Raw genomic sequence first — 144179 nt, 5'->3', positions numbered from 1 at the left:
CTCTTAAATTATAACAGAATTTATTTAAACAAAGAACATCAATCCAAAATCAATGAACTTAATTAAACAAATAACTATTGTAAACTAATCTAAGCAACAAACATTATCAAGCAAAGGCTTGTGAAAGGGGTGTGAATGTAGGTGTGTGTGTGTGTGAGAGAGAGAGAGAGAAAGAGAGAGAGAGAGAGAGAGAGAGAGAAAGAAAGAAAGGGGGAGATGGCTTCGTACCCACGTGGTCGTTCACGATGGCGCTAACCTAACAAAGACCTGGGTGCGTGCGTGGATGAAAGGGAGAGAAAGGGGGGGAAGATTACTTCGTCCCACGTGGTCGCCCTTCCGATGGCACACACCTAACAAAGACCTAAATGTGGCCTTAATGTCTAAAAGAGGCCGAGTTCGGCCCTACACGATCTGTGTCTCTGAGGCGTCTGGATAGCCGCGAGTGTATAGATCTCTGTGCGTAATGGCGCGGTGGTGGAGTTGGTCTCCAGATGTACGTTTAAACAGGAATATGTGTGTGTGTATGTTCGTAGAAGGGGAAATAAAAGAGGATAAAAGAGGATAAAAGAGAAATGCGTGCCTGAAGAGGCCGGATCACAGTCCGACTCCCGCGTCACAACTCGGAGTAATTCCCTTCATTCACAGAAACAAACCAATAGCCGAATTCAGGTTAATACAGCTTACACTGGCCTTTCTGATCAGAAGAGTAATACCCGGTTATAACGCTGTTACGCTAAACACATATAGGACGCAGCGGTTCGAAACAACAACAAGAGTTTTAAACAGTTAAAACTCAGGACGCAGCGGTCCAACAAAGATAAAAATTACAGTTTCTGCTTCGATCAACAATTGTTAAAAACACTCTCTAAAGCTAATTCTGCCCAGACCTAATTAAGCCTCACTTGTGAATCGCTTTGTCCGCGATTGGTGAAGGAAAAGAGTCCGTCGAGTGGAAAGATGTCCGTTGATGTCCTTTCGTTGCAGGACGGAATAAGACCGTTATCTTTCTGATAATCTGTTATAGTCTGACGCTCTCCGAGGAACTGAGATGCGTTCACTGGACAATCCAAGCTCGGAATTTAGAACACTGACGGCCGCGGATTACCTGCGCGCCAAAAATTTAAAACAAAGGAAGATTGTTGCAGGAAACAGGAGATAAGCTTGGGTCTCCGAGCACCAGAAGTCAGAGCGTGGAAAGAGGAAGAACAATGGAAGTCTTGGAGTTTTGTAGCCTGGCCTGCTCCATGGGGGGTCTACCTCAGGTCCCCTCCAATGAGGAGAGAGAGGTTCCGGTCCCCCCCTTACTTCACGCGTAGGTGTGAAGTACCGCAGGGGATTCTGGGATTAAGAGTCCTTTTAGGCCTCTTTGTGATCTCAGTGAATAACTCAAATGAGGCTTTTACAGAGGTGCAGGCCCAAGTCCATTGTTTGACTGTCCTAAGCCTGTGTGGCCCAACACCAGCGAGGAAATCTATTCCTCACTCCGATGAGCAGCCAATCAGCCTGGACGCAGCTGATGTCCGGAGAACCCTGAGGAGAGTGAACACCCGGAAAGCAGCGGGCCCTGACGACATACCGGGACGGGTGCTTAAGGAATGTGCTGACCAGCTGGCTGGGGTTCTCACAGACATCTTCAACACCTCGCTGATCCAGGCTGTGGTACCTTCATGTTTAAAGACTGCTACAATTATACCAGTGCCTAAAAAATCCACAATCTCCTCGCTCAATGATTACCGCCCTGTAGCACTAACCCCCATCATGATGAAGTGCTTTGAGAGGCTGGTAAAGGACCACATTGTCTCCAGACTTCCCCCCACATTCGACCCGTACCAGTTTGCTTACCGCCCAAACCGCTCCACAGAGGATGCCATCTCCTCTGCACTCCACCTGGGCTTACAACATCTGGAAGAGAAGGACACACATGTGCGGATGTTGTTTCTGGACTTCAGCTCAGCGTTCAATACAATCATCCCGCAGCATCTGGTGAGCAAACTGGCCCCCCTTGGTTTCAGCACCCCCCTATGTAACTGGCTGCTTGACTTCCTCACAAACAGACCCCAGTCTGTGCGGGTGGGCAACAACACCTCCAGTGTCATCTCCCTGAGCACCGGCTCCCCTCAGGGCTGCGTCCTGAGTCCGCTGCTGTTCACCCTGATGACCCATGACTGCTGCGCCAGGTCCACTACTAACCACATCGTGAAGTTTGCAGACGACACAATAGTAGTGGGCCTCATCTGTGACAACAACGACATGGACTACAGAGAGGAGGTGAAACATCTGGTTGACTGGTGCAGAACCAACAACCTGACCCTGAACGTTGATAAAACCAAAGAGATCATCGTCGACTTCAGGAGGCGCCAGCCCAGCCACACACCACTCCTCATCAATGGCACAGCAGTGGAGAGAGTTAGCAGCACAAAGTTCCTGGGGGTGCAGATAACAGACACTCTGACCTGGTCCCTTCACACCGGCGCTCTTGTGAAAAAAGCGCAGCAGCGCATGCACTTTCTGCGTCGGATGAAGAGAGCACACCTCCCTCCTCCTATTCTCACCACCTTCTACAGAGGCACTATAGAGAGCATCATAACAAACTGCATCTCTGTCTGGTCCGGAGCCTGCAGTGCCTCCGACTGGAAGTCCCTGCAGAGAGTGGTGAGGACGGCGGAAAAGATCATTCAGACTCCACTTCCTCCCATCCAGGAGATCACAAAGATCCGCTGTCTGACCAGGGCTCAGAAAATCAGCAGAGACACCTCCCACCCCCACCAAGGACTGTTTTCGCTGCTGGACTCTGGAAAGAGGTTCCGCAGCCTCCGAAGCAGAACTTCCAGGTTCTGTAACAGCTTCTTCCCACAGGCCATAAGACTTTTGAACAGGAAAAAATAATCCCTCTTTTCCCCCTCAAACCCCCACACAGGACTACCTCACTGGACTGTAAAACACAATATAACGTGCAATATATTTATCTGTATAGTATTTTTACTCATAGTTTTTCTTTTTATATCTATTTATATCTGCACCTTATTTTTATTTTTTATATGTAAATACATGCTGCTGTTTTTATCCTGCACTACAACGAGCCAAATGCAACGAAATTTCGTTCTTATCTGCACTGTAAAGTACAGGTTTGAATGACAATAAAGAAAGTCTAAGTCTAAATCTAAATCTAATTGGGTAGTTTTTTGTTGTACTAAGTCGATTTTAAAATCTGTACTTTTACTTTTTGTTAAGTATTCTAATTAGCTACATTTTAAATCACATCTGTTACTGCTATGAATGATTTTCCCTGAGAAAGAGAGAGAGAGAGAGAGAGAGAGAGAGAGAGATGCTTTTCGGAAAGTTTTTCACAATAAAAGTCCCTAATTGCCATCTCTGTGATGTGCTTTTATTTTGAAAAAGACATATGAGGAAGTTGGGTATTATAAGCTGCTGCAACTTAACACATCTCAGATGTGTGAAATACTTCAAACAGATTCAGTCAGAAGCTTCAGGAGCTAAGAGGTAAACAAACAGAGAATAAAACATCTAATATTTAAACTCATAAAGGCTCATTTTAAAACAATAAATGGATTATCTTTCATCTCAGGTTTCTTCGAGGCTGTCTTTGAGACTAAACAGCCTCAGAATAATAAAACTAAAAACACTAAAATACTCTTTGCACTTTTTATGATTGAGACAAAGATCCTTTTAGTATTTTCTTAAATAGTTTAAACTCTTTATTTCTGATTTTTCTCACTTAAATGTAGAAATCAAATATATCCTCTGAAAATAACTCTGTGAGTCATGACTGTCTACAATGGGTGTAACACCCGAGTCCCACTGTCTGTGATGTTTTCAGAGTTTTCAGAGTCCTATCTTCACTTTGTTTACATCGCCTGGACGGCCGGCTGACTCCTCCCCTCGTGTATAAAAGTTGTTTAATTGAGGGACTAGAGAAAAGAAGAATAACATACTGTACTCACTGCTTAACTGTGTTTCTAGATCACTCTCATTTCAGGTAAATTTACATGCAGTGTGAAGATACCAGCATGATAAAGATCGCTAGCATTAGCATGCTAACACAACAATGCAGCGCGAGTTGTTTTGGCTTCATGCTGGTGCTCAAAGGTGACATCTGCTGGATCAAAAAATCACATAAAGCCTTTAAACATTTCCCTTCATAAAACAGCTGACTACTTGAACATATAATCCTTGATTATTTATTCATCATTATGAATATTTTGTTTTTGTCAATGGGGTAGAAAAGAAAATGCTTATCTGAAAAGATAAATCTTTGTAAAGATCGGCCTTTGATTAAAAAAACTTTGAGATTAAAATCCCCTCGTCCTTTTTTCACGACACGAGAGACGCGTTGTTAAAAAAAGTAACTTTTACTTAAAGTACATTTTTAAACTGGTACTTTTACTTGAGTAGAATATATTAGTACTCTTTACACCTCTGCTGGCTACACACCAGACGATCATGAGGCCCGTTTTGCGCCCCAAACGTTCGGGGTAGTTTTTTTAAAAATATCGTTTTGATACTTTGGATACTTCAGGAAAAACAAACAGTTCTCTTTCAGGTTCAGGAGCTGGGAGCGATGGGCGTGATGGCCATGGAGGTCCCGGAGGAGCTGGGCGGAGCCGGGATGGACTACCTGGCGTACAGTTTGGCGGTGGAGGAGATCAGCAGAGGCTGCGCCAGCACGGGATGCGTGGTGTCCGTTAACAATGTGAGCCCGGTCGGTCGCCATAGCAACGTATATTTGTGTTGTGATGTTGTCGTGTTTACCTCTGTGCGCGTCTTCTTCCTCGCAGTCGCTCTACATCGGACCCGTCCTGAAGTTCGGCACAGAGGAACAGAAGACGGAGTGGATCACGCCGTTCACCACCGGGGAGAAGGTGGGCTGCTTCGCCCTCAGCGAGCCGGGTAAACGCCACGCCTCACGCACGTGTTCACGCCCCTAATGAGACGAGGGATAAAAACTGAGGAGTCTTAAAGACGCCATTTTAAAATAAAGTTAGCCACCTGTGTCTCTAAACTGATCTGCACGTCTCCTCCAGGTAACGGCAGCGACGCGGGCGCGACGTCCACGGTGGCTCGTCAGGAGGGAGACGAGTGGGTGCTGAACGGAACCAAAGCCTGGATCACCAACAGCTGGGACGCCGCGGCCACCGTCGTGTTCGCCACCACGGACAAGAAGCTCAAACACAAGGTGACACACACACACACACTCACACACACACACACACTCAGAACGCAGTGTGACCACAGAGCGTGCCCTCGTTGTGTCTGCAGGGCATCAGCGCCTTCCTGATCCCGATGCCTCACCCGGGCCTCTCTCTGGGGAAGAAGGAGGACAAGCTGGGCATCAAAGCCACGTCCACGGCCAACATCATCCTGGAGGACTGCAGGGTGCCGCTGGGGAACATGCTGGGTCCTCGAGGTGCAGGATTCAAGATCGGCATGGTAACTACAGCAGCCAACATGTCGGAACGAGAGCTGAATCCTTTGCCAAATAAATTCTGATTCTGATTCGGTTAGAGGATTCAGATTCCCCGCCTGGCGAGTCGTTAAAGACCGTATTCAGGAAACGCAGTTGACAGCGGCGTGCTAAGTGACCTGCAGCGAGCACGTGTTTTGTCTAATGATAACATTACGATTAGTGAAGTCTTCACCTCTCTGCCCCGCTCAGCAAACTCTGGACAGCGGGAGGATCGGTATCGCCGCTCAGGCTCTCGGTATCGCTCAGGCCTCTCTGGACTGCGCCGCAGACTACGCACACAAACGCATCGCTTTCGGAGCGCCCATCGGAAAACTGCAGGCCGTACAGGTAACCACGCACCTCATCAGTTTTTAGAGAATGGAAACAGGATCTTTGATGTTCCTGCTTCATAGATAAATCATCTTGAGTTTTTTTCCACCTGGTTTTAGTTCAAACTTGCCGACATGAACGTGGCGGTGGAGAGCGCTCGTCTGCTCACCTGGAAGGCCGCCCTCCTTCGAGATTCAAAGAAACCTTTCACAAAGGTAAAAATCTCACTTGATGCTTTGTGTAGAAAACTGTCTTTGGGTATCACATTTTGTGTTGCTTTCCCTTTAATTCTGTGTTTTATTAGTGCTTAGTGTTCATTGGTCCAGGAGCAATCCATCATAGCACTCTCCAATTATATTGTGTTTAGCGTTAGCTCCTCCCTCTTTTATAATGGCTTCTCAGTAGAATCGTTCTTTCTGGCCTTTCTCCTGGACCAAGTTAGATGTATAGACTGGTTACAAGTTTCCAGAGTGGTATTGTTTGCATCCTCGTGGTTCCTTTGTGTGCGTCTCCCTGACAAGAAAGTAAGTTTTATCTATTTGTGTGTATTTAGGCAAGGCAAGTTTATTTATGTCGCACATTTCAACAACAAGGTAATTCAAAGTGCTTCACACAAGACATCAAAAGCATCATGACAGAGGAAAGAAAAGAAACATTAAAATAGAACATTTAAAAATCACTGGAATTATTAAATCTGAACATATGTTCAAATAAAAATAATTCAAATGAAACTAATTGAAATAAATAAAGTAAAACTATAAAAAGAGTTAAAAGTTACAGTGCAGAGTTAAAATTCAAAATCTTATTAAAGCTGTTTAATGAAAGGCAGCTGTAAACAGGTGAGTCTTCAACCTGGATTTAAAAGAGCTGAGAGTTTCAGCAGACCTGCAGTTTTCTAGGAGTTTGTTCCAGATATAAGGAGCATAGAAACTGAACGCTGCTTCTCCATGTTTGGTTCTGACTCTGGGGACTAAACCTTTAAGCGCTTTATGAACCAGCAACAGGATTTTAAAGTCTATTCTCTGACAGACTGGGAGCCAGTGTAAAGACCTCAACTGGACTGATGTGATCCATTTTCTTGGTTTAGGTGAGGACTCTAGCAGCAGCATTCTGGATCAGCTGCAGTTGTCTGACTGATTTTTTAGGCAGACCTGTAAAGACACTGTTGCAGTAATCAAGATGACTGAAGATAAAAGCATGGACAAGTTTTTCCAGGTCCTGCTGGGACATAAGTCCTCTAATTCTTGATATGTTCTTCAGGTGATGGTAGGCTGGCTTTGTAATTGTCTTAATGTGGCTTTTAAAATTGAGGTCTGAGTCTATCACTACGCCCAGATTTCTTGCCTGGTCTGTGGTTTTAAATCTTACTGACTGAAGCTGCGTGCTGACTCTTAGTCGCTCCTCCTTTGCTCCAAAAACAACAACCTCAGTTTTGTCTTTGTTTAGCTGGAGAAAAGTTTTGCACATCCACTCATGGATTTGCTCTATCCATTTACCCAGTGCTTTTATGGGACCATGGTTGCCTGGCGACATTGTAATATATATTTGTGTGTCGTCTGCGTAGTTATGATAACTTAATTTATTGTTTTTTATAATTTGAGCTAGTGGGATTATGTAGAGTTTAAACAGAAGAGGCCCCAGGATGGAACCTTGGGGAACTCCACAAGTAATTTTGTTTGCTCAGATTTGAAGTTACCTATAGACACGAAGAAGTCCCTGTCCTTTAAGTAGGATTCAAACCAGTTTAGTACTGTGCCAGAAACTCCCACCAAGTTTTCCAGTCGGTCGAGTAATATATTGTGGTCAACTGTGTCGAACGCAGCACTGAGATCAAGTAAAACTAAGACTGAGGTTCTGCCACTGTCTGTGTTTAAACAAATGTCATTAAACTCTTTAACCAGAGCTGTCTCAGTGCTGTGATTTTATCTGAAACCTGACTGGAAGACATCGAAACAGTCGCTCAATGTCAAGAAGTTATTTAACTGTTGAAAAACAGCTTTTTTGATTATTTTACTTAAAAAAGGAAGATTTGATATAGGCCTGTAATTGTTCATTATTGACTTGTCTAGATTGATTTTTTTTTAATAGCGGCTTGATGGCTGCTGTTTTCAGGGCCTGTGGGAAGACACCTGAGAGAAGAGACAGGTTTATTTGTAACAGATCTGGAGCCATGACTTGGGAAACTTTTTTGAAAAAACCTGTTTGCAGAATATCAAGACAGCAGGAGGAGGAATTTAATTGTTGTATAATGTCCTCCAGGTTTTTAAGGTTGATTTGATTAAATTGTGTCATGGTGCTTAAGTTGGTTTTAAATGGACACAGCACATGTCCTGATCCTGATGATGAGTTACTGACAGTTTGTCTAATTTTCTGGATTTCTTCAGTAAAGAAGGTGGAAAATGTATTACAGGCTCTGGTAGAATGAAATTCAGATGCTATTGACACAGGAGGGTTTGTTAGCCTGTCGACAGTAGCAAACAGGGCACGAGCATTATTATTGTTTCTGGTGATGATGTCAGAGAAGAAAGATTGCCTTGCATTCCTCAGTTGTGAATTATAAGTTGTGTGCGTCGTATTTAGTACATTTCTGTAATATTTTGATACAAATCGTTGAGATGTCATGTCTGCCTTGATTCCCTGACCGAACTTTGTAATGGGTGATTTTAATCATTGTAAACCAGAGAAGTCCTTATGTAACTTCTACCAGTACGTGACCTGTCCGACACGTCTCACAAAAACACTGGACCTTTGCTATGGATCCGTGACAGGAGCGTATAAATCCCTTCGGAGATCTCCGCTTGGTACGTCTGACCACTACGTCATCTATTTGGCTCCGTCCTACAAATCGGTCCTGAAGAGGAACAAGCCAGAACAAAGATTGGTTCCGGTCTGGTCGAAGGAATCGGTTAAATGTCTCCAGGACTGTTATTCTTGCATAGACTGGGACCTGTTTAAAGTTAACTGTACTGACATTGATGAGCTCACAGAGACTGTGTCAGCTTACATCACCTTCTGCAAGGATTTGGTCATCCCCCAAAACTTAGTCTCCATCTATCCAAATAATAAGCCATGGATTTCTAAGTCTGTCAAGAGCACAATTATCCAACTAAATATCAGTTTTAATAAAGGGGATATGACTCAGTACAGGGAACTACAAAAACAAGTTAATATCGGAATAAAGCTTGCAAAGCATAGCTACAAGGACAAAGTAGATGAAATGTTCATTTCTGGAAAATCACGACCTGCATGGGAGGGTGTGAAATCTATAATGGGGATACAATCTAAGAAATGTACAATCTCCCTTGATGACAAGCTTGATGTTGAACTGTCCATTGAACTGAACTTTTTCTTTAATCCGTTTAACGACCGCGACTTCAGTAAGGAACAGTCAACTTTTAAAAACGTTTCCCCAGGGCAGGCCAGCATCGATGTTGATGAGGGCATGGTCCTGAGACACTTGCGTAGCGTCAAGGAAAGGAAAAGTCCAGGACGTGATAGAATTGGAGGGCGCATCCTAAAGAACTGTGCTGTAGAGCTGGCAGGGATCTTCTGTTTTATCTTTAAATTGTCTCTCCACATTCACAGAGTTCCTTGTTTATGGAAAGATTCCACAATTGTACCTGTGCCCAAAAATCCTTTTCCTAAAGCACTCAGTGACTTTAGACCTATAGCGCTTACCTCTCTTGTAATGAAGTAATTTGAGAAGATTGTAAAGGACTGACTTTTAAAAACTGTGGAAGCAAATTTGGATCCATTACAATTTGCATATAGGTCAGGTAGGGGTGTTGAGGACGCAGTGGGCACTTTGTTCAACACAGTCCTGACACACCTTGAGGGGGCGAAGTCCCTCACACACCTAGTTTTTATTGATTTCTCCTCAGCTGTTAATTGCATACAACCACACATCTTAGCAGATAGGCTCAAGTCCATCCACAACATTGACAGTGGTCTTATATGCTGGCTGATGGAATTTTTAACAAGAAGGTCACAGCGTGTGAGAGCAAATGGCATCGTATCAGATGTTCTTTATTCCTCCACTGGATCACCCCAGGGATGTGTCCTTTCTCCCCTTTTATTTGTACTATACACAAATGAGTGTCAAAGCAGACATGAGAACCGACACATCATCAAGTTTGCAGATGACTCTGTGATCGTTTCCCTCCTGAGCACTGATGACCCAGATCACGGCCCTGTCCTGACTGAATTCACAGACTGGTGTAGGTCTTCCTTCCTGGACATTAATGTCCTAAAGACTAAAGAAATGACAGTGGATTTCAGGAATAATCCCTGTTTTTATTAACAACCAGGCTGTTGAGGTGCTGCACCAGTACAAGTACCTGGGGACTATCATCGATGACAAACTCACCTTCGAACTCCAAACTGAAGCTGTCTGCAAAAAAGCTCATCAGCGTGTGCACTTTCTGAGGAAGCTTAGGAATTTTAATGTTGACAGCACTTTTATGAAGATGTTTTATTCCTGTTTTATTGAATCAGTTTTAACATTCTGCATGGTGACCTGGTACGGATCACTCAGCATCAAAAACCGCAAAATGTGTGTCAGAATCTCAGGATCGTCCCTTTCTGACCTTTCTTACTTATATAAAACAAGGTGTCTTAAGAAAGCTCAGTCAATCTTGGCAGAACAAAGTCATCCTTTGTCCAAGGATTTGAAGTTGCTGCCGTCAGGCCGCAGATTCAGCCTGCCAGCATGCAGGACAAAGAGGTTGAGAAACTCATTTGTTCCTGCTGCCGTCACCTTTTTAAACCACTAACTGTGTGTTGTGTTTCTTATCTATTGTATTTATTTACAGTCCTTTCTATGTTGTTTGCTCATTTCGGGCTGTCTGTATGTGTGTGTTTTTACTGCTGACTGCAAAACAAATTGCAGGGATAATAAAGACAACCTTGAACCTTGGTCCAGGAGAAAGGCCAGAAAGAACGATTCCACTGAGAAGCCATTATAAAAGAGGGAGGAGCTAACGCTAAACACAATATAACTGGAGACTGCTATGATGGATTGCTCCTGGACCAATGAACACTAAGCACTAATAAAACACAGAATTAAAGGGAAAGCAACACAAAATGTGATACCCAAAGACAGTTTTCTACTCTTTTTTTTCCTCCAGTTTAACAGACATGAACCCTCTTTTGTGTTTTCCTGCAGGAAGCAGCCATGGCCAAACTCGCCGCGTCAGAAGCCGCCACATTCTGCTCTCATCAGGTAAGAAGAATCGACCACGCAGACGGTTAAGCGTGCAGAAAGAGACGGGACGTTTTTAACTTTTGGTGTGTTTTGCACTTTTCCATCAGGCGATCCAGGTTCTCGGTGGGATGGGCTACGTGTCAGACATGCCCGCTGAGAGGCACTACCGCGACGCTCGCATCACAGAGATCTACGAGGGCACGAGTGAGATCCAGAGGCTGGTGATCGCCGGCCAGATCCTGAAGGAATACCAAGCATAGACGCCGCACGCCACAATATGGACGAGTAATAATCACGCACACTGGGACATCACCTCATTCATTCAGATTTAAAAGGAGCCGCGTTGATCGGGTGAGACCTCATTTGAGTTTCACGTGATTGTGCGTGCCCGTTACCTCCGCCGTCTCGTGTGTCGATGGACTACAGGAGAGGCCACGCCCTGTCTCTGCTGCTGTCAGAGGATATCAGTGATCTGGAGGGTTAAAGGGTCAGTTCACCTCAAAATAAAAAAAGACGTTTTCTCTCATTGCTCTGGAGGAGCTGCACAGGTAGGTCGTTTAGGCCCCGTGTCCACATGGCGTTTCTTTCTCTGGTAAGAAAAGCGTCGACTGTGCGCTCGGGAGCGTTAGCGTGAAGCGTTTGTGCGCTGAGAAGAAAAGCGCTAAAAATACGTCACTCCTGTTTCAACAACAGTCTGTTGACAACGGCCGCTGTATGACCGACACTGTAAGCGGCAAAACTACGGGGAATATTTAACGTTTGGAAAAGAGCGCTGGTGACTTCAACAGCGCCTTCCTGAAAAGTTGAGTGATTTTCAATTTGACGGATGGAGCGGGTGGAGCGCTCAGAAAAAAGACGCTGCCGTTTGATTTTTCTCAAGGCCGCCGCTTTCTCCTGAGAACGATCTCAGACGCTGGCGCTCAGAAAAAAAAAAACACCAGGTGGACACGGGGCCTTCGATGTCATTTTATAACACATCTCTGCAAAGAACTTTAAAAAGCAACTCATAAAAACGTCCCCTGTCGACCTTATTTTACTGACTGACATGTTGAGTAATTTCATGTGAATGTGAAGAGCTGCAGATTAAAGCGTCACTTTCCCGTTGTGGTTATATCCATAACTTTAGAGCGCTCGCCTTTTAAATAAAACACATAGAAATGTTGTGGTTTGTAAAAGACGAAACAGAAGCTGTGTGGTTGACCTTAAAGGAAGAATCTGCAACTTTTTTTGATCCAGTAGATGTCGCCCATGAGCTCCAGAATTAAACCAAAACAAACTGCTGTTAGGCCACGCCTCCTCCAGAGACACACCTCCAACCCCCCCGTCCCCTCACGCTCACATGAAGGAGTTGTTGATTAAGAACGCACCATAATTAAAATGGTCCTTATCTCGAGCTGCAATCACTTGTGTTAGCATGCTAATGTTAGCGCTCTTTAGTTAGCTCGTAGCTTCACATTTCATGTAAACTGACACAGAATGAGCGTGATCTAAAAACTCTTACTAACATCCAAATAATCAGTGAGTATGTTCTTCTTCTTCTCTCTAGTTCTTGACTAAAACAGCTTTTATACACAAGGGGAGGAGCCGGCCGTCCCATCCATGTAAACACGGCTCTGACAACAACACAGCCAGCGGGACTCGAGCTTCTCCCTCATTGTAGACAGTCAGGACTCAGAGACACATTTACACAGGACAGACTTTATGATTTATTTATGTGGAACATGTCGATCATTCTTCCTCAAAAGGTGCTAACGATGTTCAGGTTATCTGCAGTTTGTGAACGCCACTTTTTCTCCAATATTACCTGTCAAACATTGCAGAAAAAAAGTTCCTCCAGGTGTCGCCTTTTCAGTGATAAACATCCAAAATGTAGATTGTAAAAGACGAGACGGACGCTCCAGGCTCGACCTTAAAGGTGCTCAAAAGTTCTGATTATGTGGAGAAGAAAAGCTTGTGTACTGACCCTTTAAGATCCAGTCTGCCTACATGAGGAAAAACACCTTCTTTTTTTTCTTGCATTTTGCAGTTTGGCCAGCAGAGGGCGACGGTATGCTTTCATATGTGTTGACCTACTTTTTCCTGCCTCACAGATTCACAGAATGAGTGGAAATAAAAGCCAGAATGTGCAGATGAAATAAAAAAAACCTCCTTCAAGCTGGAAGTGAACAAACATGTGATCACTTTATGAAACGGTTTGAAACACTTCACGTCTGTTTTCTTTGTTTTTCATCTCAGACTTCTTGTGCCTCGGTAACGTGTACATATTTTACTGTAATTTATAGTGTGATGATTAAAACATAATTACAGCTCAGAGGAATGATGGATTTTTTTTCGACATTTAGAATTCAAAGAGGTGAAAGAAGATGTTGGACTGAAGTTAAAGGTCCAATCAGTGACAGCCCCCTCCCCTCTGTGCTCCCTCTAAAGCCACGCCCCCTCACTTGCATGCACGAGCGCCGTCCCTCCAGAAGTGGACCTCAGCTCATCTCTGTCATTGTGTAGAAACTACGTCGTCTCATGTCTCATTCAGCGGTCAGTAAACTCACAGTTTAAACTCCTAAAGTCATCGGTGACGCTCTTTGAGTGTGAGCTAGAGCACGCAAGAGGTAGAGAGCGAGCAGGGAGACAGGGAGGCATCTGATTGGTTCATCAGATTGGTACCTCGTGGCAGACATTGGTCAAAGTTTTTACAGACTTACAAACTGATACAGATGATGGATTTTCTTTGTTCCTTTTTCAGAGAACATGAGTTATTAATTTCTGTCAGGACCTAAAGACAATTTACACCAGAATCTGAAGAAGTGGATCTGGAGGAAATGACCAACCCTGACTTTAAATAACGTCTTAATGCAGCACGTTAAATAAACCTTAAAGGTGGAGTCAGGAGCATCACGTTCTATAATTTAATCTTTGAACACATCAAGTCAAACTTCCCCTTCAGGACTTTTTCTTCTTCCTGTCCGACCTGACGGACGAGTCGGAGACAACACCGATCGTCTTGATCTGAAACTTTCAGACGTCACAGCTTTAGACTGGAGTTAAAGAAACACCTGAATGAATCAGAATAACTTTATAATTACTGACAGAGACAAACTCCTCCTCTCAGGAGAGACACTCCTCCATGATGACATTTACAAGATCAATAAAACACAACAGCAGATAGAAAGAGGGATTCAGATCAAGTGTAGAAACTTTACTGATCCCGAGGGAAATTCAAAGTATCCAGTATCAGGTTACAAAGACGTACATGACATGAAACATTTGTTACAAATTAACCACAAAACCAACGCCCCCCCCCCCCCATACATATATATTAACCTGAAGAAAAGATTTAAAGAATCCCCCTAGATGAAACAAACTGAAACTGTGCAATTAAAAATAGAAAAAAAGAAAGAAAGTCGTAGCGACTATATGACATATGAATGAAATGATAAAAAGATTAAGTGATAATAAAAGAAAAAGTAAACATATAAAGTAAATTATAAATTGATTAAATGATAATAAAAGAAAAAGAACATATATGATAAAAACAAATTCAACAATTGCATAACTCTTTCTGATCTCTCAACAACTGTGGAGTGATTTCAGATCACCGTGTGCAGATTATAATCTCTCCCTGCAGGGTAATAACTCCAGCACACAGAGATACAGACGATGATGCCTTCAGGGACTCCTCAGAGTTCAAGTGAAAAAGAGACGACAGTTAACCAGTTAACACGCTGAGCAGATTATATTTAAAGACACTCCAACAAACCGACCAATCAGGATCGAGATTTTACCTGCTGTCGAATAATACACAAAGTTATAATGAACAAAATCACCATGACAACGCAGTCAAAACAATTATAAAATAAACAAAGACGAAGATTCAGAACATCATCATCATCATCATCATCATCATCTTCATCATCATCGTCATCATCATCATCATCACATCTTCATCATCACATCATCATCATCTTCATCATCATCATCATCAACACATCATCATCATCATCATCATCACATCATCATCATCATCTTCATCATCATCACATCTTCATCATCATCATCATCACATCATCATCATCATCACATCTTCATCATCATCATCATCACATCTTCATCATCACATCTTCATCATCATCATCATCACATCTTCATCATCACATCTTCATCATCACATCATCACATCATCATCACATCACCATCATCATCATCATCATCACATCTTCATCATCACATCACCATCATCATCATCATCTTCATCATCATCATAATCTTCATCACATCATCATCACATCTTCATCATCATCACATCTTCATCATCACATCTTCATCATCATTATCATCATCACATCTTCATCATCATCATCACCATCATCATCACATCTTCATCATCATCATCACATCTTCATCATCACATCTTCATCATCATCATCATCTTCATCATCATCATCATCTTCATCATCATCATCATCATCATCATCACATCTTCATCATGTATTAGATCTTCTCTGGTAAAATCTTCAGTTTATCATAAGTTCTAATGATTGGAAACATCCTCTCAGTGTGTGTGTGTGTGTGTATGTGTGTGTGTGTGTGTATGTGTGTGTTAGTATCAGGATCAGAGAACGACAGCTCTCCTCTGTTACAGTCCAGATTCACTCTGATCCTCTGAGGATTCTTCTTCACTGAGAGAGCAGTGACTTGATGTGATGGGGAGCGTGCTTTGTATTTACCACCAGTGAACCATATGAACCAACATTCAGACCATATGTTTCCCTTCCTCTCTACAGACTCTGCTAACACACCCAGTAACCAGTGTGTATTGTCTCCAACCTGGACGTCCCAGCTGTGAGTCCCTGAGTTAAAGCCCTCAGAGCCCAGGACAGACCAGAAAGAATCAAACCTCTCTGGATTATCAGGAAGCTGCTGCTCCTCTCCTCCTCTCACACAGGTCAGATCTTCAGACAGGATGAGGAATGGATCAGCAGTGTTTGGGTCCAGAATGACCGGACTGTAGGAGACCATGTCCTTCATCTTGTTCCAGATGTTGAAGCTCAGGTTGCCCAGGTGTTTGGCCTGGTCTATCAGAGCTCCTGAGGGCAGCTGTGGATCCTCCAGCAGGGGGCGCTGCTGGACTCTTTCCACTGCAGCCTTGTAGTTTTTCAGGAATGAGACGTCTTCAGCTCTCAGCTCGTCCTCTGTGTCTCTGACTGTGTGTGAAAGAGCTGCTATCTCTCTGCTCAGAGCCTCCATCTCCTCCTTCATCCTCTGACTCTTCTGCTCCTCTTCCTCCCTCAGTGCACACAGCCTGGCCTCCTCTTCCTCTTCTAGAAACTGGTGAAGCTTCTTAAACTGCTCCTTAATCTGCCTCTCTGTGTGTCGGGCCTGGACCTGAATGTGTTCTGCTGTTTGATCAAACTTCACTTTAACTTCTTTAAAAACATTTAACTTCTTCTTTACCGGCTCCAGAGTTTCCTGAAGTTTCTTCTTGTGTTGTCCAGCAGCTTCATCGATGGGTCTGATTGTGTGTTTGCTGTGTTTTTCTGAAGTAATGCAGACGAGACACACCGGCTCCTGATGGTCCAGACAGAAGAGTTTGAGTTTCTCAGAGTGCAGACTGCAGAGATCCTCTGAAGCTCTCTGATCTCTCTCCTGCACAAAACTCTCACTCAGGTTCTTTAAAGCAAAGGCAGGAGGTAACCATTCCCTTGAGTGTCTCCTCTTACAAACCGGACACTCCTGGTTCTCCTTCTCCTTCCAGCAGTCCTTCACACACTCTCTACAGAAGCTGTGGCTGCAGGACAGCATCACTGGATCTTTAAAGATGTCGAGGCAGATCGGACAGCTCAGATCTTCTTCAAACTTGGACGCCATTTTATCTCAGAGTCAAAACACGCAGCAGAAAAAAACAGGAAGCCACTCCCCGTCCCTGAGAGTTACTTTCACTTTGAAACTCTCGTTCAGTTTGTGGATTCAGCAGCAGGTTGAAGTGTTAGTATTCCCAGTATTCCCAGTATAACAAGTACTCCCAGTATCCCCTCCTCCTCCTCCTGTCCTCTCTCAGTGGAAGTCGTGCTGGTTTGTGTCTGCAGGTCGGTCCGTCTGTCAGCGTGTGTGTGTCTCTTCAGGGTGAGGCAGAATAACAGCCTGTTTCCTGGTTTGCCTCAGGTGACTCAGGTGAGGGGGCGGAGCTTCTTCAGAGCAGGAACACAGAGAACAGTCTCATTTCTCTGGGGGGGGGGGGGGGGGGAGTGTCATGGATCAGCTGACTGAGCAGACAAACGTGACAGTCTTTTTCTTTTCTTTTTTTAACAACTTTATTGTAAACACAGACAATGTTACAAAGTTAGATTAAGGAACAAAGGAACATGCCAGGTGTTGACAAAGACTAAGACAAGTAAAAACATAGGGAAGGGTAGAAATGGAAGGGTCATCAGTTTACACAATTAAAATAAATACAACATTCAAGAGTCTTCAGGGCCTTGGGGTTCTCAGAGTGCTGGATGGTTTTCATGTACTGCTGCAGCTCATTAAAATAATGTTTGAAAATAGGTTTTCTGTTTGCAAATTTACTTTTATGGATATGAAATTTAGCCAAAATGATAAAAAGATTAATAATATGGTACTGTTTTAGTTCCAGACAAACGTGACAGTCGTCTCTAGCATTGTCGTGACCAATGACGTGTTGAACCTACGCCCGCACGCCGCTTCGTCTTAACCTGTAAAAACTAACTTCCACGCTAAAATAAAAATGTAAAAAGTGGGAGAAAGTAGAAATTCCCAGCTTTCCAGTGGTACCACAAATGTGTCATTCAGACGGCTCCACAGTACGATCGCGTTGTGCAGCACATTTAAACCATCAGGTTATTAAAACTGTTAAAGTTTCTCATAGTTTCTGCAGAGTGTTGGGCATACAGCTCCCATCTGCTCACAGCTTCTATATCACTGTGCACATGCTGAAGTGTTTCTGAGAGGTTTGTTTTGAGCAGCGTTGAGTGAGTTTGTTTTACCTAAACACACACGGTGGTGTGTAATGAAAGTAACGTAGGCTAACAGAGGGATTTGTGACAGAAAACAACATCAATTGAGTCCCGGTCCTGGTCTTGCTGACTTTATGAGCAGAGTCAGCTGGTCCTGCAGGCTCAGACCACAGTGCTCCGCTGCAGGCTGAAACGACTTGACTCGGTGTCTCTTTAACCGACCGCAGCTCAGGTTAGCATCTTCATCACAGGTAAAGGTGTGTTTAAAGTGATGCCTCGCTGTCTTAAGTCCAGGATAACTAAAAGAAGGGGGCTGTGGCGGTGACTCAGGATAAAGTGAGCGGCTGTAAACACAGTAGAGTCCCGACACAGCGTCATCGAGAATCACCTCCGCTAAAGCTGCGTGATAAACACTTTGTACTTCCGACAAGTTCTTCAAAATAAAAGTCCCCGGCCTATCTGAAGTTGTAGTGCTTTTAATGTGAAACATCCATATCAGGAAATGGGGTGTTTACAGCAGAAGCAACTTAACACAACTTGTCTGAAATAAAAAGGACAGAAACAAAACTTAACCTGAACAAAGCTCACAGCTAAAGACTACAACGTCCTGAGAAGAGAACACACAGAGACTTAAAAACATCTTTCTCTCTTATAATAAACTAAACACACAGAGACTTAAAAACATCTTTCTCTCTTATAATAAACTAAACACACAGAGACTTAAAAACATCTTTCTCTCTTATAATAAACTAAACACACAGAGACTTAAAAACATCTTTCTCTCTTATAATAAACTAAACACACAGAGACTTAAAAACATCTTTCTCTCTTATAATAAACTAAACACACAGAGACTTAAAAACATCTTTCTCTCTTATAATAAACTAAACACAGAGACTTAAAAACATCTTTCTCTGTTATAATAAACTAAACACACAGAGACTTAAAAACATCTTTCTCTCTTATAATAAACTGAACACACAGAGACTTAAAAACATCTTTCTCTCTTATAATAAACTAAACACACAGAGACTTAAAAACATCTTTCTCTGGTATAGAGTTTTTTTCCAATTGCTAAAACACAATTTTGCAAACTAGGCTGGTTTTATCAAAATACACAATTCACAAAACCACAAACTGCAAAATACCTCACATATCCTGAAAAATGAAGCACTGCAACCAAAACTACATATAGCATTATCAAAATCAAACTTTTGCACCAAATGGCACACACTTCATTCATATTACCAGATTTTTGTCTAACCAACTACACACTGTTGGGCATAATGAAAAGCACTCTCATCTTTAGTATGCTTTGCCATAATACTAAAATAGTTTGAAGTGTAGACAATTCTTCAGATTGTTCACATGCACAGAAATATTTGCAGATACACACACATGCTGTTGAAACATTTATTTTTTTATTTTTCACCAAACAAGTCAGTGCTACTGTAGCATGTGGGCTAATTGTGCATTTAAGTCAAATTTAAATTAGAAAGAAATAAGGTAGGTCTCTCGGAGCTCAAATGTGAATACCAACAAAATCCAAACACAGGTAAATTTAAATAATAATTATTGTATTTCACATAAAAAAATACTTCCAATATAACAAAACAATAAGTTCAAACAACCAACATAAATATCCTCTTAATCAAAAAACCCTTTTTGGGTCCATCCAAAAAAAAGTCAATGTCTTTCGATCCGTGTTCGAATGTCTTTTTAGATCCTACCAACTTGTAGGCAGAGTAGATCTGGTAGATTTTAGCTCGCCATCTCCACGCTGTAAGGTTCATACACAAAAAACCTGACCGCTGTGTAAATCATAAACTCGTTGTCCCGTCTTGGGCAATCAAACAATTCTGCCTCTGAAACATGCCATGAGATGAGGTGAGGGGAAGTGACCTCGTGAACCGGATGTTTATGATAAGTGGGAGGAGTTCTGATTGGTTGAAGATTTTAGCGGAGTTCAGGTGAGATTATGGAATGTTTTAGAAAAATAAAATAGGGAAATAAATAAATACAAAATAAAATGAGTGTTTTTTCTTACCACTGTAACTTTTGCTGCTTTGCTAAAGTGCTCATGATGGATAGGCCGGATCTTTGTAACATAACAATGAGTAAGAAAAAAAAAATAGAGGGCTAATATTTAATTCAATTTAATTAACCTGGGTTACACTACATATACCAGTGCAGTAAAACAGCTCAAGTTGGGCTGCACTCTCTGTCCAGCCTCTCGCATTGTCAGTCCATGATGACATGATCAACTGAGGTTGCTCTGATTTCATTTGAAAGTTGTTTTCTTCTTTGGCCATGAACTCCTCTACCAGCTCTACCCCTACCTCTCACTCTTCCTCTACCAGCTCTACCCCTACCTCTCACTCTTCCTCTACCAGCTCTACCTCTACCTCTCACTCTTCCTCTACCAGCTCTACTCCTACCTCTCACTCTTCCTCTACCAGCTCTACTCCTACCTCTCACTCTTCCTCTACCAGCTCTACCTCTACCTCTCACTCTTCCTCTACCAGCTCTACTCCTACCTCTCACTCTTCCTCTACCAGCTCTACTCCTACCTCTCACTCTTCCTCTACCAGCTCTACCTCTCACTCTTCCTCTACCAGCTCTACCCCTACCTCTCACTCTTCCTCCCCCTCTCATTCTCACCCTCCCTCTTCCTCTCTCTACAACCTCTTCCGTTGTTGTTGTAAAAATAAGGTGCTCACTTGTGGTCTTTTCAGAGTGCTTACTTCCTGATTGAAGTGATAACAATTAACCATTGAGGTGTTTGGCCAGGTGGCACATACATTGACCAATTAGCTCATGTAGTGTCATTTTGAATGGCAGTGTTTTGAAATGGCAAACATGTGACTTTATGTCTGATTGTTGTGTCTTATGCAGAGAACCGTGTTCAGTGCATTTAAAAAGTGCCATTTTGAATTGCAAAATGTGTGTAAAGCAGAAAATGTGTTTAGACTTTTGGAGACTTGAGAAGAGGTTTTGCTCTCTGTGTGTCAGTTTAAATAATTGTGCTATGCATGTCATTTTAGTGTGTTAGCAATTGGAAAAAACTGTAATGTGATGATGTTGTGCTCAATAGGGGAGAGGTGTCACCTGCTGGTCATATAGTGAATTACATCATGTAGTAATGAGCAGTGTGCATCAGTTGATGACAGATGAGCCATCAGTGTGCAGAGTAATCACTTCAGAAGTTGGTTGTGCGTGAATGAAAAGAGTGAGTACTTACCTGAAGTCTTATATGTGACATTGTGTGTTCTTTAATGTTGAGGCAAAGTTATTAACTCCCACGGAGCCGGAGTTTAGAGCTTAGATGTTCGGCGTATTCTGGATATAATAATACATTTTTATTTTATAAGCGCCTTTCAGGACACACAAGGACACTGTACAACAATCAACATTTTAAAAACAGCAATGGATAACAAAAACAGCATACAATAAAGAAATGGAATTGTGGACAGTGGAATTGCAGTTTAAAGTGTCAGAGTGAGTAGGCGATCTTGAACAGATGGGTTTTGAGTCTGGATTTGAAGATGGGGAGAGAGTCAATATTGCGAATGTCAGGTGGCAGAGAGTTCCAGAGCTGGGGAGCAGAGCAGCTGAAAGCTCTGCCCCCCCATGGTGCTGAGGCGGGCAAAGGTGAGGTGGATGGATGAGGAGGATCTGAGGGAGCGGGCTGAAGTGGCGATGTGAAGGAGGTCAGACAGTTATGGGGGGGCGAGGTTGTGGATGGCCTTGAAGGTGTACAGGAGGAGTTTGAAGATGATTCTTTGCTTCACCGGGAGCCCGTGGAGTTGCTGTAGGATGGGGGTGATGTGATGGTAAGAGGGGGTTTTGGTGACAATACGGGCAGCAGAGTTTTGAACCAGTTGGAGCTTATGGAGGGATTTATGAGGGAGGCCGAAGAGGAGAGAATTACAATAATCAATACGGAAGGTGACAAGGCTGTGGACAAGGATGGAGGCAGTATGGGGGGTGAGGGAGGGGCGGAGACGGTTGATGTTTCGTAAGTGGAAGTATGCAGACCGGGTTATTGATATGGGATTTGAATGATAGTGTGCTGTCGAGGATGACACCCAGACTCTTAACCTGAGGGGAAGGGGAAACTGAGGAGCTGTCAATAGTGAGGGAGAAACTGCCAACTTTGGATAATATGGATTTAGTGCCGACGAGAAGGATCTTGGTTTTATCACTGTTTAATTTAAGGAAGTTTGAGGAGAACCAGGATTTTATTTCAGATAAACAAGAAGTGAGGGAGGAGGGTGGAAGTGTGGAGTTTGGTTTACTGGAGAGGTAGAGCTGGGTGTCATCCGCAAAGCAGTGGAAAAGTATATTGAATTTACGGAAAATATTGCCAAGGGGGAGAAGGTAGGTGATGAAGAGAACAGAGCCCTGGGGCACACCTGTAGTGACTGGGGAAGGCTCGGATTTGAAGGATTTGAGCTGTATGAACTGAGTGCGGCCTGAGAGATAAGAGTGGAACCAGGTAAGGGGGGTGTGAGTGATGCCAATGGAGGAGAGTCTACTGAGGAGGATGGGGTGTGAGATAGTGTCAAAGGCTGCACTCAGGTCAAGAAGGATGAGGATGGAAAGTAAGCCGGAGTCAGAAGCAATGAGGAGATCGTTGGTGATTTTTAGTAGAGCAGTTTCTGTACTGTGACGGGGGCGGAAACCGGACTGGAAGGGCTCATAGAGGCTATTTTGATTTAAGTGAGACTGTAGCTGGGTGGCGACTATTTTTTCCAGAATTTTGGAGATGAAAGGTAAGTTAGAAATGGGGCGGAGGTTATTGAAGTTGTTAGGATCTGAACCAGGTTTTTTCAATATAGGAGTGACAGCTGCAGTTTTGAATAATGAAGGAACAATTCCAGTGGTGAGGGAGGCGTGAATGATGGCAGATATGAGGGGAAGCAGAGAAGAGAGGCAAGATCTGACCAAGGTTGTGGGCAGGGGATCAAGCTGACAAGTGGAGGGCTTGGATTTTTGGATGAGGTCAGAGATTTCAGAGGGATCAGGGAATTGAAAACAGGAAAGCAACTGATAGTACGGGAGAGATTCAGGAGGGGAGATAAGCAGTGGGTTTGGACATAAGTGCTGGTGAATATTGTGAATTTTCTCATTAAAAGAGATGAGATGAGATGAGATTCAACTTTATTGTTATTACACATATACAAGTATAGAGTAACGAAATGAGGTTTGGCATCTCACCAGAAGTGCAAATAAGCAGAAAGTGCAAGAGTCTGTGCTATGTACAGTAATTACAAAATTTACAGATGTAGACTAAAAAAAGTGAATTATTAGGTATATATGGATGGCTGGAATAATGGGATGCTATAAATATAAATAAATGCTATAAATATAAGTGTATTCTTAGGATTATAATATACAGATTAAGGTGCAGTGAGCATGCTATACTAGTTTACAGATAATATAAAGAATATGGACATATGAACATACTATAATACAATAATACAGGTGGATGAGAGATGTGTGTGTGTGACCAGGAGGAGTGGTGGGGGGATGATGGGTGTGAGGTGATATGCAGGGGAAAGGGGGGGGGTCAGCAGGGGGCGGAGAGAGAGAGGGAGAGAGAGAGAGAGACAGAGTTCAGAGTTCGGGGGGTAGAGTTCAGTAGAGAGACAGCTCTGGGGAAAAAGCTGTTCCTCAGTCTGCTGGTTCTGGTCCGGAGGCTTCTGAAGCGCCTACCGGAGGGCAGGAGGGTAAACAGTCTGTGGGCAGGGTGGGAGGAGTCTTTAAGGATGCCGTGAGCTCGCCGCAGACAGCGTTTTCTTTGGACATCCTCAATGGCAAGAAGTGGACACCTTGTGATGCGCTGGGCGGTTTTTACCACCCGCTGTAGCGCCTTACGGTCTGCGACAGAGCAGTTTCCGTACCAGACTGAGACACTGCTGGTCAGGATGCACTCGATCACACCGCGGTAGAAGTTCATCAGTACAGCTGAAGACAGGTGGTGTCTCTTCAGTGTCCTCAGGAAAAAGAGGCATTGATGAGCCTTCTTAACCAGACTGGAGGTGTTAGTGGACCAGGAGAGGTCCTCTGTGATGTGGGTCCCCAGGAACTTGAAGCTGGAGACACGTTCAACAGCCATCCCGTTGATGTGAATGGGCTTTCGCTTTCTCTCCTGAAGTCCACGATGAGCTCCCTCGTCTTGCTGGTGTTGAGGAGCAGGTTGTTGTCAGCACACCAGGCGGCCAGATGCTGTACCTCCTCCCTGTAGGCCGTGTCATCGTTGTTGCTGATGAGGCCAATCACCGCTGTATCGTCCGCAAACTTGATGATTGTGTTGGATCCATGTACAGGTCTGCAGTCGTGGGTGAAGAGGGAGTAGAGGAATGGGCTCAGCACACAGCCCTGTGGTACGCCTGTGTTGAGTGTGATGGTGGTGGAGCAGGTGTGTCCTGACCTAACATACTGGGGTCTGTTGGTCAGAAAGTCCATTATCCAGTGACGGAGGGAGGTGTTGAAGCCCAGGTCTCCGAGTTTAGTGTTTAACTTGGAGGGGATGACAGAGTTGAATGCTGAGCTAAAATCAACAAACAGCATTCGTGCGTATGTGTTGTTATTGTCCAGATGTGTGAGCACAGAGTGCAGCGCAGTGGAAACTGCATCCTCTGTACTCCTATTGCTGCGGTAGGCAAACTGGTATGGGTCCAGTGTGGGTGGGAGGCAGTTTTTCAGGTGTGCTAGGACCAGTCGCTCAAAGCACTTCATTATGATGGGTGTGAGTGCTACAGGGCGGTAGTCATTCAGGCCTGTCGGGCTGGAGTGTTTCGGCACTGGGACAATGGAGGTGGCTTTGAAGCATGCTGGCACAGCTGCTTGGGCGAGGGACAGGTTGAAGATGTCCGTAAAAACCCCAGTGAGCTGCTCCGCACATGCTCTAAGCACGCGCCCGGGGGTGCCGTCTGGACCCGCAGCCTTTCGAGCGTTGATCCGGCTCAGTGCAGCGTGGACGTCTGTGGAGGTGAGTGAGAGGGGCTGGTTGTCTGCAGGAGGTCTGGTCGTGGTCTGCGTCTCCCTGTTGTCTCTATCGAAACGAGCATAAAAGTGATTTAGCTCGTTCAGGAAGGAGACATCTGTGGTTATCGGGGTGGAGTTTCTGGGTTTATAGTCACTGATGGCCTGGATGCCCTGCCACATGCGTCTGGGGTCGGAGTTGGAGAAGTGTTCCTCTACCTTCAGCTTGTAGCAGTGCTTGGCCTTGATGATGCCCCTCCTCAGGTTTGCCCTGGATACGCTGTAGGCCATTGCATCATCTGATCTGAAGGCGGTGTTGCGGGCCTTCAGCAGGAGACGCACCTCCTTGTTCATCCATGGCTTCTGATTTGGGTACGTGGTGATCTGCTTCCATGTTTTAACACTGTCGATGGTGGTATTGATATAATCCAGCACAGAAGTAGTGTAGGTGTCAATGTCTGTGTGAGAGCCCAAGGTAGCCTGAGAAGCAAACATACTCCAGTTTGTGTGATGGAACTTGTCCTGAAGTACAGAGTCTGTCCCCGCTGGCCACACTTTAATCGTTGTCACTGATGGCTTCACACATTGGATGAGTGGGGAGTACTTGGGGATGAGGAACAAAGAAAGGTGGTCTGACTGTCCCAGGTGGGGGAGGGGGGTCGTGGTGTAGGCTCTTGCGATGTTTGTGTAAACATGGTCCAGAGTTTTGTTTCCTCTTGTATTGCAGGAAACATGCTGGTGAAATTTAGGGAGCACTGTCTTTAAGTTTGAGTGATTAAAATCACCTGCAACTATAAATGCAGCCTCCAGGTGAGCAGTCTGTTGTTTACTGATAGCGATGTAAAGTTTCTTCATAGCAGCTTTTGCATCGGCATCAGGGGGGATGTAGGCTGCAGTTACAATGGTGGAGCTGAGCTCCCTTGGCTGAAAAAAAACACTATATGCTAATTAGCTGACGTCACGGCCCCGACATGCTCGCTAACTGTCCCCCGGATTAGTTGGAGCCACACAGTAGTTGAAGAAGAGTCATGTCAAATTCATTACATGTTTGTGCTTAGCCTACCTAGTGCTAATTCTTTCCCGTGTTAATATTAGTGTTATTTTAGTTGCCTGTTAGTTACGAGGTTTGCTAACTGTGTTGCTCTCTGCACGAGGAGGAAAGTTTGATGTCCGTCCTTCACAATAAAAGCATGGTAGTATTTTTACCGTGCTTCACAATAAAAGCATGGTAGTATTTTTACCGTCCTTCACAATAAAAGCATGGTAGTATTTTTACCGTGCTTCACAATAAAATCATGGTAGTATTTTTATAGGGGAATGATTGTATGACTGTTAAGCGTACGATAGCCTTTCTGTGTTTAATACTTTAGGTTAAAGAGACATGTAGCTTACCTTTATTTATTTACATATTATAACCTGTTACATTACTGTATAGTGTTTTGTATGTTATTATAGAGGTAAGATGAAGCATTCAGATTTGTGTTCCTTAAGTATATATTCTGCTATTTAAAACCACAACAAGACCCAATACAAAAGCAACAGACTAGTGTCCCAACTTACTTTATTACCTTCATCACACACACACACACACACACACACACACACATACACACATACACACACACACACACACATACACACACACACACACACACACACACACACGCACACACACACACGCACGCACACACACACACACACACACACACACACACACACACACACACACACACACACAAACTAGGGATGCTACAATACAGTCAGCCCACGGTTCAATACGTACCTCAGTTTTTTGGTCACGGTTCGGTTCTGACGGGCCGGGCCGTTAAAATGTTTCCAGTATTTTAGGCAAATTTTACAGAACATCAAGGGATTTAGAAAGAGAGTTTACTTAGAGTTATTTTTTATTTATTTTAAAACTATTTATTTGACTTTGAAGCAAAACAAATTCAGGTGCTCTCCTTTCAGCCTATTGCAAAGTCAGATTAGATTTGAACATGAAGTAAAATACAATTAGCTCAATGAATGTCAACAAAAAAGTTCATTGGTGGCACACTGTCATATTTCTCTTTTAGTTATGATTATCGCTCCTCTTTTATTCTTGTAATAAATAGATAGATAGATAATACTCTATTGTCAGACGTAGTCTGAAATTTGCCTTGCGTCATAGCGGCTCCGTTTGCGGCACAACAATTAAGACAGGAAACAAAGATACAAACATTTGAAACAACACTCAAACACAACACAACACTCAAGATACAAACATTTGAAACAACACTCAAACACAACACAACACTCAAGATACAAACATTTGAAACAACACTCAAACACAACACAACACTCAAGATACAAACATTTGAAACAACACTCAAACACAACACAACAGTCAAGATACAAACATTTGAAACAACACTCAAACACAACACAACAGTCAAGATATAAACATTTGAAACAACACTCAAACACAACACAACACTCAAGATATAAACATTTGAAACAACACTCAAACACAACACAACACTCAAGATATAAACATTTGAATCAACACTCAAACACAACACAACAGTCAAGATACAAACATTTGAAACAACACTCAAACACAACACAACACTCAAGATACAAACATTTGAAACAACACTCAAACGCCAAGCAAATGCCCAGAGGCCCTAAACGTGCTTTGGTCGAGGATTCAGCTCCACATTCACTTTTAGGATTGATTGATGAACAAAAGAGTGTTTCAGTCTGACCTTATCAAAACGTGGGACCCTGTATCTCCGGTTTGATGGTAACAGTTCATACTCTGTGTTCAGGGCGTGGTCAGGGTCAGAGGCGATGCAGTTAGCCAGTCTTGAAATGCTTTTGTTGTAGGCCGATTCATAGAGTCTTTGCATGGGTTGGCCTACAATCTTAGAGCAGATGTTCACCTGCTGGAGCAGTTTAGACTTCAGAGTGGCAGACAGACACATATACCATGAGGTGTTACAGGACTGTAGGACACTTAGAATCACAGAGGTAACGAACAAAAGAAGAATCTGTCGACTCGCCCCAAAAGATCTCAGACGGCGGAGGAAATAAATTCTTTGTTTTGTCTTTTTACAGATGTAGTCGATGTGATCTTCCCAGGACAACAGATGGTCGATCATTATACCCAGATATTTATAAGATGACACTTGCTTGATTTTTTCATCATGAATGAGAATAGGAGCTTTATGAGCATCAGACGGTGAACCAAATACAATTTCCTCTGTTTTCTTTGCCTTGATCTCTAGAGCGTGTTTATCACTCCACATAACCATTTTGTTCACAGCATGTTGGTGCAGTCCAGGGTTGTTAGAGTTACTTAGACTTAGACTTAGACTTTCTTTATTGTCATTCAAACTTGTACTTTACAGTGCAGATAAGAACGAAATTTCGTTGCATTTGGCTCGTTGTAGTGCAGGATAAAAACAGCAGCATGTATTTACATATAAAAATAAAAATAAGGTGCAGATATAAATAGATATAAAAAGAAAAACTATGAGTAAAAATACTATACAGATAAATATATTGCACGTTATATTGTGTTTTACAGTCCAGTGAGGTAGTCCTGTGTGGGGGTTTGAGGGGGAATGGAGGGATTATTTTTTCCTGTTCAAAAGTCTTATGGCCTGTGGGAAGAAGCTGTTACAGAACCTGGAAGTTCTGCTTCGGAGGCTGCGGAACCTCTTTCCAGAGTCCAGCAGTGAAAACAGTCCTTGGTGGGGGTGGGAGGTGTCTCTGCTGATTTTCTGAGCCCTGGTCAGACAGCGGATCTTTGCGATCTCCTGGATGGGAGGAAGTGGAGTCTTAATGATCTTTTCCGCCGTCCTCACCACTCTCTGCAGGGACTTCCAGTCGGAGGCACTGCAGGCTCCGGACCAGACAGAGAAGCAGTTTGTTATGATGCTCTCTATAGTGCCTCTGTAGAAGGTGGTGAGAATAGGAGGAGGGAGGTGTGCTCTCTTCATCCGACGCAGAAAGTGCATGCGCTGCTGCGCTTTTTTCACAAGAGTGCCGGTGTGAAGGGACCAGGTCAGAGTGTCTGTTATCTGCACCCCCAGGAACTTTGTGCTGCTAACTCTCTCCACTGCTGTGCCATTGATGAGAAGTGGTGTGTGGCTGGGCTGGCGCCTCCTGAAGTCGACGATGATCTCTTTGGTTTTATCGATGTTCAGGGTCAGGTTGTTGGTTCTGCACCAGTCAACCAGATGTTTCACCTCCTCTCTGTAGTCCATGTTGTTGTTGTCACGGATGAGGCCCACTACTGTTGTGTCGTCTGCAAACTTCACGTTGTGGTTAGTAGTGGACCTGGCGCAGCAGTCATGGGTCATCAGGGTGAACAGCAGCGGACTCAGGACGCAGCCCTGAGGGGAGCCGGTGCTCAGGGAGATGACACTGGAGGTGTTGTTGCCCACCCGCACAGACTGGGGTCTGTTTGTGAGGAAGTCAAGCAGCCAGTTACATAGGGGGGTGCTGAAACCAAGGGGGGCCAGTTTGCTCACCAGATGCTGCGGGATGATTGTATTGAACGCTGAGCTGAAGTCCAGAAACAACATCCGCAAATGTGTGTCCTTCTCTTCCAGATGTTGTAAGCCCAGGTGGAGTGCAGAGGAGATGGCATCCTCTGTGGAGCGGTTTGGGCGGTAAGCAAACTGGTACGGGTCGAATGTGGAGGGAAGTCTGGAGACAATGTGGTCCTTTACCAGCCTCTCAAAGCACTTCATCATGATGGGGGTTAGTGCTACAGGGCGGTAATCTTTGAGCGAGGAGATTGTGGATTTTTTAGGCACTGGTATAATTGTAGCAGTCTTTAAACATGAAGGTATCACAGCCTGGATCAGCGAGGTGTTGAAGATGTCTGTGAGAACCCCAGCCAGCTGGTCAGCACATTCCTTAAGTACCCATCCCGGTATGTCGTCAGGGCCCGCTGCTTTCCGGGTGTTCACTCTCCTCAGGGTTCTCCGGACATCAGCTGCGTCCAGGCTGATTGGCTGCTCATCGGAGCGAGGAATACATTTCCTCGCTGGAGTGGTGTTGAGTGCCTCAAACCTCGCAAAGTAAGTTGATGTTGTTGTCACAGGGGGGAGGAGTAGCTTTATAGTCTGTGATGACTTGTATGCCCTGCCACATTCATCTGGTGTTCGTGGGTCCTCGAAGAAGTCCTGCACTTTCTGACTGTGAGCACGCTTTGCAACCTTATGGCACGGTTCAGGTTGAAAATCAGAGAAATCAGAGAAATCAGAGCTGTATCTTCAGAGTACTTCAGAGTGTACTGATTTTGTGTATCAGACCGACAGTCATCTGTATAAAAAGGGAAAAGCACAGCTGAGCTCACACAACCCTGGGGAGCGCCAACATTAGTTGTGATAGCAGATGAAAGGGTGTTATTCACCTTCACAAACTGGATTCTGTTAGTGAGAAAAGAAGCATACCAAAGAGTCAAGTAGGGGTTAAGTTTGTGTTGAATCATTTTTGATACGAAGATGTCTGCTTTTATTGTGTTAAATACTGATGAAAAGTCTAGAAAGAGGGCTCTTCAAATGTATTTGGCTTATCTAAATGTTTGGTGATGATATGGGCCAGAGTGGCAACAGCAGCCTCTGTTCCACATCCTTGCTTATAAGCAAATTGGTATGGATCAAGTGTGTGATTTGTTTTGCTAACAAGATGTTTGAGCAGTATTCTTTCTAGAGATTTCATGATCACTGAGGTAAGAGCTATTGGTCTGAAGTCTTTATGATCCCTTGGACATGGAATCTTAGGTAAAGGTTTTATGTACAAAGTTTTCCATGACATAGGGACCTCGTGTGTCAACTGAAGACTGAAAAATTGGTTGCCATACTGGAGCCAACTCAGCTGCAAAGTTTTTTTTGCACAAAACCGCTACACTTATCAGGTCCCGCTGCTTTAATTTGATTAATTTAATTTTTTAATGTTCTATTTTAATATTTATTTTCTTTCCTCTGTCATGATGCTTTTGATGTCTTGTGTGAAGCACTTTGAATTGCCTTGTTGTTGAAATGTGCAATATAAATAAACTTGCCTTGCCTAAATACACACAAATAGATAAAACTTAACTTCTTGTCAGGGAGACGCACACAAAGGAACCACGAGGATGCAAACAATACCACTCTGGAAACTTGTAACCAGTCTATACATCTAACTTGGTCCAGGAGAAAGGCCAGAAAGAACGATTCCACTGAGAAGCCATTATAAAAGAGGGAGGAGCTAAGGCTAAACACAATATAATTGGAGACTGCTATGATGGATTGCTCCTGGACCAATGAACACTAAGCACTAATAAAACACAGAATTAAAGGGAAAGCAACACAAAATGTGATACCCAAAGACAGTTTTCTACTCTTTTTTTCCTCCAGTTTAACAGACATGAACCCTCTTTTGTGTTTTCCTGCAGGAAGCAGCCATGGCCAAACTCGCCGCGTCAGAAGCTGCCACATTCTGCTCTCATCAGGTAAGAAGAATCGACCACGCAGACGGTTAAGCGTGCAGAAAGAGACGGGACGTTTTTAACTTTTGGTGTGTTTTGCACTTTTACATCAGGCGATCCAGGTTCTGGGTGGGATGGGCTACGTGTCAGACATGCCCGCTGAGAGGCACTACCGCGACGCTCGCATCACAGAGATCTACGAGGGCACGAGTGAGATCCAGAGGCTGGTGATCGCCGGCCAGATCCTGAAGGAATACCAAGCATAGACGCCGCACGCCACAATATGGACGAGTAATAATCACACACACTGGGACATCACCTCATTCATTCAGATTTAAAAGGAGCCGCGTTGATCGGGTGAGACCTCATTTGAGTTTCACGTGATTGTGCGTGCCCGTTACCTCCGCCGTCTCGTGTGTCGATGGACTACAGGAGACGCCACTTACTGTTTGGAAAAGAGCGCCGGTGACTTCAACAGCGCCTTCCTGAAAAGTTGAGTGATTTTCAATTTGACGGATGGAGCGGGTGGAGCGCTCAGAAAAAAGACGCTGGCGTTTGATTTTTTTCAAGGCGGCCGCTTTCTCCTGAGAACGATCTCAGATGCTGGCGCTCAGAAAAAAAAAAACACCAGGTGGACACGGGGCCTTCGATGTCATTTTATAACACATCTCTGCAAAGAACTTTAAAAAGCAACTCATAAAAACGTCCCCTGTCGACCTTATTTTACTGACTGACATGTTGAGTAATTTCATGTGAATGTGAAGAGCTGCAGATTAAAGCGTCACTTTCCCGTTGTGGTTATATCCATAACTTTAGAGCGCTCGCCTTTTAAATAAAACACATAGAAATGTTGTGGTTTGCAAAAGACGAAACAGAAGCTGTGTGGTTGACCTTAAAGGAAGAATGTGCAACTTTTTTTGATCCAGTAGATGTCGCCCATGAGCTCCAGAATTAAACCAAAACAAACTGCTGTTAGGCCACGCCTCCTCCAGAGACACACCTCCAACCCCCCCGTCCCCTCACGCTCACATGAAGGAGTTGTTGATTAAGAACGCACCATAATTAAAATGGTCCTTATCTCGAGCTGCAATCACTTGTGTTAGCATGCTAATGTTAGCGCTCTTTAGTTAGCTCGTAGCTTCACATTTCATGTAAACTGACACAGAATGAGCGTGATCTAAAAACTCTTACTAACATCCAAATAATCAGTGAGTATGTTCTTCTTCTTCTCTCTAGTTCTTGACTAAAACAGCTTTTATACACAAGGGGAGGAGCCGGCCGTCCCGTCCATGTAAACACGGCTCTGACAACAACACAGCCAGCGGGACTCGAGCTTCTCCCTCATTGTAGACAGTCAGGACTCAGAGACACATTTACACAGGACAGACTTTATGATTTATTTATGTGGAACATGTCGATCATTCTTCCTCAAAAGGTGCTAACGATGTTCAGGTTATCTGCAGTTTGTGAACGCCACTTTTTCTCCAATATTACCTGTCAAACATTGCAGAAAAAAAGTTCCTCCAGGTGTCGCCTTTTCAGTGATAAACATCCAAAATGTAGATTGTAAAAGACGAGACGGACGCTCCAGGCTCGACCTTAAAGGTGCTCAAAAGTTCTGATTATGTGGAGAAGAAAAGCTTGTGTACTGACCCTTTAAGATCCAGTCTGCCTACATGAGGAAAAACACCTTCTTTTTTTTCTTGCATTTTGCAGTTTGGCCAGCAGAGGGCGACGGTATGCTTTCATATGTGTTGACCTACTTTTTCCTGCCTCACAGATTCACAGAATGAGTGGAAATAAAAGCCAGAATGTGCAGATGAAATAAAAAAAACCTCCTTCAAGCTGGAAGTGAACAAACATGTGATCACTTTATGAAACGGTTTGAAACACTTCACGTCTGTTTTCTTTGTTTTTCATCTCAGACTTCTTGTGCCTCGGTAACGTGTACATATTTTACTGTAATTTATAGTGTGATGATTAAAACATAATTACAGCTCAGAGGAATGATGGATTTTATTTTAACATTTAGAATTTAAAGAGGTGAAAGAAGATGTTGGACTGAAGTTAAAGGTCCAATCAGTGACAGCCCCCTCCCCTCTGTGCTCCCTCTAAAGCCACGCCCCCTCACTTGCATGCACGAGCGCCGTCCCTCCAGAAGTGGACCTCAGCTCATCTCTGTCATTGTGTAGAAACTACGTCGTCTCATGTCTCATTCAGCGGTCAGTAAACTCACAGTTTAAACTCCTAAAGTCATCGGTGACGCTCTTTGAGTGTGAGCTAGAGCACGCAAGAGGTAGAGAGCGAGCAGGGAGACAGGGAGGCGTCTGATTGGTTCATCAGATTGGTACCTCGTGGCAGATATTGGTCAAAGTTTTTACAGACTTACAAACTGATACAGATGATGGATTTTCTTTGTTCCTTTTTCAGAGAACATGAGTTATTCATTTCTGTCAGGACCTAAAGACAATTTACACCAGAATCTGAAGAAGTGGATCTGGAGGAAATGACCAACCCTGACTTTAAATAACGTCTTAATGCAACGTCTTAATGCAGCACGTTAAATAAACCTTAAAGGTGGAGTCAGGAGCATCACGTTCTATAATTTAATCTTTGAACACATCAAGTCAAACTTCCCCTTCAGGACTTTTTCTTCTTCCTGTCCGACCTGACGGACGAGTCGGAGACAACACCGATCGTCTTGATCTGAAACTTTCAGACGTCACAGCTTTAGACTGGAGTTAAAGAAACACCTGAATGAATCAGAATAACTTTATAATTACTGACAGAGACAAACTCCTCCTCTCAGGAGAGACACTCCTCCATGATGACATTTACAAGATCAATAAAACACAACAGCAGATAGAAAGAGGGATTCAGATCAAGTGTAGAAGCTTTACTGATCCCGAGGGAAATTCAAAGTATCCAGTATCAGGTTACAAAGACGTACATGACATGAAACATTTGTTACAAATTAACCACAAACAGACGCCCCCCCCATACATATATATTAACCTGAAAAAAAGATTTAAAGAATCCCCCTAGATGAAACAAACTGAAACTGTGCAATTAAAAATAGAAAAAAAGAAAGAAAGTCGTAGCGACTATATGACATATGAATGAAATGATAAAAAGATTAAGTGATAATAAAAGAAAAAGTAAACATATAAAGTAAATTATAAATTGATTAAATGATAATAAAAGAAAAAGAACATATATGATAAAAACAAATTCAACAATTGCATAACTCTTTCTGATCTCTCAACAACTGTGGAGTGATTTCAGATCACCGTGTGCAGATTATAATCTCTCCCTGCAGGGTAATAACTCCAGCACACAGAGATACAGACGATGATGCCTTCAGGGACTCCTCAGAGTTCAAGTGAAAAAGAGACGACAGTTAACCAGTTAACACGCTGAGCAGATTATATTTAAAGACACTCCAACAAACCGACCAATCAGGATCGAGATTTTACCTGCTGTCGAATTATACACAAAGTTATAATGAACAAAATCACCATGACAACGCAGTCAAAACAATTATAAAATAAACAAAGACGAAGATTCAGAACATCATCATCATCATCATCATCATCATCTTCATCATCATCATCATCATCATCATCATCATCATCATCATCACATCATCATCACATCTTCATCATCATCACATCTTCATCATCATCACATCATCACATCATCATCTTCATCATCATCACATCTTCATCATCACATCATCATCACATCTTCATCATCATCATCATCACATCTTCATCATCACATCTTCATCATCATCATCATCCTCATCACATCTTCATCATCATCATCATCATAGTCACATCATCATCATCACATCATCATCATCATCATCATAGTCACATCATCATCATCACATCATCATCATCATCATCACATCATCATCATCTTCATCATCATCACATCTTCATCATCATCATCACATCTTCATCATCATCATCACATCTTCATCATCACATGTTCATCATCATCATCATCTTCATCACCATCATCATCATCATCACATCTTCATCATCATCATCTTCATCATCATCATCATCTTCATCACATCATCATCACCATCATCATCATCATCACCATCATCATCATCACATCTTCATCATCACATCTTCATCATCATCATCATCATCACATCATCATCATATCTTCATCATCACATCTTCATCATCATCATCATCATCACATCATCATCATCATCATCATCATCATCACCATCATCACATCATCATCATCATCACATCATCATCATCACATCATCATCATCACATCATCATCACCATCATCACATCATCATCATCATCATCATCATCACATCATCATCATCACATCATCATCATCATCATCATCATCTTCATCATCTTAGATCTTCTCTGGTAAAATCTTCAGTGGGAGTTTATCATAAGTGATAATGATTGGAAACACCCTCTCAGTGTGTGTGTGTGTGTGTGTGTGTATGTGTGTGTGTGTGTGTATGTGTGTGTTAGTATCAGGATCAGAGAACGACAGCTCTCCTCTGTTACAGTCCAGATTCACTCTGATCCTCTGAGGATTCTTCTTCACTGAGAGAGCAGAGAATGGATGTGATGGGGAGCATGCTGCGTATTCACCATCAGTGAACCATATGAACCATAATCCAGACCGTATGTCTCCCTTCCTCTCTACAGACTCTGCTAACACACCCAGTTCCCAGTCTGTATTGTCTCCAACCTGGACGTCCCAGCTGTGAGTCCCTGAGTTAAAGCCCTCAGAGCCCAGGACAGAGCAGAAATAATCAATCCTCTCTGGATTATCAGGAAGCTGCTGCTCCTCTCCTTCTCTCACACAGGTCAGATCTTCAGACAGGATGAGGAATGGATCAGCAGTGTTTGGGTCCAGAATGATCGGACTGTAGGAGACCATGTCCTTCATCTTGTTCCAGATGTTGAAGCTCAGGTTGCCCAGGTGTTTGGCCTGGTCTATCAGAGCTCCTGAGGGCAGCTGTGGATCCTCCAGCAGGGGGCGCTGCTGGACTCTTTCCACTGCAGCCTTGTAGTTTTTCAGGAATGAGACGTCTTCAGCTCTCAGCTCGTCCTCTGTGTCTCTGACTGTGTGTGAAAGAGCTGCTATCTCTCTGCTCAGAGCCTCCATCTCCTCCTTCATCCTCTGACTCTTCTGCTCCTCTTCCTCCCTCAGTGCACACAGCCTGGCCTCCTCTTCCTCTTCTAGAAACTGGTGAAGCTTCTTAAACTGCTCCTTAATCTGCCTCTCTGTGTGTCGGGCCTGGACCTGAATGTGTTCTGCTGTTTGATCAAACTTCACTTTAACTTCTTTAAAAACATTTAACTTCTTCTTTACCGGCTCCAGAGTTTCCTGAAGTTTCTTCTTGTGTTGTCCAGCAGCTTCATCGATGGGTCTGAATCTGTGCTCAGAGTGTTTTTCTGAATCTCTGCAGATGTGACACACCGGCTCCTGATGGTCCAGACAGAAGAGTTTGAGTTTCTCAGAGTGCAGACTGCAGAGATCCTCTGAAGCTCTCTGATCTCTCTCCTGCACAAAACTCTCACTCAGGTTCTTTAAAGCAAAGTTAACAGGTAATAAATCCTTTGAGTGTCTCCTCTTACAGAGTGGACACTCCTGGTTCTCCTTCTCCTTCCAGCAGTTCTTCACACACTCTCTACAGAAGCTGTGGCTGCAGGACAGCATCACTGGATCTTTAAAGATGTCGAGGCAGATCGGACAGCTCAGATCTTCTTCAAACTTGGACGCCATTTTTTCTCAGAGTCAAAACACGCAGCAGAAAAAAACAGGAAGCCACTCCCCGTCCCTGAGAGTTACTTTCACTTTGAAACTCTCGTTCAGTTTGTGGATTCAGCAGCAGGTTGAAGTGTTTGTATTCCCAGTATTCCCAGTATAACAAGTACTCCCAGTATCCCCTCCTCCTCCTCCTGTCCTCTCTCAGTGGAAGTCGTGCTGGTTTGTGTCTGCAGGTCGGTCCGTCTGTCAGCGTGTGTGTGTCTCTTCAGGGTGAGGCAGAATAACAGCCTGTTTCCTGGTTTGCCTCAGGTGACTCAGGTGAGGGGGCGGAGCTTCTTCAGAGCAGGAACACAGAGAACAGTCTCATTTCTCTGGGGGGGGGAAGTGTCATGGATCAGCTGACTGAGCAGACAAACGTGACAGTCTTTTTCTTTTCTTTTTTTAACAACTTCATTGTAAACACAGACAATGTTACAAAGTTAGATTAAGGAACAAAGGAACATGCCAGGGGTTGACAAAGACTAAGACAAGTAAAAACATAGGGAAGGGTAGAAATGGAAGGGTCATCAGTTTACACAATTAAAATAAATACAATATTCAAGAGTCTTCAGGGCCTTGGGGTTCTCAGAGTGCTGGATGGTTTTCATGTACTGCTGCAGCTCATTAAAATAATGTTTGAAAATAGGTTTTCTGTTCGCAAATTTACTTTTATGGATATGAAATTTAGCCAAAATGATAATAAGGTTAATAATATGGTACTGTTTTAGTTCCAGACAAACGTGACAGTCGTCTCTAGCATTGTTGTGACCAATGACGTGTTGAACATACGCCCGCACGCCGCTACGTCTTAACCTGTAAAAACTAACTTCCATGCTAAAATAAAAATGTAAAAAGTGGGAGAAAGTAGAAATTCCCAGCTTTCCAGTGGTACCACAAATGTGTCATTCAGACGGCTCCACAGTACGATCGCGTTGTGCAGCACATTTAAACCATCAGGTTATTAAAACTGTTAAAGTTTCTCATAGTTTCTGCAGCGTGTTGGGCATACAGCTCCCATCTGCTCACAGCTTCTATATCACTGTGCACATGCTGAAGTGTTTCTGAGAGGTTTTCAACATATCAAAGAAACCATGGACGTTTGAGCATCCTGTCACACAGAGCAGCAACTAGATTTGATCATAGATTTAGGAGTTTTAGTTGATTACTATTTTAATAACTGCAGAACAACCTCTAAAAGGGAGAGAGAGCTCATACAGATAAGAGAGAGTGTGCCATTACTATGGAGCTATTATTGTGGCAAAACTATTTGAATATGTGTACACAGATCCACAAATGTGTAAACTAATCTGTAAATATGGAGACCAATTTCGAAATGTTTACTTATTTATTAACACTAGAACGACCGACTTTCTATCACTACTTGAAAGGCCATAGCGGTCATTTTGACTGTTTACGAATTATTTGCACATCATTTCAATAATCAATATCAAATATAAGAATAAATAGATCTGTAATGTTGTGAAAGGTATAATAAACTTCAGGACACAAACATTAAATTCCAATGAATTTGAAATTTGAATAGTTTATCGACAACCATGGAAACATTCTCAGGTTCAATCTCAGAGCCGGTGTCAGATGAAGAGAGACCAGGAGACATCACTTTCTGTATCTGAACCTGCCTCCATCAGACTCTGCCTCATCAAGGCTCTGGAGCCTCTGTGGCAGCAATCCTCCTCCTTCCTGACATTTCATTCTATTCTGTTCTAAATCAGATCCTAATTTACTCTATTCTGCCTTTTCAATGTTGATTCATTCAAATGTATGTCTCCTATTCTTTCTATATGGTTTTAGGCGGGTAAGCTTTCTTTCCTCATTGGCTTGAGCGTTATAAACAACAGTTGCTAGGCAACAGCGATGTGCACCTTCAACTATTGGTGGGCGATATAACGATCTTAGATCGTGAAGGATTTTAACTTGCTGACGATCTGCCAAAGCAGAGAGATCGTAGAACCGGGCTAATGTGTTTATTTTATCATGCTGCAGTTTATGCTCCCACACAGACGCCCCCCCCTCCCCCCCTCTCCCCCTCTTCTGCTCCGCAGCAGTGAAAACGAAACTTAAAAGTGAAGTCCGCAAAAACAACTCCATCTCGGTTATATGCAACTGTTCTGATATGTTTCCAAACCGACACGCTGTGAGCAACAGTTAACTTCTCTGCACAGTGTGCACAGTTAAGATTAGTCTACATCTCAGATAGCGACACGGAGAGACGTTAACAGTCAGAGACAGACAGGTTGGAGCTCAGACAGACAGTGAGGGGAGATATAACCCCGGTGTTTCAAATGTTGCTGTCAGTGTTTTCTGCTCTCTCTCAGTTTTTAAAAGTTACTTATCAAGCTTCTCCACCTGAAGCTCACCTGTTGTGATAACTGAATTTATAGGGATTACACTAAACGACGTTACAAAGCAGCAGGCAGGTGAGAGTGAGTAACCATGGTGACTGTTTGTCTGTCAATCAACAATGTCCCGCCCCCTCTATGAATTAAACTCTTCTGTCAGTAAAACTTACTTTGATCATGTGTCACAGAATGAACACATTCTGTATTATGTTTGATTATATATAAACTAAACTAAAGTTAGTCCAATGATGTCATAAAAACAACAAAGTCTGCAGAGCCTGTATGAAGCTCCAGCTGGAGGAACTCTGCAGGGCTAAAACAGAACAGAAACACTTGAAGTCTACATGTTTTTAAATGAATGCATCACTGTTTTTCTTTGTCTGAATTCTCCCAGGTTACTTTGATATCACGCTGAGAAAAGAAGGTTTTTCAATTCACCGTCAGAAAGTTGAGGCTAATGTGAAGCACCCTGTGACACAAACATAAGAGCTGTTATATTACACTGCCAACTATCCTCTCCGTGTTTCTAAATGTAACACCAGCTTATTGATAATATATCAGTAACAGCTGAAGCGTTATCTCTACTCGCTCTATCTTCAGACCTAAACTGACCCCATCACAACATGAACCAAACAAACATGTCTTCTCACATGATGTGAACACGATCAGTGAGCCAGACTGTCTCTGCATCGCTGGATTATTTGAAGAGAAGTGACAGATCGGATCAAATATCCGTATCTGGTCTGATATTGATGTAATTTACATGTCGGACTGACGGCGCTGATCTATGTCACCGATGAAGACGGATCCTTGGGTGCTTTCAATGTTATCAGCTCACAAAGTCTCTCTATGAAGACGTTCAGACAGAACTGTAAGAAGTGTCCATAAATCGTCTCCATGACGACGTTCAGATGAGATAGAGCATCTCCTTCTATGAGATCAAAAGTACAACTCATACACTTCAGTTTCAACCTTTTAATTTGAAAAACCTGAAAGTTGTTGCTGCTTCCTGTTTGCATGTGAAGCCAGCACAACGTTCAGTTGTCTGTGAATCATTTGAATTAGTATGCAGTGTCTGGACTCTGTTCCTCTCCCTCAGCTCTGGGATTGTGTCTCAGCGGTTGTCGCAGTTTCTCTGCGCTGGCCGAGTTACCGGACACTCATCAGATCCTCAGACAAACCTGCAGAGACTTCGTCGACAGAGAACTGACCCCCATCGCTGGCAGACTAGACAGAGAGCATGCCTTTCCCCTTAAGATGAGATGAGATGAGATTCAACTTTATTGTCATTACACATATACAAGTATAGAGTAACGAAATGAGGTTTGGCATCTCACCAGAAGTGCAAATAAGCAGAAAGTGCAAGAGTCTGTGCTATGTACAGTAATTACAAAATTTACAGATGTAGACTAAAAAAAGTGAATTATTAGGTATCTCTGGATGGCTGGATTAATGGGATGCTATAAATATAAATAAATGCTATAAATATAAGTATATTCTTAGGATTATAATATACAGATTAAGGTGCAGTGAGCATGCTATACTAGTTTACAGATAATATAAAGAATATGGACATATTGTACAGGTCGATAACTTATTGAGGTGATATGAACATACTATAATACAATAATACAGGTGGATGAGAGATGTGTGTGTGTGGCCAGGAGGAGTGGTGGGGGGATGATGGGTGTGAGGTGATATGCAGGGGAAAGGGGGGGGTCAGCAGGGGGCGGAGAGAGAGAGGGAGAGAGAGAGAGAGACAGAGTTCAGAGTTCGGGGGGTAGAGTTCAGTAGAGAGACAGCTCTGGGGAAAAAGCTGTTCCTCAGTCTGCTGGTTCTGGTCCGGAGGCTTCTGAAGCGCCAACCGGAGGGCAGGAGGGTAAACAGTCTGTGGGCAGGGTGGGAGGAGTCTTTAAGGATGCCGTGAGCTCGCCGCAGACAGCGTTTCCTTTGGACATCCTCAATGGCAGGAAGTGGACACCTTGTGATGCGCTGGGCGGTTTTTACCACCCGCTGTAGCGCCTTACGGTCTGTGACAGAGCAGTTTCCGTACCAGACTGAGACACTGCTGGTCAGGATGCTCTCAATCACACAGCGGTAGAAGTTCATCAGTACAGCTGAAGACAGGTGGTGTCTCTTCAGTTTCCTCAGGAAAAAGAGGCGTTGATGAGCCTTCTTAACCAGACTGGAGGTGTTAGTGGACCAGGAGAGGTCCTCTGTGATGTGGGTCCCCAGGAACTTGAAGCTGGAGACACGTTCAACAGCCATCCCGTTGATGTGAATGGGCTTCCTCTTTCTCTCCTGAAGTCCACGATGAGCTCCTTCGTCTTGCTGGTGTTGAGGAGCAGGTTGTTGTCAGCACACCAGGCGGCCAGATGCTGTACCTCCTCCCTGTAGGCTGTGTCATCGTTGTTGCTGATGAGGCCAATCACCGCCGTATCGTCCGCAAACTTGATGATTGTGTTGGATCCATGTACAGGTCTGCAGTCGTGGGTGAAGAGGGAGTAGAGGAATGGGCTCAGCACACAGCCCTGTGGTACGCCTGTGTTGAGTGTGATGGTGGTGGAGCAGGTGTGTCCTGATCTAACATACTGGGGTCTGTTGGTCAGAAAGTCCGTTATCCAGTGACGGAGGGAGGTGTTGAAGCCCAGGTCTCCGAGTTTAGTGTTTAACTTGGAGGGGATGACTGAGTTGAATGCTGAGCTAAAATCAACAAACAGCATTCGTGCGTATGTGTTGTTATTGTCCAGATGTGTGAGCACAGAGTGCAGCGCAGTGGAAACTGCATCCTCTGTACTCCTATTGCTGCGGTAGGCAAACTGGTATGGGTCCAGTGTGGGTGGGAGGCAGTTTTTCAGGTGTGCTAGGACCAGTCGCTCAAAGCACTTCATTATGATGGGTGTGAGTGCTACAGGGCGGTAGTCATTCAGGCCTGTCGGGCTGGAGTGTTTCGGCACTGGGACAATGGAGGTGGCTTTGAAGCATGCTGGCACAGCTGCTTGGGCGAGGGACAGGTTGAAGATGTCCGTAAAAACCCCAGTGAGCTGCTCCGCACATGCTCTAAGCACGCGCCCGGGGGTGCCGTCTGGACCAGCAGCCTTTCGAGCGTTGATCCGGCTCAGTGCAGCGTGGACGTCTGTGGAGGTGAGTGAGAGGGGCTGGTTGTCTGCAGGAGGTCTGGTCGTGGTCTGCGTCTCCCTGTTGTCTCTATCGAAACGAGCATAAAAGTGATTTAGCTCGTTCAGGAAGGAGACATCTGTGGTTATCGGGGTGGAGTTTCTGGGTTTATAGTCACTGATGGCCTGGATGCCCTGCCACATGCGTCTGGGGTCGGAGTTGGAGAAGTGTTCCTCAACCTTCAGCTTGTAGCAGTGCTTGGCCTTGATGATGCCCCTCCTCAGGTTTGCCCTGGATACGCTGTAGGCCATTGCATCATCTGATCTGAAGGCGGTGTTGCGGGCCTTCAGCAGGAGACGCACCTCCTTGTTCATCCATGGCTTCTGATTTGGGTACGTGGTGATCTGCTTCCATGTTGTAACACTGTCGATGGTGGTATTGATATAATCCAGCACAGAAGTAGTGTAGGTGTCAATGTCTGTGTGAGAGCCCAAGGTAGCCTGAGAAGCAAACATACTCCAGTTTGTGTGATGGAACTTGTCCTGAAGTACAGAGTCTGTCCCCGCTGGCCACACTTTAATCGTTGTCACTGATGGCTTCACACATTGGATGAGTGGGGAGTACTTGGGGATGAGGAACAAAGAAAGGTGGTCTGACTGTCCCAGGTGGGGGAGGGGGGTCGTGGTGTAGGCTCTTGCGATGTTTGTGTAAACATGGTCCAGAGTTTTGTTTCCTCTTGTATTGCAGGAAACATGCTGGTGAAATTTAGGGAGCACTGTCTTAAAGTTTGAGTGATTAAAATCACCTGCAACTATAAATGGAGCCTCCGGGTGAGCAGTCTGTTGTTTACTGATAGCGGTGTAAAGTTCCTTCATAGCAGCTTTTGCATCGGCATCAGGGGGGATGTAGGCTGCAGTTACAATAGTGGAGCTGAGCTCCCTTGGCTGAAAAAAACCCACTATATGCTAATTAGCTGACGTCACGGCCCCGACATGCTCGCTAACTGTCCCCCGGCTTAGTTGGAGCCACACAGTAGTTGAAGAAGAGTCATGTCGAATTCATTACATGTTTGTGCTTAGCCTACCTAGTGCTAATTCTTTCCCGTGTTAATATTAGTGTTATTTTAGTTGCCTGTTAGTTACGAGGTTTGCTAACTGTGTTGCTCTCTGCACGAGGAGGAAAGTTTGATGTCCGTCCTTCACAATAAAAGCATGGTAGTATTTTTACCGTGCTTCACAATAAAAGCATGGTAGTATTTTTATAGGGGAATGATTGTATGACTGTTAAGCGTACGATAGCCTTTCTGTGTTTAATACTTTAGGTTAAAGCAGTGGTTCCCAAAGTGGGCCATAACAGGGGGGGCGCGAAACTTTTGGTGGGAAAAGACGAAGAAGAAAAGTTCCAATTTCCAAACAATGCACTACAGTTAGCGCAACTAGCCAAGCATGGCGAATATTGAGAGAGGACCTCCAGCAAAACTTAAAGCTGACAATGAGTCTTCATCAGATAGCACATCAAAATCAAAGACAAGAAAGTATGACGAGTCATATCTCGCCCTCGGCTTCACCTGTACAACGGTGGGTAACGAAGAGAGACCACAGTGTGTGTTGTGCTTCAAAGTATGAGCATCTGACAGCATGAAGCCAAACAAGTTAAAACGCCATCTAGAAACAACCCGTCCCGCACACACACACAAGCCTGTTGAGTTCTTCAAAAAGAAACTTCTCAGCTGTCATGCACAGCAGAGCACCTTTACCAAAGCAGCCGTTTTGCCGTCAAATGCTCAACTGGCGTCATATAAAGTAACATATAGAGTTGCTAAGTGTAAAAAGCCACACACCATCGCGGAGGAATTAATACTGCCCGCCGCTGTTGATATGGTCTCTACTATGATTGATGAAGCAACAGCCAGTAAATTAAAAACTATCCCTCTGTCAAACAATACTATTGCAAGACGTATTTATGACATGTCAAAAGACATCGAGGAGCAGCTTAATGACAAGATACGGGACAACCGTTTTGCCCTGCAGGTGGATGAAGCGACCGACAGCAACAAGGACTGCTTATTAATAACTTATGTCAGATTCATCGACGCTGATGATCTGAGGGAGGATTTGCTTTTCTGTAAACGTGTGATGAATAGAGCCACTGCAGCTGAGCTGTTTAATATCATCGACACTTACTTGAAAGAGGCCGATCTGACATAGAACGACTGTGTGGGCATCTGCACGGATGGGGCCCAGGCAATGGCAGGGAAACGGGGAGGGCTGCAGGCGCTCATCAAGCGACGTGCAGTGAACGCACTGCATGATCCACAGAGAAGCGCTTAACGATGTGATGACAGATATTATTACCACGGTAAACTTCATAAAGACTAGGCCTGTCAAAGCCCGAATTTTTTCTGCACTGTGCGAGGAGATGGGCTCTGGTCACACTGCTTTATTGTTCCACAGTGAGTCCCGGTGGCTGTCACGTGGAAAGGTTTTGTCCAGGGTGTTTGAACTGCGGGATGAGATCAGAATCTTCTTGGAGGAAGAGGGGAATCAACTTGCCCACAAGTTTAAAAACAACAACTTTCTCATGAAACTTGCATATCTCAGTGACATATTTCAAAAACTCAATGAACTAAATCTGCAGATGCAGGGCACCAAGACACACCTCCCACAGGTGGCAGATAAAATTACGTCTTTCACAAGAAAACTGGAGCTGTGGGAGCAGCGAGTTACAGATGGGAATATAGACTCATTTGAAAGCCTGAAATCATTTATTGAGGGGAACAAGCTGCAGAACACAGTGATCCCATGTGTAAAAAGCCACATCTCTGCCCTTCAAACACACTTCCAAAGGTATTTCCCGCTGCAAGATTCTGCAAAATATGACTGGATCCGAGACTCTTTCAGTGCAACCCCAGCTGATGACTTCAGCACTGCAGAGGAGGAACAGTTCATCGATGTCACCTCAGACTCAACACTGCGGCTGCAGTTCAAGACCAAGACATTGTCTGCATTTTGGATTGGAGTAGGAAAGGAGTACCCACTGCTTGGCAGGAGAGCTCTGGCCACACTTTCCCATTTGCCACATCCTACCTATGTGAGATAGGTTTTTCAGCAGTTGCATCAATCAAGACAAAATACAGATCAAAGCTAGACATTGAAAATGAACTGAGAGTGGCTGTCTCACAGCTGCAGCCCAGGCTGGAGAAGATCTGTAGCACAAAACAAGCACACACAAGTCACTGAAATTCTTTCAGGACTGGGAGAATAGAGCTTGAAAGAAGATTTTCATTAAGTTTTTCAGAAGGAGATGTTTACTTGCAGAGAGTCAAGAAATTTTTTAAAAACAATTATTACTGTTGCATCTTAAAAAAGTGTTCAGTTGAATGTTGCAGTTATACTCTTTATTGCTACTTTAGAATTAGCATGATATTTTTTTTTAAGTTTAATCTTCACACGTTGATGCTGCCATTCTTTTTCTGTTTTGGCAAATCTCAGATAAATTCTAAAAATACAGATATTTGACTAAAAAAGGATGTTATTGTCAGTATTTTTTGTATACACGCACACACACACACACACAAAATGTATTCAGTAACATCTGGGGGGCCCCCAAAGCCATTTTTATGTTCAAGGGGGGGCCTGGCAAAAAAAGTTTGGGAACCACTGGGTTAAAGAGACATGTAGCTTACCTTTATTTATTTACATATTATAACCTGTTACATTACTGTATAGTGTTTTGTATGTTATTATAGAGGTAAGATGAAGCATTCAGATTTGTGTTCCTTAAGTATATATTCTGCTATTTAAAACCACAACAAGACCCAATACAAAAGCAACAGACTAGTGTCCCAACTTACTTTATTACCTTCATCACACACACACACACACACACACACACACACACACACACACACACACACACACACAGACACACCACACACACAGAGACACAGAGACACACACACACGCACACACACACACACACACACACACACACACACACACACACACACACACGCACACACGCACACACACACACACACACACACACACACACACACACACACACACACACACACACACACACACACACACACACACACACACACACAACTAGGGATGCTACAATACAGTCAGCCCACGGTTCAATACGTACCTCAGTTTTTTGGTCACGGTTCGGTTCTGACGGGCCGGGCCGTTAAAATGTTTCCAGTATTTTAGGCAAATTTTACAGAACATCAAGGGATTTAGAAAGAGAGTTTACTTAGAGTTACTTTTTTATTTATTTTAAAACTATTTATTTGACTTTGAAGCAAAACAAATTCAGGTGCTCTCCTTTCAGCCTATTGCAAAGTCAGATTAGATTTGAACATGAAGTAAACTACAATTAGCTCAATGAATGTCAACAAAAAAGTTCATTGGTGGCACACTGTCATATTTCTCTTTTAATTATGATTATCGCTCCTCTTTTATTCTTGTGATAGATAGATAGATAATATTCTATTGTCAGACGTAGTCTGAAATTTGCCTTGCATCATAGCGGCTCCGTTTGCGGCACAACAATTAAGACAGGAAACAAAGATACAAACATTTGACACAACACTCAAACGCCAAGCAAATGCCCAGAGGCCCTAAACGTGCTTTGGTCGAGGATTCAGCTCCACATTAAATTTTAGGATTGATTGGTGAACAAAAGAGTGTTTCAGTCTGACCTTATCAAAACGTGGGACCCTGTATCTCCGGTTTGATGGTAACAGTTCATACTCCGTGTTCAGGGCGTGGTCAGGGTCAGAGGCGATGCAGTTAGCCAGTCTTGAAATGCTTTTGTTGTAGGCCGAGTCTTTGCATGGATTGGCCTACAATCTTAGAGCAGATGTTCACCTGCTGGAGCAGTTTAGACTTCAGAGTGGTGGACAGACACATATACCATGAGGTGTTACAGGACTGTAGGACACTTAGAATCACAGAGGTAACGAACAAAAGATCTCAGACGGCGGAGGAAATAAATTCTTTGTTTTGTCTTTTTACAGATGTAGTCGATGTGATCTTCCCAGGACAACAGATGGTCGATCATTATACCCAGATATTTATAAGATGACACTTGCTTGATTTTTTCATCATGAATGAGAATAGGAGCTTTATGAGCATCAGACGGTGAACCAAATACAATTTCCTCTGTTTTCTTTGCCTTGATCTCTAGAGCGTGTTTATCACTCCACATAACCATTTTGTTCACAGCATGTTGGTGCAGTCCAGGGTTGTTAGAGTTACTTAGACTTAGACTTAGACTTTCTTTATTGTCATTCAAACTTGTACTTTACAGTGCAGATAAGAACGAAATTTTGTTGCATTTGGCTCGTTGTAGTGCAGGATAAAAACAGCAGCAAGTATTTACATATAAAAATAAAAATAAGGTGCAGATATAAATAGATATAAAAAGAAAAACTATGAGTAAAAATACTGTACAGATAAATATATTGCACGTTATATTGTGTTTTACAGTCCAGTGAGGTAGTCCTGTGTGGGGGTTTGAGGGGGAATGGAGGGATTATTTTTTCCTGTTCAAAAGTCTTATGGCCTGTGGGAAGAAGCTGTTACAGAACCTGGAAGTTCTGCTTCGGAGGCTGTGGAACCTCTTTCCAGAGTCCAGCAGTGAAAACAGTCCTTGGTGGGGGTGGGAGGTGTCTCTGCTGATTTTCTGAGCCCTGGTCAGACAGCGGATCTTTGCGATCTCCTGGATGGGAGGAAGTGGAGTCTGAATGATCTTTTCCGCCGTCCTCACCACTCTCTGCAGGGACTTCCAGTCAGAGGCACTGCAGGCTCCGGACCAGACAGAGAAGCAGTTTGTTATGATGCTCTCTATAGTGCCTCTGTAGAAGGTGGTGAGAATAGGAGGAGGGAGGTGTGCTCTCTACATCCGACGCAGAAAGTGCATGCGCTGCTGCGCTTTTTTCACAAGAGCGCCGGTGTGAAGGGACCAGGTCAGAGTGTCTGTTATCTGCACCCCCAGGAACTTTGTGCTGCTAACTCTCTCCACTGCTGTGCCATTGATGAGGAGTGGTGTGTGGCTGGGCCTCCTGAAGTCGACGATGATCTCTTTGGTTTTATCGACGTTCAGGGTCAGGTTGTTGGTTCTGCACCAGTCAACCAGATGTTTCACCTCCTCTCTGTAGTCCATGTCGTTGTTGTCACGGATGAGGCCCACTACTGTTGTGTCGTCTGCAAACTTCACGATGTGGTTAGTAGTGGACCTGGCGCAGCAGTCATGGGTCATCAGGGTGAACAGCAGCGGACTCAGGACGCAGCCCTGAGGGGAGCCGGTGCTCAGGGAGATGACACTGGAGGTGTTGTTGCCCACCCGCACAGACTGGGGTCTGTTTGTGAGGAAGTCAAGCAGCCAGTTACATAGGGGGGTGCTGAAACCAAGGGGGGCCAGTTTGCTCACCAGATGCTGCGGGATGATTGTATTGAACGCTGAGCTGAAGTCCAGAAACAACATCCGCACATGTGTGTCCTTCTCTTCCAGATGTTGTAAGCCCAGGTGGAGTGCAGAGGAGATGGCATCCTCTGTGGAGCGGTTTGGGCGGTAAGCAAACTGGTACGGGTCGAATGTGGAGGGAAGTCTGGAGACAATGTGGTCCTTTACCAGCCTCTCAAAGCACTTCATCATGATGGGGGTTAGTGCTACAGGGCGGTAATCATTGAGCGAGGAGATTGTGGATTTTTTAGGCACTGGTATAATTGTAGCAGTCTTTAAACATGAAGGTATCACAGCCTGGATCAGCGAGGTGTTGAAGATGTCTGTGAGAACCCCAGTCAGCTGGTCAGCACATTCCTTAAGCACCCGTCCTGGTATGTCGTCAGGGCCCGCTGCTTTCCGGGTGTTCACTCTCCTCAGGGTTCTCCGGACATCAGCTGCGTCCAGGCTGATTGGCTGCTCATCGGAGTGAGGAATAGATTTCCTCGCTGGAGTGGTGTTGAGTGCCTCAAACCTTGCAAAGTAGTTGTTGAGGTCGTTGAGAAAGCTGATGTTGTTGTCACAGGGGGGAGGAGTAGCTTTATAGTCTGTGATGACTTGTATGCCCTGCCACATTCGTCTGGTGTTCGTGGGGTCCTCGAAGAAGTCCTGCACTTTCTGACTGTGAGCACGCTTTGCAACCTTTATGGCACGGTTCAGGTTGAAAAACTGAGAAATCAGAGAAATCAGAGCTGTATCTTCAGAGTACTTCAGAGTGTACTGATTTTGTGTATCAGACCGACAGTCATCTGTATAAAAAGTGAAAAGCACAGCTGAGCTCACACAACCCTGGGGAGCGCCAACATTAGTTGTGATAGCAGATGAAAGGGTGTTATTCACCTTCACAAACTGGATTCTGTTAGTGAGAAAAGAAGCATACCAAAGAGTCAAGTAGGGGTTAAGTTTGTGTTGAATCATTTTTGATACTAAGATGTCTGCTTTTATTGTGTTAAATGCTGATGAAAAGTCTAGAAAGAGGGCTCTTCAAATGTATTTGGCTTATCTAAATGTTTGGTGATGATATGGACCAGAGTGGCAACAGCATCCTCTGTTCCACATCCTTGCTTATAAGCAAATTGGTATGGATCAAGTGTGTGATTTGTTTTGCTAACAAGATGTTTGAGCAGTATTCTTTCTAGAGATTTCATGATCACTGAGGTAAGAGCTATTGGTCTGAAGTCTTTATGATCCCTTGGACATGGAATCTTAGGTAAAGGTTGTACAAAGTTTTCCATGACATAGGGACCTCGTGTGTCAACTGAAGACTGAAAAATTGGTTGCCATACTGGAGCCAACTCAGCTGCAAAGTTTTTTTTGCAGATAACCGCTACACTTATCAGGTCCCGCTGCTTTAATTTGATTAATTTAATTTTTTAATGTTCTATTTTAATATTTATTTTCTTTCCTCTGTCATGATGCTTTTGATGTCTTGTGTGAAGCACTTTGAATTGCCTTGTTGTTGAAATGTGCGACATAAATAAACTTGCCTTGCCTAAATACGCACAAATAGATAAAACTTAACTCCTTGTCAGGGAGACGCACACAAAGGAACCACGAGGACGCAAACAATACCACTCTGGAAACTTGTAACCAGTCTATACATCTAACTTGGTCCAGGAGAAAGGCCAGAAAGAACGATTCCACTGAGAAGCCATTATAAAAGAGGGAGGAGCTAACGCTAAACACAAAATAATTGGAGACTGCTATGATGGATTGCTCCTGGACCAATGAACACTAAGCACTAATAAAACACAGAATTAAAGGGAAAGCAACACAAAATGTGATACCCAAAGACAGTTTTCTACTCTTTTCTTTTCTCCATTTTAACAGACATGAACCCTCTTTTGTGTTTTCCTGCAGGAAGCAGCCATGGCCAAACTCGCCGCGTCAGAAGCCGCCACATTCTGCTCTCATCAGGTAAGAAGAATCGACCACGCAGACGGTTAAGCGTGCAGAAAGAGACGGGACGTTTTTAACTTTTGGTGTGTTTTGCACTTTTACATCAGGCGATCCAGGTTCTGGGTGGGATGGGCTACGTGTCAGACATGCCCGCTGAGAGGCACTACCGCGACGCTCGCATCACAGAGATCTACAAGGGCACGAGTGAGATCCAGAGGCTGGTGATCGCCGGCCAGATCCTGAAGGAATACCAAGCATAGACGCCGCACGCCACAATATGGACGAGTAATAATCACGCACACTGGGACATCACCTCATTCATTCAGATTTAAAAGGAGCCGCGTTGATCGGGTGAGACCTCATTTGAGTTTCACGTGATTGTGCGTGCCCGTTACCTCCGCAGTCTCGTGTGTCGGTGGACTACAGGAGAGGCCACGCCCTGTCTCTGCTGCCGTCAGAGGATATCAGTGATCTGGAGGGTTAAAGGGTCAGTTCACCTCAAAATAAAAAAAAGACGTTTTCTCTCATTGCTCTGGAGGAGCTGCACAGGTAGGTCGTTTAGGCCCCGTGTCCACATGGCGTTTCTTTCTCTGGTAAGAAAAGCGCTGACTGTGCGCTCGGGAGCATTAGCGTGAAGCGTTTGTGCGCTGAGAAGAAAAGCGCTAAAAATACGTCACTCCTGTTTCTATGACAACAGTCTGTTGACAACGGCCGCTGTATGACCGACACTGTAAGCGGCAAAACTACGGGGAATATTTAACGTTTGGAAAAGAGCGCCGATGACTTCAACAGCGCCTTCCTGAAAAGTTGAGTGATTTTCAATTTGACGGATGGAGCGGGTGGAGCGCTCAGAAAAAAGACGCTGTCGTTTGATTTTTCTCAAGGCGGCCGCTTTCTCCTGAGAACGATCTCAGACGCTGGCGCTCAGAAAAAAAAAAAAAACACCAGGTGGACACGGGGCCTTCGATGTCATTTTATAACACATCTCTGCAAAGAACTTTAAAAAGCAACTCATAAAAACGTCCCCTGTCGACCTTATTTTACTGACTGACATGTTGAGTAATTTCATGTGAATGTGAAGAGCTGCAGATTAAAGCGTCACTTTCCCGTTGTGGTTATATCCATAACTTTAGAGCGCTCGCCTTTTAAATAAAACACATAGAAATGTTGTGGTTTGTAAAAGACGAAACAGAAGCTGTGTGGTTGACCTTAAAGGAAGAATGTGCAACTTTTTTTGATCCAGTAGATGTCGCCCATGAGCTCCAGAATTAAACCAAAACAAACTGCTGTTAGGCCACGCCTCCTCCAGAGACACACCTCCAACCCCCCCATCCCCTCACGCTCACAGGAAGGAGTTGTTGATTAAGAACGCACCATAATTAAAATGGTCCTTATCTCGAGCTGCAATCACTTGTGTTAGCATGCTAATGTTAGCGCTCTTTAGTTAGCTCGTAGCTTCACATTGTTGTGTTAGCATGCTAATGTTAGCGCTCTTTAGTTAGCTCGTAGCTTCACATTTCATGTAAACTGACACAGAATGAGCGTGATCTAAAAACTCTTACTAACATCCAAATAATCAGTGAGTATGTTCTTCTTCTTCTCTCTAGTTCTTGACTAAAACAGCTTTTATACACAAGGGGAGGAGCCGGCCGTCCCGTCCATGTAAACACGGCTCTGACAACAACACAGCCAGCGGGACTCGAGCTTCTCCCTCATTGTAGACAGTCATGACTCAGAGACACATTTACACAGGAAAGACTTTATGATTTATTTATGTGGAACATGTCACATTCTTCATTTAAAGGTGCTAACGATGTTCAGGTTATCTGCAGTTTGTAAACGCCACTTTTTCTCCAATATTACCTGTCAAACATTGCAGAAAGAAAGTTCCTCCAGGTGTTGCCTTTTCAGTGATAAACATCCAAAATGTAGATTGTAAAAGACGAGACGGACGCTCCAGGCTCGACCTTAAAGGTGCTCAAAAGTTCTGATTATGTGGAGAAGAAAAGCTTGTGTACTGACCCTTTAAGATCCAGTCTGCCTACATGAGGAAAAACACCTTCTTCTTCTCTTCTTGCATTTTTCAGTTTGGCCAGCAGAGGGCGACGGCATGCTTTCATATGTGTTGACCTACTTTTTCCTGCCTCACAGATTCATGAATGAGTGGAAATAAAAGCCAGAATGTGCAGATGAAATAAAAAAAACCTCCTTCAATCTGGAAGTGAACAAACATGTGATCACTTTATGAAACGGTTTGAAACACTTCACGTCTGTTTTCTTTGTTTTTCATCTCAGACTTCTTGTGCCTCGGTAACGTGTACATATTTTACTGTAATTTATAGTGTGATGATTAAAACATAATTACAGCTCAGAGGAGTGATGGATTTTTTTTCGACATTTAGAATTTAAAGAGGTGAAAGAAGATGTTGGACTGAAGTTAAAGGTCCAATCAGTGACAGCCCCCTCCCCTCTGTGCTCCCTCTTAAGCCACGCCCCCTCACTTACATACACGAGCGCCGTCCCTCCAGAAGTGGACCTCAGCTCATCTCTGTCATTGTGTAGAAACTACGTCGTCTCATGTCTCATTCAGCGGTCAGTAAACTCACAGTTTAAACTCCTAAAGTCATCGGTGACGCTCTTTGAGTGTGAGCTAGAGCACGCAAGAGGTAGAGAGTGAGCAGGGAGACAGGGAGGCGTCTGATTGGTTCATCAGATTGGTACCTCGTGGCAGACATTGGTCAAAGTTTTTACAGACTTACAAACTGATACAGATGATGGATTTACTTTGTTCCTTTTTCAGAGAACATGAGTTATTCATTTCTGTCAGGACCTAAAGACAATTTACACCAGAATGTGAAGAAGTGAATCTGGAGGAAATGACCAACCCTGCCCTTTAAATAACGTCTTAATGCAGCACGTTAAATAAACCTTAAAGGTGGAGTCAGGAGCATCACGTTCTATAATTTAATCTTTGAACACATCAAGTCAAACTTCCCCTTCAGGACTTTTTCTTCTTCCTGTCCGACCTGACGGACGAGTCGGAGACGACACCGATCGTCTTGATCTGAAACTTTCAGACGTCACAGCTTTAGACTGGAGTTAAAGAAACACCTGAATGAATCAGAATAACTTTATAATTACTGACAGAGACAAACTCCTCCTCTCAGGAGAGACACTCCTCCATGATGACATTTACAAGATCAATAAAACACAACAGCAGATAGAAAGAGGGATTCAGATCAAGTGTAGAAACTTTACTGATCCCGAGGGAAATTCAAAGTATCCAGTATCAGGTTACAAAGACGTACATGACATGAAACATTTGTTACAAATTAACCACAAAACAGACGCGCCCCCCCCCATACATATATATTAACCTGAAAAAAGATTTAAAGAATCCCCCTAGATGAATCAAACTTAAACTGTGCAATTAAAAATAGAAAAAAAGAAAGAAAGTCGTAGCGACTATATGACATATGAATGAAATGATAAAAGGAATAAGTGATAATAAAAGAAAAAGTAAACATATGAAGTAAATTATAAATTGATTAAATGATAATAAAAGAAAAAGAACATATACGATAAAAACAAATTCAACAATTGCATAACTCTTTCTGATCTCTCAACAACTGTGGAGTGATTTCAGATCACCGTGTGCAGATTATAATCTCTCCCTGCAGGGTAATAACTCCAGCACACAGAGATACAGACGATGATGCCTTCAGGGACTCCTCAGAGTTCAAGTGAAAAAGAGACGACAGTTAACCAGTTAACACGCTGAGCAGATTATATTTAAAGACACTCCAACAAACCGACCAATCAGGATCGAGATTTTACCTGCTCTTCATCATCATCATCACATCTTCATCATCATCATCATCATCACATCATCATCATCATCTTCATCATCATCACATCATCATCATCACATCATCATCATCATCATCTTCATCATCATCACATCATCATCACATCTTCATCACATCATCATCATCACATCATCATCATCTTCATCATCATCACATCTTCATCATCATCACATCATCATCATCATCACATCATCATCATCATCATCATCATCACATCTTCATCATCATCATCATCACATCATCATCACATCTTCATCATCATCACATCTTCATCATCATCATCATCATCATCATCATCATCACATCTTCATCATCATCACATCATCATCATCACATCATCATCACATCTTCATCATCATCATCATCATCATCATCACATCTTCATCATCATCATCATCTTCATCACATCTTCATCATCATCATCACATCTTCATCATCACCATCATCATCATCAACATCTTCATCTTCATCATCATCATCATCATCAACATCTTCATCATCATCTTCATGATCATCTTCATCATCATCATCATCACATCATCATCATCATCAGATCATCATCATCATCATCATCATCATCAACATCTTCATCTTCATCATCATCATCATCATCACCATCATCACATCATCATCATCACATCATCATCATCATCATCTTCATCATCATCACATCTTCATCATCATCATCATCATCATCATCATCATCATCACATCATCATCATCATCATCATCATCATCATCACATCTTCATCATCTTAGATCTTCTCTGGTAAAATCTTCAGTTTATCCACAGTTCTAATGAATGGAAACATCCTCTCAGTGTGTGTGTGTGTGTGTATGTGTGTGTGTGTGTGTATGTGTGTGTGTGTGTGTATGTGTGTGTTAGTATCAGGATCAGAGAACGACAGCTCTCCTCTGTTACAGTCCAGATTCACTCTGATCCTCTGAGGATTCTTCTTCACTGAGAGAACAGAACCTTGATGTGGTGGGGAGAGTGCTGTGTATTCACCATCATAGAACCATATGACCCATAATCCAGACCGTATGTCTCCCTTCCTCTCTACAGACTCTGCTAACACACCCAGTTCCCAGTCTGTACTGTCTCCAACCTGGACGTCCCAGCTGTGAGTCCCTGAGTTAAAGCCCTCAGAGCCCAGGACAGAGCAGAAAGAATCAATCCTCTCTGGATTATCAGGAAGCTGCTGTCTCTCTCCTCGTCTCACACAGGTCAGATCTTCAGACAGGATGAGGAATGGATGAGCAGTGTTTGGGTCCAGAATGACCGGACTGTAGGAGACCATGTCCTTCATCTTGTTCCAGATGTTGAAGCTCAGGTTGCCCAGGTGTTTGGCCTGGTCTATCAGAGCTCCTGAGGGCAGCTGTGGATCCTCCAGCAGGGGGCGCTGCTGGACTCTTTCCACTGCAGCCTTGTAGTTTTTCAGGAATGAGACGTCTTCAGCTCTCAGCTCGTCCTCTGTGTCTCTGACTGTGTGTGAAAGAGCTGCTATCTCTCTGCTCAGAGCCTCCATCTCCTCCTTCATCCTCTGACTCTTCTGCTCCTCTTCCTCCCTCAGTGCACACAGCCTGGCCTCCTCTTCCTCTTCTAGAAACTGGTGAAGCTTCTTAAACTGCTCCTTAATCTGCCTCTCTGTGTGTCGGGCCTGGACCTGAATGTGTTCTGCTGTTTGATCAAACTTCACTTTAACTTCTTTAAAAACATTTAACTTCTTCTTTACCGGCTCCAGAGTTTCCTGAAGTTTCTTCTTGTGTTGTCCAGCAGCTTCATCGATGGGTCTGAATCTGTGCTCAGAGTGTTTTTCTGAATCTCTGCAGACGACACATACCGGCTCCTGATGGTCCAGACAGAAGAGTTTGAGTTTCTCAGAGTGCAGACTGCAGAGATCCTCTGAAGCTCTCTGATCTCTCTCCTGCACAAAACTCTCACTCAGGTTCTTTAAAGCAAAGTTAGGAGGTAATAAATCCTTTGAGTGTCTCCTCTTACAGAGTGGACACTCCTGGTTCTCCTTCTCCTTCCAGCAGTTCTTCACACACTCTCTACAGAAGCTGTGGCTGCAGGACAGCATCACTGGATCTTTAAAGATGTCGAGGCAGATCGGACAGGTCAGATCTTCTTCAAACTTGGACGCCATTTTATCTCAGAGTCAAAACACGCAGCAGAAAAAAACAGGAAGCCACTCCCCGTCCCTGAGAGTTACTTTCACTTTGAAACTCTCGTTCAGTTTGTGGATTCAGCAGCAGGTTGAAGTGTTAGTATTCCCAGTATTCCCAGTATAACAAGTACTCCCAGTATCCCCTCCTCCTCCTCCTGTCCTCTCTCAGTGGAAGTCGTGCTGGTTTGTGTCTGCAGGTCGGTCCGTCTGTCAGCGTGTGTGTGTCTCTTCAGGGTGAGGCAGAATAACAGCCTGTTTCCTGGTTTGTTTCAGACGAAACAGGTGAGGGGGCGGAGCTTCTTCAGAGCAGGAACACAGAGAACAGTCTCATTTCTCTGGGGGGGGGGGGAGTGTCATGGATCAGCTGACTGAGCAGACAAACGTGACAGTCTTTTTCTTTTCTTTTTTTAACAACTTCATTGTAAACACAGACAATGTTACAAAGTTAGATTAAGGAACAAAGGAACATGCCAGGGGTTGACAAAGACTAAGACAAGTAAAAACATAGGGAAGGGTAGAAATGGAAGGGTCATCAGTTTACACAATTAAAATAAATACAATATTCAAGAGTCTTCAGGGCCTTGGGGTTCTCAGAGTGCTGGATGGTTTTCATGTACTGCTGCAGCTCATTAAAATAATGTTTGAAAATAGGTTTTCTGTTTGCAAATTTACTTTTATGGATATGAAATTTAGCCAAAATGATAAAAAGATTAATAATATGGTACTGTTTTAGTTCCAGACAAACGTGACAGTCGTCTCTAGCATTGTCGTGACCAATGACGTGTTGAACCTACGCCCGCACGCCGCTTCGTCTTAACCTGTAAAAACTAACTTCCACGCTAAAATAAAAATGTAAAAAGTGGGAGAAAGTAGAAATTCCCAGCTTTCCAGTGGTACCACAAATGTGTCATTCAGACGGCTCCACAGTACGATCGCGTTGTGCAGCACATTTAAACCATCAGGTTATTAAAACTGTTAAAGTTTCTCATAGTTTCTGCAGAGTGTTGGGCATACAGCTCCCATCTGCTCACAGCTTCTATATCACTGTGCACATGCTGAAGTGTTTGTGAGAGGTTTGTTTTGAGCAGCGTTGAGTGAGTTTGTTTTACCTAAACACACACGGTGGTGTGTAATGAAAGTAACGTAGGCTAACAGAGGGATTTGTGACAGAAAACAACATCAATTGAGTCCCGGTCCTGGTCTTGCTGACTTTATGAGCAGAGTCAGCTGGTCCTGCAGGCTCAGACCACAGTGCTCCGCTGCAGGCTGAAACGACTTGACTCGGTGTCTCTTTAACCGACCGCAGCTCAGGTTAGCATCTTCATCACAGGTAAAGGTGTGTTTAAACTGATGCCTCGCTGTCTTAAGTCCAGGATAACTAAAAGAAGGGGGCTGTGGCGGTGACTCAGGATAAAGTGAGCGGCTGTAAACACAGTAGAGTCCCGACACAGCGTCATCGAGAATCACCTCCGCTAAAGCTGCGTGATAAACACTTTGTACTTCCGACAAGTTCTTCGAAATAAAAGTCCCCGGCCTATCTGAAGTTGTAGTGCTTTTAATGTGAAACATCCATATCAGGAAATGGGGTGTTTACAGCAGAAGCAACTTAACACAACTTGTCTGAAATAAAAAGGACAGAAACAAAACTTAACCTGAACAAAGCTCACAGCTAAAGACTACAACGTCCTGAGAAGAGAACACACAGAGACTTAAAAACATCTTTCTCTCTTATAATAAACTAAACACACAGAGACTTAAAAACATCTTTCTCTCTTATAATAAACTGAACACACAGAGACTTAAAAACATCTTTCTCTCTTATAATAAACTAAACACACAGAGACTTAAAAACATCTTTCTCTCTTATAATAAACTAAACACAGAGACTTAAAAACATCTTTCTCTCTTATAATAAACTAAACACACAGAGACTTAAAAACATCTTTCTCTCTTATAATAAACTAAACACACAGAGACTTAAAAACATCTTTCTCTCTTATAATAAACTAAACACGCAGAGACTTAAAAACATCTTTCTCTCTTATAATAAACTAAACACACAGAGACTTAAAAACATCTTCCTCTCTTATAATAAACTAAACACAGAGACTTAAAAACATCTTTCTCTAGTATAGAGTTTTTTTCCAATTGCTAAAACACAATTTTGCAAACTAGGCTGGTTTTATCAAAATACTTAACACAATTCACAAAACCACAAACCCAAACTGCAAAATACCTCACATATCCTGAAAAATGAAGCACTGCAACCAAAACTACATATAGCATTATCAAAATCCAACTTTTGCACCAAATGGCACACACTTCATTCATATTACCAGATTTTTGTCTAGCCAACTACACACTGTTGGGCATAATGAAAAGCACTCTCATCTTTAGTATGCTTTGCCATAATACTAAAATAGTTTGAAGTGTAGACAATTCTTCAGATTGTTCACATGCACAGAAATATTTGCAGATACACACACATGCTGTTGAAACATTTATTTTTTTATTTTTCACCAAACAAGTCAGTGCTACTGTAGCATGTGGGCTAATTGTGCATTTAAGTCAAATTTAAATTAGGAAGAAATAAGGTAGGTCTCTCGGAGCTCAAATGTGAATACCAACAAAATCCAAACACAGGTAAATTTAAATAATAATTATTGTATTTCACATAAAAAAATACTTCCAATATAACAAAACAATAAGTTCAAACAACCAACATAAATATCCTCTTAATCAAAAAACCCTTCTTGGGTCCATCCAAAAAAAAGTCAATGTCTTTCGATCCGTGTTCGAATGTCTTTTTAGATCCTACCAACTTGTAGGCAGAGTAGATCTGGTAGATTTTAGCTCGCCATCTCCACGCTGTAAGGTTCATACACAAAAAACATGACCGCTGTGTAAATCATAAACTCGTTGTCCCGTCTTGGGCAATCAAACAATTCTGCCTCTGCAACATGCCATGAGATGAGGTGAGGGGAAGAGACCTCGTGAACCGGATGTTTATGATAAGTGGGAGGAGTTCTGATTGGTTGAAGATTTTAGCGGAGTTCAGGTGAGATTATGGAATGTTTTAGAAAAATAAAATAGGGAAATAAATAAATACAAAATAAAATGAATGTTTTTTCTTACCACTGTAACTTTTGCTGCTTTGCTAAAGTGCTCATGATGGATAGGCCGGATCTTTGTAGCATAACAATGAGTAAGGTCTTTTACCTGCTTTTTGTAACATAACAATGAGTAAGGTCTTTTACCTGCTTTTTGTAACATAACAATGAGTAAGGTCTTTTATCTGCTTTTTGTAACATAACAATGAGTAAGGTATTTTACCTGCTTTTTGTAAAGTGTCTTGAGATAACACTTGTTATGAGTTGACGCTATACAAAATAAATTGAATTGAATTGAATTGAATTCTTAAGTTATGGAGGTTCACTGAGGTCACTCCCCTCTCAAAAGGAAAACAAAATAGAGGGCTAATATTTAATTCAGTTTAATTAACCTGGGTTACACTACATATACCAGTGCAGTAAAACAGCTCAAGTTGGGCTGCACTCTCTGTCCAGCCTCTCACATTGTCAGTCCATGATGACATGATCAACTAAGGTTGCTCTGATTTCATTTGAAAGTTGTTTTCTTCTTTGGCCATGAACTCCTCTACCAGCTCTACTCCTACCTCTCACTCTTCCTCTACCAACTCTACCTCTACCTCTCACTCTTCCTCTACCAGCTCTACCCCTACCTCTCACTCTTCCTCTACCAGCTCTACCTCTCACTCTTCCTCTACCAGCTCTACCCCTACCTCTCACTCTTCCTCTACCAACTCTACCTCTACCTCTCACTCTTCCTCTACCAGCTCTACCTCTACCTCTCACTCTTCCTCTACCAGCTCTACCTCTACCTCTACCTCTACCTCTACCTCTACCAGCTCTACCTCTCACTCCTCCTCTACCAGCTCTACCTCTACCTCTCACTCTTCCTCTACCAGCTCTACCTCTACCTCTACCTCTACCTCTTCCTCTACCAGCTCTACCTCTCACTCTTCTTCTACCAGCTCTACCTCTCACTCTTCCTCTACCAGCTCTACCTCTACCTCTCACTCTTCCTCTACCAGCTCTACCTCTACCTCTACCTCTACCTCTTCCTCTACCAGCTCTACCCCTACCTCTCACTCTTCCTCTACCAGCTCTACCCCTACCTCTCACTCTTCCTCTACCAGCTCTACTCCTACCTCTCACTCTTCCTCTACCAGCTCTACCTCTCACTCTTCCTCTACCAGCTCTACCTCTCACTCTTCCTCTACCAGCTCTACCCCTACCTCTCACTCTTCCTCCCCCTCTCATTCTCACCCTCCCTCTTCCTCTCTCTACAACCTCTTCCGTTGTTGTTGTAAAAATAAGGTGCTCACTTGTGGTCTTTTCAGAGTGCTTACTTCCTGATTGAAGTGATAACAATTAACCATTGAGGTGTTTGGCCAGGTGGCACATACATTGACCAATTAGCTCATGTAGTGTCATTTTGAATGGCAGTGTTTTGAAATGGCAAACATGTGACTTTATGTCTGATTGTTGTGTTTTATGCAGAGAACCGTGTTCAGTGCATTTAAAAAGTGCCATTTTGAATTGCAAAATGTGTGTAAAACAGAAAATGTGTTTAGACTTTTGGAGACTTGAGAAGAGGTTTTGCTCTCTGTGTGTCAGTTTAAATAATTGTGCTATGCATGTCATTTTAGTGTGTTAGCAATTGGAAAAAACTGTAATGTGATGATATTGTGCTCAATAGGGGAGAGGTGGCACCTGCTGGTCATATAGTGAATTACATCATGTAGTAATGAGCAGTGTGCATCAGTTGATGACAGATGAGCCATCAGTGTGCAGAGTAATCACTTCAGAAGTTGGTTGTGCGTGAATGAAAAGAGTGAGTACTTACCTGAAGTCTTATATGTGACATTGTGTGTTCTTTAATGTTGAGGCAAAGTTATTAACTCCCACGGAGCCGGAGTTTAGAGCTGAGATGTTCGGCGTATTCTGGATATAATAATACATTTTTATTTTATAAGCGCCTTTCAGGACACACAAGGACACTGTACAACAATCAACATTTTAAAAACAGCAATGGATAACAAAAACAGCATACAATAAAGAAATGGAATTGTGGACAGTGGAATTGCAGTTTAAAGTGTCAGAGTGAGTAGGCGATCTTGAACAGATGGGTTTTGAGTCTGGATTTGAAGATGGGGAGAGAGTCAATATTGCGAATGTCAGGTGGCAGAGAGTTGCAGAGCTGGGGAGCAGAGCAGCTGAAAGCTCTGCCCCCCCATGGTGCTGAGGCGGGCAAAGGGCACGGTGAGGTGGATGGATGAGGAGGATCTGAGGGAGCGGGCTGAAGTGGCGACGTGAAGGAGGTCAGACAGTTATGGGGGGGCGAGGTTGTGGATGGCCTTGAAGGTGTACAGGAGTAGTTTGAAGATGATTCTTTGCTTCACCGGGAGCCAGTGGAGTTGCTGTGGGATGGGGGTGATGTGATGGTAAGAAGGGGTTTTGGTGACAATACGGGCAGCAGAGTTTTGAACCAGTTGGAGCTTATGGAGGGATTTATGAGGGAGGCCGAAGAGGAGAGAATTACAATAATCAATACGGAAGGTGACAAGGCTGTGGACAAGGATGGAGGCAGTATGGGGGGTGAGGGAGGGGCGGAGACGGTTGATGTTTCGTAAGTGGAAGTATGCAGACCGGGTTATTGATATGGGATTTGAATGATAGTGTGCTGTCGAGGATGACACCCAGACTCTTAACCTGAGGGGAAGGGGAAACTGAGGAGCTGTCAATAGTGAGGGAGAAACTGCCAACTTTGGATAATATGGATTTAGTGCCGACGAGAAGGATCTTGGTTTTATCACTGTTTAATTTAAGGAAGTTTGAGGAGAACCAGGATTTTATTTCAGATAAACAAGAAGTGAGGGAGGAGGGTGGAAGTGTGGAGTTTGGTTTACTGGAGAGGTAGAGCTGGGTGTCATCCGCAAAGCAGTGGAAAAGTATATTGAATTTACGGAAAATATTGCCAAGGGGGAGAAGGTAGGTGATGAAGAGAAGGGCTCGGATTTGAAGGATTTGAGCTGTATGAACTGAGTGCGGCCTGAGAGATAAGAGTGGAACCCGGTAAGGGGGGTGTGAGTGATGCCAATGGAGGAGAGTCTACTGAGGAGGATGGGGTGTGAGATAGTGTCAAAGGCTGCACTCAGGTCAAGAAGGATGAGGATGGAAAGTAAGCCGGAGTCAGAAGCAATGAGGAGATCGTTGGTGATTTTTAGTAGAGCAGTTTCTGTACTGTGACGGGGGCGGAAACCGGACTGGAAGGGCTCATAGAGGCTATTTTGATTTAAGTGAGACTGTAGCTGGGTGGCGACAATTTTTTCCAGAATTTTGGAGATGAAAGGTAAGTTAGAAATGGGGCGGAGGTTATTGAAGTTGTTAGGATCTGAACCAGGTTTTTTCAATATAGGAGTGACAGCTGCAGTTTTGAATAATGAAGGAACAATTCCAGTGGTGAGGGAGGCGTGAATGATGGCAGATATGAGGGGAAGCAGAGAAGAGAGGCAAGATCTGACCAAGGTTGTGGGCAGGGGATCAAGCTGACAAGTGGAGGGCTTGGACTTTTGGATGAGGTCAGAGATTTCAGAGGGATCAGGGAATTGAAAACAGGAAAGCGACTGATAGTACGGGAGAGATTCAGGAGGGGAGATAAGCAGTGGGTTTGGACATAAGTGCTGGTGAATATTGTGAATTTTCTCATTAAAAGAGATGAGATGAGATTCAACTTTATTGTCATTACACATATACAAGTATAGATTAACGAAATGAGGTTTGGCATCTCACCAGAAGTGCAAATAAGCAGAAAGTGCAAGAGTCTGTGCAGTGTACAGTAATGACAAAATTTACAGATGTAGACTAAAAAAAGTGAATTATTAGGTATATATGGATGGCTGGATTAATGGGATGCTATAAATATAAATAAATGCTATAAATATAAGTGTATTCTTAGGATTATAATATACAGATTAAGGTGCAGTGAGCATGCTATACTAGTTTACAGATAATATAAAGAATATGGACATATTGTACAGGTCGATAACTTATTGAGGTGATATGAACAAACTATAATACAATAATACAGGTGGATGAGAGATGTGTGTGTGTGACCAGGAGGAGTGGTGGGGGGATGATGGGTGTGAGGTGATGTGCAGGGGAAAGGGGGGGGGGGTCAGCAGGGTGCGGAGAGAGAGAGGGAGAGAGAGAGAGAGACAGAGTTCAGAGTTCGGGGGGTAGAGTTCAGTAGAGAGACAGCTCTGGGGAAAAAGCTGTTCCTCAGTCTGCTGGTTCTGGTCCGGAGGCTTCTGAAGTGCCTGCCGGAGGGCAGGAGGGTAAACAGTCTGTGGGCAGGGTGGGAGGAGTCTTTAAGGATGCCGTGAGGTCGCCGCAGACAGCGTTTCCTTTGGACATCCTCAATGGCAGGAAGTGGACACCTTGTGATGCGCTGGGCGGTTTTTACCACCCGCTGTAGCGCCTTACGGTCTGTGACAGAGCAGTTTCCGTACCAGACTGAGACACTGCTGGTCAGGATGCTCTCGATCACACAGCGGTAGAAGTTCATCAGTACAGCTGAAGACAGGTGGTGTCTCTTCAGTGTCCTCAGGAAAAAGAGGCGTTGATGAGCCTTCTTAACCAGACTGGAGGTGTTAGTGGACCAGGAGAGGTCCTCTGTGATGTGGGTCCCCAGGAACTTGAAGCTGGAGACACGTTCAACAGCCATCCCGTTGATGTGAATGGGCTTCCTCTTTCTCTCCTGAAGTCCACGATGATCTCCTTCGTCTTGCTGGTGTTGAGGAGCAGGTTGTTGTCAGCACACCAGGCGGCCAGATGCTGTACCTCCTCCCTGTAGGCTGTGTCATCGTTGTTGCTGATGAGGCCAATCACCGCCGTATCGTCCGCAAACTTGATGATGGTGTTGGATCCATGTACAGGTCTGCAGTCGTGGGTGAAGAGGGAGTAGAGGAATGGGCTCAGCACACAGCCCTGTGGTACGCCTGAGTTGAGTGTGATGGTGGTGGAGCAGGTGTGTCCTGACCTAACATACTGGGGTCTGTTGGTCAGAAAGTCCGTTATCCAGTGACGGAGGGAGGTGTTGAAGCCCAGGTCTCCGAGTTTAGTGTTTAACTTGGAGGGGATGACAGAGTTGAATGCTGAGCTAAAATCAACAAACAGCATTCGTGCGTATGTGTTGTTATTGTCCAGATGTGTGAGCACAGAGTGCAGCGCAGTGGAAACTGCATCCTCTGTACTCCTATTGCTGCGGTAGGCAAACTGGTATGGGTCCAGTGTGGGTGGGAGGCAGTTTTTCAGGTGTGCTAGGACCAGTCGCTCAAAGCACTTCATTATGATGGGTGTGAGTGCTACAGGGCGGTAGTCATTCAGGCCTGTCGGGCTGGAGTGTTTCGGCACTGGGACAATGGAGGTGGCTTTGAAGCATGCTGGCACAGCTGCTTGGGCGAGGGACAGGTTGAAGATGTCCGTAAAAACCCCAGTGAGCTGCTCCGCACATGCTCTAAGCACGCGCCCGGGGGTGCCGTCTGGACCAGCAGCCTTTCGAGCGTTGATCCGGCTCAGTGCAGCGTGGACGTCTGTGGAGGTGAGTGAGAGGGGCTGGTTGTCTGCAGGAGGTCTGGTCGTGGTCTGCGTCTCTCTGTTGTCTCTATCGAAACGAGCATAAAAATGATTTAGCTCGTTCAGGAAGGAGACATCTGTGGTTATCGGGGTGGAGTTGCTGGGTTTATAGTCACTAATGGCCTGGATGCCCTGCCACATGTGTCTGGGGTCGGAGTTGGAGAAGTGTTCCTCAACCTTCAGCTTGTAGCAGTGCTTGGCCTTGATGATGCCCCTCCTCAGGTTTGCCCTGGATACGCTGTAGGCCATTGCATCATCTGATCTGAAGGCGGTGTTGCGGGCCTTCAGCAGGAGACGCACCTCCTTGTTCATCCATGGCTTCTGATTTGGGTACGTGGTGATCTGCTTCCATGTTGTAACACTGTCGATGGTGGTATTGATATAGTCCAGCACAGAAGAAGTGTAGGTGTCAATGTCTGTGTGAGAGCCCGAGGTAGCCTGAGAAGCAAACATACTCCAGTCTGTATGATGGAACTTGTCCTGAAGTACAGAGTCTGTCCCCGCTGGCCACACTTTAATCGTTGTCACTGATGGCTTCACACATTGGATGAGTGGGGAGTACTTGGGGATGAGGAACAAAGAAAGGTGGTCTGACTGTCCCAGGTGGGGGAGGGGGGTCGTGGTGTAGGCTCTTGCGATGTTTGTGTAAACATGGTCCAGAGTTTTGTTTCCTCTTGTATTGCAGGAAACATGCTGGGGAAATGTAGGGAGCACTGTCTTTAAGTTTGAGTGATTAAAATCACCTGCAACTATAAATGCAGCCTCCGGGTGAGCAGTCTGTTGTTTACTGATAGCGGTGTAAAGTTCCTTCATAGCAGCTTTTGCATCGGCATCAGGGGGGATGTAGGCTGCAGTTACAATAGTGGAGCTGAGCTCCCTTGGCTGAAAAAAACCCACTATATGCTAATTAGCTGACGTCACGGCCCCGACATGCTCGCTAACTGTCCCCCGGCTTAGTTGGAGCCACACAGTAGTTGAAGAAGAGTCATGTCGAATTCATTACATGTTTGTGCTTAGCCTACCTAGTGCTAATTCTTTCCCGTGTTAATATTAATGTTATTTTAGTTGCCTGTTAGTTACGAGGTTTGCTAACTGTGTTGCTCTCTGCACGAGGAGGAAAGTTTGATGTCCGTCCTTCACAATAAAAGCATGGTAGTATTTTTACCGTGCTTCACAATAAAAGCATGGTAGTATTTTTATAGGGGAATGATTGTATGACTGTTAAGCCTACGATAGCCTTTCTGTGTTTAATACTTTAGGTTAAAGTAGTGGTTCCCAAAGTGGGCCATAACAGGGGGGGCGCGAATATTTTGGGGGGAAAAGACGAAGAAGAAAAGTTCCAATTTCCAAACAATGCACTACAGTTAGCGCAACTAGCCAAGCATGGCGAATATTGAGAGAGGACCTCCAGCAAAACTTAAAGCTGACAATGAGTCTTCATCAGATAGCACATCAAAATCAAAGACAAGAAAGTATGACGAGTCATATCTCGCCCTCGGTTTCACCTGTACAACGGTGGGTAACGAAGAGAGACCACAGTGTGTGTTGTGCTTCAAAGTATGAGCATCTGACAGCATGAAGCCAAACAAGTTAAAACGCCATCTAGAAACAACCCGTCCCGCACACACACACAAGCCTGTTGAGTTCTTCAAAAAGAAACTTCTCAGCTGTCATGCACAGCAGAGCACCTTTACCAAAGCAACCGTTTTGCCGTCAAATGCTCAACTGGCGTCATATAAAGTAACATATAGAGTTGCTAAGTGTAAAAAGCCACACACCATCACGGAGGAATTAATACTGCCCGCCGCTGTTGATATGGTCTCTACTATGATTGATGAAGCAACAGCCAGTAAATTAAAAACTATCCCTCTGTCAAACAATACTATTGCAAGACGTATTTATGACATGTCAAAAGACATCGAGGAGCAGCTTAATGACAAGATACGGGACAACCGTTTTGCCCTGCAGGTGGATGAAGCGACCGACAGCAACAAGGACTGCTTATTAATAACTTATGTCAGATTCATCGACGCTGATGATCTGAGGGAGGATTTGCTTTTCTGTAAACGTGTGATGAATAGAGCCACTGCAGCTGAGCTGTTTAATATCATCGACACTTACTTGAAAGAGGCCGATCTGACATAGAACGACTGTGTGGGCATCTGCACGGATGGGGCCCAGGCAATGGCAGGGAAACGGGGAGGGCTGCAGGCGCTCATCAAGCGCGTCTCCCCCGACGTGCAGTGGACGCACTGCATGATCCACAGAGAAGCGCTCGCTTCTAAACAGCTGAGTCCTGAGCTTAACGATGTGATGACAGATATTATTACCACGGTAAACTTCATAAAGACTAGGCCTGTCAAAGCCCAAATTTTTTCTGCACTGTGCGAGGAGATGGGCTCTGGTCACACTGCTTTATTGTTCCACAGTGAGTCCCGGTGGCTGTCACGTGGAAAGGTTTTGTCCAGGGTGTTTGAACTGCGGGATGAGATCAGAATCTTCTTGGAGGAAGAGGGGAATGAACTTGCCCACAAGTTTAAAAACAACAACTTTCTCATGAAACTTGCATATCTCAGTGACATATTTCAAAAACTCAATGAACTAAATCTGCAGATGCAGGGCACCAAGACACACCTCCCACAGGTGGCGGATAAAATTACGTCTTTCACAAGAAAACTGTAGCTGTGGGAGCAGCGAGTTACAGATGGGAATATAGACTCATTTGAAAGCCTGAAATCATTTATTGAGGGGAACAAGCTGCAGAACACAGTGATCCCATGTGTAAAAAGCCACATCTCTGCCCTTCAAACACACTTCCAAAGGTATTTCCCGCTGCAAGATTCTGCAAAATATGACTGGATCCGAGACTCTTTCAGTGCAACCCCAGCTGATGACTTCAGCACTGCAGAGGAGGAACAGTTCATCGATGTCACCTCAGACTCAACACTGCGGCTGCAGTTCAAGACCAAGACATTGTCTGCATTTTGGATTGGAGTAGGAAAGGAGTACCCACTGCTTGGCAGGAGAGCTCTGGCCACACTTTCCCATTTGCCACATCCTACCTATGTGAGATAGGTTTTTCAGCAGTTGCATCAATCAAGACAAAATACAGATCAAAGCTAGACATTGAAAATGAACTGAGAGTGGCTGTCTCACAGCTGCAGCCCAGGCTGGAGAAGATCTGTAGCACAAAACAAGCACACACAAGTCACTGAAATTCTTTCAGGACTGGGAGAATAGAGCTTGAAAGAAGATTTTCATTAAGTTTTTCAGAAGGAGATGTTTACTTGCAGAGAGTCAAGAAATTTTTAAAAACAATTATTACTGTTGCATCTTAAAAAAGTGTTCAGTTGAATGTTGCAGTTATACTCTTTATTGCTACTTTAGAATTAGCATGATATTTTTGTTTAAGTTTAATCTTCACACGTTGATGCTGCCATTCTTTTTCTGTTTTGGCAAATCTCAGATAAATTCTAAAAATACAGATATTTGACTAAAAAAGGATGTTATTGTCAGTATTTTTTGTATACACACACACACACACACACACACACACAAAATGTATTCAGTAACATCTGGGGGGCCCCCAAAGCCATTTTTATGTTCAAGGGGGGACCTGGCAAAAAAAGTTTGGGAACCACTGGGTTAAAGAGACATGTAGCTTACCTTTATTTATTTACATATTATAACCTGTTACATTACTGTATAGTGTTTTGTATGTTATTATAGAGGTAAGATGAAGCATTCAGATTTGTGTTCCTTAAGTATATATTCTGCTATTTAAAACCACAACAAGACCCAATACAAAAGCAACAGACTAGTGTCCCAACTTACTTTATTACCTTCATCACACACACACACACACACACACACACACACACAGACACACCACACACACAGAGACACACACACACGCACACACACACACACACACACACACACACACACACACACACACACACACACACACACACACACACGCACACACACACACACACACACACAGACACACCACACACACACACACAGACACACCACACACACAGAGACACAGAGACACACACACACGCACACACACACACACACACACACACACACACACACACACACACACAAACTAGGGATGCTACAATACAGTCAGCCCACGGTTCAATACGTACCTCAGTTTTTTGGTCACGGTTCGGTTCTGACGGGCCGGGCCGTTAAAATGTTTCCAGTATTTTAGGCAAATTTTACAGAACATCAAGAGATTTAGAAAGAGAGTTTACTGAAAGTTACTTTTTTATTTATTTTAAAACTATTTATTTGACTTTGAAGCAAAACAAATTCAGGTGCTCTCCTTTCAGCCTATTGCAAAGTCAGATTAGATTTGAACATGAAGTAAAATACAATTAGCTCAATGAATGTCAACAAAAAAGTTCATTGGTGGCATACTGTCATATTTCTCTTTTAGTTATGATTATCGCTCCTCTTTTATTCTTGTAATAGATAGATAGATAGATAATACTCTATTGTCAGACGTAGTCTGAAATTTGCCTTGCGTCATAGCGGCTCCGTTTGCGGCACAACAATTAAGACAGGAAACAAAGATACAAACATTTGACACAACACTCAAACACAACACAACACTCAAGATATAAACATTTGAAACAACACTCAAACACAACACAACACTCAAGATATAAACATTTGTTGGGCCACGCAGGCTTAGGACAGTCAAACAATGGATTTGGGCCTGCACCTCTGTAAAAGCCTCATTTGAGTTATTCACTGAGATCACAAAGAGGCCTAAAAGGACTCTTAATCCCAGAATCCCCTGCGGTACTTCACACCTACGTGTGAAGTAAAGGGGGGACCGGAACCTCTCTCTCCTCATTGGAGGGGACCTGAGGTAGACCCCCCATGGAGCAGGCCAGGCTACAAAGCTCCAAGACTTCCATTGCTCGCTCTCTTTCACGCGCTGACCTTCGGTGCTCGGAGACCCAAGAAGATCTCCTGTTTCCTGCAACAATCTTCCTTTGTTTTAAGTTTTTGGCGCGCAGGTAATCCGCGGCCGGCAGTGTTCTAAATTCCGAGCTCGGATTGTCCAGTGAACGCATCTCAGTTTCTCGGAGAGCGTCAGACTATAACAGATTATCAGAAAGATAACGGTCTTATTCCGTCCTGCAACGAAAGGACATCAAAGGACATCTTTCCACTCGACGGAGAACCAACGAAGCTGCTCTCGCCGTAAGGGACCCTCGCCGCCATCAGACGCCTCTGCACCAGGACGGACAGAAGATCTGCTCCATCGCCGGACTCTTTTCCTTTCACCAATCGCGGACAAAGCGATTCACAAGTGAGGCTTAATTAGGTCTGGGCAGAATTAGCTTTAGAGAGTGTTTTTTAACAATTGTTGATCAAAGCAGAAACTGTAATTTTTATCTTTGTTGGACCGCTGCGTCCTGAGTTTGAACTGTTTAAAACTCTTGTTGTTTCGGACCGCTGCGTCCTATATGTGTTTAGCGTAACAGCGTTATAACCGGGTATTACTCTCCTGATCAGAAAGGCCAGTGTAAGCCGTATTAACCTGAATTCGGCAATTGGTTTGTTTCTGTGAATGAAGGGAATTACTCCGAGTTGTGGCGCGGGAGTCGGACTGTGATCCGGCCTCTTCAGGCACGCATTTCTCTTTTATTCTCTTTTATTTCCCCTTCTACGAACATACACACACACATATTCCCGTGTAAACGTACATCAACTCCACCACCGCGCCATTACGCACAGAGATCTATACACTCGCGGCTATCCAGACGCCTCAGAGACACAGATTGCGTAGGGCCGAACTCAGTCTCTTTTAGACCTTAAGGCCACATTTAGGCCTTTGTTAGGTGTGTGCCATCGGAAGGGCGACCACGTGGGACGAAGTAATCTTCCCCCCCTTCTCTCTCCCTTTCATCCACACGCGCACACACCCAGGTCTTTGTTAGGTTTGCGCCATCGTGAACGACCACGAGGGTACGAATCCATCTTCCCCCCCCTTTCTTCTTCCCCCTCTCTCTCTCTCTCTCTCTCTCTCTCTCTCTCTCTCTCACACACACACACATACACACACACACACACACACCAACATTCACACCCCTTCCACAAGCCTTTGCTTGATAATGTTTGTTGCTTAGATTAGTTTATAATAGTTATTTGTTTAATTAAGTTCATTGATTTTGGATTGATGTTGCTTTGTTTAAATAAATTCTGTTATAATTTAAGAGAGCAGTTGTTTGTGGTTTCTGGTGTATTTACATTGTGATATAAGCTGGGTGCGAAGGCTTTGTGTACGGATTTCACGCCTTCAATTTATTAAACATAGTTATTCATTATTAATAATATTAGTAATTAAATAACTAATTTGAGACTGATTTGAGTGATATTTTGGTTATATTTACCTGATTACAGGTTGGTGCCCAAAACAAGATTAAACATAGTTTAATGATATTTTATTTATATTATTAATAATTAAGTATAATTATTAAAGAATATAACCAAAGTTGACTTGATACAACCCCAACACATTTGAAACAACACTCAAACACAACACAACACTCAAGATACAAACATTTGACACAACACTCAAACACAACACAACACTCAAGATACAAACATTTGAAACAACACTCAAACACAACACAACACTCAAGATACAAACATTTGAAACAACACTCAAACGCCAAGCAAATGCCCAGAGGCCCTAAACGTGCTTTGGTCGAGGATTCAGCTCCACATTAAATTTTAGGATTGATTGGTGAACAAAAGAGTGTTTCAGTCTGACCTTATCAAAACGTGGGACCCTGTATCTCCGGTTTGATGGTAACAGTTCATACTCCGTGTTCAGGGCGTGGTCAGGGTCAGAGGCGATTCAGTTAGCCAGTCTTGAAATGCTTTTGTTGTAGGCCGATTCATACAGTCTTTGCATGGGTTGGCCTACAATCTTAGAGCAGATGTTCACCTGCTGGAGCAGTTTAGACTTCAGAGTGGTGGACAGACACATATACCATGAGGTGTTACAGGACTGTAGGACACTTAGAATCACAGAGGTAACGAACAAAAGAAGAATCTGTCGACTCGCCCCAAAAGATCTCAGACGGCGGAGGAAATACATTCTTTGTTTTGTCTTTTTACAGATGTAGTCGATGTGATCTTCCTAGGACAACAGATGGTCGATCATTATACCCAGATATTTATAAGATGACACTTGCTTGATTTTTTCATCATGAATGAGAATAGGAGCTTTATGAGCATCAGACGGTGAACCAAATACAATTTCCTCTGTTTTCTTTGCCTTGATCTCTAGAGCGTGTTTATCACTCCACATAACCATTTTGTTCACAGCATGTTGGTGCAGTCCAGGGTTGTTAGAGTTACTTAGACTTAGACTTAGACTTGTACTTTACAGTGCAGATAAGAACGAAATTTCGTTGCATTTGGCTCGTTGTAGTGCAGGATAAAAACAGCAGCATGTATTTACATATCAAAATAAAAATAAGGTGCAGATATAAATAGATATAAAAAGAAAAACTATGAGTAAAAATACTATACAGATAAATATATTGCACGTTATATTGTGTTTTACAGTCCAGTGAGGTAGTCCTGTGTGGGGGTTTGAGGGGGAATGGAGGGATTATTTTTTCCTGTTCAAAAGTCTTATGGCCTGTGGGAAGAAGCTGTTACAGAACCTGGAAGTTCTGCTTCGGAGGCTGCGGAACCTCTTTCCAGAGTCCAGCAGTGAAAACAGTCCTTGGTGGGGGTGGGAGGTGTCTCTGCTGATTTTCTGAGCCCTGGTCAGACAGCGGATCTTTGCGATCTCCTGGATGGGAGGAAGTGGAGTCTGAATGATCTTTTCCGCCGTCCTCACCACTCTCTGCAGGGACTTCCAGTCGGAGGCACTGCAGGCTCCGGACCAGACAGAGAAGCAGTTTGTTATGATGCTCTCTATAGTGCCTCTGTAGAAGGTGGTGAGAATAGGAGGAGGGAGGTGTGCTCTCTACATCCGACGCAGAAAGTGCATGCGCTGCTGCGCTTTTTTCACAAGAGCGCCGGTGTGAAGGGACCAGGTCAGAGTGTCTGTTATCTGCACCCCCAGGAACTTTGTGCTGCTAACTCTCTCCACTGCTGTGCCATTGATGAGGAGTGGTGTGTGGCTGGGCTGGCGCCTCCTGAAGTCGACGATGATCTCTTGGGTTTTATCGACGTTCAGGGTCAGGTTGTTGGTTCTGCACCAGTCAACCAGATGTTTCACCTCCTCTCTGTAGTCCATGTCGTTGTTGTCACGGATGAGGCCCACTACTGTTGTGTCGTCTGCAAACTTCACGATGTGGTTAGTAGTGGACCTGGCGCAGCAGTCATGGGTCATCAGGGTGAACAGCAGCAGACTCAGGACGCAGCCCTGAGGGGAGCCGGTGCTCAGGGAGATGACACTGGAGGTGTTGTTGCCCACCCGCACAGACTGGGGTCTGTTTGTGAGGAAGTCAAGCAGCCAGTTACATAGGGGGGTGCTGAAACCAAGGGGGGCCAGTTTGCTCACCAGATGCTGCGGGATGATTGTATTGAACGCTGAGCTGAAGTCCAGAAACAACATCCGCACATGTGTGTCCTTCTCTTCCAGATGTTGTAAGCCCAGGTGGAGTGCAGAGGAGATGGCATCCTCTGTGGAGCGGTTTGGGCGGTAAGCAAACTGGTACGGGTCGAATGTGGAGGGAAGTCTGGAGACAATGTGGTCCTTTACCAGCCTCTCAAAGCACTTCATCATGATGGGGGTTAGTGCTACAGGGCGGTAATCATTGAGCGAGGAGATTGTGGATTGTTTAGGCACTGGTATAATTGTAGCAGTCTTTAAACATGAAGGTATCACAGCCTGGATCAGCGAGGTGTTGAAGATGTCTGTGAGAACCCCAGCCAGCTGGTCAGCACATTCCTTAAGTACCCGTCCCGGTATGTCGTCAGGGCCCGCTGCTTTCCGGGTGTTCACTCTCCTCAGGGTTCTCCGGACATCAGCTGCGTCCAGGCTGATTGGCTGCTCATCGGAGTGAGGAATAGATTTCCTCGCTGGAGTGGTGTTGAGTGCCTCAAACCTCGCAAAGTAAGTTGATGTTGTTGTCACAGGGGGGAGGAGTAGCTTTATAGTCTGTGATGACTTGTATGCCCTGCCACATTCGTCTGGTGTTCGTGGGGTCCTCGAAGAAGTCCTGCACTTTCTGACTGTGAGCACGCTTTGCAACCTTTATGGCACGGTTCAGGTTGAAAATCAGAGAAATCAGAGAAATCAGAGCTGTATCTTCAGAGTACTTCAGAGTGTACTGATTTTGTGTATCAGACCGACAGTCATCTGTATAAAAAGGGAAAAGCACAGCTGAGCTCACACAACCCTGGGGAGCGCCAACATTAGTTGTGATAGCAGATGAAAGGGTGTTATTCACCTTCACAAACTGGATTCTGTTAGTGAGAAAAGAAGCATACCAAAGAGTCAAGTAGGGGTTAAGTTTGTGTTGAATCATTTTTGATACGAAGATGTCTGCTTTTATTGTGTTAAATACTGATGAAAAGTCTAGAAAGAGGGCTCTTCAAATGTATTTGGCTTATCTAAATGTTTGGTGATGATATGGGCCAGAGTGGCAACAGCATCCTCTGTTCCACATCCTTGCTTATAAGCAAATTGGTATGGATCAAGTGTGTGATTTGTTTTGCTAACAAGATGTTTGAGCAGTATTCTTTCTAGAGATTTCATGATCACTGAGGTAAGAGCTATTGGTCTGAAGTCTTTATGATCCCTTGGACATGGAATCTTAGGTAAAGGTTTTATGTACAAAGTTTTCCATGACATAGGGACCTCGTGTGTCAACTGAAGACTGAAAAATTGGTTGCCATACTGGAGCCAACTCAGCTGCAAAGTTTTTTTTGTAGAAAACCGCTACACTTATCAGGTCCCGCTGCTTTAATTTGATTAATTTAATTTTTTAATGTTCTATTTTAATATTTATTTTCTTTCCTCTGTCATGATGCTTTTGATGTCTTGTGTGAAGCACTTTGAATTGCCTTGTTGTTGAAATGTGCGATATAAATAAACTTGCCTTGCGTAAATACACACAAATAGATAAAACTTAACTCCTTGTCAGGGAGACGCACACAAAGGAACCACGAGGATGCAAACAATACCACTCTGGAAACTTGTAACCAGTCTATACATCTAACTTGGTCCAGGAGAAAGGCCAGAAAGAACGATTCCACTGAGAAGCCATTATAAAAGAGGGAGGAGCTAACGCTAAACACAATATAACTGGAGACTGCTACGATGGATTGCTCCTGGACCAATGAACACTAAGCACTAATAAAACACAGAATTAAAGGGAAAGCAACACAAAATGTGATACCCAAAGACAGTTTTCTACTCTTTTTTTCCCTCCAGTTTAACAGACATGAACCCTCTTTTGTGTTTTCCTGCAGGAAGCAGCCATGGCCAACCTCGCCGCATCAGAAGCCGCCACATTCTGCTCTCATCAGGTAAGAAGAATCGACCACGCAGACGGTTAAGCGTGCAGAAAGAGACGGGACGTTTTTAACTTTTGGTGTGTTTTGCACTTTTCCATCAGGCGATCCAGGTTCTGGGTGGGATGGGCTACGTGTCAGACATGCCCGCTGAGAGGCACTACCGCGACGCTCGCATCACAGAGATCTACGAGGGCACGAGTGAGATCCAGAGGCTGGTGATCGCCGGCCAGATCCTGAAGGAATACCAAGCATAGACGCCGCACGCCACAATATGGACGAGTAATAATCACGCACACTGGGACATCACCTCATTCATTCAGATTTAAAAGGAGCCGCGTTGATCGGGTGAGACCTCATTTGAGTTTCACTTGATTGTGCGTGCCCGTTACCTCCGCCGTCTCATGTGTCGATGAACTACAGGAGAGGCCACGCCCTGTCTCTGCTGCCGTCAGAGGATATCAGTGATCTGGAGGGTTAAAGGGTCAGTTCACCTCAAAATAAAAAAATAAGTTTTCTCTCATTGCTCTGGAGGAGCTGCACAGGTAGGTCGTTTAGGCCCCGTGTCCACATGGCGTTTCTTTCTCTGGTAAGAAAAGCGCCGACTGTGCGCTCGGGAGCGTTAGCGTGAAGCGTTTGTGCGCTGAGAAGAAAAGCGCTAAAAATACGTCCCTCCTGTTTCTATGACAACAGTCTGTTGACAACGGGCGCTGTATGACCGACACTGTAAGCGGCAAAACTACGGGGAATATTTAACGTTTGGAAAAGAGCGCCGGTGATTCCAACAGCGCCTTCCTGAAAAGTTGAGTGATTTTCAATTTGACGGAAGGAGCGGGTGGAGCGCTCAGAAAAAAGACGCTGTCGTTTGATTTTTCTCAAGGCGGCCGCTTTCTCCTGAGAATGATCTCAGACGCTGGTGCTAAGAAAAAAAAAAAACACCAAGTGGACACGGGGCCTTCGATGTCATTTTATAACACATCTCTGCAAAGAACTTTAAAAAGCAACTCATAAAAACGTCCCCTGTCGACCTTATTTTACTGACTGACATGTTGAGTAATTTCATGTGAATGTGAAGAGCTGCAGATTAAAGCGTCACTTTCCCGTTGTGGTTATATCCATAACTTTAGAGTGCTCGCCTTTTAAATAAAACACATAGAAATGTTGTGGTTTGTAAAGAAAAGCTTGTGTACTGACCCTTTAAGATCAGTCTGCCTACATGAGGAAAAACACCTTCTTCTTCTTTTTTTCTTGCATTTTTCAGTTTGGCCAGCAGAGGGCGACGGCATGCTTTCATATGTGTTGACCGACTTTTTCCTGCCTCATAGGTTCATGAATGAGTGGAAATCAAAGCCAGAATGTGCAGATGAAAAAAAAAACCCTCCTTCAATCTGGAAGTGAACAAACATGTGATCACTTTATGAAACGGTTTGAAACACTTCACGTCTGTTTTCTTTGTTTTTCATCTCAGACTTCTTGTGCCTCGGTAACGTGTACATATTTTACTGTAATTTATAGTGTGATGATTAAAACATAATTACAGCTCAGAGGAGTGATGGATTTTATTTTAACATTTAGAATTTAAAGAGGTGAAAGAACATGTTGGACTGAAGTTAAAGGTCCAATCAGTGACAGCCCCCTCCCCTCTGTGCTCCCTCTTAAGCCACGCCCCCTCACTTACATGCACGAGCGCCGTCCCTCCAGAAGTGGACCTCAGCTCATCTCTGTCATTGTGTAGAAACTACGTCGTCTCATGTCTCATTCAGCGGTCAGTAAACTCACAGTTTAAACTCCTAAAGTCATCGGTGACGCTCTTTGAGTGTGAGCTAGAGCAGGTAAGAGGTAGAGAGCGAGCAGGGAGACAGGGAGGCGTCTGATTGGTTCATCAGATTGGTACCTCGTGGCAGACATTGGTCAAAGTTTTTACAGACTTACAAACTGATACAGATGATGGATTTACTTTGTTCCTTTTTCAGAGAACATGAGTTATTAATTTCTGTCAGGACCTAAAGACAATTTACACCAGAATCTGAAGAAGTGGATCTGGAGGAAATGACCAACCCTGACTTTAAATAACGTCTTAATGCAGCACGTTAAATAAACCTTAAAGGTGGAGTCAGGAGCATCACGTTCTATAATTTAATCTTTGAACATATCAAGTCAAACTTCCCCTTCAGGACTTTTTCTTCTTCCTGTCCGACCTGACGGACGAGTCGGAGACGACACCGATCGTCTTGATCTGAAACTTTCAGACGTCACAGCTTTAGACTGGAGTTAAAGAAACACCTGAATGAATCAGAATAACTTTATAATTACTGACAGAGACAAACTCCTCCTCTCAGGAGAGACACTCCTCCATGATGACATTTACAAGATCAATAAAACACAACAGCAGATAGAAAGAGGGATTCAGATCAAGTGTAGAAACTTTACTGATCCCGAGGGAAATTCAAAGTATCCAGTATCAGGTTACAAAGACGTACATGACATGAAACATTTGTGACAAATTAACCACAAAACCAACGCCCCCCCCCCCATACATATATATTAACCTGAAGAAAAGATTTAAAGAATCCCCCTAGATGAAACAAACTTAAACTGTGCAATTAAAAATACAAAAAAAGAAAGAAAGTCGTAGCGACTATATGACATATGAATGAAATGATAAAAGGAATAAGTGATAATAAAAGAAAAAGTAAACATATGAAGTAAATTATAAATTGATTAAATGATAATAAAAGAAAAAGAACATATACGATAAAAACAAATTCAACAATTGCATAACTCTTTCTGATCTCTCAACAACTGTGGAGTGATTTCAGATCACCGTGTGCAGATTATAATCTCTCCCTGCAGGGTAATAACTCCAGCACACAGAGATACAGACGATGATGCCTTCAGGGACTCCTCAGAGTTCAAGTGAAAAAGAGACGACAGTTAACCAGTTAACACGCTGAGCAGATTATATTTAAAGACACTCCAACAAACCGACCAATCAGGATCATCTTCATCATCATCATCTTCCTCATCATTATCATCATCATCACATCATCATCATATCTTCATCATCATCATCATCATCATCATCATCATCATCATCATATCTTCATCATCATCATCATCATATCTTCATCATCATCATCATCTTCATCATCACATCTTCATCATAATCATCATCATCACATCATCATCATCATCATCATCACATCTTCATCATCATCTTCATCACATCATCATCATCATCACATCTTCATCATCATCATCATATCTTCATCATCATCATCATCATATCTTCATCATCATCATCATCATCATCATCATCACATCTTCATCATCATCTTCATCATCACATCTTCATCATCATCATCATCATCACATCTTCATCATCATCATCATCATCACATCATCATCATCATCATCATCATCACATCTTCATCATCATCTTCATCATCACATCATCATCATCATCACATCTTCATCATCATTATCATCTTCATCATCATCATCTTCACCATCATCTTCACCATCATCATCATCATCATCACATCATCATCATCATCATCATCACATCTTCATCATCATCACATCTTCATCATCACATCATCATCATCATCACATCTTCATCATCATTATCATCTTCATCATCATCATCTTCACCATCATCTTCACCATCATCACATCATCATCACATCTTCATCATCATCATCATCATCACATCTTCATCATCATCACATCTTCATCATCATCTTCATCATCATCATCATCATCATCATCTTCATCATGTATTAGATCTTCTCTGGTAAAATCTTCAGTGGGAGTTTATCCACAGTGTTAATGAATGGAAACATCCTCTCAGTGTGTGTGTGTGTGTGTGTGTGTGTGTGTGTGTATGTGTGTGAAGGTGTGTATGTGTGTGTTAGTATCAGGATCAGAGAACGACAGCTCTCCTCTGTTACAGTCCAGATTCACTCTGATCCTCTGAAGCTTCTTCTTCACTGAGAGAACAGTGTCTGGATGTGGTGGGGAGCATGCTGCGTATTTACCATCATAGAACCCTATGACCCATAAACCAGACAGTATGTATCCCTTCCTCTTGTCAGACTCTGCTAACACTCCCAGTCCCCAGAGTGTACTGTCTCCAACCTGGACGTCCCAGCTGTGAGTCCCTGAGTTAAAGCCCTCAGAGCCCAGGACAGACCAGTGATCAAACCTCTCTGGATTATCAGGAAGCTGCTGTCTCTCTCCTCGTGTCACACAGGTCAGATCTTCAGACAGGATGAGTTCTGGATTAGCAGTGTTTGGGTCCAGAATGATCGGACTGTAGGAGACCATGTCCTTCATCTTGTTCCAGATGTTGAAGCTCAGGTTGCCCAGGTGTTTGGCCTGGTCTATCAGAGCTCCTGAGGGCAGCTGTGGATCCTCCAGCAGGGGGCGCTGCTGGACTCTTTCCACTGCAGCCTTGTAGTTTTTCAGGAATGAGACGTCTTCAGCTCTCAGCTCGTCCTCTGTGTCTCTGACTGTGTGTGAAAGAGCTGCTATCTCTCTGCTCAGAGCCTCCATCTCCTCCTTCATCCTCTGACTCTTCTGCTCCTCTTCCTCCCTCAGTGCACACAGCCTGGCCTCCTCTTCCTCTTCTAGAAACTGGTGAAGCTTCTTAAACTGCTCCTTAATCTGCCTCTCTGTGTGTCGGGCCTGGACCTGAATGTGTTCTGCTGTTTGATCAAACTTCACTTTAACTTCTTTAAAAACATTTAACTTCTTCTTTACCGGCTCCAGAGTTTCCTGAAGTTTCTTCTTGTGTAGTCCAGCAGCTTCATCGATGGGTCTGAATCTGTGCTCAGAGTGTTTTTCTGAATCTCTGCAGACGACACACACCGGTTCCTGATGGTCCAGACAGAAGAGTTTGAGTTTCTCAGAGTGCAGACTGCAGAGATCCTCTGAAGCTCTCTGATCTCTCTCCTGCACAAAACTCTCACTCAGGTTCTTTAAAGCAAAGGCAGGAGGTAAGAAATCCTTTGAGTTTCTCCTCTTACAGAGTGGACACTCCTGGTTCTCCTTCTCCTTCCAGCAGTTCTTCACACACTCTCTACAGAAGCTGTGGCTGCAGGACAGCATCACTGGATCTTTAAAGATGTCGAGGCAGATTGGACAGCTCAGATCTTCTTCAAACTTGGACGCCATTTTATCTCAGAGTCAAAACACGCAGCAGAAAAAAACAGGAAGCCACTCCCCGTCCCTGAGAGTTACTTTCACTTTGAAACTCTCGTTCAGTTTGTGGATTCAGCAGCAGGTTGAAGTGTTGGTATTCCCAGTATCCCAGTATAACAAGTACTCCCAGTATCCCCTCCTCCTCCTCCTGTCCTCTCTCAGTGGAAGTCGTGCTGGTTTGTGTCTGCAGGTCGGTCCGTCTGTCAGCGTGTGTGTGTCTCTTCAGGGTGAGGCAGAATAACAGCCTGTTTCCTGGTTTGCCTCAGGTGAATCAGGTGAGGGGGCGGAGCTTCTTCAGAGCAGGAACACAGAGAACAGTCTCATTTCACTAAAGGTGAACTTCAAATGTCTGCAGCCTCACCGGAGATGAAGAATGATTTTTAATCATGTAAGAGTATTTAGACCATGGAAAGCAGTGTTTCCCCTAGGTGTAGAGCTCTGCAGGGGGGGGGGTAGTTAAAGGAATAATGGTGTTCATGTGTTTCTTTTAATGACAGAAGTCAATGTAACAACTGAACAATTATTTCAACTTGTAACAGTCTTAGTTTTTGTGCCTGCAACTCCTGTTTCTGAGTGCACCTGAATGCATCTCTCATTGTCTGAGCACTCCTGAATGCAGCATGAGTAACAGCAGAGAGAGAGAGACATGCCCAGAAAAGTCTGAAGTCAACTAAGCAGACTACTTTATTTTCTGATGCTTCTTAAGGACTTTTTATTATTGTGTGTGTGTGTGTGTGTGTGTGTGTGTGTGTGTGTGTGTGTGTGTGTGTGTGTGGGGAAAGTGTCATGGATCAGCTGACTGAGCAGACAAACGTGACAGTCTTTTTCTTTTCTTTTTTTAACAACTTCATTGTAAACACAGACAATGTTACAAAGTTAGATTAAGGAACAAAGGAACATGCCAGGGGTTGACAAAGACTAAGACAAGTAAAAACATAGGGAAGGGTAGAAATGGAAGGGTCATCAGTTTACACAATTAAAATAAATACAATATTCAAGAGTCTTCAGGGCCTTGGGGTTCTCAGAGTGCTGGATGGTTTTCATGTACTGCTGCAGCTCATTAAAATAATGTTTGAAAATAGGTTTTCTGTTTGCAAATTTACTTTTATGGATATGAAATTTAGCCAAAATGATAAAAAGATTAATAATATGGTACTGTTTTAGTTCCAGACAAACGTGACAGTCGTCTCTAGCATTGTCGTGACCAATGACGTGTTGAACCTACGCCCGCACGCCGCTTCGTCTTAACCTGTAAAAACTAACTTCCACGCTAAAATAAAAATGTAAAAAGTGGGAGAAAGTAGAAATTCCCAGCTTTCCAGTGGTACCACAAATGTGTCATTCAGACGGCTCCACAGTACGATCGCGTTGTGCAGCACATTTAAACCATCAGGTTATTAAAACTGTTAAAGTTTCTCATAGTTTCTGCAGAGTGTTGGGCATACAGCTCCCATCTGCTCACAGCTTCTATATCACTGTGCACATGCTGAAGTGTTTGTGAGAGGTTTGTTTTGAGCAGCGTTGAGTGAGTTTGTTTTACCTAAACACACACGGTGGTGTGTAATGAAAGTAACGTAGGCTAACAGAGGGATTTGTGACAGAAAACAACATCAATTGAGTCCCGGTCCTGGTCTTGCTGACTTTATGAGCAGAGTCAGCTGGTCCTGCAGGCTCAGACCACAGTGCTCCGCTGCAGGCTGAAACGACTTGACTCGGTGTCTCTTTAACCGACCGCAGCTCAGGTTAGCATCTTCATCACAGGTAAAGGTGTGTTTAAAGTGATGCCTCGCTGTCTTAAGTCCAGGATAACTAAAAGAAGGGGGCTGTGGCGGTGACTCAGGATAAAGTGAGCGGCTGGAAACACAGTAGAGTCCCGACACAGCGTCATCGAGAATCACCTCCGCTAAAGCTGCGTGATAAACACTTTCTACTTCCGACAAGTTCTTCAAAATAAAAGTCCCCGGCCTATCTGAAGTTGTAGTGCTTTTAATGTGAAACATCCATATCAGGAAATGGGGTGTTTACAGCAGAAGCAACTTAACACAACTTGTCTGAAATAAAAAGGACAGAAACAAAACTTAACCTGAACAAAGCTCACAGCTAAAGACTACAACGTCCTGAGAAGAGAACACACAGAGACTTAAAAACATCTTTCTCTCTTATAATAAACTAAACACACAGAGACTTAAAAACATCTTTCTCTCTTATAATAAACTAAACACACAGAGACTTAAAAACATCTTTCTCTCTTATAATAAACTAAACACACAGAGACTTAAAAACATCTTTCTCTCTTATAATAAACTAAACACACAGAGACTTAAAAACATCTTTCTCTCTTATAATAAACTAAACACACAGAAACTTAAAAACATCTTTCTCTCTTATAATAAACTAAACACAGAGACTTAAAAACATCTTTCTCTAGTATAGAGTTTTTTTCCAATTGCTAAAACACAATTTTGCAAACTAGGCTGGTTTTATCAAAATACTTAACACAATTCACAAAACCACAAACTGCAAAATACCTCACATATCCTGAAAAATGAAGCACTGCAACCAAAACTACATATAGCATTATCAAAATCAAACTTTTGCACCAAATGGCACACACTTCATTCATATTACCAGATTTTTGTCTAACCAACTACACACTGTTGGGCATAATGAAAAGCACTCTCATCTTTAGTATGCTTTGCCATAATACTAAAATAGTTTGAAGTGTAGACAATTCTTCAGATTGTTCACATGCACCGAAATATTTGCAGATACACACACATGCTGTTGAAACATTTATTTTTTTATTTTTCACCAAACAAGTCAGTGCTACTGTAGCATGTGGGCTAATTGTGCATTTAAGTCAAATTTAAATTAGGAAGAAATAAGGTAGGTCTCTCGGAGCTCAAATGTGAATACCAACAAAATCCAAACACAGGTAAATTTAAATAATAATTATTGTATTTCACATAAAAAAATACTTCCAATATAACAAAACAATAAGTTCAAACAACCAACATAAATATCCTCTTAATCAAAAAACCCTTCTTGGGTCCATCCAAAAAAAAGTCAATGTCTTTCGATCCGTGTTCGAATGTCTTTTTAGATCCTACCAACTTGTAGGCAGAGTAGATCTGGTAGATTTTAGCTCGCCATCTCCACGCTGTAAGGTTCATACACAAAAAACATGACCGCTGTGTAAATCATAAACTCGTTGTCCCGTCTTGGGCAACCAAACAATTCTGCCTCTGCAACATGCCATGAGATGAGGTGAGGGGAAGTGACCTCGTGAACCGGATGTTTATGATAAGTGGGAGGAGTTCTGATTGGTTGAAGATTTTAGCGGAGTTCAGGTGAGATTATGGAATGTTTTAGAAAAATAAAATAGGGAAATAAATAAATACAAAATAAAATGAATGTTTTTTCTTACCACTGTAACTTTTGCTGCTTTGCTAAAGTGCTCATGATGGATAGGCCGGATCTTTGTAACATAACAATGAGTAAGGTCTTTTACCTGCTTTTTGTAACATAATAATGAGTAAGGTCTTTTACCTGCTTTTTGTAAAGTGTCTTGAGATAACACTTGTTATGAGTTGACGCTATCCAAAATAAATTGAATTGAATTGAATTCTTAAGTTATGGAGGTTCACTGAGGTCACTCCCCTCTCAAAAGGAAAAAAAAAATAGAGGGCTAATATTTAATTCAATTTAATTAACCTGGGTTACACTACATATACCAGTGCAGTAAAACGGCTCAAGTTGGGCTGCACTCTCTGTCCAGCCTCTCGCATTGTCAGTCCATGATGACATGATCAACTAAGGTTGCTCTGATTTCATTTGAAAGTTGTTTTCTTCTTTGGCCATGAACTCCTCTACCAGCTCTACTCCTACCTCTTACTCTTCCTCTACCAGCTCTACCTCTCACTCTTCCTCTACCAGCTCTACCTCTCACTCTTCCTCTACCAGCTCTACCTCTACCTCTCACTCTCACTCTTCCTCTACCAGCTCTACCTCTACCTCTCACTCTACCAGCTCTACCTCTCACTCTTCCTCTACCAGCTCTACCTCTCACTCTTCCTCTACCAGCTCTACCTCTCACTCTTCCTCTACCAGCTCTACCTCTACCTCTCACTCTACCAGCTCTACCCCTACCTCTCACTCTTCCTTTACCAGCTCTAGCTCTACCTCTACCTCTACCAGCTCTATCCCTACCTCTCACTCTTCCTTTACCAGCTCTACCTCTACCTCTCACTCTACCAGCTCTACCCCTACCTCTCACTCTTCCTCTACTACCTCTACCTCTACCTCTCACTCTTCCTCTACCAGCTCTACTCCTACCTCTCACTCTTCCTCTACCAGCTCTACTCCTACCTCTCACTCTTCCTCTACCAGCTCTACCTCTCACTCTTCCTCTACCAGCTCTACCTCTCACTCTTCCTCTACCAGCTCTACCCCTACCTCTCACTCTTCCTCTACCAGCTCTACCTCTCACTCTTCCTCTACCAGCTCTACCCCTACCTCTCACTCTTCCTCTACCAGCTCTACTCCTACCTCTCACTCTTCCTCTACCAGCTCTACCTCTCACTCTTCCTCTACCAGCTCTACCCCTACCTCTCACTCTTCCTCTACCAGCTCTACCTCTCACTCTCACTCTTCCTCTACCAGCTCTACCTCTACCTCTCACTCTACCAGCTCTACCTCTACCTCTCACTCTTCCTCTACCAGCTCTACCTCTCACTCTTCCTCTACCAGCTCTACCTCTCACTCTTCCTCTACCAGCTCTACCTCTCACTCTCACTCTTCCTCTACCAGCTCTACCTCTACCTCTCACTCTACCAGCTCTACCCCTACCTCTCACTCTTCCTCTACCAGCTCTACCTCTACCTCTACCTCTACCAGCTCTATCCCTACCTCTCACTCTTCCTTTACCAGCTCTACCTCTACCTCTCACTCTCACTCTTCCTCTACCAGCTCTACCTCTAACTCTTCCTCTACCAGCTCTACTCCTACCTCTCACTCTTCCTCTACCAGCTCTACTCCTACCTCTCACTCTTCCTCTACCAGCTCTACCTCTCACTCTTCCTCTACCAGCTCTACCTCTCACTCTTCCTCTACCAGCTCTACCCCTACCTCTCACTCTTCCTCTACCAGCTCTCACTCTCACTCTTCCTCTACCAGCTCTACCTCTCACTCTTCCTCTACCAGCTCTACTCCTACCTCTCACTCTTCCTCTACCAGCTCTACCTCTCACTTTTCCTCTACCAGCTCTACCTCTACCTCTCACTCTTCCTCTACCAGCTCTACCTCTACCTCTCACTCTACCAGCTCTACCTCTACCTCTCACTCTTCCTCTACCAGCTCTACCTCTCACTCTTCCTCTACCAGCTCTACCTCTCACTCTTCCTCTACCAGCTCTACCTCTACCTCTCACTCTACCAGCTCTACCCCTACCTCTCACTCTTCCTCTACCAGCTCTACCTCTACCTCTACCAGCTCTATCCCTACCTCTCACTCTTCCTTTACCAGCTCTACCTCTACCTCTCACTCTCACTCTTCCTCTACTACCTCTACCTCTACCTCTACCTCTCACTCTTCCTCTACCAGCTCTACTCCTACCTCTCACTCTTCCTCTACCAGCTCTACTCCTACCTCTCACTCTTCCTCTACCAGCTCTACCTCTCACTCTTCCTCTACCAGCTCTACCTCTCACTCTTCCTCTACCAGCTCTACCCCTACCTCTCACTCTTCCTCTACCAGCTCTACCTCTCACTCTTCCTCTACCAGCTCTACCTCTCACTCTTCCTCTACCAGCTCTACCCCTACCTCTCACTCTTCCTCTACCAGCTCTACTCCTACCTCTCACTCTTCCTCTACCAGCTCTACCTCTCACTCTTCCTCTACCAGCTCTACCCCTACCTCTCACTCTTCCTCTACCAGCTCTACCTCTCACTCTTCCTCTACCAGCTCTACCTCTCACTCTCACTCTTCCTCTACCAGCTCTACCTCTCACTCTCACTCTTCCTCTACCAGCTCTACCTCTACCTCTCACTCTACCAGCTCTACCTCTACCTCTCACTCTTCCTCTACCAGCTCTACCTCTCACTCTTCCTCTACCAGCTCTACCTCTCACTCTTCCTCTACCAGCTCTACCTCTCACTCTTCCTCTACCAGCTCTACCCCTACCTCTCACTCTTCCTCTACCAGCTCTACCTCTACCTCTACCTCTACCAGCTCTATCCCTACCTCTCACTCTTCCTTTACCAGCTCTACCTCTACCTCTCACTCTCACTCTTCCTCTACTACCTCTACCTCTACCTCTAACTCTTCCTCTACCAGCTCTACTCCTACCTCTCACTCTTCCTCTACCAGCTCTACTCCTACCTCTCACTCTTCCTCTACCAGCTCTACCTCTCACTCTTCCTCTACCAGCTCTACCTCTCACTCTTCCTCTACCAGCTCTACCCCTACCTCTCACTCTTCCTCTACCAGCTCTCACTCTCACTCTTCCTCTACCAGCTCTACCTCTCACTCTTCCTCTACCAGCTCTACCCCTACCTCTCACTCTTCCTCTACCAGCTCTACTCCTACCTCTCACTCTTCCTCTACCAACTCTACCTCTCACTCTTCCTCTACCAGCTCTACCCCTACCTCTCACTCTTCCTCTACCAGCTCTACCTCTACCTCTCACTCTTCCTCTACCAGCTCTACCTCTCACTCTTCCTCTACCAGCTCTACCCCTACCTCTCACTCTTCCTCTACCAGCTCTACCTCTACCTCTCACTCTTCCTCTACCAGCTCTACCTCTCACTCTTCCTCTACCAGCTCTACCCCTACCTCTTGTAGAGACTTTGGTTGGGAACCGGAGGGTCGCCGGTTTGAGTCCCGGTGCAGTCCAAGCATGGAAGTTGGTCTGGTAGCTGGAGAGGTGCCAGATCACCTCCTGAGCACTGCTGAGGTGCTCCTGAGCAAGGCACCAAATCCACTCCCCACCATCAGCTCAGTGGCGCCTGCTGTGGACAGAGCCATCACTCTTTCCATTAGTGCATGTCCATAGGATTCTGTTTCTGCATGTGTGTGTTTCAGCCTGTGTGTGTTCATGACTTACAGAGTGTAAAAACTGAAATTTCGCCTTGCGGAATCAATAAAAGTAAATCTTCAATCTTAAACAGTGCATTAAAATGAGACTGTAAAATAAGTTAGATGAATTACTAAAAACCAGAAAAACACATTAAAAACAGAATACTTTAAAAGCATAGTGTCTGCACACGTTTACTTTACTCTTTGGAAAACTCAGAATAATGTTTTTAAATCTGTGATATTTACACTAATGTGACTTTCACTTCAGTATTTTTGTAACATGCCTTAAAGTGGCCTGAAGGCCGATCTACTGCGCATGCGTGTTTCGTAAAGGCTCCGGTCGCTCCGCCATCTTTGTCAGCTACCCATTGTTCACTCTGGAGCTAACAGCGGCGGCAAATCATTTCATACTGCGCAATAAAACACTTTGAGGGGGTCACAGGCAACTGCCCGCGACAGTCGTGGATTTGCTCTCAGGGTTGCGACTTGTTCTCGGCCAGCAAGTTCAACAAAATGGACGATGACCAGCCAAAAACCCTGTAAGTGTGTGTCTGCGTTACCGTTAGCCTAGCCAGCTAGCCGCTCACGTAGCTAGCGTCCAGGCGCCGCGTATTCTCCATAAAAACGTCGTTTTACTTGTGTGCAGAGACGTGACCGCAAAGTTAGTATACATAAACATGACGTGTCGGATTTTTCGCTTACAATAATCCTATTCAGGTTCATTATAAACATGTTTTAATGGCTTAAACAACCTCCGGTAAATTCTGCACATTCATTAACGCTAGCAAGCCGATTCCAGAAACATCGTGAAGTTAAAGCGTCGGAACACGTTTTCATCTGGGGAAATCTGTTGATTTAGTTGGGTTAACATTAAATTAACTGAAGCCGAATGAAAGAATAGCTTAGAGATTGTGTCCACGTTTGCAAGATACTTCTCTAAACTGCAACTACGTCTTAATAATATGGAGGAAAACATTGAACCAGGCGATGTTTCAATGGAGTTTGGTGAAACGTCACCTCCGCGTCGTTTCCTAAGCGATGCAATAATTATTTCTTTTAGGCCTTTTGATAAACGAGTCCGGATAGTTGTGTTGCCTAAAGACGCAGGAGGTGTTACCACATGTTTCTACTGGTGTTCATTTGGTTTTTTTGAATGCGGGGTTATTTCTGTTACCAGGGTAAGATTAACTTAAATCTATTTAAAGCTGGCAGTGATGTAAGACAAGGTCAATAGCTGAGATTTCAATAATGTTGGTTGTCCCTGGATGCACTCAGTGTTTGGCTGCAGAGATGCTCATTAGATACAGACTGAGCACTCGTTTGACGATGAGATTTTATAACCTGGAGACATTTGCATTGACTGTAAATCCTGAAGGTGGAAATCTGCATATTGCTTTGTGCTGATTTCTGTCTTTGCGGCGTAGGAAAGAGGGGGCTGCATTGTCACACAGGTTATGTAAATATGGATTTTACCATTATTTTTGTAAATGACAATTCTAACCTTATAACAGTGCTGGAAAGTGGAAAAGAAAAATCCTATTATTACTAGATAGTCAAACCCATTTATTGTGGCAAGAGTGGGTGGCTATTTAAACAAAACATAATTAAGGAATATGAGGAAGCTGTTGCACCATTACCTTTCTGAAAGGACCAAGAGAGAGCAGACCCCCCCCCCCCTTACCCCCACAATGATCAAAATAGATAGACTTCACTTGCACTTACGTAAAATAGGCCGGCACGATATGAGAAAAATATGCAATGTGCGATAACGATGTAAATGGTGATGAATAATGCTTAAGTCAGTTTTTACGGATATCAGCTGTTGACTTTTTTTTTTTTTAAACACCACCTGTTTTTGAAATATCTCCCTCCTGAATGCAATAGTTAGCTTTAGCTTCACCTAACCTCATCAGAGTAATTTCAAAGCATGAACATTGTCCTCCTCAGGCCTCCATTCAACGAGGAAGGAAGCTCTGCTTGACTGCATTAAAGTTGAAAAAAAAAAAATGATCGTGGTAAATTCAGACTTTCACGACGGGTCACGTCGCAATGATGACAAAACGATACAATTGTGAATATTTGCGCAGCCTTCACGTAAAGGGCAACAATCTACATGATATAATCAGCATCATGGTTAATTGTAGTTAGAGGAAAAGAGATTTTCCACACAAACTTGTAATTGTTACTTCTCTGCATTGGTTTCAGGTATGTTGGGAATCTGTCCCGGGACGTGACAGAGGCCCTGATCTTGGAGTTGTTTGGCCAGATCGGACCCTGCAAGAGCTGTAAAATGATAGTAGATGTGAGTACCGATTTGCCATTTTTTAAAAGACTGTTTTCCCCTCCTGCTCTTGAAGAGACACTTTTGGTTTCATCGTAACCCTTTTGCCGATGTCTTGCAAAACTTATCTTCTGATTATCCACAAAAAACATTTCCTCCGACCCCTTGGTTTCTCATTTGGTTCCCTTTTCACCCCCTCTCTCTTTTTGGTTTGCCAATGACTTGTGTTATTGTCCAGCCTTGTGTTATGTTCACAGTGACATAAATCCTCCTGAAATCAAATTGCATTTTAATTGTCTGCTTCAGCATGCACATCTGCTCTTTAATTAACATATTAAAATGTTCTCCTTTTGAGAAATAAACGCTGCTAATCTACCAGTCTCCTTAATCTAACGTACAAAGATGAACCTACACCTTGTCCTGAACCTATCAGCGAGTAGACGCTCCTGTGAGAGTCGATAAATAAATTATGATGGCCCCCTGCTCCCTGACACCCCCCCCCCTCTCTCATCCCCAGCTCTCTCTCTCCAGCCTTTCCTGTCACACTTCAACTATCTGTTTAATATAAATGCAGAGACACGTCTGAAAAACAAACAGACTCAATATAAGAGTTTGGTTATGTGTTGCAGTTGCCCGAGAGGTATCGAGCAGTTTTAATATCTGGACTTCTATATGAGTCCAAATCCTATATTATTACATTTGTGTTGATCTTCAACGGCAGAGATGAAGACCTACAACACGTATTATATTCCTTTTTCCCCCCCTTGGTTTATTGCTGCATATCAGCATACAGATCTCACCGTCTTAAATGTGTTCAAGGTTAATTTTACATATCCTCCTTTGTGTTTGGTTAAGCTCCAGCTAAAACCAAAAGCAGGATTTATACTCCCTGTTTTTTGCAATTGTGCATTATTCTCAGAAGGAGGAGACAATAAAGGGAGCAATCAGGAAGATGTGTAGAGAGTGAGATGATAAAGGTATCTTACTCTCTGATCATTAAGGAAACATGCTATGTTGAAGTGCTGGCTTCTCTGACAACAATGCAGCAGCCAGTATGTCCTCCTTCTAACTTTAGATTCTGCTCCTGAATGCTCTGGATTTGTTTGGACCAGAGAAGGTAGGCGCTCTTAAGACACGCCCCCACACGGCCGTTTTGGACGCCCCTCGGTTTGTCAGATATGAGAGCAGTTATCAGGTCAACAGGTGTTGCAGCGATGGAAGCGGTCAAGAAAAGTGGTTCAGATAGAAGTGATTGTACCCGACCTAAAAAGCCTCTGCATGTTTCTAATAAGCTCCACGAGCAGAAACGTGCTCAAACTAGGATCAATATTGGAGATGCTTTTGAAAAATGGAGAGAGGTTAGAACACAGAAAGGTTTACAGACCCATGCAGAGCTGGATAAACACTGAAGCTTCAGAGTCCACCACATGGTGACCTGAGTGAGCATCCACTCTAGAGAGGAGGGGGGGGGCAGCTCTCTATGATGTTTTGATGATTTAGACTGCAGTACTCATTTTAAACACTAGGTCTCCAAGTTATATATTGCTCCTTTAAAGACAACTTAAAGGCACTGATATACTTTTTTTTAAATGTGTAATTTGTTAAAAAGACAAATTATGAAACTATTCATGATTTTAGTTTAATTTAAATCTTGGTGTTTTGTTTTTTCCCCCCTACAGACGGCAGGTCATGATCCGTACTGCTTTGTGGAGTTCTATGAGCATAGACATGCCACTGCCACAATCGCAGCCATGAATGGTCGGAAAATTCTGGGTAAGGTAAGCATCTATATCTCCTGGGTGAGTCTTACGGGCCAAGGCTTGGGTGGGCAGTGACAACATGAAGCAGCTGGAAAATCTTGTTTCTTACTGAACCGTACCTTCCTGCTCCGCTCCACTTAATGTGTTTTATTCCCTTGTGCACATTATTATTCTGTGCACAATCTGAAATGACCGGGACGAGGAAGGGGGGGGGGGGGGCACCAGACACAGACCTCTATAACCTCACTGTGTTGTTATGAGTTCATTAAACATGTTTACATTTGAAAAGTTAACTTTATTGATTTCCTTTTTGTTTGCTTCCTCTTGATATTAACCTGATTCAGCAGAAACATGACAGACATGATCACTAAAATACGACATTGCTGTAGCGCGTTTGGCTCCCCCCCCCCCCCCCCCCCCCAACTGTAGTAACTTAAGGACAGCGGTATGCACATCCGATTCAGAGATATCTGCCTGAGATCTGTAGCGATAGATTGATCCCTTAAATGCAGTTATCAAACACTTTTGGAAAAGATTTATAACGAAGCCAAGATGGCCACTCAACTGGAACGTAACTGCGCATGTACATGTGTCACCGCTCGACACTCTGGAGGGTGATGCTACTTGTTGTAATCCAAATGGCGCCCCCTGCTGGTGACAGAGAACTGCTAGTGTAATACAATGAAACTCAATTGAAATGCTGTTTGACTGGTGAATAACTCCAGTAATATCGGATAAAATCAGCCTCTTGAAATGCCAATATTGGCCAATATTAACCCCTAACCGATTTCTCGGTCGGACTCTTTTAAAAAGTCTTAAAATTTATGATTTTAAGGGCGGCGCAACCTCAAATGAAACATAAGAAACGCCCATTAAAACCAGTCAGAAGTAAACACAGACAGTATCCTCATTTCCTCGTTGACCCTTCACAATTTGACAGTTTTTAAATCCAAACTTTCTGCAGAGCTCACGTTCACAACAAACGCTGGACATGGCGAGGTTAAAGGCAAGGTCATTAGCAGGTCTTGTATGTGCAAATCATGACATGCATATTAATACACTCATATCTTACAAGTCATAGTCACTCGGATGTACACAAAGAGCTGTTTGTTTTTTTCCCTTCATACGTCATGCTGTCTCTGTTATAAGTGAGTTTTCCATCCGTGTGTATGAGATGCTTTAACGTGGTCCTGCTGTTTTTAATGATGTGTTTAATAATAATAGTAATAACCTTTACTTTAATCGATGCTCTTCTGTGCCCCTTACGTCTTTACTGCCATGTCTTCTGCAAACTTATGTCCACGTAGAACCCACATAAGAGCAACTTCACGAGAAATACATTCAGTTGAAAATATTTTATCCTCAACAGGTATTGAAGGACCATTTGAGGAGTATAACAAGTTCGTAAAAATCACTTGTTTGTAAGTCCCTTGTTATTTGGACCTTACTTCCTACAATTTTTCTCCAAATTTTTTACTAGAGTGAGAGTGAAATGTTCCTGATTATGAAGGTGATATCCCATAATATTCTCCACTGTATTTCACTGTGTATTTAATGATTACAGAGGTTTGTAAACATAGATAATAACGATTGATGTAGTGATGGTTTAGGAACCAACGTGTGGCATACAGTGACCACCTTATTTAAAAAAAAAAAAAAAAAAAAAAAAAAGTTCTCAATCACAGAATAAGTAAAAAGTGGTGTGTGACAGAAACCTCTAATCAAAGAGAAAGCACCTTCCTTTCCTCTGCAAACATCACGTCCATTCTCACCTGTTCTCCTCTTCCCTCGTTCTCGACGTCTGTCTCTCTTGCAGGAGGTGAAGGTTAACTGGGCCACGACCCCAACCAGCCAAAAGAAAGACACAAGCAGTGAGTACTAATTCTTGGTCTAAACGTGAGAGATTCTTTGAGGGATCTTTCGATTATTCTGACGATAAATCGAGTAAGCTGATAAGAAATATTGCATATTCAGCCATTTTTTAAATCACCTTCTTAAACGCAAAATATGTAAAGACTACCACCAGGCGGCTCTCAAACAAAACAATAACAAAAAGATGGCATCGAGGCTGGCAGGGAGAAATAGGTTTACAGATGAGCTAATGTATCCGAGTACAATTTAAATTCAGGAACCCCGATGCCAATGTCTCCACAAATTAGCTGCCATCTGGTAGTCTTTGTAGTGTGGCGATGAAGAATCAAAGAGGTGATGATATCTCTAGATTTCCTCACTCAGCCTCTCCTTGGCTCTGTCCTTCTAGTGCTTTTCCTTCTGCAGAATTTTGAATATTGCGGCGTTACCGGTGATGCTGTAAATGCAGAAATTACGATGCTGCTGTGCAGACAAATCACACAGGGCTTGTGGTTTGCATTGTTTTGACGCTCAATTACATTTTTGAGGAGGTGCAGGTCAGGCAGTGTTTGTAGGCCTCTGTCTAGGTTCAGGACTATGCAAGCTTCAGTCCATGTGACTCAGAAGTAAAAGCTTAAGTTAAACAAATAATCTTACCTGATTGTTTAAGGCAGGGATGTCCAAAGTGCGGCCCGAGGGCCATTTGCGGCCCTTGAGGGGATTTTCTGCGGCCCGTGACTTCAAATGAAGAATCAGAAGATTTTGATTAAGATCGGCACATTATCTTATTTTTCTTTTTCATGTTAACAAGGGATGAACAATATTCCTAAAATAGAAAATGTTCAGGAACATGTTGTTGTTGTTTTTTTAAATCTACAGCTTTTACTATTTTCCACATTTTTTTGTAAACTATGAAAACTATATCAACTATATTTTAAAAAACAAAACCTGTGGCCCACAAGCGATTCTAACAAGACAATTTTGGCCCGCAAGAAAAAAAGTTTGGACACCACTGGTTTAAGGAGTAGATCATTTCTTTGCAGCAAAGCCTGATTTTCCTGCAAACATTTGGATAACTTTAATCTTATTGTAGTATAGATTGTTTTGAAGTTTATGAAATACCACGTCAACATGCTGTTTTTCTTTTAAAGGTCACTTTCATGTCTTTGTCGGAGATCTAAGTCCTGAAATCACCACGGACGACATTAGAGCAGCTTTTGCCCCGTTTGGAAAAATATCGTAAGTGAATTAAAAAATCTAATAATTTGTTAACTTTATTAATCGTGAAATGTGTCAATTGTTGTCTCACAATGTTTGTCTGTCTGTTGCCCAAAGTCCATTTCTTTCTACTGAGCACGTTGTTAGTTAAATTAAAAGTAATAGCTTTATATTATTTAAATTCTCAGTCATGCATATTCTTCAAAAATACTCTCACAACAAATTAAACTTTCCATTCCACATAAAAACTGTAAATGACCATTTACATTATAAATGGAAAGAAACCTAACTAGTTTACTACTACTAGTTAAACTACTAGTTGAATGTTGAATATTTCTATTTGATCATAAACTGAATTTCTGACCCGGTGTTCTGTTTGTCTGCAGGGATTGTCGAGTGGTGAAAGACATGGCCACAGGTAAATCTAAAGGCTATGGCTTTGTCTCCTTCTTTAACAAATGGGTAAGTGTGCAAATAAATGCCTGCATGTTAGAGGACTGAGAAAAAAACATAAGCAGGTTCAGATTGTCATCTCTTTATGACACCGCTTACAGTGACATCTGCATGTTCTATACTTTTTAGGATGCAGAGAACGCCATCCAGCAGATGGGAGGACAGTGGCTGGGAGGGAGGCAGATCCGGACCAACTGGGCCACGAGGAAACCTGCTCCCAAAAATTCAAATGAAAGTAAGTTCAGAGGAATTAAATCGACAAAACGAGTCACAGATTAGATTTTCTATATTTCAGCGTTTTCAGTGCTCAAGTGCAAAAAAACGCCCTCGGTCAGCGGGTTTCTGTAATACATTTGGCAAGTTATGAACTTAACTTTTCAAGGCAGAATACTTGGGAACCTGTCACACCTCACGTGCAGCAAATAACGCAACTTTGTAGAATGATCAGGCGACGTTGTTTCACCCCTGACCCGCCATCAGAGGTAGTGATGGAGGCGCACTGGGGGGGATGAGCTGGTGATATGAAATGTTGGAACAGGGCTGAGTCTGTGCATGCCTGGGGTGTGTGTGTGTGTGCGTGCCTCTCACATTGTCCCTCTGACTCACCTCTCGTCTGCAACGCCGTAATGTAATGTAAATTAACACACCGGGACACCAATATTACGTGGTTACAACTGCAGTATGGAAGAACAAGGGCGTAATGATGCCGTTATTGCGGGACAGCAGTCTGTAAGGGGCCGATGTCTCTTCTCCCTCTAACGACCAGTCAAAATCAAGTAGGGGCGGGACTTCTGATATCAACTTTGTCAACAACAAGAATGGGGAATGAAAAACTAACCTGACTCTCCTTTTTGAGGGTTCAGTTTCCGGTTTGAGAAACTCCTGCCCGAGGGAGGCAGACGTGCCTTGAGTCTTTTTTTTTTTATTTATTTATTTTATAACACAACATGCTCGTCTTTTTCCTTCCATTCAGCTCCCAGTTCCAAACAGCTGTCCTTCGACGAGGTTGTCAACCAGTCCAGCCCGAGCAACTGCACCGTGTACTGCGGCGGAGTGACAACAGGCCTCACAGGTGAGCCTTAAGTTTGTCTCAAGGAGTTAGACGCCCATCAGAAAGCGACGCCAACACATGAAACATGACATAATGACGGTGTTTATTTGATTTCTTTAGAGCAAACCATGAGACAGACCTTCTCCCCCTTTGGCCAAATAATGGAAATACGAGTTTTCCCAGACAAAGGATACTCATTTGTGAGGTAAGCCTACTTTCTGTTTATCCCAGCAGCCATTGAACCTCACCTTTGTGCAGGATTTCCTGATATTAAGCTTGTTTTTTTTTTTCTGTGTGCAGGTTTAACTCCCATGAAGCAGCAGCACATGCCATTGTTTCCGTCAATGGCACATCCATAGAGGGCTATGTGGTGAAATGTTACTGGGGCAAGGAAACAACAGACATGGTTAGCCCTATCCAGCAGGTACAGATGCCACAGGTATGTACCAGAATTATCCTAGACCGTGTTCATTTTAAAGGAAGAATGTGCGACTTTTTTGATCCAGTAGATGTTGCCCTTGAACTCCAGCATGAAACCAAAACAAACTGCTGTTTGGCCACGCCTCCTCCATACTGAAGCCTCCCCTCTCCTCCAGAGACACACCTCCAACCCCCCTCCACTCGTGTTCTCTCCAGGGAGTTATGAATTAGAATGCATCATTAAGCACAAGCAGCGGACAAAATTGTCTTTAGCTCAAGCTGCAGTGTGTTAGCATGCTAATGTTAGTGCTCTTTAGTCCATGTAAACACGGCTCTGACAACAACACAGCCAGCGGGACTCAAGCTTCTCCCTCATTGTAGACAGTCATGACTCAGAGACACAGGAGAGACTGGATTTATGATATATTTATTTGAAAGATGTCGCACATTCTTCCTTTAATAAAGAAAATGTGTGTTGTGTGTGTATTATCATCCTTTGCTACTTGTTCAGTGGTGTTGTGACGGTGCAGGATCCTTAATCTGCTTCTCTACATTCTTGGTGCAATGTGAGCCCTGTGCCTCCTAAAATATTCCTCCGTATGTCAGCAGAACACAGTGAGCTTTGCGGCGCAGCCCTACAGTCAGTGGGGTCAGTGGTACAGCAACACGCAGCAGATTGGTCAGTATGTGCCCAATGGATGGCAGGTGCCCAGCTACGGAGTCTACGGGCAGACCTGGGATCAGCAGGGCTACAAGTGAGTTCTGAAATCTTCTCTGCTCTCTCATCAGACTTTCAGAATGCTGCACCTGGAAATCATTTCCCCCCTCCCCCTGAACATGTTGGTCTATTCCTCTTCTTGTTGCTTTGATTGCTGACACTCTAAACGGGACACAATATCTCGCTACAGTAAAAGCCTAAATTGAAGATCAACTTTATTAGTCCGGCGCGTTCCCTGATGAATGCCGCAGGTCGTATTGCTGGAGCTTTTTGACCTTTCGAACATCCACAAAATATTTTTAGATTTTCCACACGGGAGTAGCTCAGCCTGTAGGGACTTGGAAAAATTAATTTTATTTAAACGTTTCCATCGCAGGCCTTCTTCAGATGACAGTTTTTAAAGATATGTGCCTCACACCCATATTTATAAATTTGTTAATACACACACACACACACACACCAATAGGATGATAGGCACTATGATGGTGCAGCCGTGGTCAAACATTCAAAACGGCCAACAAAGAAAAACGTAAAAATTATCTCTAAAATACGACACCAGAGAAATTGCAATTCTAGAGCAGATGGGCTAGCAGTGATGCGGCACACCCCATGTACAGAGGCTACGGTCTTCCTCGCAGCGGCTTTGGGTTTAAATCGGAATGCGTGTCCCCCCCGCTCTCTCCTCCCAACACTTCCTGTCTCTTGTCAGCTGTCCTATCTGATCGAGGCAGAAAAGCCTAAAAAATAACTTTGAAAAAGAAAAACTTGGAAACTGATGTGTTCAAAGACTTGCATGTTCATTCGACTCCGTCTTTCTAACGGTATTCTCTCTGCTCGCTGTTGCAGTCATTTACACGCTGGAGCCGGATGGACGGGTGTTGGCGCGGTGAGCAACGGGGGCATGGTGGAATCCGGACAGGGGGTCAACGGGACGGTTCTAACCAACCAGGCCGGCATGAGCACCGCCGGCTTCCACACCCACTGATCAGTGATCCAAGTAGCCGTCTCTGAGCCTCTGAGGCCGCGTGGATGACACTCTGCTGGGGGGGGGGGGGGGGGAGGGGGGGAAGGAGCGCATTAGATGTGCTGTCTCTGTTACCACACACAGTTATTCTGTTAGCGAGGCTGGTATGCCATTTTTTTATCAACCTCCACCAGCCCATAACCTAGCCCACTGCCCAAACTCTGCAAGTGTACAGAAATCAATTCACTCCAGAACAATTACACACTATTAATAACAGCTATTGCTAATGCACCTTGCATTCCTGGGCCCATTTTATTCTTTGGCGTATTTTTGTACTGCCTCCGTATAACTGGCCAAATGTAAAATATACAACCGTGTCATGATATTTCTAGCACAGCCACATATTAGTTTAGAAGAAAAGGAAGTGTCCAATGATTAAATCTATAATAAAACACTTTTTTTTTTTTTTTTTTTTTTTTTCAGCCCCTCAGAGCCAAAGAGCAAGGGCAGAATTTTATACCAATGTTTAACAATCATACAGGGAGATGAGGGTCACCATTTTTGCCGCAGAAAGTCCATCGTAATGTGTGGAGCGAGCAAGGGGGTGCGATTTTAATTTTTCCTAAATAATAAAACAAAACAAAAAAAGTTAAAAATAGTCCGAGCAAGTTCTCAGGGTGTTGTGAGGTCATTCTGTGAAACGTAGGAAATCACTGAGTCCAGATGAGGCAGGTTTTAGAGGGAAAGTGGACGCCATAAAATAAAAAGGTAAATCTCTGCGCTCCTTCTTCGATTCATCTTCTGGAACGGACCGAATGGACTGGATTCAATCTGTGAATAAGAAATGATGTGTGTGTGCTTGCGTGTGTGCATGAACTCTGATGCTTTTTACACACAAACACAACGTCCTGATTCATCTCCCCCATGAAAAACTGAAAGGACTACTTCAATTTTTCTTTTGCTGTCATTATTATTATTCTCTCAAAATGCTGACATTGTATAAAGAGCTTGTTTTTTTTTTTTTGCCTTTTTGTGTTTAATTTTCGGGACTGTCTTACAAAGAAAACGTTGCAGTGACACCATCGAATCATGTTTCACCTTCTGTTTGTTTATAAAAGTGGCTGTCAACTGTCAACATTATTTTTTAAATTAGATTTTCAATATCTCAAGTCGATTGCAGGGATTTACTGCCACGCTTATCTTACTTACAGGCAGACAATATTGCACAAATACTTAAAAGTTATCTTTCAAAAAAAAACTTCAAATACTAGGGATTTTTTTTTAATGTTTTTGCATTCCACTTTGTTTTTGTAATTTGCTTTTGGAACTCTGTTTTCTGTGACAGTCTGTTCAATTGTACTGAATCTGTATAAAGACAACGTGTTACTTGCTTCTGGTCGGGGTAATGGTTTCCAGAAACGGCTGTTTTGACAGTAGCATCCCTGTCTGTCCAGTGCTGGTCCGTGTACAGTCGAGGAAAGTGCGAGGTGTGATTCTTCCACAGGACGAGCAGCATTGCTATGTAATGCACACAGAGAAGAAGAAGAAGCCTTTCGATTGATGAGTAATAACCTAATTTAAGTTATTCTGTTGTTATCCTAAATAACGATTGTTTTTATAGATTAAGAAACAACCTTCTAGGATCAGATTTTTTGCACTGTGGCCACCATCATTTTTAATATAGTTGGGGAAAAAAAATCCATTGTGTTGCCTTATTATCAGTGAGTTTCTTTTAATTTAACCAAAAAGTCATCCGAGAGTAGGCGGTGCCTAAGAATGTGTTCAACCTATGTTTTTGGCAAGGGAAGTTCTGTTGATGCTTCAGTAACATGGTTTGAGTTTTTGCTTTGTCCCATTAAATTGCTGATGCTTAAAACAGCTCCCATTCACACTGTTTGTATCCTATCTTCTTCTAATCCATGACCAGAGAAAAGTGTTGTAGTACTCGAGAACAAAACTGAGCTCGGGACCACTTCGTCTCAGTGTCGGACTCCAGATTTTAAATCAAGACCACCACTGATGGGCTTCTTTCTCATGTCATCACTGTGATTAGAAGGGAAACGCCTCCTTCTTAATCAACACATTCAAATTCAAATCATTTGTAGTTCAAGGTGCTGTCTGACACATCTGGAAAAACGAGTTTCCGAATTGTAAAATGACCATGAAGGCCTGCTCAAGTCGGAGCAACAACTCAGGGAAAAAAAATGATCTGACCGACATTCCGAGTTGACGTCATAATCGTCTTCAACTTGGGATGCGAAACATGTTTTGTTGACGTCAACGGTCAATGTGTGATGTCATAAGGTGGGTATTTGGACTCGTCAAGAGAGAGTTTGTTAAAGTGAAATGAGACATTCAAAGATGCAGCAGTGTCCTTCTTTTAAATCACTGAGACTACAGGGAGACACTGAGGACCACTATCTACGGAGAGCCTGAAGGGACAAAATAACATAATAATGCATCAATGCTGAGAGCCCTTGATTTTGAACAGCTTATATTTTATTTTTACTTTCCTATTCTTTAACTGAGTTCTGTGACATCACATTAACCTTACTGAGGATAACATTTCAACCAATTTTAGTCTTTAAATGTTTTATTTTGTCCAACCAATAGTGAAAAACCTACAAAAATTTACTTTATTACGATATATGAGAAGGAGAGCAGCAATTAGACACAATTGAATAGTGACATGTTTTATTGGCTTCATTCTTTCGGTTTTTTTGTTTTTTTTTGTGAAAGAAGTCACATCTTTAAGTACTTAAAACACTGAAAGAAAACAAATTATGTAAACCTCAGAGACACTTTCATTCCAACAGGAAGGTTTGCAATGATGGTTTATTTTATTGCACATTTTAATTTTGTGCAGTCGTTTGCTCGCAATCTTTAATGGGCTTACTGCTATGAGCGTATTGTATTTGGGCATTTTCTACTTGATAATGACCAATTCTGGAGTATTAAGAAGGTTAATTCAGTCAGTTTTACAGCTAAATTTGACTTTTTCTAAAATTAAAGGTGACCAAAGATACTCCTTTCAATAGAAAAAAATAGCCTCTTGTGACAATATATATTAAAAGTATATGAATTTTCATAAACAAAGTATAGAAATGTATTCATAATGATATCACTTGGTTATGTGCTTTTAAAATTACCAAACTGACAAGAAAACTCCTGCTAGCTCACTTACTGCTCGAGCATTTCGCGGCCTTTGCACTCTGACTACATCTCCCATGATTCAGCGCGCCCGTAGCGGCCGACCCCCCCGCCTTTTTTTCCCCCCCTCCGCCCCCACGTGATCGCCTCCGACCAATCACGAGTGTCGTTACAGGCGCAATGCGGCTGTCGGGATGTAAGGAGGAATGGCGACGGTCGAGGCGGTTTTGGAGGCCAGAGCTGAGCTAAGTTTGACCAAACAGAAGCGGAACGCAGGTAGTTTGAAAATCAGATGCGATGAACACACACAGAGAGGTTGTTAGAAACCCAGTGGTGTGTTTATAACCGTGTGTTGACGCTTTTTATATTGATACATTATACATTTAGAAAAGGAGGCTGTTACAAAGCATGTTAACTGTTAATAAGCTTCTTAACTGTTGTTAAAACTTAGAAGGTAAAAGCAGTTTGATAAAGTTTAGTGCTGCTCGTTTCCTTTTGTGTGATCATAAATAAAGACATTTTTATCTCTGTTACTTTCACTGATATTCTTGTTTCCCCCTTTTTTATTTTTTTTTAAATTTTTTTTTAAGGTTTCCCAACTTTTAATATTTCCCAACATGGAAACTGAAGTGACAGTGTCCTCCTCGCCCTCCACCCTCAGACCACCCTCGTCGTCTGCCCCTCAGACTTCCACCGCCCCCGCTAACCTGGCGGCTAAACAGAAAGACAGCAGCAGAAAGACACCGTCCAACACTCCCGCCTTCCTCTCTAACCTGGGCAGGGCGACCTTGCGGGGCATCCGCAAGTGCCCCCAGTGTGGCGTCTACAACGGCACCCGTGGGCTCAGCTGCAAGAATAAGGCCTGCGGGATATCTCTCAGGAATGCCTCCGCCACGGGCAGGAGCAGCAAGAAGTGTGCGGTGGAGGTGGTGAAGGTGATAATAGACAGTGAGGAGAGAGGGGGTAAGGAGCGTGCGGGGGGCGGGGGAGGCCTTGCGGGCGCCTCAGGTGGAGGTGTGCAGGTGTTTTCAGTGTGTCACAGAGGAAGAGGAGCCACAGCGACACAGCTGGGCTTTGTGGAACTCGTCCCCACTGATACCGCAATAGCTACAGGCGACGGCGCGACCCTGCTGACCCGCATCAATCTAGGTCGCTGTTTTCTGCCTTCTTGCAGGCAGGGTCAACGGTCAAATCATGGCGATACAGAGTCGGCGGCTGCGGGTGCAAAACAGTCCTCGGACAGCCTCTGCGTTCACATAAAGCAAGCGATAGAGTGTCAGAGCCGCGCCGCGCCGCTCACCTTGAAGAGCTCCGTCCTGGAGGGGCTGCAGGCCTCAATCCAGGAACGGGAGGAGCTTTGGAGGCTGGCCACGGAGTCTCCGGGACCCCTGGTGCAGCGCGTCGCAAAGGACACCCTGGTGGTGAAGTGCCACACGGACTCCCAGCATCCTTTGGGGCTGCTGCATCTCACCGTGTGTGCGGGAGGGCTGTCGGAGGTTTCAAAGAGCGAGAGGCGGAGCAGAGATAAGCAGCAGCAGCAGCATGGACTCTTTCACTGCGCCTGTCAGGTGAGCGGCGGCGGCGGCAGCAGCAGAAGAAGTAAACCCGGTGCGGACGGCGCCAACTCTCATCCGCCTCTCGGCTCTGTGACATCACAGCCCTGCCTTCACTTCCACGCCTGTGTGTGCGCCTTTGCAAGCGACGAGACACTGGCGTCAGAGTTTGCTGCGTTCATCAACTACACCCCGAATGGTACAGTAAGCTGAGTCTCAATGAACTACTTTGACATTTTTTGGTGTTTTGTTTTTTTTATGCAGTAGATTTTTTCATTAAATAAAAAAGCAATTAAGTCACTTTACTCAACCAGATATCTTCCAGATGTCAGGCAGCTTCCCACTAAACGAAAACACACATTTAACTTACCAATAAAAAATTCTTCTTCCTGTTTCTACTTTACTGAAGCTGCATTCGTCGACTGAGCTGTCAATCATGCCGTTTAAAACAGTCTCATAGCATCAATCAACGACCAGTAATTAAAGAGAAACTTCTCAGAAAACGAGCCGACTTGAACACAACTTACTGTCATGATGATACCGGGTCCGACTTGTATTTAGATTTTATAGTTTCACCCATGTTCCATCTGTTGTCAGCGAGGGGAAGGTGGGGCAGCCAGCCACTAGGGGGAGCTCTAAATGTTCTGGCTTCACTCCCAGGAGGCTTTTGCTTTAGACTCAGTGGTGTCCAAACTTTTTTTCTTGCGGGCCAAAATTGTCGTGTTAGAATCGCTCGCGGGCCACAGGTTGTTTTTTAAAATATAGTTGAGAACGTAGTCAGGCTTTGTAGATCAGAATCAAAAGGCTCGCTAAAGAAACCCTTTAATAAAGGAAATCAAATATTTAGATTTCTTCGTTCTACTTTATTTGTTTTTTTCCTCAGAATCAAGTCTGTAACGTGGTTCATGTTTTTGGAAAAGCTTTCTGCATTTAGCTCAGGTCATTAAATGGTTAAACAACAGTCCGCTTGTTTACAAAAACTTTGCATGAGTTTTTTTTCATAGTTTACAAATAAATGTGGAAAATAGTAAAAGCTGTAGATTTAAAACAACAACAACATACATGTGACTGAACATTTTCTATTTTAGGAATATTGTTCAGCCCTTGTTAATATGAAAAATAAAAATAAGATAATGTGCCGATCTTAATCGAGGCCTCGGGACAAAATCTTCTGATTCTTCATTTGAAGTCACGGGCCGCAGAAAATCCCTTCAAGGGCCGCAAATGGCCCTCGGGCCGCACTTTGGACATCCCTGGTTTAGTCCATCTTACATTCAGTCTTTCTTCGGTTCTTTCTCAAAACTGCGTCTTCCACGCTCAATTCCCTCCTATGTGAGTGGATGTGTGTAGGAAGCATAGTCTGTAAGAAGTTATCATCGATGGCGGTCTCCATGCTGGAAATGCTGTCTCAGTCTAACTTTCAGTCAACCTAACGACAGGCTGAGAGCTGGAGCTGAGGCGGGTTTTAAACCTCCTGACAAACCGTTACACCGCGCCCACCTGTCAATCAGGTCAGCTACACGCCTTATTGTGAATAACTCTTATCCTTCATCAAATCAAAACTGATGAGTCATCAAAACATTCACCCCCCGTACAGTGTGTGTCCATCCAGACATGAGCTAATCACACCTATTTGGTTTTTTGAACCAGGCTGTAAACATGTTCATCTCTGCTGTAAAAACAGACTTTTTGAATGGGTGTGTATGTGACTTCCTGTTCTTCTATAGCCAGCCTCTAGTGGACACTCCAGGAACTGCAGCATCAGCTTCATTTTTCAACACCGCAGGATGCTACGTGGTCTTCTTCAGAAACAAATGGTCGAAACGTTACTGAGGCGACGTCCATGTTTATATACGGTCTATGATGAAACTGCGTGTCTTAAAATGTCAGACTATTCCTTTCATGTACTTTTTCTAAACGACTTCCTCCCACCTCTCCTCTCAGGCGTTCAGCAGAGCGCTCCGAGCAGAGTGATCAGTCCCAGTGAGAAGCCTCTGCTGCAGGCTGAGACCGTCAACCCTCATCATAAAACAAAGAAACTGCGGGTGGATGAATCCCTCTCAGGTATCCTCCTCCTCGTCCTCCTCCTCCTCCTCAAACAGATTTATTACATTCACCTCTGAGTAATGCAGGATGATTCTCCAGAAGCACACGTTCTCTGAATCTTTCATTTGTCCGTCCCTTCTCTTTCTATCTTTATCTTTCCCACCCTGCTGTTTCTTCACTCCCCCCCCTCAGCGACCTCTCCCTCTTGGGTCGGAAAAGAGGGAGTGTCCGCCTGCGGTCTAAAGAGAGCCGGTCAGCGGAAAGCCCCCGGTGCTGGTGGGCTGAAGGCTCAAGGTGCTTGCCCCCCCTGCTGCCCCCCCCCTCGCTCCCTGCCTTTTCATCTTACTGCTGCTTAGATCTGTCCATCAAATAACCTTACATCGTCTCAGACATCTGTCTCTATCTTTATCATTCCTCTGTCTTAATCCCGCTGCACTAATCCTCGTCCGCTGTTGAAAAGAGCGGCCGCACTGCAGCGGTCACACCGAGCACATTTAAACATTTTAACATTTCCTTTTTAACAACATGTGACAGACTCGAGCTCGGAGTCTCATGAGGCTGAATATCTGACTTGTGGGTGGTCCGCTTAGAAACAAAGCAGGTAATGAATGACTGTGTGTGTGTTTGTGTGTGTCTCAGGGAGTACACAGGTTGTGGATGAACGTACAGTGGCGATGGGTTTCCACCAGTGGCTGGCCAGTGTCACAGAGAGGATCCACCAGACTATGCACTACCAGTTTGATGGTAACGATGAAGCTAACTACACTTTATGAGATTGGAATCATTTTTACAAAGTAGGTGCCTCCCCACAACCATCATGAAGTCGTGGCCTGATTCAATGCACTATGATTATTTTTACTGCTCCCCATTGAGTCGCATCCTCCCCGATCTAGAATTGGACATTTTTACAAAATTTACTTGAAGAGATGCTTCTCACAGCTGATCGTCTCTAAAGGAAGACTTGTTCTGGTTGCTTGTTTCTCACATTAAGTCATTAAGGACCAAAATGTCCACTTCCAAAAAACTGCAATAAAAATTGAATAGATTGTTATTTTTTTCTACTTTTTTCTGCATAATTCTCTTAAACAACTTCAGCCCTGCTCAAAACTAACAAACATTCAATCATTTTTAGGAATTTAACCCTTTAAATGCCAGTTTGATTACTTGATGTCACTGTTGTTATTTATGAAAATAAAAACATAAAAATTAGTTATTTTCCATAAAACAAATATTTGGTGGCTGGGGGATTTTTTTTTAAATCAGTCTTGTATATGTCAAAGATTATCCAAAATATTGACTTTGATGCATTGTTAGTTTTTGTGTAGCATCAGATTTAAAATGTAGTTCCCTGTTTGGACATTGGAGGGCGGAAATGTCCAATTTACAAAAACTGCTATAAAAATAGAACAGATTGATATTTTTTTCTACTTTTTTCTGCATAAATCTCTTAAACAACTCCAGCCCTGCTCAAAACTACCAAACATTCAATCATTTTTAGGAATTTAACTCTTTAAATTGTGTGAAGAGAGAGACTTTCTTACAAAAATGGTGCCATATGCACTAACACAGACAAAATGATGACCAGATGAAGAGGAAACATTTGACCAAATGGACAAAAATGTCCATAATGATGCATGAGGGTTAGAGAACGTTTTGTTTTTTTTCACTCAGGGAAACCAGAACCTCTGGTGTTCCACGTCCCTCAGGAGTTCTTCAACGCTCTGCAGCATCGTCTGTCCACGGGCTCCAAGAAGAAGAGACTGCCCAACTTCACAACAGGTTGGAAAACTTTAAACACTAACGCACGCTAGCACAAGCTAACCGCTGGTGTTTGTCACCTGCCTGTCCAACAGGAAGCAGAACCAACTCCACGTCCACGGGTAAAAGACAACACAAGGTGGAGCGAGCTGCGTTTGGCTTCACTATGATTATATTTTCTCTGATTTGCCGCTATGTCGATGTCCACAATATTCCAATCACTGAATTGTATCCATTCCTAAAAATAAGTCCTTCTTTATGAGTTAAAGGCTTTATATGTGATTTTTTGATCCAGCAGATGTCGCCCTTGAGCTCCAGCATGAAACCAAAACAACTTGCGCTGCATTGTTGTGTTAGCATGCTAATGCTAGCGATCTTTATTATGCTGGTATCTTCACACTGCATGTACGTCTCTCTCTCTCTCTGTCTCTGTCTCTGTCTCTGTCTCTCTCTCTGTCTCTGTCTCTCTCTCTCTCTCTCTCTCTCTCTCTCTCTCTCTCTCTCTCTCTCTCTCTCTCTCTGTGTTGATTTTAGCTTTTGTGAGAAACGATGGACTCCCGTTCGGCTCCTTCTCCAAGTACACCTGGCACATCACCAATCTGATGCAGGTCAAAAGAATCTTTGACACCCCAGAGGTAAACGCTCCCTCCAGTCAGAGGATGTGACGCGTCTCAGGCTCTGTGACCCCCGAGCGCTTCTTTCCGGGCAGAAAAGTTTATGCAGCATTTGTGCACTGAGATGAAAAGCACTGCAAGTCCGTCCTGTCTCCATGACAACAGTCTGTTGATAATGCTCGCTGTATGAGCGACACTGCTCCGTTACTTTTTACTGCATGTTTTATATTTGAGATCGTTTATTTCCCGTTTATCAGACGCAGAGCGAGGAGGATGAATACGGGGAATATTAAACATTTGGAAAAGAGCGCCAGTGAGGTCTACAGCGCCTTTCTAAAAAAGTTAAAAGATTTTCAACATGAGCATTCGAGCGGCCGCACAAAAAAGGCAGAGCGCTCAGAAAAGAAACTCATGTCGCTGCACTTTTTTTGAAGTTGCTGCAAACGCTCTCTCCTCATTGGAAACAATTGATTGAGAAAAAAACGCTACGTGAACACGGGGGCCTAAGACGATAGACGGCTGATTTTAGTTTTTATGATTGACACTGGAAGTATGAAATCAATCGTAGTATATTTCCTCTCTGTCTGTCCATCAGTTGCCTCTGGAGCTCTCTCAGAGTTTTGTAAAAAACGCAGACGGCTCTTATTCTCGTTTCCACTGCCCCGACCCGCTGCCTGAACCTGAGCTACCCGACGGCTACAGGACGGATCGACCGCAGGCCATACGGCCGATGGAGCTCCGCACCTTCCTCAAAGTCGGTGGGTGTGTGTTTTTAAGCCGCAGAGGAGTGAATCTGCACGGCTGTGTTTATACGTTTCACCTCACGCTTCTTATTTTCCCCCCCTGCAGGACCGGGCTCGCCGGATCAGAAGGAGGCGGCTCCGTTTGTCGTCGAGTGGATTCCAGACGTCCTCCCTCGCTGTCAGATGGGAGAGCTCAGGATCGGCTTCGAGTTTGGACACCAGCAGAGCGGTCAGGCGGATCACTGCGAGAAAATGAGCACCACGGAGAAAGGGGGGCGGAACAAGCCGGACTCGAGCCAAACCAAACACACGAAGGCTGTGGAAGTCCTTCAAGTGGTCGTCTAACAGCTCGACTTGAACGGCCTCTGTCGGTCATGGATCGTTTATGTATGCAGTATTTGACTCCCCCCGTAATCCCACATTATAATATGCAAGCTACTGATAATCAATAACCTCCTGAGTGACGCTGTGTTTTATTGACTCTCGACCATAGAGAAGACGTATTATACCTTTTCTTTAAATGCGGAATATTCCCGACAGCTAACAACAATAAAGAAGAAATTATATTTTCTGAAAGATATCTTTGTTTCTAATTATTTTATTAAATCTTAAAACAAATGACAGAAAAAACAAAACAGCAAAGACTCGTATGAGCAAATTACAGAAAAGACAAACAACAGCACGGTGCAAGAGTGCATCAGATATTCAAAGGTCCAATCAGTGAGATGTGTAGAGAGTGAAATGATAAAGGTATCTTACTATCTGATCATTAAGGAAACATGCTATGTTGAAGTGCTGGCTTCTCTGACAACAGTGCAGCAGCCAGTATGTCCTCCTTCTAACTTTAGATTCTGCTCCTGAATGCTCTGGATTTGTTTGGACCAGAGAAAGTAGATGGTTTTAACTCGACTCCCACACGGCCCCCCGTTTTGGACGCCCCTCGGTTTGCCAGATATGAGAGCAGTTATCAGGTCAACAGGTGTTGCAGTGATGGAAGCGGTCAAGAGAAGTGGTTCAGATAGAAGTGATTGTACCCGACCTAAAAAGCCTCTGCATGTTTCTAATAAGCTCCACGAGCAGAAACGTGCTCAAACTAGGATCAATATTGGAGATGCTTTTGAAAAATGGAGAGAGGTTAGAACACAGAAAGGTTTACAGACCCATGCAGAGCTGGATAAACACTGAAGCTTCAGAGTCCACCACATGGTGACCTGAGTGAGCATCCACTCTAGAGAGGAGGGGGGAGACAGCTCTCTATGATGTTTTGAATTTAGACTGCAGTACTCATTTTAAACACTAGGTGTCAGAGTTATATAATGCTCCTTTAATGAGCTGGGAAATAATCACAATTATACTTTTATTTGTAGAGACAGGAGCATAAAGAAATATAAAAGAGACAATCACAAATTTGGTAAAAACATTCAAAAACAGACTTTTAAATCTGCACAGCTGATGATTTATCAGTCAGCTCAGAAGTCTGTAAGAGTGAGTCTTAAGGCAGGATTTGAAAACAGAAACAGTCAGGTTAACAAATATAAAGGACTGTGTTTCAGAGCTGAGGTGACATCACAGCAAAAGGCTCGATCACCCTTTGACCTCGACTTTGACTCGGGCACGGTGAGCAGGGGAAGCAGCTGATCTCAGAGCTCTTTGGCAGTGAAGCGGTAACATCTCACTTAAATATTCAGGTTCAAGCTTTACAAGTTATAAGTACAATTTTAAAATAAATTCTACAAGAAGTCGGCAACCAGCAAAGTTAGTGAAGCTAGGACAGAAGTTGTTTGCTAAATGTCATAAGCACTTCATCATTTGCCTTCTAAACTTCACCGTTTCACTGGAGAGATTTCTCCAACATCAATATCCATTTTCACCAGCAGAGGGCGTCCTAAGCCTGCTCTAGCTCCCACAGGGGCCTGACCTGACAAAAGCCTTTCAAGTCAACACAAAGTAGAGAAGGTTGAATATATGAGAGGGTTATCGTCTTTGGCTTACTGACAGAGAAGATGAAGAAGTAAGTGTATAGAACAAAATGTGGCGCTTAAATGAATTCATAATCTGGCGTTCCTTACCTTCTGGGCATCACAGCGCAGGAGAGAGACACTCTGGCTTTCAGACATATCAGCAGCAACATCACACATGCAATCCAAAATGTGTCCAAATGTTCATGAATTAATTAAGATTACAAGTTAATACCACGAGAGAACACCGCTGCCAAACGATATGCACTCCTCAAAAATAGCAGCTTGCACACCATGCAGCTACATCAGGGGTGTAGGCGTATGAGAACAGTGCCAGACCCCCCCCCCCCCCCCCCCCCCCCACAGGCCTCCAGGACATCAGAGCGAGTACAGCCTCTGCCTGCGCGGGGAGCCACGGCTGCCAGACAGCTCCGAGCCACGCGTTTTAGCTGTTTATGTAGTCTGTCAGTCACAGAGAAGAGAGACAAATCAATCCTGTGCTGGAAGAGAAAAGCAGGCACGCTGTGACAGGAAAGGCTTTCCTCCGTCTCCTCTGAAGGACGTGTTACAGACGGGGACGGGCATCGGGTCCGAGAGGCGAGGGAGGCAGTGAGGACGAGAGAGAGAAAAATGATTTAAAACAGAGAAGTTTGATTTCTGAGTCTCAGTAAGAATTTATTTAAAAAGTAAAATGGATCACATTTTCTTTTTAGATATTTGGTTATTTTAGCCGTGGGACAATAGATCGCCACAGGAATGAGTCCTAAAACCAGGAAGTGAGTTAGTATTTGAGCGCCATGGGGTCTAACATCTAAAAGTCAACGGGGATTTTGAATGTGTTTGTGGTTAGACTCCTGAAATAAGGTCTGTGGTTAACACAAGCTGAAGAGATGTTGGTGTTTTGTTAGAGCACATAAACTACGTTAGGTAATACCTCCACTTGTGAAGTTTGAAGTTTTTACTCGTCTTTAAAAAGGCGGTTGCTAACAAGCGGCTAAATGTGACTACAGCGGTTGTCGGGGTCATTAAAGGTCATCACGCCGGACACAGAGGGTGGGAACTCTCTCACTAGTCGGAGATGTCTCCTGTAGGTTTAATCTTTAGGTTAAGGTGAATATTATGTTAGTAAACTATTTATTAAGCTACGTGGATTAGTTTATCGGAGATCGTCTGAAGCATAACGCTAGTGACGTCACAATCATCTGACCGTGGTGTAGTTAGCTTGTAGCATAACGTTAGCTTTTTACTTCTGTCGGCCTCATTAACTCTTCAAACATCATAAAAATGGCGTTCATCTGTGAAGATCATCCTGCTGAACAAAACGCCTACGCTTCAGAAACGTGCGTTTAACACAGAGATTGTTTTCTGCAATGATCCAAAATCCAATGAAAACATCCCAGAGGAGAATTCTGGTTAGACCCCATGGAGATGCTACTTCCGGGTTGGCCTACAAAAATACGTCATATGGTTTGTTCTCTATTGGTTGGCAGACTGCTGCACATGGAGAGCTAGAGTGAAGTTCATGGCCAAGTCAACTCCGTCTGATGATGATGTGATTGAGTGAGTGAAAGCAGCCGAGACACGGCTATGACTGCGCGTCTGTCAACACAAAGCTACACACTCGAGTTCACATGAGAATACTCCTCGAGCCTCGTCGTCCCACGCTATCTCTGCACAGAATGTTCTCTGCAGGTTGGGATCTAAGCGCACCTTGTGCTGTCTTTTATAAAAGCACATGTTTGGAGGTTGAGGGGAGGTTACATCATTTGGAAACGATCCATCGCAGATGTTTTAATTCAGTAATGACACCCTCCCGCCTGCCTCCCATTAATCAGTAATGATCCTACCTTCATTAATCCACCTCTAACATCGCTCACTTCTTTCATCATCGTCCATATCACTTCAGTTTGAAACCGAATGTGAGCTTCAATAAATACCTGAAGTGAGATGTATTTCTATTAACACAAAGGTTTATTGTTTCATATTGAATTAGGCACTTTTAAAAGAGATTGGATGCAGAAGGATTTGACTTTTAAAAAATACTTTATAGCATTGTTTCAATTAAAGGTTCTGCTTTTATAGTCCACATCAAGTTTACTGTTTTCGCTCTCACCCCTCTCGTCGTGTTGTTTACAGCGGCAGCAGGCGTCTGCTTTCAGAGGAAAGGTCCAAAAAAAACCCTCAAGAGGTTATCTGCTTAACACCAAACAGCAGACAGACACAGCTGGAAACTTACTGGAATACATACTGGAGCATTTAGCTTTTAAAGGTGACATATTCTCCTCTTCTTCAGTGTAAATAAGTCTCAGAGCTCCCCAAAACATGTGTGAAGTTTCTTGTTCTAAATCCCCTCTGATCCTGTATTTGATCATGTCTATAAACCCCTCTATTTCAGCCCTGCTCAGAACAGGCTGTTTCTGTGTCTGTACCTTTAAATATGTAAATGAGCTGTGTCTGACCACGCCCCCTCTCTGGAAGTGCTTGGGTGTCTCGGTACTTTCTCGCTCTATGTCCTATTGTTTACGGTGAGAAGGCAGACTCAGAGGACAGAACAAACACCTAGCTGTGGGAGTGTCACCCACCTGGGGGAGGGGCTACTGCCCTTTGTGATGTCATGAAGGGAAAATCTCCAAATGGCCTGTATGAGCACACATTTTCTGAGAAGTGGAGCAGGCAGAAGACGGAGAGGATGGACTTTTCTCATCATTGGGGGGTTTGTAAACAGACTAGAGACAGATGTTAGAGTTAGAGGAACATGGGGAAGTGGATTTAGCAGAATAATTGGATCAGGCTTTGAATGACCATGACCTGGATGACCTTCACACACGTCCTCTGGGATTCATGTCATTGCAGGATCTTGTTTAAAAGAAGGACTTAAGGACCAAACGACTTTAAAGTTCAGATCAGTGAACATCAAACATCAGTGTCAGCCTGTTTTATAAAGAGACCTTTGGTCATAGGTTCTTACTTAAAAAACATCTGTGTAACAAATGAAATCCTCTCATGCACAACATTAAAAATGCCCTGAAATGTTTCTCTAAACAACGGAAATTAATGAGGAATTAAATTAATTGTTTGCGTACCATCATTTCCCTCAAGTGCTTACATCATCATCATCAGTGTTTTCAATCTAATTATATTTAAAAAAAGCTCTCAGGACACATAATAATAAACACATTCAAAACTTTTTGGTGGTCTGGAACTCTTTAAAACTCTATCATTAAAGGAGTGGTATGTTACTCTGACTCCTAGTGGTCAAAATGGGTACTGCAGTCCAAATTCTAAACATTGCATAGAGCTGTCTCCCCCCTCCCTCTCTAGAGTCCATGCTCATGCTGGTTGCCATGTGTTGGACACTGAAGCTTCAGTGTTTATCCAGCTCTGCATGGGTCTGTAAACCTTTCTGTGTTCTAACCTCTCTCCATTTTTCAAAAGCATCTCCAATATTGATCCTAGTTTGAGCACGTTTCTGCTCATGGAGCTTATTAGAAACATGCAGAGGCTTTTTAGGTCGGGTACAATCACTTCTATCTGAACCACTTCTCTTGCCCGCTTCCATCGCTGCAACACCTGTTGGTTTGACCTGATAACTGCGCTCATATCTGGCAAACCGAGGGGCGTCCAAAACGGCCGTGTGGGGGGGCGCCTTAAAAGTGCCTACCTTCTCTGGTCCAAACAAATCCAGAGCATTCAGGAGCAGAATCTAAAGTTAGAAGGAGGACATACTGGCTGCTGCATTGTTGTCAGAGAAGCCAGCACTTCAACTCAGCATGTTTCTTTAATGTCTGATCAGATAGTAAGATACCTTTATCATCTCACTCTCTACACATCTCACTGATTGGACCTTTAACGTCTGTTGTTTGCTCAGTGTGTATGTAGAGCAAATCCTTGTGTTAGAATAAAGAACTCTGTAGGTAAGTTTAGTCACTTCATTTAATTTACTAAATATCTCGATCCTTGACCCAAAAACAAAGCTTTAAAACTTTTAAGATTTCATCCTATCCGATAGCTTTCATCATGTTGAAATACTTTTGAACTACTTGAGTCCACTCCCTTTATCATGAGGTCAGAAAGGTTGCTACGGCCTGCACACATCAGGTACAGTATTCACAGTGCTGTTTGTCCTTCTATCTGACCAGACTCAGATATTAAGAGGGGAAAAGCCTCGAGGAAACACCAATCAGCAGATACAGAAGTCAGCATTTTCTGAGCCAAATGAGCGAGGTGAAAGCACATTATCTGAGTCTGCACATATTCGATATACGTACTCAAAGCACCTGCACTCAACAACATGCACTAATCCGACATGGTGCCCTTCCGTGCAAGACAAGGGGGGGAAGACCTGCCAACAAGAAGTGTACCTGCCAACTGGAAGAGGTAGAGGCAAACAGACAGGACTTGTCAACACATCCCTGATGACTGACGACAAACCGTGACGAGCAACATTTCCACCGCCTTGGTATAAATTCCACTCGGGCTGCGTCAACAGAAAGTCATTAGCTCATAGCCCGGGAGAACCAGACAGAAAGTGATCTGGAGACCAGGCCAGCAGGCACGTCCGATACAAAAGGAGACGATTGACCACTTACCCGGTGACCTCTGAGCGCCGCCTGTCAATCCTCCAGTTAACCACCCACATCTCGTCAATCCCCCCGTCAATCCATATCTCAATAAGCCCAACTGTTGCCTTTGATTGGCTCTAACTGCAGAACAACCCGTATTGACTCATATTAGGAGGTGAAATCAGCCCTGAATGATGGATGACTTCGTGGAGTGAGTCAAAATGTGCCTTCCGCGGCGTCAGTGTTTTGTGTTTAGTATCCTGAACCAATGTGGAGAAAGTCAGTGACCCTTAAAATGGAATCTTTAACATCAAATCTGAACTCACAGATTGGGGTGGGATATAATGGGGGAATTATTTTCTTTGTCCCCCTCATTTGCCATCATTCTTTACTTATTTGTATACTTTCTGTGTTGTGGTAATCCAGGGGAGAGATGATTCAATCTTTGTTTGCCCCCTTTTGTCGGCTGTTTTCATCCCTTCTTTTGAAATGGATTGTATAAGGAATTATGTATATGATATACTGTATATGATTCTCCTCTCCTGTATATTTGTGGGCTGTTGTTAAAACCCCAACATCTTGTTTTTCCTTAATTGCAAGTGACAGTGTTTAAACATAAATAATAAAAAAATGTATCACAAAAAAAAAAATCTGAACTCACAAATCCTCTTTAAGCTAATCTAATTTTGTAGATTTTGATTAAACGAATTTCAAGGTTGAAATCTCTGCTAGTGTTCGCTGGTAAAGCAGATAGTTTACGGCCACCAAGCAACACCTTCTGATATGACTTATACTAAAAAGAATGGCGGGAAAATCAGCTGCTTCCTGTTGTCTAAACCGTCAATAGTTTCCTGCTTTTGTGTGGGAGGGGAACTACGTACATGACATACCATGATGAATTCCATCACAGAGGTCGGCCAAGAGATATATTACTCAGACTTTGGATGTCCTCTAGCATTGCAGTCGCTGGTAACCTCTGCTAGCCTCACCTGCTCTCGTCAGCTAAAACAATATCCGTCTAAATGGCAACCGATTACTTGCAAATATAGCTTTGGCCTGCCGTGGAAACAATTTGGCATCATGTATACGCAGCCCTTCCACCTTCCTCCGACATGCAAACCTTCTCTCCTCGTCTCTTCATTCTCACCGCCTCCTGAGTGTCGGGGGCTGAGCCGAGTCATCATCCGATCCATCAGTTGTAGAGTCATTGCCTGAGGAAACACGGGCCAATTATGGCCATAAATAATAATGGGAGCACGCATCTGGCATGATGACTGATGGGCCTCTCTCACAGCTCATTTACATGGCTTTCTTGTGGCTACCAGCAGCTTCGCTCTAATGTAATGCACGGCTGAAGATGAGGCTTTTACAGAATATTGTTTGATTCAAGGGCAGATCGGCGGCAACTCATTGTCAGGAAAAGGGAAAAACTGAGCGAAAAAATGGTGCAAACCGAGCTTTGTTGTCTCTGCATGTTCCTGCCCTGTCTTTGTATGTAGTAGTAAGTAGTAATCATTTATTTCGGTCACAAGAAAAAACTAAAACATTTTGACCAAAAAGGTGCAGGCTGAAGCTTTAGCTCATTACACCTACCCTTGTTACAAATCTCATTATTTAAAGTTTTTAAATGTGATTTTTCACACTTAAATGTAGAAATCAAGTATCTCCTCTGAAAATAACTCTGTGAGTCATGACTGTCTACAATGGGTGTAACACCCGAGTCCCACTGTCTGTGATGTTTTCAGAGTTTTCAGAGTCCTATCTTCACTTTGTTTACATCGCTGGGACGGCCGGCTGACTACTCCCCTCGTGTATAAAAGTTGTTTAATTGAGGGACTAGAGAAAAGAAGAATAACATACTGTACTCACTGCTTAACTGTGTTTCTAGATCACGCTCATTTCAGGTAAATTTACATGCAGTGTTTCATGCTGGTGCTCAAGGGCGACATCTGCTGGATCAAAAAAATCACATATAAAGCCTTTAAGACATTTACTCATTTAGTTACAAAAAACAAAACATATCAGAAAAAAATTTGTTCCAAGAATTTCTTTCAAAACATAACAAATTATTTGTTTATAAGTTTGTTATAAGTATTCCACAAGTTAACCCCTTTAACCGAACTACACCTGTTCTTTATATTTGTCCTTACCTTTGTTTCTTAATACACACCTGTTCCCCTTAGTTCATATCTGCTCTCTCTAGTTTCTAAAAAACCTCTGAATACTGTTGGGAAGCAAAATGATTGTATACCTTGAACATTATCTGAGCAGTTTTTTAGATCTACTAGATCGCTGAATTTTAAAGTGTGTATGTTAATAAATAGTGTGTTAGTTGGTTCGTAATAATCAGATCTATTTACAATTTTTATAGCTTTTTTCTGCAGCGTGGAAATGGGATTTGTTTGTGGAAAAGAAGCCCAACCATCTGCATCAATTACTGCGACGTGGAGGGAGATTGATTGTGTCTGTGTGGTCAGGTAACCGACCAACCAACCATCTCCCACACCTGAACACACTCTCTACAGATCCCTTACATGTACCTGTCAGACAGCAGCCCACTTACACAGCCCCCCCTCCCCTCCCTCCAAATGTCTTCCACATCACTTTATAATGAGCTAAGTGAAAATTGATAGAGTTGCTTCCAAACAGAGATTGATGCCACAGTTTTTAATTTCTAAAGGTAGGTGTCGGCGCCGTTCAAGGAACCCTTAATCCGTCCTTTAGGTCCTCGAGCCGGGAGAACAAAAGGCATGCCACATGCTGACGTGTGTCCCGAGAGCCGATAAGCCTGGTTGTTAATGGTGTTAGGGTAGATTTCATTACCCCCCTCCAGACTGCTCTCATTAAATAAACATCCTCCTGTCACATCCCTCACCCTGCCAGGAGAGGAGGAGCGGAGGCAGGAGGGGGGGGCGAGATGAGGTATGAGTAGGACAGACAATAAAGTGGAGTGTTAATGAAAAAGTTGTCAATCAAAGTCCAATCAGTTGCAGAATTTAGGTTGACAGTCGTGCAGAATAGCTCGAGGTGCTTTTTTCTTTTTCAAATCGACCTGTTGGTTCAACGTTTCAGTCCAGACTCAAAATCTCAACATTTATTGAATCTATTGCCGTCAAAATTTTTGCAATTTAGCATGACGTTCATGCCCCCGAGGAGAAACCCTAATGACTTTGGTGTTCCCAATAAATATCCTTTAGTGCCATCATGAAACATTTCGGTTTTTAGAGTTTCTTTGACTCTGACAACTTATTGCATTGATTAACATGAAAAGCAACAACAGATTTTCACGGTCCCTGGAGGAGAAACTCCAACGTCTTTGATGATCCTTCTCTTTTTTTCCCACATTCTCCTCGGATTGGCAAACATTTCTTTGGGGAGATGTACGGTTCCAAACCAGCCTGTCCTAATGACTTCAGTCATCTTCTTTTAGTATCATCTTGTGCCTCCATTATTTGTTTGTTTTTTATATATTTTTTGGCTTTTCTGGGTCAGGACAGGAGATAATGTCAAAAAATCAGGGAGAGAGAGGTCAAAGGTCAAAGGTATCTTTATTGTCCCCACAGGGAAATCTGTTGGAGAATGACCCATTTGAAGCGAGTCGCAGGTCGGATTGGAACCCGAGCCGCCCACTTTGTGAACAACTAACCACTTGGCCACCGGCGCCCTTGTTTAAAACTGCTCAAGTTTTAAGTTGCAAATCTGAGCAACTGTTTCCATCTTACAGCGTCCCGATTGGACAAAAAAAAACTTGGACACTGTTACAATGGACACTGTGTACTGCAAAATCTGGAGACAAATCTAAAAAACACATTTAATAACCCGTTAGCTTCCATCAAAACAAAGCTAACGTTAGCATTAGAAGGCAAGGTGTTAATTGATATTTGGATATAAACGCTAATCTTGAAGACATTTTTATAAGCCTTAGGTAAACTCTCATTTGAGCTTTCTCTTGCTTTCTACACAGCCATTGGACGGAAGGAGGGTTGTGCTACACTTTGGAAAACAAAGAGCCAATCAAATGTGGGACATCGTCTCAATTTTTGCGGGACGCAGGATGAAAAGTGATGAAAAGGCGGGACGTCCTGGTCGGCCTAGTCCAGACATGTTACCCAAGTCAAACACGTCTACTGTGTCTGCAGAAGCACTCGCTCTCCCACACCTAGTTTCCCATTTCCCACATGCCATTATCTTTAACTACAGGTCTCTTTCCTGCAGACCCTTCCCTTCCTTCTCCCTCAGAAGTCTCCTGACCTTGTGTGGACCTTTATCCCTCTCGCTCTCTCTCTCTCTCCTCTCTCTCCTCTCCCATGCTCCGCTCTGACTAATCTACGCCATCACCCTCTCTCCATCCATCAGGGTGCTCTCATTGTTTTGACGTCTAGTTAATTCTCGGCTCATGATTTATCAAATTCTTATTACCGCTTGCTGAAAGCCTCATTCATTGTCCTGATGTATGGTAATGATAGTCCCGGTGTGGCTGCCTGAATCGCAACAAAACCCGCTCATTTATTTTCTTCCTCTCTCTCTCTCTCTCTCCTCGCTGGCTCCCTTTGTGGCTGCTTTTTTCATCGCAAACACTTTTCGTTTCACTTTGTCCTTGCAGTCATCTTGGCCCATCTCCCAATTATATACAGGCTGGGATTTGCATCTTTGCATATTGGCACAAAAATATAAAAAGTCTCTCTGGTAAATGCCGTTTCTGCAACCTTTCATGTCATGGACAAACTCCTTTAACAGTCATGTTTACTAAACGTCATGTTGTCTATAATTTAGGTAAATAAGGGCTTCTATTCTTTTTATTTCAACTTCTTTTATACAGGATATAATTAATGGTTTCTTTCAGAGTTCTTTATTCTAACACGAGGCTTTACTGTACATACAAACAACAGATGTTAAAGGTCCAATCAGTGAGCTGTGTAGAGAGTGAGATGATAAAGGTATCTTACTATCTGATCATTAAGGAAACATGCTATGTTGAAGTGCTGGCTTCTCTGACAACAATGCAGCAGCCAGTATGTCCTCCTTCTAACTTTAGATTCTGCTCCTGAATGCTCTGGATTTGTTTGGACCAGAGAAGGTAGGCGCTTTTAAGACCCCCCCCCCCCCCCACACGGCCGTTTTGGACACCCCTCGGTTTGTCAGATATGAGAGCAGTTATCAGGTCAACAGGTGTTGCAGCGATGGAAGCGGTCAAGAGAAGTGGTTCAGATAGAAGTGATTGTACCCGACCTAAAAAGCCTCTGCATGTTTCTAATAAGCTCCACGAGCAGAAACGTGCTCAAACTAGGATCAATATTGGAGATGCTTTTGAAAAATGGAGAGAGGTTAGAACACAGAAAGGTTTACAGACCCATGCAGAGCTGGATAAACACTGAAGCTTCAGAGTCCACCACATGGTGACCTGAGTGAGCATCCACTCTAGAGAGGAGGGGGGGGGGGGAGAGACAGCTCTCTGCAATGTTTAGAATTTGGACTGCAGTACCCATTTCAAACACTAGGTGTCAGAGTTACATACTGCTCCTTTAAAACATTCTAAAATAAGATATAGTATTTGGATGTGAAAACCTCCAAACTCTTTGTCCTTGATTGTGGCTACATGTCTGATGTTTCTGACATGGTAAATAGAATTACACTTCAATGAGTAATGAATATTTTTAATGTTGGTAAAGCTCACGCCCTCATGAACTTACATTCATCATGATCTGCAGCTACCCCCCTCTCCAAGATGGCTACCTATACTGCAGAACAAGCGAGGCCAGCTAGCTAGCTTAGAACTTAATTCAACATTCTTGTCAACGACTCCATCCTCACAACACTTTAGGGTCATTATAAATCAAAACGTCAGCCCGGGACAGGACATGATTAAGGATGATTTAGTCAAAACTTAAGCTGTGCACGCTGCAAGTTTTACAACTCCCTGGAAACTTAATTTATTGGCGCTAGCGCGGCACATGAACAATGTGCTGATGTGGTGCCAGGAAAGCCAGTTATTCTCCCCTCCTCAGCATTTCTCCTCCCTCCTTTCTGTCTTTCTCCCCACCTCTCTTTTTTCACTCCCCCTCTTCCGTCTCGATGAAGGACAGACACTGGGGGAGAGGAGGTCAAGCATTAGCACAACTATCTAATCACTCCCGCTCCTCTTTTTCTCTCCTCCTCCTCCTCCTCTGACAAGTCATCTGTCAACAGGGTGCAGGCTCTGGCCTCTCCATTAGGGCTGCAGCACCTGAGTATTTCTCAGTCCACACACACACACACACACACACACACACACACACACACACACTTTTCCATGCATCTCCCAGCCCAGACACTGCGATCGATGCCGCCAGCTCCATGCATCATTTGTCACAGCGCTGCCCTCTCTTTAATGAGCTCGTCTGGCTTCGGCTCCTCCTCCTTCTTCTTCCTGTTCTCCTCTCATCATCCCTCGTTCAAACGACTATTCTCATCTTTTGACTCAACTCAGAAACACTTTTTTCTTCCCTCTTGTCCTACAGCCTGACTTTTATTCTGTTTGGGTAACGATACAAGCAGCTTCTGCTCACATGTGCACACTGCAGACTTGGAATGGACTTAATTCCCAAGAAATTTATTTTTGCAAGTTAGACAGCTCACAAACATCTTTGTTTTTGAGTATCTAAAGAATCACGCTATAGGAAGATTTACATGCAGCCAAATTGTGTTTCTTACACATCATTAGTGGGGATAGAAGGGGCAACAAAAATGAAATTAATTTGTATGCGTTTGCCCAAAAACGTCATGCCAACCCTCCATAACTCAGAGCCACAGGTGAGCCACCCCAGTCCAAAAAGTCTGGACACGCCCCTGATGCTATCTGTGTACCTGAGCACAGTCACATCAATGCAACATGTCATCAAAATATGACAGGATCCCAGTCTCTTTTCCTTTTCCCTCTGTGTTTTCTTGCTTTGCCTGTGTGTGTGTTTGTGTGTGTGTTCCTCTGCAGCTGGGCGTGGATCCACACACCTTGCTGCCAATCAAGCCTGCCCACCTGCTGCTCATGTGCAATAAAGCCACCTGCACACTCCACAGTATAAAGAACCCGGCTCAGTCTTCCAGTTTGTACTTTTACACTGTGGCAAAGAAGACTTGCATCAGAAGTTTGCAGCCCTGATCCCCTGACGCAGGTCTTTCCTAAATCCAGGGACTCCGTTTTGGACACCCCTCGGTTAGCCAGATATGAGAGCAGTTATCAGGTCAACAGGTGTTGCAGTGATGGAAGCGGTCAAGAGAAGTGGTTCAGATAGAAGTGATTGTACCCGACCTAAAAAGCCTCTGCATGTTTCTAATAAGCTCCACGAGCAGAAACGTGCTCAAACTGGATAAACACTGAAGCTTCAGAGTCCACCACATGGTGACCTGCGTGAGCATGGACTCTCTCCACAGAGAGAAAGTGGACAAACAGCAGAACATTTTCTAACAAATAACTTCTTGTAAAGCCTCCAAACCAAAAAAAACAAATTTAAATCCATTTTCTAAAGCTACAAGTAGCCGGTGTAAAGAAGCCAAGATTGTTGCAATGCGTCATTTAACAAAAATGTCTGTAGGCTCCACTTTAAGAAAAAAAACCCCGCCTCGCTCTTATAGAAGAACCAGAGAAAGATGACAGCTTGTCCTCACACTGCCAAGTACTGACAGACAGTCCTGAATCACCTCCAATGAGACGTGACCCAAACTGGCAACAGAAGACGGCTTGTTTTGGCAAACGAAAGGTTTTACTGTGGATTTCATTAAAGGAGAGGCCGGTTGTCTTTTGCATCCAGCAGCCGATCAGATTAAAGGAACTCTGAAGTAGTAAATCCCTGAACTCATCTGCATAAATTGGCTTTGAGACGTGTGGAGTCTCAAAATGACCTGACGCTGGATAATCATGGATTCATCATTAATATGATGTGTGTATGGGACGTCGGGGTCTTTTGTAGCCAGCCTCTAGTGGACACTTGAGGAACTGCATGTTTTTTTTATTTTCTGCATCGGCCAAATTTCCCAACAGCGGAGGTTGCTGCTTGGTTTGAAGTTAAAGATAGATTTGTATTCATAGCATGTTATAACAACAAAAAACACCAGTGGCCTAGTGGTTAGGTCGCACCCCATGTAGGGAGGTTATAGTCCTCTGAGCGGGTCGGCACGGGTTCAAGTCCCCACTCTATCTCTCCCAATTTCCAACTATATCCTCTGTCCGGTCTACATAAAGGCAAATAAACAGATACATTTCTCTTTGCCACAAGTACAAACTCTTTCCTGCAATGCAAACATAATTTTAAGTTGAACTTTTATTTTATCATTTTTGTTTCATGGTGATTGTGGCAAACATCTAAATGTTCTCTAATGCATGGTATAAAAAAAGGTTCACACTCACAACAACAGAGTCTGGTCCCTCGTGTCTTCTATCAGTGCAGAAAACAAACGTCTGTGATCGCTCATGTTTGTGCTAAGTTAGTCTGAAATGAACCCTTCGCTCTTTGCTTCCAAGAAACTGACAGTGGTTAATGGTTTCTGTAGCTGGAAATGTTTTCAAGCTGTGCTCTAAATATCTCAATGAGAATCACTTTAGCAAAAGATAAAAATCAAAACCGGCTCACGGCAAAAACGAGTTATATCAGCAAGTAGATGTTTTTTTCTAAAGAGCATAAAAAAGGGTGTTTTTGGGATAAATGCTCCCCTCAAGCCTCCCTCCTATTGCACTGAGAGAACTTGGCATCCTGCTCTGCTGGTCTTTATGCATCCATATCCACAGGACGTCAACCATTTCAGCGCTGATTTCCAGCCTTTGATTCGCTCATAAATCCCCGTTTGGAGCTCATTCTGGGTCTGGAAGGAACCCAAAAGCAAGAACACAACAAGCTGCATCTCACCAGCACAGTTTTTCAAAGCAAACAAACTCTCCCTTGATCGGCCTCCCATTAGCCTCACTTTGCATTGTAGACAACCAATGCAGAATTAAAGGACTGTTGGCATCACTTGATATTTTCCCTAATTTGTCTTTATGTTGATGCCCATTGTCAAACATGTTGATCCCGCCTTTAACCCCGAGTTTGTTTGATTAGACGGTGTTTGTGTGATTGATTTTCACAGGTTAAGCGGGCGAGAAAGCCACACATTCCTTCTGTGAGTCTCACTGCTGCCCCCACCTGGTAGGAAAACGCTCTTTCACCTCCTCCTTCCTCCTCCTTCCTCCTCCTCCTCCTCCCAGTCCAGCAGCTGGCCCATTCCTCAGTGTTATTATTGGATTTCAGAAAGCCGTGAGGGGGCATATATCACATCTCCCTTCATCACCCCCTCTCCCCTCATCCTCACTCATTCTTTCATTCATCTTTCTCCGTTTTAATAACTCCCTCTCTGCTCTTTGGCCATTAATAAAGATGAACTCACTCTGCTGTCGCCTCCTGCCCTCATCGCTCTCTCTCTATCTCTCACTCTCTGTCTCTCTTTTTCCTTCTGTGCTTTATTGACCTCCTCCTTCCTTAAAAATCTCACTCCCCCCTGTACCTTGCTCCTCACATTTACCTTGATGTCCTCTATCTCCCCTCTCGTTCTCCGTGTCTGGACTCTGTAAAAAAAAAAAAGAAGCTCTCTAGTCTTCCCCCCGCCCCCCTCCCTTTCTTTTCTCCTTCAATTTCTCTCCGTCTGACACGTCGGTCCATCATGCGCCGGGCTCTGGACACCGGCCTCCCCTCCGACGCTTCTCATTCATCAGGACTTTGAAAAGCAGAAATCACTCTCTCCTCTCCTCCGCTGGCCGCTGCCACTTATTGCGCTATCCATCACACCTGGCGGATGATCAATACGAGCCTTCCCCCTCTGCTCCTTCCTCCTCCTCCTCCTCCTCCTCCTCCTCCTCCTCCGTCTTCACACTGTATTTCTTCCACGTCTGGCTCTCTGCAGGTTCATGAGAGAAAATGGAGCCTGTCAGCCTTTTTTTAAGTTAACACAGCTGCGCCTGAACCAAAGAGCGGGAAGCCACAACGATCTATCGATAGTGATGGATCGTCCTCTCTCACATGGATGTGTAATTCAAGAAGGACATTGAAATGAAAACACACATCAGGAGATTCTTTAAACGCGACAGGAGAACTTTAGTGTTTTTTCTGAGCGCCAGCGTCTTTGTTAAATTGTAAGCGGCCGCCTGGAGAAAAAGCGCAAAAGACTAAAAATGTGTCAACTTATCAGAAAGTTGCTGTAGACGTCAGTGGCGCTCTTTTTTCCAAATGTACGATATTCCAGACTCACTTTATCAACATTACGACAACAAAAAGGCACCAAAATGGACAACAAAGCAACCTGAAACTGTTTTCTTCTGATTGACACCTCATTCGACCAATCAGGACCTTCCATTCTCTGTTCCTAGACTAGTGTAGCCAATAAAAGTCTGAGTAGAAACTGGACTTTGTTTTTATCTCCTCACCCTGTGGCCGGAGTCACACCATGACACAGATCACAAAAAATAATTAAGATTCATGGAACTGGGGGGGGGGGGGGGGGGGGGGGGGGTTGGTGGCTTAGTGGTTAGTCTGTTGGCCTTATTTTGCAGCCCTGGAGGTTTCTGCTCAGTTTAGATTTTAGACCAGCCTCTACTTCATCGATAGTTAGATGTGGCCTGACTCAGGGCGCTGGTGGGGCAGTGGTTAGTGCAACCCGGGGTTAAGTGTCTTGCCCAAGGACACGTCAGACATGTTGCTGCAGGAGCTGGGGATCGAACCCCTGACCGTCCGGTTGAGAGACGACCGACTCTACCACTGAGCCACAGCCGCGCATTAAATGAATCCATCCAATAGTTGAGGAGATATTTGAGTCTAGAGCAGAGCGGCTGACAGATCTGTTGCTTAATCTTCTCTGTGTGTAAAATGAAGCCAGGAGAGTCGTTTTTTTCATTGCAGGAGAACTTTTTCCTTCTCTGGGACCAACTTGTCTGAATTGATGGTGTTATTCCAGCGGTCCCATCTTCAGGTGGGACCTGGTTAATGGGGGCAGCGATATAAGAGCGGCTAACGGTGGCTATAATTCTGCTGAGAGCAGCTTTGCTTAGTGAAACTGATTTGTTCGGGACAGAGGAGTCGTTAAACAGCCGCCCACATCCTAATGCCTCTCTAATCTCCTTTTGGTGTCGCTAATTCTTCTCCTTCTATAAAACCGCCGTTGGACTTTTTTTCACAGGTTCTCAGAGATGAATTAAATTAACACGAGATGCATCGAGCAAACGAACCGTAAATTGGCCCCCGCTGCCCTCGCTGGTGCAGGTGGAGAGCTGAGATTATTCTGCTGCAGGTGCACACTGAATAAAATCAATGATAGAGGAAATACTAAACTACTGATTCACATATTTCCTGTTTGTTTTCCCCTCACTCTCTATGTTCTCTGATGAATAAATACCTGGAGGGCGCAGACGCATTGGCGGTTAGGTAACACACCAGACTGTAGTCCTCTAAGCAGGGGGGGACGACCTTTGACTCCTTCCTTCATGTCTGTCCCTACTCTCTCTCTCTCTCTAGCTCCCCTCTCTCTCTCGCTATAGCTCTCTCTCTCTCTCTCCCCCCTCTCTCTCTCTCTCTCCCCCCCTCTCTCTCGCTATAGCTCTCTCTCTCTCTCTCCCCCCCTCTATCTTCTCTCTCTCTCTCTCTCCTCTACCTGAAAAACAATTCAACTAGCTGCTTAAGAAAGATCTCTAATGGGGTCATTTTAAACTTTGAATGATTTGGTTCACATGCATGCATCTTATATTATGCATGCATCTATATATTCAAAGACCTGCACGCTCAGCTTTTTCTGACTTTATAATGATGATACATGACGGCAGACTTCATCCGCTGACACACATTCATCAGCGCTGTTTCTGCTGAGACATGACCCCTGAGTCGCGGCGACACGATGCAGAGCCACTGAGAAAAAAAAACCATGCAGGACGAACCTGCCAGCAGCTCAATTATCTGTCATTAGCAGGCAACGCGGCACAGCACAGGCGCGGGCTAATTTGACAAGCTAAACTGCCACTGGACTGCTTCATTGGACCAGAGTAAATATGTTCCCATGGCTAATGCTTATAAATAGAAGAGCTCTGTTTGAACAGCTGAGAGAACGTGAAGGACAGAAAAAAACGATTAGGTTGGAAAAAAAGTCAGGAAATTATGCAATGATGATAAAAAACAAAACAGTGTGCACGCTGTTAAATGTTGAGTGGCATTAAACCAGGTGATACTACGGGGGGACCCGGGGTTAATCTCCTCTGAACCCCTTTCTCCTAAAACGCTTGTTCACACTGATTGGAGGCTTTACAACTGAAACAATGGTGAGGTCACAGCCTGCGTTTTAATCGTCCTCCATGATTTATTCATGATCCGTCCACCTGTGTGTTCTAAACAACAGGCAGGTATACTCACATTTTCACCCAGCTGTAACCCTCTTTTCTCTCTCTGCCTCTTCCGCTCTTATCTCTCTGACGAGGAGGACGATCCAGAAAATGTCAGACGGAGGAGCCGGTTAGAGCTCGTCAACATGTGATCGTTAAATCCATTATTATTTGTCATTATGTGTGGAGTCTTTCTCATTTTCGCCTCATTTAAATCGCTATGTGTGCGAAAGTCTTGAGACACAAAACAATATTTTCTTTAAGCCGGATGTAAAGTGCAAACACGTTAAATTCTGTTGTAAACGTTTGCATTTTAGCATGGTGGTCTATGGGGATGTACTCACTTTTGGAACCACCCTCAAGTGGCCACTCTTGGAACTGCAGTTTTTTAATTTTTTTACCATGGACTTATTTTGCAGCCCTGGAGGTTTCTGCTCAGTTTGGACCGGCCTCTACTTCATCGATAGTTAAATGTGACCTGACTCAGGGCCCTGGTGGGGCAGTGGTTAGCGCGCGCGCCCATGTATGGAGGCTGTAGTCCTCCAAGCGGGCGGCCCGGGTTTGAATCCCATCTCTGGCTCCTTTCCCACATGTCATTCCCCACTCTCTCTCTCCCTGATTTCTGACTCTATCCACTGTCCTTTCTCTCCATTTAAGGCAGAAAAAGCCCAAAAATAAATCTGATAAAATAATTTCGTAATAACGAAAAAGTAGATTTTCCATTTTCTCTGTCAACTTTCCAGAAATTTGGTGAAAATTCAGTCTACTTTGAATTGAACACTTGTGTCTTGCATTTGGGTGTTAACGCTCTCGTCATAAAGTCATTAAAGTGCTACCCACAATCCTTTGCAGTCTGTTTTAAAACATGCCAGGAGGAAGGGTTGCAGCAGAGTTTTTCCTGTTTAGTCGCTCTGTAATAGAAAGAAGAGACGGAGCAGTTGGAGGGAGATAAACAGAGCTTGCTGTGTCACCGGTGTGTCGTCGTCTCTGCCCCGCTGTCTGTCACCTGTCAGGACGCCAGGAGTGAGACGACGGCTCCTCCGTCGGGGGGAGATCAGGTGGAGGGAGGAAACATCACGGCAGATAAAGAAACAGAGAGACGGAGAAAACGGGAAGCGACAGGAAGGGTGAGCGATGTCTCTCTGCTTCTCCTTTCCTGCACATCTCCTGAGAGACGTCATGTTTGAGCGTTAACGGGTCAGACGGCGAGGGGGGGGGGGGGGGGGGGGGAGAAGCGAATGAAGGCTGTCAGTCTGCAGAGTGAGCTGTAGCCATGTGCTGTTAGCATCTTACTGCTAATGGCTGCTAGCACTGACTCACTGTTTAATTTAAGGACAAGAGGTCATGTTATAAACTCTTTATACGTTTGTAAATAATAACTTTCCAGAAAGTTTTAATTGTGGTGATTGTGATGAATGCATCATTATTTTTAAATGTTCTGAGCATGCTCCACTGTCCCCCCGTCGGGCTTAGACCCGGAAGTTGAACAGCATGAATGCGAAACAGAGCGGGAGTCGTGTTGTTGTCTGATTTGGGATATCACCAGAAGCACGATGGAATGACATGCATCGTATATAATTACCAAAAGTAAAGCGTAGAATGCAAACGAAATGGACAGAGCTGGAAAGTTTTCCACGTTTTCAATCAATCAATCAAACTTTATTTATACAGCACCTTTCAGACAAATTAAATTGCAGTTCAAAGTGCTTTACAAGAGTGCAGAAAAGTTATTGATGAAAAAGTAGTTTATAAAATCATTGAGAGACGAATGCACTGAATTCATTATCGCTGTACACGTCACCTGCAGACTGTCTCATCAACATCTGTCACCTGTCAATTACTGTAACCACTCCAATCTCACCCAAGTACGCCTCCAACCTCTTCCACAACCAACCTTTAATTGCACTTCAGCTAACTTTGGTCTTTTAAATATCAGATCCCTTAATAATAAATCTTTTATCTGCCTTGATTTTATAAATCATAATAATCTTGACTTTTTTTATTGTCACTGAGACCTGGTTGACCATGGGAGATTGCAGTCCTCTGATTGAAGCAACCCCCCCTGATTTCACTCACCTTCATCAGCCCAGGATGTCAGGCCGGGGAGGGGGGGTTGCTGTTATTCATAGAAAAGATTTTAAATGCTCTCCAATTATTCACACTCATTTTACATCATTTGAGCATCTTGGTTTTATTGGTAACTTAAAAGATCCTGTGTTAATTTTAATCATCTACAGACCACCCAGACCTAACAATGTTTTTATCACATTTTATTTCTAAGTATGATAAAATCCTTGTTTTAGGTGATTTTAACATACATGTCTGTTGCCCCTCTCAGTCCCTCGCAGGTGATTTTATGGATATTCTAGAATCTTTTAACCTTACTCAGGCAATACAGGAACCCACTCACTCTAAGGGCCACACACTTGATCTTGTTTTATACAGCGGTCTCTGCCCTAACAACTTTGAGACAAAGGATATCTGTGTGTCAGACCACAAACTGGTTTTATTCAGAATGGTTTTATCTCAGCCACCTCAGCTATTTCTGTCTCTTCAACTGCCTTTAACCAAAATGTGAACACAGAGGAACTGGTCTCCTCTTTCAATCTCACCTTTCAAACTGTGCTGGACTCTGTTGCTCCCTATAAAGACAAAAAAACTAACAGAGTCCCACAGCCATGGCTAAACGAACTGACTCAGGATCTAAAAAGAGACTGCAGAAGGAAAGAACGAAAATGGAAGAAAACAGGCTTGCATGTATTTTATGAAATATGGAGAGATACAATGAAACAATACCAAAAGGAAGTTAAAGACGCAAGAGCAGCATTTTATTCTAATCTGATTTTATTTCTGGTTTTACTATTTTTATCTTCTACTGTCCTTTTATTTATGCTCATATCTTAACTCCTCTTATGTTTTAACTTGATCATTTCTTATCTTAGTCTATTTATGTTTCATATTTATATTTACTTTTTATTTTTATTAATATTATAGTTTTGGGTTTTTTGATCCTTTATTCACTTGTTTCTATTTCTTTTCCTGCTCTTACCTTCTTATTGCTGTTCTCTTTTGATTTACTTTTATCTCTTTTAGTTTCTTACATCTTTTTAAATCTTTGGTTCCTCTTGGTCTCAGCTCTTGTTGTTGGGTTCTTGTGATGGTTCTTGTGATGGTTCTTGTGATGGTTCTTAATGTCTGTTGTGTATCGTGCACTTTGGGTTCTTTTCTGTTGAATTGTATTTAATTATTTTTAGTATTTGTTATGTTCTTGTTGTTGTTTATGTTCTTCTGTGTTTGGTTTAGTTTGTTCTTGTTTTTGTTGTTTGTCAAAGCACTTTGTAAACCTGTGTTTTTAAAAAGGTGCTACAGAAATAAAGTTATTATTATGAGTATTATGAAGACTTCCTGAGTGTTAATTAAACTATAAATTAATTTATAATTGGCTTGTAAGATATTAATTAACACAAAGAAACTTGTTTATAGACCACTTATCAATGTTCATAATAGTGGATTGACATTAATAAGACTTTATTAGGTTCATATTAATGCCTTATAAAGGTTTATAAATACTTTACTATGCATTTAAGAGTTAATAAAGCTCCTCTGCAGGTACTGGATCGAAAGTGGGAACACTACTTATAAAGATTAATAAATACTTTAGTATGCACTTATTAACAGCTCAGTGAGAACAGGGTCCAACTTTCCAGTAAACACAGAAACAAAAAGGAGACTTGTTACACTTCCACTCAGTTTAAAAAAAAAAAAAAAAAAAAAGCTACTACAAATACAAGTTATCTTTAAGGTTAACTGTAAACAACATTATGAAAACATTTGGTGTGTCACAGTCCCATGTTACTGTACATAAAGTGTTGAAGGTGGACAAACATCAGAAGACTAGGACTCCTGGAGCCCAAGGTCTGAACCCTGACACTAACCCAGTCAAGAGACACACACAGGAATACCTTTTCAAACTTTGTATGTAAGAAACACAAATATTGCAGGTCACAATTGCAATATACAATTAACAACTAATTTAATAAAGTGTGCACATGAAATAAAACAGACATTTGAAGTGTCTAAACCCAGTGATTGGGGCTCAATCCAGGTGTGTGTTTCTGTTTAATCTGTGCTTCTGCTCTGATGTAGCGAAGGAAGTTCTTCCTTAGAAGAAACAGTCTTCTTAATCCCACTTGAGGTCTCGAAGGTTGGGCTCACTATCCAGTTAGCTGCTCACAGTTCTACGGTGGATGGTCTTTTACCAAAACCTGACCTACAGACAGGTCACATCACCCCTATAAAGATAAACATGCACGTCAGCATCAACACAGGCTTCATCTCAATTTAAGCACTTAACACCAATTATTAAAATAACATCTGTTTTTATTCACAATTTTCCATTAGCTCTGTTGTACTACAAAAAAGGTTAAAGATATTCTTTATCAATTTACTGTTAAGCTTTTTATTGATTAGACAACATAGGACACTTTACTGTAATAACTGCACTATGAAACACTGAAGGTCTGTGTGAGAGACTCCACAAAAGAGAGTGAAATTAACAAAAGAGGAAAAACTTTCATCATAACTTGCATTAAACTATTCCTTACTCATTTACATACATACTGTGGCTAAGCTACTTTCACCCTTCATGGTGTCAAACCTTTGCTCTTACAGATCACAAAAAGCCTGAATAAATACATTTTTCCCAACACAAACACTAACTGATTAGCAGTGGCATATGACATTTTACATGTATCTTGTTAGCATCGTGGCTAACGGTAATTGCACAGGACTATAGGCATTTTTCAATACACCTGTTAGCATATTGGGAGTCTCACCTGATTGGTTAGAAAGCTCTTTCCCTCTTCTCCCCGCCAAAAGCCATAAAAAGTGCAGAAAACCGCAAAATTCAAAAGTAAATATTTATAATTTTCTTGCAGATTTTGTGTGTACATTTTGGCCATGAAGGTGTCCATAAAAAGACTAATGCAATCAAATAAATTCTTTGACATATCAAAGACTCTAATCACCATTAAACTAATAACCTTGTATTTTAAAGGGTTACAATCCTGAAAATAATTGAATGTTTTGAGCAAGTCACAAGGGTTGGTGGTGTTGTCTTACCTTGATATACTGTAGAAGAAGCTCAGGACACTGCTCTCCACTGTGGCGGGTGATCAGCATGAAGAACTCCACACTCCGTACACTTCCCTGTCAAAGTCAGTTCAATTAGAATGATTACATGGAAGCAGAGCAGCACTCTGGTGAGTTCAAAGTCATGAACGACCAGAACAGGCCAACAGTGACTCATGACCAGGAAGTGAAGGTCCCAAAGACTCAGGGTATCCTTACGCAGAAGAAAAGACAACAACAATCATCACACAATCTTTTCCAACAGGCCTTTGAACTTTGTGCAACTGTTTCATGTTGTGTTTCTATTCTTCATTCTGTCTCTTTTACCCATTAGAAATCATAGTTTGTTTACAAAGCATTTATCAAACACCAACGCTAAAAAGTGCTTTACACAACGTAAAAATCCCAACAATACACAAAAATAAAGTCTCAATAAAACCCCAAAAGGAAAACAATGCAGCAATAAACAAGACACAAGCCTTTTACACTTGTCACTAAATGTTAATAAGATGATAATAAATGTTCAGGAGTTGAAATGGTATTTAAAGTGTTTAGCTATGTATATATACTGTACTTGTAAACAAGAGCGTACCTGGAATTAAGCCATCGCTGACAGTGAGCGAGCAGATCTTGGCCTGATGAGGGAACATCATCCAGAGAGTCAGAACATTTTCTTTATCAACCTGTGAAGAGATTAATGTTATAAAAATCTACACAAAGACATACGTGATGGTTGTCAATCTCGCCAACATTTCCAGGAAAGATTTTATTTGAAAGCGTACATTTAAATTCATTCATCATTATTTAAGGAAGAATGTGTAACTTTTTTGATCCAGTAGATGCCGCCCCTTTGAGCACCAGCATTAAACCAAAACAAACTGCTGTTTGGGGACACCTCCACTATTCTGAGCCGTCCGCTCTCCTCCAGCAGCACACCTCCAACCCCTCTCCACTCGCGTTCACACAAAGGAGTAATCAATTAGAACGCATCATAATAAAGCACCATTAAGAGCAAGTGGAGGACAAAATTGTTCTTTGCTGCAATCACCTGTGGCCTGCATTGTTGTTAGCAGGCTAACGTTAGCACACTCGATTAACTCATAGCTTCACATTGAACATAAATTGACACATAATGACCGTGATCTAACATGACATCCAAATAAGCAGTGAGTATATTATTCTTCTTTTCTCTAGTTCTTGACTAAAACTACTTCATACGCAAGGCCTCCCGTCCAAGTAAACACGGCTCAGAAAACAACACAGCGGGACTCGAGCATTGTAGGCAGTCATGACTCAGAGACATTTACAGAGGATATACTTGATTTCTGCTGTATGCATGTGTAAAACGTTGCACAGTCTTCCTTTACCAAAACTTGGGGTTTGTTGACCTGAGGGCATACAACCCCATTACCGATGACGTGACCCAGGTACTCTGTCTCTGCAGCAACAAAGACGCACTTCGATGGGTTGACAGTCAGCCCGGCAGAATGAAGGCGCTCCAAGACAGCTTGCAGATGTTCCAGGTGTTACTGCCACGTGTTACTGTAAATGATAATGTCATCCAGATATTACTGGAAAGGGCCCCATGGTGTCCTGAAGGCTTTCAAGCAGTTCGTCAATTCTGTGTGTTGGATAGGAATCAAATAAAGAAATTGAATTCATGTACCTGAAATCAATGCAGAACCTTATTCTTCCATCCTTCTTTGGTATGAGCGTCACTGGGTTACACCACTCGATGATCCCCAGGGACAGCATCAGGTCAACCCACCCTTGAAAAGTATTGTACCAAACAGAGATCAACTGCTTTTGCCTTTATGGATTTTAGCGGAAAGACTTCTGGATACTTGGTAGCATACTAACTACTAACCAGCATATAACGGTTTCCTGCTTTGCTTGTGTCTACAGGACCAACAACGTCCATCCCAAGGTGCTCAAATGGGGTGCCAATAGTGGGTAGTGTTTGAAGTGGAGCTCTGGGGGTGTTTTAGCAGATGTTAGTTCACAAAACTGAGCAACATCTCTGCGCAGGCCAGGCCAGTGGAAATGGTTTTTAATGAGAGCTGTGGTTTTGTGGGCCCAGGTGGCCAGCCCAGGGAACCGAGTGCCCCAGGGCAAGTATGGCGTTTCTAGCTGCTTGGAGAACCACTAGCTGCAACGCTGACTCTTGTTGACGATAGAGGATGCCATTTTGCAGGATATTCTCATAACTTATGATGTCCAACTCAGCTTCCGACTCGTTCTCCTTTGCTTTCTGGAAAAGAGAGACCAAGGACGGATCAGTTTTCTGTATATCACTTATATTACCTGGAACTTGAAACCCTAGTGGTAACTCTGGCTCAGTGATGGTTGGTGGTGTCATCACTGTCTTTTGGAATTTCTTGTGCCTTCTCTGTCTGCGGGTTTTCCGAAACTTCCCAGGTGTGGTCTCCAACTCCTCATTGAAAAGGAGCTCATTGGATTGCATGGCCTGCATTCTGTTTACCACAGTGTTACACTGTCTGCTTTGTTATGGCTCCAACAAGTCAAAAGAACTGGTAGGTCTTTCTAGAACAGCATCAAAAGGCAGATTATCAGCAACCCCAATGTTCAAAAGGTAAGTTTGACCTTTTACCTTAATGTAGATGTCAGCTGTTGGATAAGGCTTCTCATCTCCATGAACACAACAGATAAGGATGGTGTCACTGCTGCTGACAATGTTGGGTGGTACAAACTTCCTGTGTACCAGTGTCTAATCCCTGCCAGAGTCAAGCAAAGCCCCAAGAATGGTTCCAAGAATGGACACAATTAGCAGAGATGGGTTTAGTATGGCCTTCAAGTCCACGTAAATAACAAATTACCTTTTTGCTAGAGGGTTTTGTTGGCCTGCTAGCTGGCTGGCCCCTCCCACATGGGAGGCTTACCCGAACTGGATGCGTCCCCCTGTTGAAACCTCCTGTTTATTTTCTCTGGTACCATAGCCATTGCTGTCCGTTTTTTCAATCTTTGACCTGGCGCATTGCATTGTGGGAAACAGTCAGCAAAGACAGTAGAATGATCTACTGAATATTTTGCCAGAGAAATCAGTACGTACTCAAGTATAGTAGATGTCTCAAAAACAGCCTGAGACTTTGTTGAACCTTCTTTCTGATACAGGCCCCTGATAGATAGCAAACAGTGAGTCAGAGACGAGAGGAACTTACTGAGATGACCAGAAGCAGCAGGAAGGTTTGATAACTCTGATCAAAACAGGATAACCATTTTATCAGCAACAACAATACTCCAGTTTGAACCACTGGAGAAGGAAAGACTGGGATCTGCCTGCATCTGAAAAAAACCCAGCAGTTCCACACTTACACATTGGCACACCAGTGTTCACATTGATTGATTGGACTTTGTCAGAAAAAGTCTGAGTCCCTGCAGACCAAAGCTTTGAATTTTCCACATCGTTAGATACATGGAAAGAAATGTCAATCTCAATGTTTGTAAAGTAGTCAGCACAAATGTCTAGGAAGGTTGTAGAAAGGCAATTCAGCAGATGAAGATTTTCCAAGAGGTGAGTATTTACTTACAGTGATTAAACCAACACGTGTTAACTTAACAAAACAACAAAAGTTCAGTGTAAATAAGGCAACTTACTTCATGATTAAATCAGACTAAGAAACATATTAAAGGCAGCACGTCTCCTGACTTTATAGATGACCCCATTAACAAAATGGCCGCAGCTGGGTGCAGCACAACTCAAGTAGTGGGTTTACACTTTTTTCTTAAAGCAAAGAAATCTACATAAACCCTTAAATTAACCTCAGATCATTTACTCACCTAAATTAACTTTAAATATTTAAATTACATTCTACCAGTAACTCAAACATGAAAGAAATTATTAGAAAGAAAACATTTCTCAGAAATAAAACTCCTTCAAAATGGTCTGCCTCAGTGATGTCAGCGATGACATCATCAATCTGATAAATACCCAGGAAGTGCTGGGCTATCCCCTTTTAGCTGCATGGAACCACATGGGAAACTGAACAAAAGAACAAACAGAGGTAAGTATGGATAAGACAAAAAATGATATTTTGCAGTTCCAGAAACTAAATAAAAATGACTGAACTAAGTCAAGACTGTGTGTTTGCTTTAAGTTGATTTATGCTTTGATGTGAACTGAAACTTATTGCTAACACAAACAAACCCGGGATAATAGTAAGTACTGCAATTTTACACAAGCACAAATAAATTCAAGCTAAATACACAACTGTCATTAATGATGTGATTTGATATAAAATAAAGACTTAAGTGATGAGTGGTGATTAAGAGAAGAGCTTCTCACACACTTTGTCACAATGTTATGTCAAGTTTTCTATGTGCTGATTCAGCTGACTGTAAACTCCCCTAAGTGTTACCACAGGGCTAGGGTTGCAGGAAGAGAGAAACCCTGAGGTCTTACTGGGCGCTGCCATATTTTGTGTCTGTGCTCAGTTCACCCTCAGAGTGAAGGATTATGGGGGATCTGCCAGCTAAAAATGTTGTTTCTCAGAGAGTATTACAAACAATTTACAGCTATATCTATTTTTTCTGTCTTTAGTAAATCTACAGACACTGAGGACGGCATAACAAAGCATATGAACGTCAGCATCCTCCTGGTGATAGAAGATGAGGTCGTCCTGGAGCATCAGATCAAGCAGCATGACTATTGGTAGCATATGGTAGCTATGCTCATGGGTCTGCTGTATGCAATTAACTTTGACTACCAAAAGGAAGTACAGTATACATTTTAAGTCATACACAAGAGCCTATTGAATACTGGTGGTGACCACTGCCCCCTTCAAGGGTCCATGGACTGAGAGAGTTTTCTGAAAGCTTCCAAGAAATATTTGAACATTCTCACAGATCTTTTCTGAAATGTTTGTGTTACCACAGTAAGATCACCTCATTAAATGTGTAAATTACCTGATTTTATACATTTATTGCATCTGAAAATACTGAGAAAAGTGACCGGTAAATGATAAATGCAGCAAAAGAAGGACAACTGATTTTTTGCACATTCTTGAGGGGAAATATTTTTACCAACAAGTGGTAAAAACATTTGTAAATGTTTAGACGTGCTATTTTATCTGATCTGCTATCAAAGGTTGAAGAACTAAAGTTGGTTGGTTTGATAAAACGAATAACCTTTAGAGATTATACCTCTTTTTTAAATTTGTATTTGAAAGGAAGTTGAAAGTTTCCACAAAAGCAAAGAGAATCACTAAAAATGTATACGCTGAACTGATTTAAGTTGACTAAAATATAAATATATATATATATTCAATTTAAATTGATTAATTCATTTAACTCAATATTAACTATTTTAAGTCATAACTAGTTGTTTTTTTACAGTGCTGTTTTATCTTCTAGTCCTTGTGATCAAAATCTGTAGATCATCTTCGTCCTGTTGTGAACTTCTCATGCTGCAGAGAATGAAGTGTTCTACATTTCATCTGATTGTGTTTGAAGATGCACTCCAAGGTCTGTCCTTTTGTATTTTTGGTGTCCTCCTGTCAGCCCAAGAAAAGGGAGTGTTTTACTCACTGCATTTGTTGACTGTGCTTCAAGTTGTTGGAATGGCCCTTTTTAAGGATGGACTGCAGATTGTGTTTCAACTGGAGTGGAGAACAGCGAATGTTAAACAAAAAGTCAAACTTGCCTGAATAAATTAATTATTTCTTCTGCTCAGATAAAATTAGTTTTGTTTGTGCAAATATTGCGACAGCTAGTTTAGTTCAGTGATAGCAGCAGGAAACTTTCTTCTGCACCTTTGGACCTCCGTCCACAGGAAATAAGCTGAAAATAACTGCGCAAAGGGGTTGGTGTCATCCTTTAAGATAGAGGTCTATCCGCTGTAACTGTCCAGTAAACAGGGATGCTGAGTAGAGCTGTGAGTGACCAATCAGCCAACTCTACCATTTAACACTTTGGTTTAAGGAATTTCTATATTTTAAAGATGTGTCGACCAAACCATGACACCAAAAAAAAAAAGGCAGCCTGAGTCAGTAGCTATACTGCAATCTGGCCTAATGCTGTGCTTTGACCTGGAAGTAAACAACAGGACAGTGGAAGAAGGGCATCCAATAGCACTACACAGTTTGGCAGTAGTTTGATCTATAAAATGAAGAAAAAGGTGTGACCACATTTAGCACAGGCATGAATACTTCAACCTGTAAGGAGGACTGAAGGCTGTTGTTAGCGATGCTAACGTTAGCCACACTCAGCAAACCTATTTGACATCGTTTACAGGCGGCCAAATTTAACCCACAATGCACTGCATTTTGGTTAACTTCCCTCGCTTGGTTCGGACCACGTTCTCACAGGGCGAACCGAACTCTGGTGCACTTGGAAGTTTCCCGTTTTCAAGTACGTAATTTGGTTCTTTTGTCAATACCAGGGTTAAAAACAACTATGCTTTTTCCCTGAATTTGATCAGATATGTTGGTGGCTATGATACACCAAATGTTTTCATAATGTTGTTTACAGTTAACCTTAAAGATAATACTTGTATTTGTACTAGCATTTTTTTTTCAAAAAACTGTTTGAGTAGAAGTTCAACAGATCTCCTTTTTGTTTCTGCGTTTACTGGAAAGTTGGACCCTGTTCCCACTGAGCTGTTAATAAGTGCATAATGAAGTATTTATTAATCTTTATAAGTAGTGTTCCCACTTTAGATCCAGTACCTGCAGAGGAGCTTTATTAACTGTTAATAAGTGCATAATAAAGTATTTATTAACCTTTATAAAGCATTGATATGAACCTAATAAAGTCTTATCAATGTAAATAAACATCTTATGAACGTTGATAAGTGGTCTATAAACACATTTCTGTGTTAATTAATATCTTACAAGCCAATTATAAATTAATTTATAGTTTAATTAACACTCATGAAGTCTTATTAATGCTCATAAACATCTTATTAATGTTTATGACGGTATATAAGGTGTTTCTAATAAGAGCCTTTAAGTGTCTTATAAGACATAATAAATTTGTTAATTATGCCTATATTAACACTTATATAGTCTTATTTGTGTTAATAAGAATCTAATAAGGTCTTATAAGTGACTTATAAGTGACTTATTACCTGTTATTAATGCTTATTACAAGCACCTTAATATAAAGTATTACCACTTTACTTCAAAAAGTGTTACTTTTTGCTGTGGGAGGTTGTTTTACTCTTCCTAATTTAAGAACATCAGCATCTCAACGTTCAGTAACATACAGAACAATGCTGGAATGGAATTCACTCCCAAGTAATGTTAAACAACAAAGCACTGTATACAGTTTTAAAAGAAGTCTTACAGAACATTATCTACGGAGAAACTTTAGTCAGTACTGATAGGACTACTGAGCCTTTTTTGTGTAACCATGTTATGTCTTAGCTGCTGTAAATCAGACGGAGCCTTTGCGTTTGACTGTTTCTTTTGTTTTTTTTGTTCATTTATGTAAATTGTCTATTATTTTTAGTTATTGAAGAAATGTTGTGGAATGCTTGTGTAGTGTGAAAAGAATAATATATAATATGAATTTGTAAAATGTAATATGAATTTGTAAGATTAGCTTCTCGCTATGCTGGATCCAAATAAAACAAACAAACTGACACTTGTTTAAACACCTAAAAAATAACCTGGATTTTCTTTCTTTCTTTCTCCGAGGTTTGACCACTGTCAGGTTTTTTCCACCCCATTAAAAACATGTGGCATCAATCGCTTTCTTTTCTGGCTAGATTCACTCTAATCCCTCTATCGGGTGAGACAGGAGGAAAAGAAAGATGGGAGTGTCAGCGAGGAAGCACACGGCAGCTGAGGGTCATTAATCACTGTCAGAGAGAGAGAGAGAGAGAGAGAGAGATGGCAGGAATCTCTCTCCTGAGATGAGATGAATCAACCTATTCAGCAGCCTTTCGCTTTTGTTGTTGATACGAGGCTGTGACATCACTTCCTCCTCACGATCGAGCTCTGAAGGTCTCTCTGAGTCGGTGAAGCAGGATCGCAGGGGGGAGCAAATGCAGCGAGCTCTGAGCGACACACACATATGGATCGGGCATTGAATTACTGCCCCGGCTAGCAGATCCCAGAGGCCCCCCAATATCTCATGAAGACGACTGAGTTATGGGTCAGGAGAAAATGTGCAGTTCTTTAAAGTAAACTAAACCTTTTTCCTCGTCTGGAATAGAAATCAAGACGCTGCATGCTCAGTGACTACATGAAGTTCAAATGAGAGGGCAGAGAGGAGATTTCTAAAAACATAATTACTGTCACTAAAGTTAGTGATAAATTAGCTGATACACCCAAAGTGCAGCCTCAAGGAAACTTTCTTTTCTGGTCTTCGGACTACTCAAAGCTCTTTTACTCCGCAGGTCACACCTACACATTCACACACTGATGGTAGAGGCTGCTGTGGAAAGAGTCCATCAGTATTAACTCATCCATTCATACACATTCATACGCTGCCAACGAAGCAGCGGGAGCAACTTGGGGTTAAGTGTTTTGCCAAATCGGACATGTAGCTGAAGGAGCTGGGGATTGAACCCCCGACCTTCCAGTTGAGAGACGACCAACTCTACCAACTGAGACACAGCCGCCCCAGAGGGGTTCCCAGTGGGGTGGCATGGGCCCACCTAGTTAATCAAATTGGCCACCCCAAAACTGTGATTGGCCATTTACGCTGTCAGAGGCGGGACTTATGTTAAAACACAACTGTTCAATTGTTTTCAAAAAGTAGAAAGCAGAAAAAGCGTAACGCCCAGCGTCATTTTTTCGCGCTTTTATTATGCAGCCACTCCGAGCGCTCAATTTGAAAATCTTTACATTTTTCAGAAAGGCGCTCTTGACGTCTCCGGCGCTCTTTTGGCAACAGACTGTTGTCATAGAGACAGGACAGACGAGCAGTGCTTTTCTTCTTTGCGCACAAACACTTCATGGAAGCATTCCAGGGCGCACAGCCAGCGCTTGTTCTGCCCAGAAAATAACGCTAGGTGGCAGCAGGGTCTCAGTCCAAAAAATTCTGGACACGCCCCTGCATAGAGTGATACCTGTAATTCAAAACACGTCAAATGATGCAAAAATATGCAGAAAATCCTTTAACGGTACATGACAAGTAAGAAACATGTGATTTTACTGAGCAGGAAAAAACATCAATTTAATTTAATTTGTCCAGAAAAAAAGAAGGAAAGGAATGAGTGAGCTGGTAACTCCTTTCTGTTTCTGCCCACTCTTCATACCAAAACTCTGGCCTGCTGCGCTGCGGTCGACTCCTCAATACAAACCAGACCCTCAGAATCACGATGCTTTATTATTCTGTCTCATCCTGCAAATCTATAACATCCCCTCTGTTCAAAAGTGGAACGTGTGGACGGCCTGTTTTGGATATATATTTTTCTAGCCTTGGGCTGAGATGTTGTGGTGGGGGAAAAAAGGAGAAGTTAAGAGTATGATGAATGTGTTCTGGCCAGAGGAAAGTGGGTGGTCTGTATCTGTCAGCGCAGCTATTACAGCAGACAGCGGAGTTACAGGCCAATAAGCCGCGCTATCATCACCGTCATCAACAGCAGATCTCCTTACAGCAGCTCTCAGCTGTCCACATTACAGCCTGACAGCCCAAACATGTACTTACCCAGAGAGCTCCACACTCAAATGTCTCCCATTATAAAACATGTGGCTGCTCCGACTGTGTGTCCTTAAAGGGCCGGAGCATCAAAAATATCTCCAACATTTTTGTCATCTACTGCTAGCTGTGGTGGCAGACTGTAAGTCCAAAAGCAATATGTACCTGATGTATTCAAATGTGAAAGGAATCATTTGAAATAGGGCACAGCGTTTTGTTTTCTTGACTGGAGAGGCCGCACCGAAGCCGATTTTAACACATGAACTCCTGAAAGTTACTAGATCATTTCAGGAGGACTGCTCCTGAAATCCTCCTGACCTGGTTGTTCACACATGCACCTCACAGAGGGAAACTTTCCCTAGCAGACAGGAGGGGGGGCGGGGGTAAAAAGAACAGCGCGAAAGAAGAATATCTGTCTTTGTATCAACGCTGCGTGTAGTTGAAGAGAATCTCAATGTGAACTAAAGAGAGGAGAAGAACATCCTGGAGAACAGGAAACATGCAGCAGCAGGTTGATTAGAGCACGGAGATGGTAGAGGTGGCGTGCAGACAGTCTATGGTCGTTCAGCGATCACAGGGAATAAAGGACACCACCCCCTCCCACTGGCCCCTCCCACTGGCTCCTCCCACTGGCTCCAGGTGAATTCTCCTGATTATATCCTGCTGCGTTCTCACATCAGCTCACTCTGACTTTCTGCAGAATAAATACGAGGAGGCTGGAAGAATAGAATAGATGTTTAATGCCATTTGCACAGGTACAGGTACATTGGAATTTTTGTGCGTTTCTCCCTGAGTCAGCTTCTACAAAAAAGTTTAAATTATATATAAAATAGAATAGCATTATAAGAAAAAAAAAGAGTAGAAAAGTATGAATAAAATAAAAAAAATAATAAGTTGTAGTAACAGCTAAGTAAATTTAAATAAATTGTACAGAAGCTATACACTGTATTAAAGATATAATACAAAACAATAACAAAGGGGAACACTGTACAATGAAATGAAAATATAAATATGTTTTCTTGTCTCTACTTTCTACATCTCTTATTGCACCTGAGGTTATTGCACACATATTTTTCACATTATATAATTACACTGTTGTTTGTTTTTAAGGTTAATATTGCACAGAAACTCCAGGTGAAGAGAGAAACATTCAGCTGTTAGCGTTCACACATGATGCTCCGCCTCCTGGAAACTTCAGGAGGTTTTTTTTAGGAGTTTTCTGTAAGTGTGAAAGCAGCTTTAAGACGGCAACATACTTTCTGCATCAGAAAGGTACAACCCTGCATCATGCTGTCACTACTGCAGGG

At 43.2% G+C, this 144179-nt stretch overlaps 6 protein-coding genes and 1 pseudogene across 8 annotated transcripts; 3 read left to right on the top strand and 4 right to left on the bottom strand.

Annotated features, from left to right (window-relative positions):
• The first annotated feature begins 4544 nt into the window (after window positions 1-4544).
• Window positions 4545-13308, top strand: LOC110004618 (short-chain specific acyl-CoA dehydrogenase, mitochondrial-like). The gene is made up of 8 exons (XM_020660130.3): window positions 4545-4711; window positions 4797-4908; window positions 5043-5194; window positions 5278-5448; window positions 5675-5812; window positions 5914-6009; window positions 10959-11015; window positions 11105-13308. Exons 1-8 carry the CDS (start codon window positions 4580-4582, stop codon window positions 11255-11257), a joined length of 1011 nt encoding a protein of 336 aa, XP_020515786.3. The 5' UTR covers window positions 4545-4579; the 3' UTR covers window positions 11258-13308.
• Window positions 13309-14052: 744 nt separating this feature from the next.
• LOC136183216 (E3 ubiquitin-protein ligase TRIM35-like) lies at window positions 14053-17136 on the bottom strand. The gene has a single exon (XM_065965879.1). The coding sequence runs from the start codon at window positions 16857-16859 to the stop codon at window positions 15483-15485; it is 1377 nt and encodes a 458-aa protein (XP_065821951.1). The 5' UTR covers window positions 16860-17136; the 3' UTR covers window positions 14053-15482.
• A 17160-nt stretch (window positions 17137-34296) lies between these two features.
• On the bottom strand, window positions 34297-37482 carry LOC110004617 (E3 ubiquitin-protein ligase TRIM35-like). The gene has a single exon (XM_065965974.1). It carries the CDS (start codon window positions 37203-37205, stop codon window positions 35817-35819), a length of 1389 nt encoding a protein of 462 aa, XP_065822046.1. The 5' UTR covers window positions 37206-37482; the 3' UTR covers window positions 34297-35816.
• A 16584-nt stretch (window positions 37483-54066) lies between these two features.
• Window positions 54067-57414, bottom strand: LOC136183235 (nuclear factor 7, brain-like). The gene is made up of 2 exons (XM_065965986.1): window positions 55202-57414; window positions 54067-54958 (listed from the first exon to the last, which is right to left on the bottom strand). The coding sequence occupies exon 1, from the start codon at window positions 57135-57137 to the stop codon at window positions 55743-55745; it is 1395 nt and encodes a 464-aa protein (XP_065822058.1). The 5' UTR covers window positions 57138-57414; the 3' UTR covers window positions 54067-54958; window positions 55202-55742.
• A 21267-nt stretch (window positions 57415-78681) lies between these two features.
• LOC136183241 (E3 ubiquitin-protein ligase TRIM35-like) lies at window positions 78682-81847 on the bottom strand (annotated as a pseudogene).
• A 7153-nt stretch (window positions 81848-89000) lies between these two features.
• On the top strand, window positions 89001-101279 carry LOC109998923 (cytotoxic granule associated RNA binding protein TIA1). Of its 2 annotated transcripts, none has more exons than XM_020653856.3 (12): window positions 89001-89211; window positions 90878-90974; window positions 92633-92731; window positions 94530-94584; window positions 95716-95803; window positions 96169-96244; window positions 96365-96470; window positions 97209-97307; window positions 97407-97491; window positions 97587-97725; window positions 98316-98461; window positions 99271-101279. In XM_020653856.3, exons 1-12 carry the CDS (start codon window positions 89186-89188, stop codon window positions 99407-99409), a joined length of 1155 nt encoding a protein of 384 aa, XP_020509512.1. In that variant the 5' UTR covers window positions 89001-89185; the 3' UTR covers window positions 99410-101279. The 2 variants fall into 2 exon arrangements, with proteins under 2 accessions (XP_020509512.1, XP_020509511.1); XM_020653855.3 differs by having other exon boundaries at window positions 89002-89211; window positions 98313-98461.
• Window positions 101280-102251: 972 nt separating this feature from the next.
• c17h2orf42 (chromosome 17 C2orf42 homolog) lies at window positions 102252-109828 on the top strand. 2 transcript variants are annotated; one of them, XM_065965904.1, is made up of 9 exons: window positions 102252-102814; window positions 103129-104290; window positions 106036-106155; window positions 106330-106431; window positions 106777-106881; window positions 107809-107916; window positions 108430-108530; window positions 109105-109267; window positions 109359-109828. In XM_065965904.1, exons 2-9 carry the CDS (start codon window positions 103156-103158, stop codon window positions 109595-109597), a joined length of 2073 nt encoding a protein of 690 aa, XP_065821976.1. In that variant the 5' UTR covers window positions 102252-102814; window positions 103129-103155; the 3' UTR covers window positions 109598-109828. The 2 variants fall into 2 exon arrangements, with proteins under 2 accessions (XP_065821976.1, XP_029137012.2); XM_029281179.2 differs by lacking the exon at window positions 106330-106431 and having other exon boundaries at window positions 102269-102814.
• The last annotated feature ends 34351 nt before the right edge of the window (window positions 109829-144179 follow it).

Source organism: Labrus bergylta, chromosome 17 (assembly GCF_963930695.1).
Source record: "Labrus bergylta chromosome 17, fLabBer1.1, whole genome shotgun sequence".
Classification (NCBI taxonomy): domain Eukaryota; kingdom Metazoa; phylum Chordata; class Actinopteri; order Labriformes; family Labridae; genus Labrus; species Labrus bergylta.
Note: the sequence above shows the minus strand (reverse complement) of the source record. Positions and strands in the feature narration are given on the sequence as shown.

Excerpts from the sequence above, each read along its gene's own strand:
- LOC110004617 (XM_065965974.1), bottom strand. The coding sequence starts at position 37,205 with ATGGCGTCCAAGTTTGAAGAAGATCTGAGCTGTCCGATCTGCCTCGAC.
- LOC136183235 (XM_065965986.1), bottom strand. The coding sequence starts at position 57,137 with ATGGCGTCCAAGTTTGAAGAAGATCTGACCTGTCCGATCTGCCTCGAC.
- LOC109998923 (XM_020653855.3), top strand. The coding sequence starts at position 89,186 with ATGGACGATGACCAGCCAAAAACCCT. Across the intron at positions 95,804-96,168 it reads GCCCCGTTTGGAAAAATATC|GGATTGTCGAGTGGTGAAAG; the intron begins GTAAGTGAATTA and ends GTTTGTCTGCAG. Across the intron at positions 96,245-96,364 it reads TCTCCTTCTTTAACAAATGG|GATGCAGAGAACGCCATCCA; the intron begins GTAAGTGTGCAA and ends TATACTTTTTAG.
- LOC136183216 (XM_065965879.1), bottom strand. The coding sequence starts at position 16,859 with ATGGCGTCCAAGTTTGAAGAAGATCTGAGCTGTCCGATCTGCCTCGAC.
- LOC110004618 (XM_020660130.3), top strand. The coding sequence starts at position 4,580 with ATGGGCGTGATGGCCATGGAGGTCCCGGAGGAGCTGGGCGGAGCCGGG. Across the intron at positions 4,909-5,042 it reads CTTCGCCCTCAGCGAGCCGG|GTAACGGCAGCGACGCGGGC; the intron begins GTAAACGCCACG and ends CGTCTCCTCCAG. Across the intron at positions 5,813-5,913 it reads GAAAACTGCAGGCCGTACAG|TTCAAACTTGCCGACATGAA; the intron begins GTAACCACGCAC and ends ACCTGGTTTTAG.
- c17h2orf42 (XM_065965904.1), top strand. The coding sequence starts at position 103,156 with ATGGAAACTGAAGTGACAGTGTCCTCCTCGCCCTCCACCCTCAGACCA. Across the intron at positions 107,917-108,429 it reads ACTGCCCAACTTCACAACAG|CTTTTGTGAGAAACGATGGA; the intron begins GTTGGAAAACTT and ends TGTTGATTTTAG. Across the intron at positions 108,531-109,104 it reads GAATCTTTGACACCCCAGAG|TTGCCTCTGGAGCTCTCTCA; the intron begins GTAAACGCTCCC and ends TCTGTCCATCAG.